Consider the following 108,283-nt stretch of genomic DNA (forward strand, 5'->3'; position numbering starts at 1 on the left):
TACCCTTTGCCAAACATAATCTTTTTTTCCTTCTATTTGCCAACGGACTTTATGTTATGAATTGTAGTTTCACTTTCCATATTCGGTATTTATTCTAATTTAAGCTCCACGTAGTAAAAATCACGTGATTCAGGAATATAGTATCTTGGATTTAGACTATTTCTTTCTTTTCGGGCGGGGACTCCAAGCAATCAACATGCATGTGTATAACGGCACTGTAGATTTCTTATGAAATAAATAAAGTTGCCGGTCCGGTACATGAATAGATCGGTTAGAAATCAAAGTTTCACTTTTAATTAGATTAGAGGGTTGAAAATAGAGAGCACAAAAAGGGGGGGGGGGGGGGTGGGGTGGGGGTGTTCCACAGGGAATATTTCCTTCTTATGAACTCTACATCTGAAAGGTTTATATATTTTTTTTATTTAATTGAAAGAGAGAAAAACAAATGTAAGACAAATTGTGAATGGTCTTTTCTTCCTTTCTCCCATGCCAAGAAATTGCCTCCGTTGAAATTTTGCAAACATCCCATAGAGCAAATTACATGGATGATTAATTTTGACCATTTGGTATATGGCTGTGTTTTAAGTGAGACGTACACGCGGGTCATAAATTAATTTATTGAATGAAATCAAATCTTTAACTACTAATGGATGCCGTGGGAGGTCGACCGGAATTTTTAGCGAGGATTTCTTGGCATGTCTTTGACCGTTGCTATACACCTTGGTCATCACAAAGACGTTAACGTCACATTGTTGAGCCGGTAACGAAGGGAGTTCAACGAAGTAAATGCGGGTGAGGGAGGAAAAAAATTCAACGACTTTTTTTTTTCGCGTACCGATGAGGAATGTCCAGCTCTAAAATTACTGTCGTGGTTGATCCAGTGAAGAATCCAAGGTAAAAAAGTAACAAGCTTAGTTAAAGAGAAATTGAGTGAGTGAGGAGAAAAGAGAGAGTCACTATTTGTTAAAATACTAATCGATCAAATGAATTTCTATAGGTCGTTAAATTCACATCCATCCTAGCATCTCAAGTTGAGAACCTAAATCGCCTTTTATCTGGAATATAATCTGGAGCTTTTGTCACAGTGAAAAGCTTCTAACCACGGAGTTTACACAATTTGTGAAATAATTTGTATCAACATCATTAAATGCATAAATAAGATTGCTGAGTATGCTGAAAATATGTTACATATACGTTGACAAATACAGTAATCAGCAAACAGGGGTCAAATACCGTTTTACGTGTATTGATCGTCTGTAATAATAATAAAAAAGAGGCAAATGTACCTTGCTTTTCCTGTTTGAATTGTTTTACACTGGTCGTTTTGTGGCCCTTTATAGCTTGCTGTTCGGTGTGAGCCAAGGCTCCGTGTTGAAGGCTGTACTTCGACCTATAATTGTTTACTTTTTACACATTATGACTTGGACGGAGAGTTGTCTCATTGGCGCTCATACCACATCTTCTTATTTCTACTTATATTCTTACTGGAACTGGGATGAGATGATAAAATTAGTTAATTTTATCATTGACAACATCGATGTACGTTTCGGCAATAAGGTTAATCCACAGGTAAACTGAGGTTTTCACATAGGCACCGATTGCGCCCCTTTAATAGCAACTTGTTCCTGTACTGTTATGAATCACAATTTATGGCCACACTTAGTAAATATCCGTCTCAATACCAATTAACTGGAAAATTTAATAACATATTTGGAGCAGGATCTGTTACCCGTCTGGAGCACCTGAGATCACCCCCGGTTTTTTGGTGGGGTTCGTGTTGCTCAGTCTTTAGTTTTGTTTTTTGTTGTTGTGTTTTGAGTACTGTTTGTCTTTTCGTCGTTTTTCGTTTATTGCCATGGCTTTGTCAGTTTGTTTTCGACTTATGAGTTTGAATATCCCTTTGGTATCTTTCGCCTCTCTTTTAACGTTACCTTAATAATATTTCTGCTTTAAAAAATGAAGAACAGTTTAATTACAATAAATCAATCAATCAATAGCGAGTTGATGTCTTCGGGAAAAAAACTACATAGATAGACCAGGTACAGTTATCTATAATACCGGTACTGTAGTCTAAATAGATGTACAATTTGTATCACAGTATGCTAATAGCATGGTTTTATGAGACATCGAATAAAGCTACTAAAGTCTATTTTCAGTAAAATTCAAAAGTCACAATCAATCAGCATTCTAGAAAGTTTGAGGTCTGATGTGTGTTACTCTATGACTGGGATTTGCACCAATAAAAATAACGTTAAAAATTAAAACCTAGTCAAGAGACAGATTCGGTGTTCCAAACAGCAAGACTGTTAGAAATACAAAACTATTAAAAATGCTTAAATTGTACTAACAAATACATTATAATATTCATAGATTTTTTAAACAGATCATATGCATTGTGATTTGATAACAGCATCATACAAGCTCATTATTTTATGATGAATTAAAACTATAGACACATGTGAATTTCAGGGGTATTCCTCATTTTGAAGCGAAGAACTTTAAATCGAAGAAAATAGACAGTGTATCCGAATACCAGGCGGTAGGTTTGAACTTATGGGCATCTTAACGCACACATATATACACGTTTGTATAGCAATAAGGTAACAATGCACCTGAACGCAACACGGATCAGCCAATAAATCTTTGAAGAAAGCACAGTTTCAATTTCAGATTAGAGAGATCATGTTCGAGTACAGTTATAAAAGCAAATAAAAAAAATTTACGAAAACAAAACAAGCAAAAACAACAATTGATAAATGAAAGTCAAATTAATGATGCAGACGAGATCTCCCATCGTATTTCCTTGAAATTTTAAAACAAAGTCAATATTGATATGATTATACACTCTCGAAATGTGCTAAGGAAATTATATCTTCATGACTAACTTTTAGAGATATTTCAGATTGTATTTCAATACGTTTCCACAATAATAACATTCAAACAGAAAGAAAAATCTACACCCGTACTTTTGTAATATGTGTGGTTTTTTTTTTTGGTTTTTTTTTTATTTTATAGGCCTTCAAGTAAATCACAAAAAATAAAATTGATTGCAATGTTTTTTTTTATATCATACAATGATGAAAAAGGGGCCATATACAATGTTCATGCCACTACAAATGCATACCGTTGATTTTTGTCTTTCAATTTTGATATTACATTTTTTTATTAACATCGATTGCGAAAAAATAGTTTCTATGTGCTTATTTTTTTAAACTGAACTGTAAAAACCCTTTTTTTTAAATACTAGAGATTACATTTCCCTTTTTGGCTCTAAATTTCGTCGCAGTGTATTATTACGCAAAGTCTTTATGCAGATGCAGATCCTGGGTTCCAGGAAAGGGTAAACTGACGATGTCACAGACATACTAGTAGATCGGTATAACTTCTTAGTAAAAAAATTTCTACAGAATTGAATAGAATAGAATATTGTTATTAAACCAATGGTGGGCCCATCGAGGCATGGTTGCAAAACATGACTACTATAATTGTACCGTAATACAGCATAATCGTATGTCCAAATAAAGTCTATCTCATTAAACAGGTCTACAGAAAATGGCCATTCCAGAAACCAAGAACAAATATACGCCCAAAGAGCAACAAATACGACGTCGCAGCCCCAATGAAGTCGGATACAACTTACAGAATGGACTTTGCTCAGCCAAAGGTTAGACACATTTATAAAGACACAGAGAAAGGGGAAATAGATTTTATTTCAAGTTCTATTTTCATTAAAATGCATAACAGAAATAGAAAGACCAGATTTTAATGAACGAGAGAATCACTTGATTTCTGAACGTTATCATTTACAGTTACATAATGTCTTACAAATATATTTTAGTATTGAAAGAAGGTGGCAACAGCTCAACTGAGCAAGGTGACAAAAACAACAACTTCAAAATTTAAAACGTTAGTTAAACATAACTTATTCATCAAAAGGAACACAATGATAAAAATAAACATAGAAGTTGCACTATCCACCAAAAGACCAAGAGAAAAAGATAATTGAGAATCGTGTGGTGAAATTTTGTTAACAAATTGATATGTCATAGATAAATGATAATAACCAACCCTTTGAGCGCCCAACTTAAATCAATTTTATTTTAATTTCTCGATGTAGGATAACACTTCTTTCAAACAGTAAAAGATGTTACAGGTCTTTCAGAAAGTTTCCAAAAAAATGTGATTTTTTAGTGAAATTATTGCTGATAGAAAGCCATAGACAATTTTATTGCATTAACAAATGCATACCTGTATGCATACAGAAAACAAAATCCACCCTTGTTTTTTTCTCTTGTATTCTGTTTAAACATTCTTGAAACAGTACACGATAGATTGCCAAATGTGGGTTCCATGTGGTTATTTTTTTTTTCCGTGAAAGAAAAAAATTTTTTTTTTTCTTAATGATGGCGATTCCATTTCCTTATTGGCACTGAAGTATAGTTTAGTTTAAACATATTTTATTGTCTAAATATACAATAGGATTGGATACAAGTTATAACAACTTAAGATAATCCTCTCCAAATAAGTACAATATACAAAATTTCAAGATGACAGCAATTATATAATTCAGTACAATATGAAAAATATATACAATAAATATATTATGTTTAAACAGTAACAGTTGGATACGAGTACACTTTAAGATACAGCAATATTAATCAAAGAATCTTTTTGTATGGCGTATATAACTATGTACATTTCTGAAAAGGATTGTGTTTTGTTCAACAGTAATTTCGTCTGTTACAAATAAAATATGTTCTATGGAGATAGCAGCTAAGTGTTGAATGGATTCAAAGAGCTGATTTCTAAAATTTATGTAGAGTGGACATTCTAAGAAAAAATGAATCGAATCTTCTAATGGACACCCACATTCACAACTTGGGTCATTATACTAAATTAACTCTGTATAAATCAGATTTTAAAGGACTACATCTTTGTCGTAATTTTGTATGCAGTATATTTTCCATCCTATTTCCAATGAAATAATATTAAGGTACCAAAAATGAAATATCATTTCGCCGGATTGTGTTTTTCTGAAGTATATCGTAGTGTATTCCTAATGCAACATCATGCAGCTGTTCCGGCCATACATCAAAACTTAAAATTTTTACCTTTTAAAAGATAATTCAAACATACATGTAATTGCCTCAAATTCTAGAACCCGAAAGTAGATTTCGTACACATAATGTTCATTTTCCTTTGCAACTTCATTCAAGTTGCAACAAACGAGTTATGATGATGATGAATTTTCCACGAATGTTGAATAGTTATCGTTAGAGCCACGTGTTAGTATATACCTCTGCTGTTGTATCGTTTAACCTTTATATGTTTGACACAAGGGACAAAATAGAACCATACTAAAAGAATATACATACAGGTTCTGACTTATAAACCATCTTGCATATATATTAAAATCACCGTGATTATGCATACATGGAAATCTTTTTTGTCATAAAACCCTGTGAAACATTCAAACATACTATTGGTCTCTGGTGGAGAGTTATCTCATTGGCAATAATATCACATCTTCTTATTTTTAAATATCCACACTGATCTGTGTCCACTCTTGTATTTATGATAAAATGAAATAAATGTCTACATTCAAGGGAGTGTCCATGCAGGTTAATAGAGATTTATACTGAAAGTTAGCAGCTTAGTTTTAATTTCAATACACAATCTCTACAGATTATTTGTTACGTTCATGCTTCCATACTTTTGAAAGAAAAGGATAATTGATAATCAAAACAACAACAAAATTTATCATGTCAAGTTGCTTCATCAACCTATATGAAATATTTCGCTAGAAACGATAAATATTAGGCTTAAACACGTGAGATATAATAGGAAAAGAACCAGATTTGTTTTAATTTGCTCCATTACAAAACATAACCAATCAACAGTTTAAGCCTTTCATAACACACACACAAAGCACTTAATAAATCTTTTGATGTATACGAATAGAAATAGAGAATGGAAACGGGCAATGTGTCAAGAGACAACAACCCCACCAAAAAGCAGAAAACAGCTCAAGGTCACCAATGGGTCTTCAACAACAGCGAGAAAATCCCGCACCCGGAAGGCGGGCTTCAGCTGGGCCTTAAACAATAATGTATACAAGTTTAGCAAAATGGACGTCACACTTAACTCAGAAACAGAAAAATGAACCAAAATTTTAAAAAGGCACAGGACTAACAATGGCTAGAGGTTCATGACTTGGGATAGGCGCAAAAATGTGGCGGGGTGGAATATGCTTTGTGAGATCTAAATCCTCCCTATACCTCTAGCCAATGTGGAAAAAAACAAACACACATCAATATGCACAGTAAAACTCAGTTTAAAAGAAGTCCGAATCCGCTGTTAAAACAGGTTACAGAAGAAACCAAGCAAAATGATAATGATCAAAATAAATTAATAAGTGACTCCTAACAGTTACTGACATAACAGCTCCAGACCCCAATTAAACTGATTGAAAGATTATGTCTTTATCATATGAAAATCAACCGCAATCTACTTTTGGGTTCTTAATACACTCTGCTGCTGTACTACCATTACAATAAATTAACCCTTGACTTAACCCCCCCCCCCCCTACTAAGTTTTTCTGCAAATAATGAACCCTCTCCGATTATTTGAAAAGAAGATACTGAAGATACTTATATGTTACAGAATACCCACACACATGTAAAGAATGCCAATAGGTACTGAAAGCAAACTCAAAAATAAAAGAAATTTTACACTCTAATATCTGCCAATGTATTACCATTACTATAACAGTAATTTTTGTGCTATTCAATTATTTCTAATACTATTAATACTACAAACGAATAAATGATCATAAATAAACTATGTAAAGACGATTAAAAGTTATGTGTGCGTGTTTTAGAGGCTAACTTGATGATTACTTATGTTTTGTTATAGAGCAAAATGCTGTATCGAGACAAAAGATTCAAATTACCAATTGAAATTGAATTAATCAAAAATTCTTTTTTGTCTGCAGTTGACAAGTCGTAAGAAAAAAGAGAAAAAAAAGCTGAAGGAAAATGAGCAATATAAATATCTACAAGATGAGGTCAATCGTAGGGAAAAAGCAGATAGAAAAACTACATATGCTTCAGAGTTTGGTCCTAAAGAGGTAAACTGAATTTGAAAACATACAATTACAATGATAGGATATCTCAATATTTCAAGGTTCAACTTTGTCACCAAAATTAAAACTGTTGTGAAAGTCTCATATCAAATGGACCTTCTTTCGGTCGGATGTTGTAAATTGTGTTGTAAATTACCCCAGCAACATCATTCCGCAGTCACTAATGTTTATACAATCAATACAATTTGACAGCAGAATAAAACAGAAAAAACATGGTTGTAGTATAAAACCAATTAATTAGTCCATTGGGTGCATAATTACAAAACAAGACAGTATACATAGATATACCTGTCCCAAATCTAGGATTTGTATGGTACTATTTAAATACTTGCCCTGGTATAGCTCCGGGTGTATTATAAAATTGAGAATGAAAATGGGGAATGTGTCAAAGAGACAACAACCCGACCAAAGAGCAGAAAACAACCGAAGGCCACCAATGGGTCTTCAACACAGCGAGAAAATCCAGCACCCGGGGGCGGGCTTTTAGCTGGCCCCTAAACAAAAATGTGTACTAGTTCAATGAAAATGGACGTCACACTAAACTCCATAACATATAAATGAACTAAAATTAAAAAACATACAAGACTAACAAAGGCCAGAGGCTCCTGACTTGGGACTGGCGCAAAAATGCGGCGGGGTTAAACATGTTTTGTGAGATCTCAACCATCCCCTTATACCTCTAGCCAATGTAGAACAAACAAACACACAGCAATACGCACAGTAAAACTCAGTTTAAAAGAAGTCTGAGTCAGATGTCAGAATAGGTAACAAAAGAAACTAAGCAAAATGACAATGATACATAAATTAACAAAGGACTACTAGCAGTTACTGACATGCCAGCTCCAGACCTCAATTAAACTGATTGAAAGATTATGTCTTATGTGTAGATAGACTTTCAAGTTTATGAACAATAATGCATACATGACCGCAACATTTTCGTTCTTAGGTCAAACAGAGAAAACCATTCACAATCGGTGGGGAACAGAGTTACAGACCACCAAACTATAAATTCACCTGCCAGTCAATGTATCAGTTATCATATCTGACTTACAGCCCTGATGTCATAAAAAAATGTCGTCCAAATATGATAATCCCACAATCAATGCTTCATTCAAATGTTGATCGCTTGATGTCAGAGACTTTCCCAAATCATGAGGTAAGTTGCGGTGTCATGGCAACAAATATGATGATCTTTTACCATTGGTTTTATGTTGATAAACATAAAGTTACTTCCTACTCGAATTCATCTATACTTTACCATTAGGGCACAAAATGCGCAAGGTGTGTCTGCTTGACTGTACGGGATTTATATATATATTCGCATCCCGTACGATCGGAATGGGCCCCAGGGACTTAAATCCAAAGTCCCGTGTAGGAAGTATGCCACGCTATCTGCATGTTAACCCTTGTAACAAGTCTTTGATGATTCCGTAGTAGGCCTCTATTAAGGCAGAATTTCTGCTAATATCCAACATTCCTTCATTTTCCTGTGTGAGTCATAATTTTTCGCCATTCATCCCGGTCGACCCACTTTACAGAACCTACCTATAGTATTAGTTGTTAGTATGTTCTTGTCCTAAATATGATATGCAATATTTACACTGGATATTTCGCAAGCAAAAAACAATCAATCCAAACAATTAGCTGTTGAATGGATAGTAGCTTGAGGAAAAGAGGACGGGATTGTGACTTCGACATTTGTAACATTTCTGTGGTTATCTATGACATAGACATTGCATGACTGTCAATCAAATAATGATGGCGTATTTACAGCTTTACAACTAGAAATCATTTGATGCAATAGCTTCTTAATTTGTAACAGCAACCCTACTGACAAATCATAATAGGAAACGAACGCTCTGAGATATCTTATCGAATGGAAGATATATACTCAATATGCAGGCGTTTTTGGAATATTGCTACACATATATATAGAAAGCTCGCAATAGGAAAGATCGAAATCATCTCTCCGATCATCAAGTTTAGTACTTAACATACACTAATTGTCAATCTAGTTGTAATTCAAGACATGAGGCAGATTTAATTGTATTTACGGTATCTTTTAAGTTTGACGGGACATATGCGTTCAACATAGTATTAAAACGATAACTGTACTGTGCATGTACTGATTTTGTGTCATGGATGGAGGATACTCCTATATTCATTGTTTTTCTATCCGACACAAAAGTAAGCTGTACCGTATATTTTTTTTTTTTTTGCAAATGCACTAGTAACACCGCTTATTTGCCTGAGTCATGATAAAAAAATTTACAAATTGATGAGGTTGGTTCGATGTCACAGATACCAATGTGTTTTTTAACACTGCAAATACTTTTGGCCAAGTTACCATTAAGAATACCATATCGTAGTGGTTGTAAATCAGAAATGTCTCTGCCACGCATAATATATAAATCAAACATTAGCTAACGAGATTATTAGGTTATGTAGTGGTCACTGAAACAGTCAGATTGGGCGAGCCTCAATATGGGGTTGATATCAATCTCTCAATTTAGGAATCTGCATGATTTTCGTCAAAATTTGGAAAAACGGTAGAATATTGCATATATTTATGTCATTCACTGTAACTGTTTGTCTCAAAAGCAAACGATCGCATTATTATAGATCATCATATTCTTTTATATTTCGACTATTTTATTCAAAAGTTATATAATGGATAACCGTTACTGATAAAAAATATACCTGTTCACAAGAGACATACGGCATTGTTAAAATGTCTGAATCACATGATTCGTTATCATTAATCACCCTTTTCTTATGATTTTGCATTGTCAACAATCTCTCGCTAATGTATTTAATTACACATTCTCATTTCCAATTATGTTGAATCATATAATTATCCTTCCGGAGCACCTGCGATCACCCCCAGTTTTTGGTGGGTTCGTGTTGCTCAGTCTTCAGTTTTATATGTTGTGTTTTGTGTACTGTTGTTTGTTTGTCTTTTTCTTTTTTAGCCATGGCATTGTCAGTTTATTTTCGACTTATGAGTTTGAATGTCCCTTTGGTATCTTTTGCCTCCTTCATCAATTTACTGGATAAACTTTCTCTGTTAACTTTCTTTGTTACCCCCTCGAAAAGACATTGTCAACCTTGGCTTCGCCTCAGTTGACAATGTATTCTCGGGGTAACAATCTGCTCTATCACCCTCTCAGCTATGTGTTATTTATATATTGTAACGTTGTTGATAACTTCTCTTCACACATTGTGAGGTTGCTGATATTACTTCTCTTTACACATTGTAACCTTGATGATAACTTCTCCTCACATTAGGACGTCGCTGATAACCTCTTCTTGCACAATGTAACGTTGCTAATACCTTCTCACATGAAGCGAGACTTTAGAATGTTTTTTCCTGGCATCGACAGCGTTCACTGTTGTTCAAGTTTTCAATTCAGTCACACAAAATGCGAGACACGTATGCGAGACACGTATCTATGTTTCAACGGTTAACGGTACAACTTGTGTTTTTGTGAGAAAATGAAAACAGAAAAGCAAACCTGCTTAATTTATTTCTACAATAAATCTGCCTCCATATGTGTAATTTCTTATTACTGCATTGTAGGAAAAAAGTAAAGATAACCCCGAGAAAAAACCCAGTCATTCCAAAGAAAAACCCAGTAATCCACAACCTGAAGAAGACGGTAAAGTAATGTTAATTAATAACAACAACATTATTAAATATTGAAGTCATTGTGTACACTCTATGTCCTTTAATGCACATGGCATTTGTAACATTGCAAGCTTATGGTTAATGTTTTGACTCAAGTTGGGCACAAGTCTATATTATATATTTTTTTTAACTTCTTGATATTTAGTATAAAACCACAATTTAAAAGTTCTGATAATTTGACAGAGTGAAGAAATTTGACTACTCATTTGCTAAATGACATTTTTCAGTCGCAATAAACCAGAAAACTCAGGAGAATGATTCCAGCCAAGTTCCTGAACAAAAAAAGGGGGAACTAGTAATGATCTCAACCTTTATGGCTGATTACAAACCAAACTGGAACGTCAAGAAAAGAACATTATGTAAACCGGAGGAGACGAACTACAGGGATGATGTCACAAAATTTGATGGAACCACCACACAGAATTCGGTATTCAAGGAATGGCCCGTCAGTAAACCAGAGGTCCCCTTGTGGGCAAAGAAACCTGTATACAAACAGCCAATGGAAGGCATGGCATTAAATAGTACATACTCTGTAAGTTCTTAAATACATACCTCCAATCAGTTCTAAAGACATACCCCCAATCATTTCTAAATACATACCCCCAATCATTTCTAAATACATACCCCCAATCATTTCTAAAGACATAGCCCCAATCATTTCTTAATATATACCTACAATCATTTCTAAATGCGTACCTCAAATCATTCCTAAAGAAATACCTCAAATCATTCCTAAAGACATACCTCCAATCATTTCTAAATACACACCTCCAATAATTTCTAAATACATACCTACAAACAATTCTAAATGCATACGCATATTAAAATCAATCGGGTGCAGGACCAATCCAGTATATCTTGTGTATTTTTAGAATAGAAATCCTGATCTGGCCTGTGTTTCTAATACTAAATGAGGTGTTTCGGTTAAGGTCATGTATCCCTAGCCTATATGTTTCCTTTCTTGTAATATTTAGAATGGATCGAATTTGATTTTACTTATAGGGATACGACGTATGTTTATACGTTAAACTGTGTTTCTTTCTCTTTTCTTCTTTCTGTTTTTTTGGTATTATTTTTCTCTTTTTATTTAAGCGTCTTCTCTTAGTTTATTTTGCGTGACATTTTTTATCTTTTGTTTGATTTTATCTGTTTATATCATTTTTCATCTTTGAATTCGTTAAATACTCCTTTAGATTTTTATGTCTCTTATATGCAATAATCGGTGGTTTTGGAAAAAGAGTTTTTGCATTTCTGTTTTGTTCGATTAGGTGCCAGTGGTTCCTTATAGCTCTGCCGATTCCTTTAGATGCTGGATTAAATCTTGTTGCAAAAAAAAAACGAGTGGTGGAGCCGCTTTTCTTATTTTTTATCATTTCATGTAATAGTTTTTGTTTTGCATTTTTATTTCCTGGTTTAGGAACAAATTTTAAACGTTTTGCTAAAACCGGTTAGTAGATATAAGAAGATGTGGTATGAGTGCCAATGAGACAACTCTCCATCCAAGTCACAATTTATAAACCATTATAGGTCAAAGTACGGTCTTCAACACGGAGCCTTGGCTCACACCGCACAGCAAGCTATAAAGGGCCCCAAAATTACTAGTGTAAAACCATTCAAACGGGAAAACCAACGGTCTAATCTATATAAAAAACGAGAAACGAGAAACACTTATGAACCACATCAACAAACGGTAATCACTGAACATCATACTCCTTGTTAGGTTTTCTTGAGTAAATATGTCTATATAATTTAACTCTTTCTCAATTTTTGCATTGTGTTGATTGTTCTTTTTAAATTATTTCTGTTTTTCTATTTGAGAACAACTTAGATAAGCAGTCTCTATTTGAGAGATTACTTTATTTTTGCTATTCTATTTGAGAATAGCTTAGATAAGCAGTCTCGAGATGAGAGATTACTGTATGTTGTTATTCTATCTGAGAATAACTTGTATTATCAGTCTCTAGTCATCTAGTCTAGAGATGATTATTATTGTTTAAAAAAACCCAAAAAAACACCATTTTTTTCCTCCTGTTATAGCGTTAAAATAGATCCTGCAATGTGTGATAGATAACCCATATATACGATTGTTTTAAATCTTATTTCACATTTTGGAGTATTGGGACTTTATTCGTAAAAAAGGGGGGATTTTCCAGTTTTCGGACAATAACTCAAGCTTTGAGCAGATTTCATGAAACATTGGTGACTAATTTCATGTCTCTGATAAAACGTCGAATCCATAAGTTGAAAAACTGTGTAAATGATCGACCAAAGTCTATATTCAGAGACAAAGAAGCTGTGAAATGTCTATCATCTCTTCACGATAAATATGTTGTTGTTTCTGTGGACAAAGCTTCAAATAATATTGTTTTTGTGTTTAAATCGTACTACTACGAATGTCTTGTAAAAGAATTAGGATTAAAAGAGTACTCAGGTAATCCCACATACAAAAATATATCATTTTACAAAGATGAGATTTTGGCGAATCATAAGTCCTTCATGGCCTCAATGAACATTACATTGAACAGCAAATCTGAGGACTAACCTTGTCTGTATTGGATACCTAAGTTTCACAAAATTCCGTACAAGCAACTGTACATTGCCGGCTCATCTGCATGTTCTTCAGAGAAATTGTCCATTAGATTGACAAAAATTCTGTCCACAGTGAAAAAGGGTCTTCAAAAATACTGTGAAACTGTTTATTGGCGTTGTGGTATTAACCATATGTGGGTTCAAAATAACTCTAAAGAACTTCTGGATAATTTCAAATCTCGATCTTTATCTGAAATTGATTCTATCAAAAACCTTTAATTTTCAACCCTTTATACCACCATTCCCCGTGTCAAGTTGAAAAATCGTCTAAAAGAAATAATACACTATACTAAAAAATGGTAGCATACGGTAAAATTTATTGCTTTGAGATACCATACGGCATATTTAGTTAATAATGAACTAAAAGGTTAAACATGCTACACTGAGGAACAAGTGATCAGTATGCTGGAGTTTCTTATTGACAACATATTTGTTGAATTTGGAGGTAGATTTTTTCAAAAATGTTCGCCTCTCATTGCCGACCTTTTCTTAATTTCATATGAGTCGGAGTTCCTTCAGACACTTGTCAAAAACAAGAAGATCAAAGAAGCCAGATCATTGAATTTCACATTCAGATAGATTGATGATGTTCTTTCCATTAACAATCCAGACATTTATGATAAGTTCCATTAATATATCCTTCAGAACTAGAAATTAAAGAACCAACAGACACGGATTCCTCCGTCTAATTTTTAGACTTGTACCTCGAATTTGACATAATCGGTCATCTCAGTTGAGTACTAGAATCTTTGACAAACGAGACGATTTTAATTTTGAAATTATCAATATCCCCCAACTTAGTAGCAATATACCAACTTCACCTGCATATGGGATATACATTTTCAAACTCATTAGATATTCAAGAGCTTGTAGCTGCTACTCAGACTTTATAAAACGCCACCAGGGTCTGAGCAGAAAATTGATGAACCAGGGTTATGTCAAAGAACATCTTTGTCCTGTTTCTCAAAAGGTTCATCGGAAGATACCAAGACCTTGTTGATAACTATTCCGTATCAATTTCACACATAATACATGATGGTCTTGAAGTAGAGATTCTAGGTACTGGCGTAGTTTTTCATCATAATTACGTGTTATAGTGTTCTTTTATTTGTCTTTGTATATTATTAACCTTTACTGTTTAGTCCATTGTTGGTAAGATTCTTTTGGCGTGGCTCGATACTTATACATCCCGCCATTGTGTTATTGTGCATTTGTTTTTTGTTTTTTTGGTATTCTTGTCTTTCATTTTTGCTGATGTGCTTTGTCTATATGCCATTTTGTTTTTCTTTGTTGACATATTTGTTTTTTTAGTGATTTAGATTATAACACAATGTTGACTGCTGTGCCCCAATTTTTGACATTTTTACCTATTATATAGAAATAAGATGATGTGGTATGAGTGCCAACGAGACAACTCTCCATCCAAGTCTCAATGTGTAAAAAGTAAGCAATTATAGGTCAAAGTGCGGCCATCAACACGGAGCCTTGGCTCCCACCGAACAGCAAGCTATAAAGGGCCCCAAAATGACCAGTGTAAAACAATTCAAATAGGAAAACCAACGGTCTAATCAATATAAAAAACGAGAAACGAAAACTTAAGCACCACATCAACAAACGACAATCACTGAACGACAGGCCCCTAACTTAGGACAGGTGCATACAAATGCAGCGGGTTTAAACGTTTTAAAAGGCGTCAACCTTCACCCTACCAACCTAAAACAGTAGTGTACCATTACAACATAAAAAGACACACTATAAAATAACAATTGAAATGGCTTAACGCGATCAAAAAGACATATAAACGAAACAAGTAAACATACACTGAACGAATAAATTTGATCTATGACACAATATAAATACAATATTAATAAAAAAAAAAGATGTAAAACAATGTCAGAAAGACAACTATTACATGGGACAAAATGGCGTTAAATAAAATAATGTACACAGGTAATATAATAATAATGTTGTTGTATGTCTGTTTGTTTTGTTCACACGTTGTCAATGTAATGGAATTTTATGCGACTGTCATACATGTGAGAGGTTTAGCTAGCTAAAAAACCAGGTTTAATCCACCATTTTTTACATAAGTAAATACCTGTCCCTAGTCAGGAATATGACAATTGTTTTCCATTCGTTTGATGTGTTTGAATTTTTCTATTTGATAAGGGACTTTCAGTTTTGAAATTTTCTTGGAGTTCGGTATGTTTGTTATTTTACTTTTTATATCTATTAGAATAAGCTCGCTTTAGTTTTTTTTTATATCTAATATATAGTTATTATGTGGAGGAGTGCATTCCCTCTTTTTCTATTTCAATCTTTGGAAGAATTATTTCCCATTTGGTTTGGGATGATATTTTTTGGAACTTCCATTGGTAGTAAGTATTATGGGAAATCAGGGGAATACCTGCATAGTTTATTTATCAATGTTAATTCATAGTACAAAATCCCTACAAAGCACTCGACAAAACCCAAATAGAGCTTGTATTGCTGCTCCTCGTCTCATAGTCACAGCGAAGCCTTCAACATGTAGACATTAAAAAAAAATGTTAAAAATTTAACAAGGTTGCATAGTGGTCATCCATTATCTTGGATTTTGTAAAATAGCAGTTCAAAATGGGTCTAGATTCTTAATGAAATTAGCAAATTTTGTTGAAGGAAAGCAATCCATATATGTATATCTTACCTGGTCTTATTATGGCTTATTGTTACGACTTTTTTTAACAAATGCAGAACGTTTTTTGGTGGAATGAAAAAAGTTGATATTAGCTTTATTAGGGGAGATATCAATTAAATTTTGTAAAGGAATGTACAGTAAAATAAAATTTGTGTATTATAGCAAGAATAAAAGTATGGTGATCCCATTTATTCTTATCGTTTTCTTTCATCATTTTATAACAGCTATCTCCTCATATTCTATTTCAAAATTCTGTTTTCTTACTATTCACATGACAATGCTTTTCCTATGTGTAATCCTTTCAAAATGTGTCTCTGTTTTACAACCTATAGCTTGAAAACAAGCTTGGTGACCTACATTTGTTATCATGTTGTTGGGGAAGCAGGGCATAAACTACTTGGTAAGGTTTGAAAAAAAGTCCTTTACCACCATAAGAAGTCATACCTGATGTAACCAATATGGTAATGCTAGTTTTATCCAAAAAATATGCTTTCTCATTTTTATACTTTTTTAAGATGGACTTTGCTGATCCTAAAGTGATAAAAGCTGTAGCTTCTATGAAACCACCGCCCAGGAATGAGGACATTATAAAACCAAGTGGAGATGGTTCAATGTTTAAACCTTCATCAACGTACAACAACACCTTTAAAGAATGGAATGGAGCAAAACCTGCAAAAACATTCCTTGTCAAGAGTGTATACAATCCTCCTAAAGACAAAATGGATTTTGAATCAACACATAGAAAATGTTACACAGGTACTTATATTACTTTAATAGCATTATACTGTACATGTAAGCCCTTGTGTTTATACCTAGAGTGAAGGGAGCTGCATTATTGGAAACACCTTGTCTGTCCGTGTGTTTTGCTCTTTCAACAATATTTTTGTCACACTCTTTCATCTGTTTACTGTCCACATAAGGCCTTGTTTTTATACCTAAAGTGGGGGCAGCTACATTGTTATCACCTTGTCTGTCCGTGTGTTTTGTTCTTCCAACAATATTTTTTAGACACTTATCTCAGGTATAACCTAAATAGAAGTACTTCATATTTGGTTGGCAGATTGAAAGTGGTGAGTTGTAAGGTGTGAACACTTTTCTGAGCACCTATGTCCTGCTTGCAGATAATTTGAATTCTCCAATATGCAGAAGGAACTTAATAGTTTTGTCTCACATTTCATTAGTACTACTGTACAGAATGACTTCATATCTGGTCCGAAGCTTAACAGTAACAAATTTTTAATGTGTAAGTAATTTTGGAATCTATCAGACAACTACCTCCTGTTTTCTGATACTTTGTAGTAAGAGAGGGAGTATGCTTATCAGGACAAGATACAGCTTCTTGTTTATATTTACATAGCACTTTCTTTAATAGAAAAACAAGGATATGGTGTATCCATCCAAGACAAAAAAATCAGTACATGCACAGCAAATAACACACAAAAAGCAAATAAACTTTTATTGCTGTTCTTCATCTCAAAGTCACAATGAGGTCTTTAACTTGGAGCAACAAAAAAAGCAACTCTTACCTCACTGCAAGTTCTAGACGGTTCCTAGCACCAGTTTCTTTGTACAGATTTGAAGGAGTTTGTAAAATTTCAGGAGGCACAATAATATCTAACAAATATGGAAGTGGGAACATGCTGATTACACAGTTAGAGTTAAGTGCGTCCTGTAATAAATTTTATTGTATGTTCTTTTCTGTATGTTTTGTTATTCCACTGATCCAGGTTATAAAAAAGGGGGGATTCGCTTAGATCTATACAAAAATCTGCTTCATACTCCTGAACCTGTCCCAAGTCATTGGTTATGACATATCTTAATATTTTTCTGTTATTTGGAAAATTTGGTATTAATGGCAAACATTTGATCGTTCATCAAATATGATTTATTCACAAGTTTTATAGACTCTGTATTAAAGATTCATAGTTTGATATATATATCCTATAGACACATGTGTTTTGATGACTGCATGATGTTCGCTAGATATCTATTGTTATTTTTGGTGGTTGGATTGCTGATTTGATGCATACCCCACATTTAATTTTATCTATATGATAGAACACTTCAAAGAATGAAAAACTAAAAGTGACGCTACCCAAATTTGAACTTGATCTAAGTTTTGTGGTAATAAGCATTGTGTGTAAGTCTCATAACATTCGGTTGAGGCTAACTTAAGTAGAGAACAGAAACTAAAAATTCAGCAATTTTTCTTTAGTAAACACGCATAACTCTAGAACGGTTGTGTACAAGTTTTATAACGTTTGGTTGAGACAAACTAAAGTTAGAAAACGGAAACGAAAAATTCAGCATTTTTTATGTTTATAAAAGGACATAACTTAAAATGGTAAAAGTGACGCCACCAAATTTCGTACTTAATCTGTATTATGTAGTAATAAGCATTGTGTATAAGTTTCATAACATTTGGTTGAGGTAAACTAAAGTTAGAAAACGGAAACAAAAAATTTGTACTTGATCTTAGTATTGTGGTAATGAATATTGTGTATAGGTTTCATAATGTTTGGTTGGGGCAAACGTAAGTTACAAAATAGAACTAAAAATTTTGCAATCGTTCAATTTATAAAGGGGCATAACTCAATAATGGTTAAAGTGACACTACCCAAATTCAACTTGATCTGTGTTTTATCAGTGGAAGTCAAAATTAAACATTGCATTGTATTAAGCATTGATTGTCGTTGATTCAACTATAATCATGGACAAAGGAAGATAACTCCAATTTTAAAAATTACTTGATATTTAGAAGAAAATAAAAATTTTGCAATTTTTCCATTTATAAAGGGGCATAACTCTAGAACGGTTAAAGTGACGCCACCAAAATTCGAACTTGATCTGTGTTTTGTGGTAATAAGCATTGTGTATAAGTTTCATAACATTTGGTTGAGGCAAACTTAAGTTAGATAACGGAAACTAAACATTTTGCAATTTTTCCATTTATAAAGGGGCATAACTCTAGAACGGTTTAAGTGACGCCATCAAAATTCAAACTTGATCTGTTTTTTGTAGTAATAAGCATTGTGTATAAGTTTCATAACATTTGGTTGAGGCAAACTAAAGTTAGTGAACGGAAACAAAAATTTTGCATTTTTTTCATTTATAAAGGGGCACAACTCTAAAACGGTTGAAGTGATGCCACTAAAATTCAAACTTGATCTGTGTTTTGTGGTAATAAGCATTGTGTATAAGTTTCATAACATTTGGTTGAGGCAAACTTAAGTTAGATAACGGAAACTAAACATTTTGCAATTTTTCCATTTATAAAGGGGCATAACTCTAGAACGGTTTAAGTGACGCCATCAAAATTCAAACTTGATCTGTTTTTTGTAGTAATAAGCATTGTGTATAAGTTTCATAACATTTGGTTGAGGCAAACTCAAGTTAGAGAACGGAAACGAAAAATTCAGCATTTTTTATGTTTATAAAAGGACATAACTCTAGAACAGTTAAAGTGACGCCACCAAAATTCAAACTTGATCTGTGTTTTGTGATAATAAGCATTGTGTATAAGTTTCATAATATTTGGTTGAGGCAAACTAAAGTTAGAGAACGGAAACTAAAAATTTTGCATTTTTTTCATTTATATAGGAGCATAACTCTAGAACGGTTGAAGTGATGCCACTAAAATTCAAACCTGATCTGTGTTTTCTGGTAATAAGCATTGTGTATAAGTTTCATAACATTTGGTTGAGGCAAACTTAAGCTAGAGAACGGAAACTAAACATTTTGCAATTTTTCCATTTATAAAGGGGCATAACTCTAGAACGGTTTAAGTGACGCCATCAAAATTCAAACTTGATCTGTTTTTTGTAGTAATAAGCATTGTGTATAGGTTTCATAACATTTGGTTGAGGCAAACTCAAGTTAGAGAACGGAAACCAATTTTGGGGGACGTACAGACGGACAAGGGTAAAACTTAATTCCCCCTCCGCTACGGCGGGGGCACAAAAAAGGTTATGAAGGAAAGGTTATATGTTTTCATAATTTAAATTTCTGTCATCTTTCAGGACAACTAGCACAGAAGGCAGAAATAATAAGACATTCCTCAGAACACAGACAGCTGAATAAAGATGGCAAATTATGCTTCCAGACCACATACCGGGAAGCATACAAAGACAATCGTCCAAAGAGCTGCCCTGGATCAGGAGGAGGGAAAATGCCAGCTGGGGTCAAGACTGCATGGCAGGAAGACTTGTCGTCAAAGAAGGAGTTGAATGAATCACAAGATAAGGACATTATAAAATCTAGTGGAGATGGTCCAATGTTTAAACCTTCATCAACGTACAACAACAGTTTTAAAGAATGGAATGGAGCACAACCTGCAAAATCATTCCTTGTTAAAAGTGTATACAATCCCCCTAAAGACAAAATGGATTTTGAATCAACACATAAGAAATATTACACAGGTACTTACTATGTAAATATGAACAAGAAGCTATATCTTGGCCTGCTTAGTATACTCCCTTTCTTACTTCAAAGTATCAGAAAACATGAATAATGTGTCTGACAGAGACCTTGTTTTATACCTAGAGTGGGGCAGCTATATTGGAATCACCTTGTCTGTCCATGTGTTTTGTTCCTCCAACAATATTTTTGTCACACTCTTTCATCTGTATACTGTACACATAAGGCCTTTTTATACCTAGAGTGGGGCTGCTTTATTGGAATCACCTTGTCTGTCCATGTGTTTTGTTCCTCCAACAATATTTTTGTCACACTCTTTCATCTGTATACTGTACACATAAGGCCTTTTTTATACCTAGAGTGGTTCAGCTATATTGGAATCAACTTGTCTGTCCCTGCGTTGTGTTTTTCCAACAATATTTTTGTCACACTTATCTCAAGTATACCTAAATAGAAAGACTTCGTATTAGGTAGGCAGATTGACATTGTTCTGTTGTAATGGTGTGAACACTTTTCTGAGCACCTATGTCCTGTTTGCAGATAATTTAAATTTTCCAATATGTAGAAGGAACTTAATATTTTTGTCTCACATTTCATTAGTACTACTGAACAGAATAACTTCATATCTGGTCTGCAGCTTAATAGTAACAAATTTTTAATGTGCAAGTACTTTTGGGATCTGTCAGACAACTACTTCCTCTTTCCTGATACTTTGAGACGGAGTATGCTTAGCAGGACAATGCTATAACTTCTTGTTTATATATACATAGAACTTTCTTTGTACAGATTTGAAGGAGTTTGCAGAATTTCAGATGGCATGATAATATCAAAATAATTAAGTTACCAAAAAATATGGACCTTGGGACATACTGATTATACAATTAATGTTAACTGTTTCCTGTACTGAATTTTATTGTTTGTTCTTTTCTGTATGTTTTGTCAGTACACTGATCCAGGTTAGAAAAAAGGGAGGATTTGTTTAGATCTATACAAAAACCTGTTTCATGCTCTTGAACCTGTCCCAAGTCAGTGGTTATGACGTACCTTAATATTTTCTGTTATTTGGAGAATTTGGTATTAATGGCAAATCTTTGATCGTTACTATATATTTATTCACAACTTTTATAGACTGTGGCAGCTTCATAGTTTGACATATATCCTATAGACACATGTCTTTTTATGAAGACTGCATAAGGTCTGCTAGATATCTATTGGTATTTTTAGTGGTTGGATTGCTGTATTTTTTATGCATACCCCACATTTAATTTTATTTATATGATAGAATATTTAAAAAAATTAATAAAACAGGGTCATGAAGGAAAGGTTATAAAAAAGGTTATATGTTTTCATAATTGAAATTTCTGTCAATTTTCAGGACAACTAGCACAGAAGGCAGAAATAATAAGACATTCCTCAGAACACAGACAGCTGAATAAAGATGGCAAATTATGCTTCCAGACCACATACAATGCAACATACAAAGACCATCGTCCAAAGAGCTGCCCTGGATCGGGAAGAGGGAAAATGCCAGTTGGGGTCAAGACTGCATGGCAGGAAGACTTGTCGTCAAAGAAGGAGTTGAATGAATCACATGATTCCGGGATTGATATGATCGAATGTGATAATAAAAAAGAAGAGGAAGATAAATAGATTTTATTTTGAAACAAGACACAGTAAATGACTGCAATTAATCAGAAGGAAATTAACAAACTACATGTATAAATTGAGGATAGGTTTTAATCACTGTGATTAAAACTGACAATTTTATTTATAACAATGTAAAGATTAAATAAGTTTCTACAAACATAACAAAAACATAACATAACAAGAAATTAGAATATAAAAATATGAAAAAAGACTGAGACTACTAAAACACGGTGTTACAGTAGTTGTAGAAAAAAGTAAATGTAAATAAGACCTTTGATATGAATGTTCTGTTTCTCTGGTGCCTTACAAACTCACTAAAAAGTTTCATCATCGTTCAGTTTTATCTTTAATTTTCATTTAAAACAATCTCTTAAAATATGAATGAATGTATGGCTTTAAAACAAAAACATGGCTAATGCATATCATTTATTAAAGCTGTACCTGAATAAACAATGCCTTCTATCTATCTTAATGTAGTGGGGAGTCTGTTAGAAATCCTTTTTTGAATTTTTCTAATTTAGATGAAACAATTTTATTCAAAATTTTTATCAATTTTATTTAGATTAAAATTGAATTAATTTGGAAGAAAATAAAAATTATAAAATAAAGTGAAGATTTTGAATTTTTCACCACACTAAATCTAATTTGTCACAATTCTTAAGACCAGGACATTTCTATGTCTTGTCTAACTTTATAGAGTTGTGTAATGTAAACAAAAATTTGATAAGCTGATATTTATCTCATCTGTTGGCCTGGTGATAACAAACTTAAAAAAAAAGAAAAGAATATAGAATAGTATATGGCTTTTTCTATCTCACACCTATATCATCCCAAGACACCAATATAATTGTGAGAGCTCTGCTGGAGGGACTATATTGGTTGAAGGTTAATACGGTGTGAGATATTGTGAAAGCCATATCATATACACTTTAGTTTATACTTAAGGGCATACAATACAGTTACAGTTAATGACTTCGCTAACATAAAATGACATATTGAAAAAAGAAGTATTTTTGACTGATTTTATTCATTAGCTAGAAAATGAGTACATGGACCCCTCTTTTTAAAATGACATTAGGCTTTTTTATGTAGCAAGATTATTTGTACCATACTTTATGAACAAATCACCGTTGATTTTTTTTAATTGGATAAATATACAGCAAAAAATGCTGTTTTTCCTAAAATCATGTAAATTTAATAAAAATGAAGAAATTGTTACACAGATTTGGAGCATGCTTATATTCCAAATGTTTTTACAAATATCCCCTTTTGTTTATCTTTTGAAACAAAAAGTAAGGTATGTCTGTTCAAAGGATAAAAATGCCCAAAAAAGGGATAATAAATGTCAAAAATTTCAACCCTATTTCTAGCTAAGAGAAGCGTGACATGAAGTAGGTAAAAATAGCTTGTATGCAAATTTCTCTTCAAAAAGTCACTAGGATCAAAACTGTATTGTATACCTTTAAAACAGATGAGTTTTTTTGTTAGGGTTTGATAAAACCTGTGCAACAGTGACTGATATTGATATCATCACAGATGGCTAATACAGATTGATTGCCACTGATTGTATTGCATATAAAATTTACTTGTCTAACTACAGAGTATAAAAGTATACAATAAATCCAATTATTCACCTTTTTCAAATAAAACTATAAAAAATGAAAATGAAAAGAGAAAAAAACAACAGAGAAACAGAACATAAATTTAAAATGACTTTATAACATTCTAAAAAGGATTTCTATGAAAATCAATTAAATTTGTCATCTTTATGTTGGGTAACAATTTTAGAATAAGAACTTTACATGTAAAACATAAGAACACAAGATTTACTAGCTATTTTACACTTTTTGGAAGTTTATACAATATTGTAAGCTGTAACTTACGTACTTTTTATATTTTTGCATTTACAAACATTTTTTGTATTGACTATTTGTATATATATTAATAAAGATGTACATTAATAATAGTCTTTGTATTAAGTCCCTTCCATGAGTACTAGTTTTGAACAATTAAACATCAAGGGAGATAATAACTAAAACAATTTTTTTGATGTTTTCTCAAGGTACGGCATTTAAATGATTTGTTAAATGTTTGAGCTAGAAATATTACACATTAACTCTAGATTTTATCACACTGCACTCAGGAAAATATTGCTAGTTTTTAGAAAATATGAAGTTATTTATTGTTACCATTATAAAGACTCTTATAAAGGTTTTATACCGCCCGACTTAGTTGCTGTTAAGGAAGTTAAACACCACAAATGGACCGAGATGTTTTATATTAAGATTTAAGGTGGCTCGGGTGTCTTCCTCCATCTTGGATTTTGCAGTTGCAGATAACAATTGGTCTAGATCTTTAATGAAAGGTGCAAATTTTGAGATAAGTATGTAATTTATGTGTAAGACTTTTAATGTTAATATAGAAAAGTATGTGTTTCATCATATTTATGTCTGTATTTTCTAAAAAACACAATATTTTTGTTTGATTAATTTTTTTTTCAACTTTGCCAAATAAGGGGAGATAACTCAGATAGTAGGGGAGATAACTCAGATAAAGTAATTTTATAATAGAAAGTGTTGTGAGTTTACCTATTTTAATATGTAGCAAGAAAACAAGTCCGGTGACCCCATTTTTTCTTTTTCTTATCTTAAAGCATGTTATAAGAGCTACCTTCCCACATTTTATCTTAAAATTCTATGGAGCAGTTTTCTTTTTATCACACAAAATTGGATTTTCCATGCATAATCTATACAAAATCTGACAATTTTGCACAACCTGTAGCGTGAAAAAAAGTCCGGTGACCCATACTTTTTATCGTATTTTTGAAAAAAGCATGATAAAAACTTCATTTTGACAAATTATTAAAAAATTCTATGGATTTTAATTAAGACCCCCCAGCCACCTTAACAAGTAAAAACAGCATTTTATATGACATATGGTACAACAAAATTTTGAAACAATACCCTAATATTTAGAGAGTATGTGTTTACAAATTAACTTTCATGAATAAAAGGATGATATACTGAAATAAGGTTCTTCATGAAAACATGGCAATGTACTGCAAACGGAGCTTAGTTATCAAAGCACATTTAAATATGTTATGTTTACTTTTACTATTGGGTTTTCATTCAACTAATTTTCAATGTCATTCTTTGGGATGATACAGCCAAACAATTAAAAGCTATTTATTATCTCCCTTGAAAGTTGTGGATATGAGGTTAAACAGGAAATATCATTGCTTCATAGTTTAAATTGGGAAAAAGTGTGTTCTTGAAGGTTTTAAATTGACTGGTGACTAAAAGTCAGGAATATGACAGTTGTTATCCATTCGTTTGATGTGTTTGAGCTTTTGATTTTGCCATTTGCTTATGGGCCTTCCGTTTAAAATTTTCCATGGAGTTCGGTATTTTTGTTATTTTACTTTTTTAATCTAGATTGGTACTAGGAAAATGAGCCCTGAAACTGTTTTGACTCCCCTTAATGTTGTCCCATATCAATAGCATTTATTTTTATTTATACAACATCCCTTTGATAAAATTAGCCTATAATCAATATTATATAAACTCCTAAGATAAACAAAAAAAAGTTGATTGAATATATAGGAATGTGGGGTTTGAGTAGCAACCCAAGGACACACATATCCAAAAAGTCATTTAGAGGTTTTAACATACAGAATGACTAGATAGTATTTTACTTAATTTGAAGACAATTATTCTTATATAATTTTTCTGCTTATGACATAGTTTCTTTATTCCAGAAGACCATAGCCTGCTAAAGTAGTAAAGTAACTTATAAGACCTTACTGCATAGATTTCAGTCAGGATAACTGTCTTCTTAATACTGTATACATATGTTTTCTGCAATTGGGTCCATAAAAGAAAATTTCAGAAGAGGCTGAAATTTGGCAGTCATTATCATAGTCATAGTTCTTAAAACCTGATACATATATTTTGCATTACAAATAAACAACATAATTTATGCACATTTATTAATACATATATTAAACATTTATCTATGTTTTACCATTACATCTGAATAAACAAATTATGCATTGATGTTGGCAGACATAAAAAACTTAACAAAATTAAACTGAAAAGTCTGGCATCAATCTTTATAAAAATATAAATGTATGAAACAAAATATAAATCTTATATTTAAACTACAAAAAAGAATAATCCAACAACTTCAATTTCAGTCAGTGGGTTAAGAATTTGTCCATTTTAGCTTCAGACATCAAGTTATAATGGATAATATTGTATTAGACTTTCAGTAAAGAAAGGTATGAAATTCACAAGAACAAGTAGATCAGTCAAAACTGAAAAGGTCCTTCAAAGACACTGAAATGGTAAATATGGTTTGTTGACAGAAAAATACAAAAGGATCCTGAATGTTTCAAAATGCAAGAGTATGTACCACAACAAACACTTAACAAACTTTAGAGGCCACTCACAGATAGTGAAAATATTTCTGGTAAGTCCAACAACTCTGGAACATAGACCAAAACATTTTCAAAATTGAAAGTGAGCCTACAATCACCGATCACAACAACAGTCTTATGTTTGTAGTAATTTGATCCAAGCATACTAGAGCTAGTGTGAGAATTATAGAATAACTATAAACAATATAGAAAACGAGTGACCAAACAACACATTAATTCACGAATGCGCGTAGCCCATGAGTTAATTATCAGTGTTGTTCGGTCACGAGTTGAATATTTTTCTCTATTTGAATTCTTCGATTAGTTATTCTTTTTATTACATTGGCAAAGGGCTTTTTAATGAAATTAAAGTAGAAAATGTAAGGAACTATATCTTTTTCTACGCATTCACAATTTGTTTTGATCCGACGTTATTGATGTCTTGACAATGCCTATTTCACTGGGAAATCAATGTAATTCATTGCAACCAATGTAATAAATGGGAATAATCACCATAAATCTGGATTAAAAATTAGAAATTTTAAAAATCAAATGGTAATTTACTTTCACCAATTCCAACAATTTTGTAAAGTTTCAAGTAAATCTAACCAAGCATACATAATTTTAGTGTAAAACATATAAAAAATTAACTTAAATCTGACAGTTAAAGTCCTGTAACTCTAGAACGTCGAACCAAAAAATTTCTAAATCTAAAGTAAGTTTACTTTAACATTCTCAATAACAAAGTAAAGTTTTGAGTAAATCAATCTTAGCATACTCTTTTAAGTGCATGATGATATGTGAAAAATTGCCTTAAATCGAACAGGGAGCTTTCTTCTGTCAATTCTTATGCTGTGTTAAAATTTCAGGACAATTGTTAAAAGCAAATTTGAGTTATGGTACAAGGTGTTGACAAACAGACGGATGGACAGACTACTGTATACTCTAATGCTTCCTGTCTAAGAAAGCATATAAATATGGACCAATTGAGAAAGTGTTGCATTACAGAAACATTAATTTGTTTTTCTTCAAAATATCAATTTGATTCAGAAAAATATACAATAAGTCTTCTATAAGGCTTTTAGTAAATGGAAACAAAATGAATAAAACAGAGATAAGACAGCAACCAAACAGAACAACATTACCAAAAGGTATCTATTCATTTAAAACAAAACAAAAATAGATTTTGGAATTGAAACAGCACAACCAAAATCATGGCAGTCACTGCAACACAATATGGACTGGTGTCAACAGGAACTACACCAACCTCTTCTCTGGCCATCTGATGGTTGGGATACTCTGAAAGAATCTGTACCTTAAACAAAATAGAGAACAATGATTTGAGATGTTTTACAATGTTGTTTTGATTAAGAAATTTATCAGTCAGCAAGGTGATTTCTTAGAAAATTATAAGCCTACAATAAATTACTTTTATAATTCACATGTACATCTTTAAATTTTGACTTCAGTATACTCCCATGACCCCCCCCCCCCCCCCCCCAACATAAAAACTGTATTCACCTTTTAAGCATCAAGTAAATAATTACAAAGTCTGTAAACATTTTACAATGCTATTCAAGTGTCTTGGAACATTTTTCTAGAATTTTATTGAAAAATACTTTTATTTTGTATTTTAAAACAATACATTATAAAGAAGTCTGTGTAAATTTTTTGATTAAATAGAGAGTCTAAATGACTCACCTGACAAAAATAAACCATTTGTATTTATTTTCACCTTTATTTGTGTTATAAAAAATATCTTTATAGAACTAATTTTTCTCAAACAATTTAATTTTGGATGTAACACGTCTTCTGAATGGCTGAAAGTGTTTTGTCTATCAGCTCATAGACATAATTTTGTCATGTGACCGTGACGTCATCAACGTTTTTATCATGATTTACTCCTTTTTAGAATAGAATTATAAGAAATGACTGTAATATTTTTTCTGTCTATTCGAAATAACCTTAAAAATGTGGTGCACACTTTTAAATAACCTGCTACGCGAATAATTCAGTGTTCACCACTTTTTTTATGTTATTTCTTCATAGACAGAAAAAATATTACAGTCATTTCTTAAATATACAGCATTTTGGATGTATTCAAGTGAAACCAAGGCCAATAAATTATCGTTTTCTTCATTGCAAGGTAACATTACTTGTTTATAAATAAATGGAGAATGTGTCCATGGGACACAGATGATGCCTCCGCTTGCATATGTTAGCGGCAATAAGCGAAATTAGACATTAAGGTTAAATCCTAGGCATTAAGTTATAGCCCGAATTTTTTTAGGAAATAAGCTTATTTCCTGAAATCTGATGATAACTATTCAACCTAGTGCCAAACATCACTTCAGGCAATAAGTGAACTTTGGGATTTTTGTTTTTTTATATACTCCAAGTAAATGTACATTCGGGGGAAATATTCTTGCTGTAAAGTAATGTTTAAATTATATTCCAAATATTAATAAGAAACATTTCTAGAATATTTGCGGTCTAAATTTGAATAAGGGAAAACAAAGAGCATATACCCTAGACAGTAAAATGATCTTTTAGCAAAGATTAAACTTTTAACTTTTATAATCCCTAGAAAAGACAGCAACTATAGAGTACTACAATTAAAACAGTTATGACATTTTTACCTTTGTAGGCTTTTAGTAAAAAGGAGAATGATTATGAAAATTTCAAAATTTATGTTTTTCTCAAGGAACTGTTTGGTACTTTGGAAAAGGCACATAAACAGGTCATGGCGACAGAGACCGTATGATTTAAACACCTTATTAATGACTATGCAAATATTTCTCGAATTCCATCAAACTATTTCTTTCACTTTGTGAAAATTGTAACATGACGAAAAAGTAAATAGGGAAGGGAGTTGTGAAACCCATTTTATCCAAAGAATTCAACAATAGAGGACAGGTTGATTAAATGGATTTCCAATCATACTCAGATAGAAACTTTAAATTTCTTAAGGTGTACCAAAATTACCTAACAAAAGTTTGTAACATTAGATTTCTAACGTCAAAATGTGCTTCAGAGGTGACTTTTCATTTAATCGATGTTTTCACAATTTTTGGTGCACCCCATAAACATCAAGTGACAATGGTCATGAATTAACGGCTTTGGTTATATCCTAGTTAAAACTAAAGTGGCCAGAACTTGTGACTTTATTTCAGGTAGTTGAATTTTAAACTTCAGTTCTTATCATGTTATCATGTACCAAATGTATTTAAACTTTGAACAAATGTACTTTTATTCACTCGCATTTACATTTTAGGCATTGGCATTAAGATTAATGCTTGGACACATTTTTTCAGGATTTAAGAATAATGCCAAACATCATTTAGGCAATAGACTTGCAGCCTTGCAGCCTGGCGTTAGTTATTGCCTAGGATTTAAGCTTAACGCCTAATTTCACTTATTGCCGCTAACATATATAACGTTTATCAATATCAATATTTCATTTTACAAAGTAATAGGCAAAAGAACTTAAATTGTAGGTTTCAGTCATAATGGTATTTTTGTACATCTTATATTGCTGATAATTTTAATGTTTAAAGTTTCTTTCTGATTATTTTACTGCTTACAGTTTCTTCCAATCTATTATAGTTCTCAAGATCATAGACAAAACCTATGATGGTAATAGACCTTTTATTTATTTTCATATTTTGCAGAACTAAAGCATTTGACTTACTTGGTTTTTCTAATGGCATGTTCTTTATATTATCTACAAAATCTGAAGCAATCTTCATAAACACTTCATCTACAATGTATTGATATGACTTGTTCATAACATAGAAAATATAAGCAATACAAGAACTGACAGAAAAAGTAACAGGTTTATAGGAATGAACACGAAACATTAGGCAGCAAACTGACACAGAAAACAAGAGATGTAAAGAAAACAATTATCAGAAATGATCCCAAATATGTTGAGTAAAACAACTGAAGCTTGATAAAAAGTCTTTAGCATGAGTTAACAATGAACTCTAATATGACATCCTTCTTTCGCTTTGGAAACAAAGCCATGTTCTAATTACAATAAAACATGAGCTGCACATGATTGACGTCACAATTGAAATTGCAACGTCAGATGATTTTCTATAATGTTTTTGGATGCTGCCTTTTGAATGTGTATTATAGGTCTGCTTCAAGTACAAAAGTTCTAAATATTCCTATCAGAATCGAAATAATTCTATTATGCCATGCTTTATGCTCATTTTAACATGGGTAGGCATTATATTTGTCAATATTTTACACCTCGCTAACGCTCGGTATAAAGATATTGACATATATAATGCCTACCCATATTTAAATGAGCACAAAGCATGGCATGAAAGAATTATTTCTTAATGAGACTTATAGATTATCTATGGTTCTTCAAACACTAGGCAGTTTTTCAGCTTCAATCTCATCAAAAGGATAATTTAATAATGCTATTTTCTTAGGCACATCAATCCTGCCAAACATTCTCTTTGTACTCGACTGAAAAACCTCATATCACTTGAGTAGTGTGAGATGAAAAATTAACATACATAAACATCAACTGCACATTTAAGAAAATATTCTTTTTAGATAAAGGAAACTGGTAATTAGAGAAATTCCGTGATAGGTTGTTTCTATGGATGTGATATCATTTTACAAACAGCAGTCAAATGGTTACATCAGAGTTGGGTATGGTTTGGATCAAACACATGTAGCCAGCATGAACTATCCTATAATGGATAATGTCACATGAGTCAGATGACCGTAGGTTTTCAGCAAACTGAGCTAGTTGAAGTTAATAAATAGTAAGTGGAAATCAGCCTATTTCTATTTTGCCTGTGAAGATGTCATGTGATTCAACTTTTTCAACCTCCTCTAAAGTAAACACATCATAATATCAAATCATTCCTACAGCACATACAGAAAGTATCAGTAAAGTAGACTTGAATTGCTCACACCACACAACTCAACTTAAGTTCTGGACCAAATGATTCCATAATACAGAAATTAAGTAATATATATAAACAAGAGTGCACACGCTGAAATGTCTCGCCTTCTTTACTAATCATTGATATTATGTTGATAGTCCTAAATATAAAGCTTTCTTACAACTGTCACATACACTTAACATTAACCAAGAAAACTAAACATTGACCAATGAACCATGGAAATGAGGTCAATGTCAGATGAACCATGCCAGGCAGGCATGTACAGCTAACAATTCTTCCATACAACAAATATAGTTGACCTATTGCTTATAGTTTAAGAAAAACAGACCAAAACACAAAAACTTAACACTGAGCAATGAACTGTGAAAATGAGGTCAAGGTCAAATAAAAACTGAGCGACTGACATAAAGACCATAAAATATTTCCATACACCAAATATAGTTGACCTATTGCATATAGTATTAGAAAAAAGACCAAAACTCAAAATCTTAACTTTGACCACTGAACCATGAAAATGAGGTCAAGGTCAAATGACACTGCCAGCTAGACATGTACACCTTACAATCATTCCATACACCAAATATAGTTGACCTACTGCATACAGTATTAGGAAAACAGACCAAAACACAAAAACTTAACATTTAACAATGAACCTTGAAAATGAGGTCAAGGTCAAATAAAACATGCCGGACTGATATGTACATCGTAAAATATTTCCATACACTAAATATAGTTGACCTACTGCATACAGTATTAGAAAAACAAACCAAAACACAAAAACTTAACATTGAGCAATGAACCGTGAAAATGAGGTCAAGGTCAAATAAAACTTGCCAGACTGACATGAACATCGTACAATATTTCCATACACCAAATACAGTTGACCTATTGCATACAGTATTAGAAAAACAGACCAAAACACAAAAACTAAACTATGACCACTGAACCATGAAAATGAGGTCAAGGTCAGATGACACCTGCCAGTTAGACATGTACCCCTTACTATCATTACATACACCAAATATAGTAGACCTATTGCTTATAGTATCTCAGATATGGACTTGACCACGAAAACTTAACCTTGTTCACTGATCCATAAAATGAGGTCGAGGTCAAGTGAAAACTAACTGACAGGCATGAGGACCTTGCAAGGTACGCACATACCATATATAGTCATCCTATTACTTATAATAAGAGAGAATTTAACATTCCAAAAAATCTGAACTTTTTTTTTCAAGTAGTCGCTGAACCATGAAAATGAGGTCAAGGACATTGGACATGTGACTGACGGAAACTTCGTAACATGAGGCATCTATATACAAAGTATGAAGCATCCAGGTCTTCCATCTTCTAAAATATAAAGCTTTTAAGAAGTTAGCTAACGCCGCCGCCACCGCCGCCGCCAACGCCGGATCACTATCCCTATATAGAGCTTTCTGCGACAAAAGTCGCAGGCTCGACAAAAACCACAATTCCATGCTCAGTATGTATAAATTCTTACTGTAGAAAAGAAAAGATAAAATCTTGTTTTCAAAAAGGTAAAAACCTTGATATATTTAGAATGACTTACTGACTTTTTCTCCAGTTGTACTGGAAGTTTCATATAATTCAGAACGTAAATCTGAAACCATAAATATAGTTGGTAAATACATGTATGTTTAATATGAAAATAGCTACAAAATAAGTACAATATAAAGACGGTAAATAAATACACATAAAACTGTCAGAAAAAACACATGTTGACCCTATGTTGTTTGTGTGGTTTTCAAATGTAATCAACTATTGTGTTGATTGTTTGCTGTCTCATTGACATATACTTGAACACTGATATAAATGATTTAAAAGCTGCAACAGAAATTATCACAATGCATTAAAAGGAATAACAGGATTAATAATACATAGGTTGCAATACAATAATGTGATTTCCCTGTTAAATAAAAACTGATAATTTCACATGTGAAAGGAATCATGTAATTTCACTCCTCTGATATCATTTATCAATGGGTTGTGTCAAGATCATTAAAACAGAGTGATACTAAGTAGTAGAAAAAGATAATGATCTGTGCATTTGCTACTTTTAAAAACTAACATTTAAAGTCAATGAAATAAAAAGAATAACTAAACTAAGAATTCAAATATAAAAAATATCTACCATTGATGCAACAATGCACTTGCATGCACAAACAAAAAGCTAGAAAAAAATTAACGAAGATGAAGAGAATGTGAGAGAGCATTGATAATTAAAACTGAGGGTCCTTTTTCCCTGACTTTTACTTGCTTTCATGCCTTTAAAACAATAGTGTATGTTCGAAATGACCATCATATAAAGAGAAAATGTCAATCATTATGTGAATATGCTATTATTATACCCTAGAGTGGGGTATATTGCATTCACCTTTTTAATTTATGTTTATAGGTTGCTGTATCACTTTCCTAACCCCACCATCCTTTTGTTAACAATCATATATATTTGGTATGTCAAGCAAACATTGAATAATTACATTGTTTTGAGTCAGTAGGATTTGTTGTCTAGACTCGTATTTTTTATGTAAGAATGAATCTAATGTAAAATGTATAACCATTGCCTTCATTGTTGCACCCTTTTTCTATTGTCTAATTGGTCATTGGCTTATTACCAGTGTGGCATTATACTGGTTTATAAAAAAATTGTCATCAATGAATCACCCTTGTCTGTTTATCGAGGTATATCTATACCCTGCCATTGCATACAATTCTAAAGAAAATAACACAGAACACAGGAATTGTTGAGAGACATAAATTTCCAACATCAAAATTGTTCTTTGTAATTGTTAAATCCCTACCCTCTGCCAGAGTCCTTAATGGAAACACAACATATTTATTTTTGTTTGATTAACAACCTTGGCGCTAATGCAAATAATTGACTACCATTTAAGTCAATGTTGAGTTTACTCACTGATCAAATTGCATTTTATCCCATCAGAAATGAGCTTGACTTTACTGATGATAGACCAATAATTGCAATTGACTAACATTAGAGGTGACTTTGTATTTATTGACCTTGAGGTATTGATTATACTTGACTAACTTTATTGGTGACGTTGACTGTAATTTGAACCTATGTCCACTGACTGTACTTCACTTCTGTTTCTGACTTTAGACTTATTGTACTTAACTGTCTGGTGACTTTGAACTAACTGACCTCGTGCTAATGATTGTACTTGACTAACTGGTGTAGCCCTGGAACCTGGTTCTATGTCTACCATATCCTTCTTTGTACCACATAAATATATTAAACAGTTCTACAAATACAAATGTATATGTTCAAACATTTGAATAAAATATTTTGTGAACATTTTTTCTGTACAATTCTAGTTAAAGGAAACAATAATAACTATGTTGAAGTATCTTCTCCTGATTTTCCAATTGCCAGGCAATAAAAATCATTAAATAATCATAAAATAATCTAAAACCAGAATCTGTGTTTGAAGAACACCATGCCTTGCTTGCACTATATTTCTATGTCCAGTTTACCTAAAATTTTCACATCATAAGGAAAAATTGAACCAAGTTTCAAACAGATGTGACCACAACATCATGGTTAACTACCTGGACCAAAAACTTTAACCTAATACAAGATTGACTAACATAAAAAAAAATGTCATCTCTACATACAATGGCACAGAAGAAGTATGAATGAACATTTCATATTATCATTTTTGGAGGTTAAATTTGGACAATAAAATTACCTATTTTTAATATATAAAGAACTGCTGAAACAACGGCTCCTAAATTTTGTGCTGGTAGAGTTCCCTTAAGTGGATAGCATTTTTAATATGAACAAGTGGAAGTTTCCATCAGTGCATTGTCTGTCTAGTGTTTTTGATGTTTTGATACTTTCTGTTAAACCAGCTGGTATATGTATTCATGTTGTCAAGTATTGTGAATACATGTAGCAACTGGTGTTTAAATACACTGTCGGATATATTTAGTCAAATAAAAAAAAAACTGAAAACAAAAAACTTAAAAAAGATATACCGGTATGTGTATTAAAACAACTGAAAACTGACCTAGTTTCTATGATAATGAAAAGCCATTATTTGGAATTAAAGGAGAAGACATGTTAACATCAATTAGACAGCAATCAAACAATATAAAAATAAATGGAGAATGTGTCCCCATGGACACAGATGATGCCTTCGCTTGCATACAACATTATAAAGGAACATAACTCAAGAACGATAAAAGTGACGCTACCCAAATTTGTACTTGATCTGAGTTTTAAGGTAATAAGTATTGTGTATAGGTTTCATAATGTTTGGTTGGGGCAAACTTAAGTAACAGAAAGGAAACTAAAAATTTTGCAATTTTTCCATTTATAAAGGGGCATAACTCTAGAACAGTTAGAGTGACGCTACCACAATTCAATCTTGATCTGTGTTTTGTGGTAATAAGCATTGTGTATAATTTTCATAACATTTGGTTGAGGCAAACTCAAGTTAGAGAAAGGAAACCAATTTTGGGACGTACGTAAGTACGTAAAGACGGACAAGGGTAAAACTTAATGCCCCCTCCGCGACAGCAGGGGCATAAAAACCCAAGACATCTAGAGGTAAGCTCGTGCTCTTCAACAATGCAGTTTTAAGTGTCTATACAATACATCATGCTCTAAAGCCTCTAGCGTCTAGGCAAATTGTATAGAAACATGTCTTTTGTTGAAAACTGTATGTTCACCTCTGGTTTTCTGTTGATTTTTTGTCATGGAGTTGCTGCCTCATTGATGCATACCACGATATCCCTTTTTCCAAACTTACATTGTAGTGAATTAATTAAATGGAGACATTGATTTACTTACAGGTTCATTACGTTCCAGTTCACCAGACCAGTATCTGGCTTTATCAAAACTTTCAGCATCAGTTAAATCAAAACACAATATGGCAGCCTTAGCACCTCGATAATATATCCTGCTCATGGACTGGTACCTCTCAGAACCAGCAGTATCCTAAAAAATAAAAATATCAGTAATATCTCAAATAAATTCTGCTCATGAAGTGATACCTTTCAGAGCCAGCAGTATCCTAAAAAATAAAAATATTCAGTAATATCTCAAGTAAATTCTGCTTATGGACTGATACCTCTCAGAACCAGCAGTATCCTAAAACCATAAAAAATGATATTTTTTAAAAATTTATTCACATATAGAAATAAGTTTAACAACTCGCGAGAATTGGAAATCGCTTGATATCAACTATCGTTATTTAATTTAAATAGTAATAATAAATTATATTGCCGAAGCTCATTTATTATTATATTGAAATTAAATAACTCGAGTTGATATCAAGCGATATCCAATTCTCACTTGTTATGAAACCTATTTCTCTGATGGTCAACACTCTTAATGTGTTAAATTATAATATTTTGACAAAAAAAAAGATTTCCAGGTGAAAAGTGTAAGAAATCACAAATGTCCGTGATATGAGATATATCTCTTCATGCAAGAAATAGATAATAGGCCACAACCATAAGAGAATTATTTTTTAATTTATTCACATTTAGACTTAATACGAATTAGAGCTTGATACTTAGTAATTTTGAAAACTGTATGTTGACCTCTAGATGTATTTTGATTGGATTGATTGATGTTTGCTTAATGTCCTGTGGCAAGTATTTCATGCATGTTCAGGACATGAAGAAATTAAGAATAAATACAATAGGTAGTTCCTGTAACAGGGGTGGACTGAGATGAAGGGCAGGAAATTTTGACTGCCACTGGAAAATAAGAAGGCAACATGCAGACCTCTAAAACATAGACTCGACAATTAACAGTATAATATATGAAACGTTTCTGAAGGGTCAAATTTTAGCATTTCTTTAGCTGCAAAAGTAGAACTCCAACATCAATAACCAATAAAAATGATATGAAGCTACTTGTTGAACATTGAAATTGGTGTTTCACTTATACCCCCCAAGAGTAGCACCCCACCATCAGTAACCAATAAAAATTTGTAAGGGTTCCGCGGAACCCAGTGTCTCGCCTACTTTTGCTGTTGTCTATGTTTTCAGTGTGATAGGGGAATGCACGTAATAGATTTACAGTTAATGAAATAAAACGCTTGAAATGTATGAAAACAGTTATGCTTGTAAAAAATGAATACAGTATGCAATCAAATCTATAGATTTATAAAAGAGTTGAAACATAAATGTATTGAATGGGGAAAAAATTATCAAAAATTTTCCTCTAGATACTATATTTTGATTGTAAGAAGCTTCTGTCCAAGTTTGGTAAAAATCCAGGATGGTTTATGATTCTAATAAATGTTTTAAAAACTTTAACTGCAGACTGTATGTAATGTTAACTGGAAGAAAAACTAAGTCCATTTATAAGTAATATATGGAAAAACAGGAAATTAGATGCTAGCTTTTGATCATAAACAAGCTTCTGTCCAAGTTTGGTAGAAATCCAGGATAGTTTAAGAAAGTTATTAAAATTTCATAAACATTAACCACAGAGTGAATATTTGTGGACGCCGCCGACAACGACTACGACGATGGAATGTAGGATCGCTATGTCTCGCTTTTGAGACAAAAGTCGCAGGCTCGACAAAAATGATATGAATCTACAGTATCATGTTTTGTGGTCTGCAAATCATTATAAAAATCTTAATAAAATTCCCCCAAACTATTGCAAAACAATTATTTTTTCTATGTTACCCAAATATTCAGTATTACAGTCTTCCCATGAACTTTAACCCTGGCAGAAGCATATGCTGCTCCAATAGTCTGAAAAAGAAAACAAAACTTCTTTATATTAAATGACAGTAAATCTGATTGATACTACAGTCTGGAATAAAATGATTTATATTAGTTGTAATTGGCTTTAAACTAGCTTTCAGTAACTGATAATACACATAAATTGGTACTTTGTGTCTTTTGTTTTCATGTTATTTTTTTTTGTGCTTCGTACGAATTTGTTGAGTTATTTATGCCATTTGGGCCCATTTACAACTGATTTTTACAGTTTGTTATTTAGTTGTGTTGCTTATAACTATCCCAGGTTAGGAGAGGGTTGAGCGCTCACAAATATGTTTAACCTGGTCACATTCTGTATGTGCCTCTCCATAGTCTGGCACCTATGATTCAGTGGTAGTTGTGGTTGCTGTCTATTAATTTGTTATTTTGTTAATCATGTTAATTGTTTTTGTCATAATTCAAGACGTGGTTTTCATCTTTGCCTCACAATTTTGTCATTTCTGGGCTTTTTAAAACTCACTATTCTCATAACTGCTTATTGTTAAAGGCTGTATGTACGGTGAAGACCTCTCTTTGCTTACATCCATGGGTCAAGTCATTTGGACTCTGGTGGATATATTGTCACATTGCATACCAAATTCTCCTTATGTTAAATTTTTATCATATTTTACAGCTAACACATGCCTCATACTATCACATTTACATGTCCTAGTCATGATATGAATGTAATATTTACCACTGGACGTTAGACAGCATCGTCAAAGATTTATAACAAATGTAGGATCATCAGAAACAAAAGTTATGGGATCAAGAAATAAACTGTTTTGTTACCATGAGTTAACTTACATTCTGATAAGGTGTATCAGTAAACATTTGGTTGACATATCTTTGTACAAGACAAGTTTTTCCTGCATAAGCTTTTCCAAGCAAAACAATTTTGAGGTCCAGTTCACCTTCTTTTCTTTTGTTCATTGTAGGAAACTGGTTAATATTGGCCAATTAAATACATATCAAAATCGATAACAATTATACTGAAAAACAAGTTATTCTGTGATATTCAAAACTAATAGCTGCTATGATATCATATTATTTTTGCACAAAGAGTTTGTTCTTCCTACTTCTACTTTCAGTTTTCAAATCTTAATCGATTCTGTGCTTGAAATCTAATATTAGAATCACTCACGGTCGATTTGCACGTGTATGCCTTACAACAATAACAGTAAGTTTAAACTATCATATAATCAATATTGATAGTTAATTATGATAATCTAAATTAAAAGATCATGACCGTTATAAAGACGAAAGATTTTTCACAAAAAATATACAAAGTTAAGGGCTGTGCGTTTCACCAATAAAGACAACAAATCAAGACAAGAGTGAAGAGATGATGGATGCATCACAAAAATGATGCAAGATCTAGAAATTTCACACTAGAGGACAGACGAAAACAACAGAGGTTAATATTTTTCCAAAGGTTGGTTGAAGATCAGGTACCATGCAGTGATGCCTCCTTCTGATCACATATCCTCTATCATTGTAATCATTAAACACATATCTTGCTGCCTTACGCTGAATCTGCTCAATTTGGTTAATTTGGTTAAAAAGACAATCCCGCATAAATTCAAAAACAGTTAAGATCCAGTATTCATCAATCAACCAATTCAAAAACTCATTTTTTATCAGAACTGCTGGCGACTGGAACAACCTTGAAGACAGCACTATATAGCCACACTCGGGACTAATTGTGTTCTGTCCCCGTTTTAATAGCCCACTTGGGATTCTACGACATACCCATACAGATAAAAAATGTGTTATCCATCAAGTATCCATACATGTACATCAATCTGTCTATTTTAAGGGCAAACAGGCTTTTCTTGCCACTACTTTTCATCAAAATTTTCATAATTTGCATAGTAGACCAACCTTTGACCCGAATTGCTGCCTTTGATATCAGAAAATTTGATAAAAATTAACAGTTATTTCTCTAGTTTCATGGTACCGCCCTATGGGGTAAATCTGTGTCTGGAGCGATTTTTTGGATTTGGCCTCGCACACTGAAAAAGTCAAATAGGCACTAATGACAGAATGAAAGTCATTTTGGAATAAATTGTTAGTTACAATGTATTTTGGACAGGGTTGGCAAAGTATTACCTGGGTAGGGATTTCAAACAGGGACACGGTCTTAACATACAAATGTGGGTACAGACGTACGACTGGGGTTTAAAAACAATTCCCATTCATATATTGATTCTGGCAAATATCCCTAACATCACGGTACCCAAATTGCACCAAGTACCCAAATTGCACCTATTTAGTGAACAATTTGTATTTTTATTATTTGACAGTATGCACGTCTTTCAACATAGGTAAATATATTTAAATATGCACAAAACGTTCACAGTATACATGAACAGATGAAGTATAACTGTAAAAGGTAAAATGTCCAGAAACGTCGCCATGCGACGTCCACCAAAAGGTCATCTTTTAGAAATGAGCAAATAAAATATGTTACAAGCCTCCATTTCTTAAGAAATGAATAGTAAGCATAGATTAATGTCCAATTGTTCTAAATATTTGAAGAAATAAAACAAATTATCCGTAATTCGATTATTTAAGGCTGCGAATTTAAGCATGGATGCAATTTGGGTACTCCTTATTTCAGAATCATGGACCGTTTGGAGGTATATTCAAACCCATTTTTTCATGATTCAGTATAGATTCAAAATTAAATTGGTGGAGCCATATAGTGGATAATGATACATCTACAAAATAAATACAGAATGGGAACTTTTGTCTGGATTATAAATAAACGTAGGTGAAAAAACTGTCAAAATAGGTGCAATTTGGGTACCCTCACGTTACCCATATATATACATTTAATAGGAATATTATAACCCATTCATATTTATCATACAATCTGACAAATCTTAATTAGATGTTAACCACTAGGGATAGTTCATTAAATTACTTAAAAAGATCAGTACACTGTTTTTACAGTCCTCTTACATGTCTTAGCAGAAAATGAACATTGACATATAAATTTCTACCCATTGTTATATATAATTTCCATGAAAATACACTCCATTGATACATTGAATATTTGACATTTGTAAAAAGTTGCCCATACCAGTGGCACGTCTGTGTATACTTTTTTATAGGGAGAGACTCCCCCCCCCCCCCCCCCTTGTGGTGAAAAAAAAACATGGTTTTCCTGGAGTTGGGCCAGACACACAGGGGTTTGTATCAAAGTAAGGTAATAAGTATATTATGCTTTAAAAAAAAAAAAAGAAAAAATGGTGTCACCTAACTTGTTTTCTTGCTGCTAGTAAAAAATGAATATTCCATTAACCATGTTAACATTCCCTTTATAATTTTTTTTACTATAGAGTTATCTTCCCTTATATGGCTAAGTTGAAAAATTGAATCAAGCAAAAACAAATACTGGGATTTTTTTTTTAAACAGTGTTGGATGGTATGCCTCTCCTTTTCATATCATAAATGGTTAGAAATATTGAAAACTGAAGATTCCAAACAAGTTATAATATATATTCTTATTTGCCATTACAACATCTTTCGGTCCTAGAATGTGTTTGTTGGAACTTTTCTTTATTGGAGTGACATAAAAAGGTCAAGGGGATACATTAGTTTTAGTTCTCTACTTGTAAATTTGTGCTTGTCCTGAATATGCATCACTTGTCATCCGTTGTCGTCCCTCATCGTCATCGTTAACTTTCACAAAAATCTTCTCCTCTGAAACTGCTTTGCCAAATTTAACCAAACTTGGCCACATCCATTATTGGGGTATCTAGTTTAAAAAATGTGTCCTATGACCCCACCAGCCAAACAATATGGCCGACATGGCTAAAAATAGAACATAGGGGTAAAATGCAAACTTTGCCTATTATTTTGAAAACCGCTATAAATAGAGAAAATCTGACACAAGCAAAAATGTTCAGAATGTTGAGCTCTACCTAATGTTTGTTCACGTCAAAACTGTCAAACAACTTCTTATAGGAGTTATTACCCTAAAAAGATGAATTTTACCATTTTTAAAAATGTTTGCCTATTATCTCTAAAATTATAATAGATAGACAGAAACTTTAAATAGAAAAAATGATCAGCAAGACAAGATCTTCAGATAACCCTAATGGCCGAAATCTTAAGTCGACTTGTTATTGGAGTTATTGCCCTTTAATGATAATTTTTCCCAGTTTTGCCTAATAGTCTTGAAAACGGTACTAGATAGATAGAAACTTTAAATAGCACAAATGATCAGCAAGACAAGATCCACAAATAAGCCAAAATGGCAGAAATCTGCAGTCGACTCGTAATTGGATTTATTGCCCTTTGATGAAAATTTTAAACATTTTTTTGCGTTTTTGCCTATTATCATGAATATCTGATAAACTATAATAGATGGAAACTTAAATAAACAAAAATGATCAGCAAGGCAAGATCTACAAATAAATTTGCCTATTTTCTTGAAAACTATAATAGATAAATAGTTACTTTAAAAAGGAAAATTATCAGCAGGGTAAGATCTTCAAATATGTCAACATGACTGAAATTGTCAGTTATCTCTTAATAGAGTTATTCCCCTTTAATGATGATTTTTACTAAAAAGTGGCTTTTGTTGAAGATGCAGGTGAGCGACACAGGCTCTTTAGAGATGTATCCATCTGATGAGTTAAGCCTTTTTCAACTGATTTTTATAGTTTGTTCTTATGTTGTACCGTTACACCACTGTCCCAGGTAAGGGGAGGGTTGGGATCCCGCTAACATGTTTAACCCCGCTACATTCTGTATGTATGTGCTTGTCCCAAGTCAGGAGCCTGTAATTCAGTGGTTGTCGTTTGTTGATATGTTACATATTTATTTTTCGTTCATTTTTTTTTTTTTTTTGTACATAAATTAGGCCGTTAGTTTTCTCGTTTGAATTGTTTTACATTTGTCATTTCGGGGGCTTTTATAGCTGACTATGCGGTATGGGCTTTGTTCATTGTTGAAGCCGTACGGTGACCTATAGTGGTTAATTTCTGTGTCATTTGGTCTCTAGTGAAGAGTTGTCTCATTGGCAATCATACCACATCTTCTTTTTTATATCTTTAGAGCCTCTAGTTTTTATACGCCCGTTTACGGGACGTATTATGGTATACCGTTGTCCGTCTGTCCGTCCGTCCGTCTGTCCATCGTCAACATGTCGGACATTAACTCAAAAATGCTTTAACCAATTTGCATAAAACTTTGGTGAATTGTTTATATCTATTGACGTGAGCTCCCTTTCGTTTTTTTATAAAATTTAGATTTTACATTTCCGAGTTATGGGGTTTTATTCATTAAAAAAAGGGGGATTTTCCAGTTTTCGGACAATAAGTCAAGAATGCTTTCACCAACTTGCAAGAAAGTGTGGTGAATTGGTTATATCTATTGACATGAGCTCCCTTTATAAATTTTAGATTTTACTTTTCCGAGTTACAGGGTTTTATTCATAAAAAAAGGGGGGATTTTCCAGTTTTCAGACAAAAACTCAAAAATGCTTTCAGCAATTCTTATGAAACTTTGGTGAATTGTTTGTATGTATTGATGTAAGATCCCTTTAGAATTTTATAAATTTTACATTTTACATTTCTGAGTTATGGGGTTTTATTCATTAAAAAAAGGGGTGATTTTCCAGTTTTCGGACAATAACTCAAAAATGCTGTCACCAATTCTCATGAAACTTTGGTGAATTGTTTATATTTCTTGATGTAAGCTACCTTTTTATTTTCATAAATTTCGAATATGACATTGAGAATTAATTGAACTTTATTTGTTTATAGTCTGACAACAGATTTACTAAGTATTGCACAACAGCAAGAAATCTTTAATTGAATATAAATTCAATTCATATAACCAATTTCAAGTTCTTTGACTACATTTATTCAGAAACCTATAATATGTCAAATATTTAATTACAATCAAAATTCAGACCTGAATCAAGCTTGAATATTGTGTCCATTTTTGCCCCAACTGTTCAGAGTTGGACCTCTGCGGGTGTATCTAGCTGCGCTCAGCGAAGCAGTTCATTCATATTTGCCTATTATCTTGAAAATTATTTATAAATATAGAGAAACTTTAAATAGCAAAAAGAATCAGCAAAACAAGATCTTCAAATAAGTGGACATTGTCAAAATCCTCAGACGACTCCTTATTCATGTTATTGGAGTTTTTACCCTTTAATGACTATTTTTATCATTTTTTTGCTTTTGTGCCAAATATCAGAAAAACAATAACAGATGGAAACTTAAATATGCAAAAATGATCAGCAAGTCAAGATCTACAAATAAATTTGCATACTGTAAATTCAGAAATTATTGCGTGCATTTATTATTGCGATTTTGTCATTTTAGACAAAAATGTGATTTTAATTTTTGCGATATTGAGAAAAATCCTGTTTAATTCATATAAAAAATTTCAAAATGGGAGATTAAATTATTGCGATTACAACCCTGTTGCATTTTTCACAACAATAAAAACTTAGCAATAATTTCTGAATTTACAGTAGTTAAAATTGTCTGACGACCCCTTATTGGAGTTATTTCCCTTTGATGACGATTTTTACCATTTTTTTTCATTTTGCCTAATAATTCAAAAACTATAATTGATAGACAGAAATTTGAATAAGCAAAAATTATCAGCAAGACAAGATCTACAAATAAGGCAGCATGTTTGAAATGGCTGATGACCGTTTATTGGAGTTGTTGATCTTTAATGACGATCTTTACCAATTTTTTGCGTTTTTGCCTAATATCTGAAAACTCTAATAAATAGATGGATAGAAACTTAATTAAAGAAAATTGATCAGCAAGACTAGATCTAGAAATTAGTCTGTTGGATGAAATTTTCAGTAGACTCCTTATTGGAGTTCTTGCTCTTTAATGATGATTTTTACCAATATTTTGCGTTTTTGCCTAATGTCTTGAAACCATAAATCATAAATAGACACTTTATATAGCAAAAATGATCAAAAGTTTTGCTGAAATTGTTAGTAGACTTTATAGGATTGATTGCCCTTAAATGACAATTTGTTTTACTCTTTTTCGTGTTTTGGGCAAAAACTAAAGAAGATAGAGAGAAATGGTTAACAAAAAAAATTATCAGCAATACAAGATCAACATGAATTCGATTTTAGTCCACAATGTTGGAGAGTGTCCATTGTTGAAGATGCATATATAGACCTAGGTGAGCAACACAGGCTCTTTAGAGCCTCTAGTTTAACAATATCTGCAGATGTCTTGCTATCTCATTGACCCATAAACTGCATCTATTAATCTTAGTCAGTATTTTCTCTGCAAGCAGACAAGAAGCTAACCTAAAATGATTTTTGTTTTTCTGCATTGAAATTCTGTGTATGATCCTGTCTGATGATGATGCTGTTTGAATGTATAAAAAAGAAGATATAGGGTAATGATTGCCATTGAAACAAATATCTACCAAAGACCAAATGACATAGATGAAAACAATTATATAGTTCACTACACAGCCTTCAGCAAATCCATACTGTATAGAAAGCTATAAAAGGCCAGACCTGAAAAATGCAAAACAATTCAAATGAAAAAACCAAAGGCCTGATCTATGTACATAACAATAAATAAATTTAAAAACAAATATGATAGACAGCAACCAACAATAACCACTGATTTACTTGGGTCAGACACTTAATTATGGGAAGTAGCAGGGTTAAATGTGTTTGTCAGTGCTCAACCCTCCACTCATCTAGGACAGGGGTGTAACAGCACAACATGATAAACTGTAAAAATCAGTTGAAATGTATATAGATCTATGAAAAAAGTTAGTAAAGATTTTAACTAATTTGTGTAAAAGAAGTCCCTGACTTACTTATTTATCAGTTAAATTATTTTATGTCCCTTTGGTATCTTTTGCATCTCTTTTAAACATATTAGGTTGACATACACCACTTTATTTGTCCCTTACGTTATGTTCACAGTCTATGTCAATCTGTTCATCCTTCCGTACATCCCTCATTTAATCACATCAATACTCAGAGACCGTTTGACATAAAGTTTTCATACTTGGTAGGATGGTAGGATTAATTGCTTGACCATGATCTATCATCAGTTTGGTTTGACAATTTTACAGGAGTTATGGGACTTTGACAATTATTTGAGTATTGTACCAATGACAACCTGTTAACCCAACTCCTCTGAGTCCTTTTACAGCAAGCTCTCAATCTTTGAATGATTGTTTGCCATCATGTGTAGTTGACCATATTATACCCTTATTTTGAGCCAACCATTTTTATGGAACTAAGACCACTGTTTAGAGTATTGTAATAGTGTCACCTTGTGAACGCTAGATATCGGAGACCATTTGACAGAAAGCTCTTATACTTGGTAGGATTGTGATTTTGTGCAGAGTTATGGTCCTCGGACTTGGAAAATTCACTTAAATAATTAGTTTTCCACACTTTTTTTTCATCATGCTTGAAGAAATTGACATGATATTTGTTATTTAGTTTACACCATGACAGGTTATAAATTAAGTTAGCATTTTGTTCCAGTACAATGAATTTTTAACTGGTAGGGGACTATGTATTTCCATGCAATACTCTCAGAATGCTTGTTTAAATGAGGCGTACTCCACCTCTCCTTTTATTTATATTCTAAAGACCAAAGTTGTAACTACAAAATGTATCAACAATAATCAAGGTCATATTTACCTTCTTCAAGAACAACATCATTTTCATTACATTTTACAAAATTTACTTGAGAATAATCCTATTACATGTAAGTACATGAATTCTCAGGAATTTACAATCATGGACAACTGATGTCAAAAGCTTACACTGACTCTTACATCATGTACATTAGCTAAAATTGTATGAAAACAAATGTATAAGACATTTGTAATCATTTCAGGGTTATACAGTTTTAAAATTATGTGCCTTTATATACATATGTATCTGAATGTAACTGTTGTAATGAACAAACAAAGAATCATTATATCGTTATTTTTATGACAATTTTAAAAAATACACAGCCACATTTTCATTGTTTGTCTTTGATGGTATGTCTGGTTTATTTTTTAGATGAGTCGGGTGGTTGATGTGTTGTTCAACTGTGATGTATTTGGCTATTTCTATTATCCTTTTAAAGTATGACACACTTTCTGTAGTAAAACCATAGTATTTTGATTAAAACAGTTTATGACACATACTGTAATTTCAATTTAAAGATTTTTGCAATGATTTATGTACTGTGAAAATTGCGATGGAATTTCGTTTCTGCTCACAATGAAGCTATTAAACTAAGAGTTCCAAGTGGTGAAGTTGAAATCGTCCCTTCGTAAATTTTACAGACACCATCACCAGTTGGTTGAACGTCATGGTATATCTGTTTCACAGATGACGATGAACATGTTCCAATTGTCGTTACTACAATCCTGTCCTTTTTGTCTCACCTTGAAGGAGTCAAAAAGCGAGACATAGGTATGCTGTTTCCGGTGGCAGTGACGGCGGCAGGCGTCAACAATGTATTAGTTTGTGATTAGGTCTAGTTTATGGTGAACCACAAGTGGTAGGTCTATCATATTTAGTATGCAGTTGTATTAGCATTGGCACATCTCATTTCCATGGAAATTATTTGGCCCTGCTCCCTCAGTCATGGTCTATTGACTTTGAAACTTTTGCTTAGTTTACATGTATTAGTTTGTGATTAGGTCAGTTTATGGTGAACCAATAGTCGAAGGTCAATGATATTTGGTATGCAGTTGTATAAGCATTGGCATATCTCATTTCCATGGAGATTATTTAACTCCGCCCCCTTAGTCATGGTCTATTGACTTTGAAAATTTTGCTTAGTTTACATGTATTAGTTTGTGATTAGGTCAGTTCAAGGGGAACCATTAGTGGTAGGCCAATGTTAATTGGTATTCAGTTGTATAAGCATTAGCACATCTCATTTCCATGGAGAATATTTGGCCCCGCCCCCTCAGTCATGGTCTATTGACTTTGAAACTTTTGCTTAATTTACATGTATTAGTTTGTGATTAGATCAGTTTAAGATGAACTGCTAATGTTAAGTCAACTATATTTGGTATGCAAATTTATTGGCATTTGCAAGTATTGTTTCCATGGAGATTATATTGCCCAACCCCCTCAGCATGGTTCATTGACTTTGAAACTTTTACATAGTTTACAAGTTAATGTTTGTGTTTAGGTTTGTTTAAAGGGAATGACTTAAAATAAGTCAATGGTATTTGGTATGCAGTTGTATTAGCACTGGCACATCTCATTTCCATGGAGATTGTTTAGCCATGTACCTTCAGTCATAGTTCATCTACTTTGAATATTTGCATAACTTAAATAGATGTTATTTTAATTTCAACTTTTGCATTAACAAAATTACAAAAAGGCGAGACATATCTCTGTGATAACAGTTTATTTACACAAATGCCACCTACCAAATTAGACTTACCACCGGATTTGTACTTAAATGAGCAACACGATGTGTGCCACATGTGGAGCAGGATCTGCTTACCCTTCCAGATCACCTGAGATCACCGCCGGTTTTTTGTTTGGTTTGTGTTGCTCAGTATTGAGTTTTCTATGTTGTGTTTTGTGTACTGGTACTGTTGTTTGTCTTTTGGTCTTTACTTTTTTTGCCATGGTGTTGTCAGTTTACTTCCGACTTATGAGTTTGAATGTCCCTTTGGTATCTTTTCCCTCTCTCTTAGGTTTCACAAAAATAAAAACTTGAATTAAAAATTTGTAAACATGTTATAGTAGCATAATTTCTATGTAATGAAATTGCAATACATGTGCTGGTTATTAATATCACAGTTATATCAGTTGATTCAACAATCCTTTACAATCGCAATAATAAATGCACACAAAAATATCTGAATTAAATGTAAATTCAGATATTTTTGTGTGCATTTAAGTAAACTAACAATGTCATGGCAAATTTCCTAACTTTTCTTAGGAAAGAGACCCAATTCTGAAAACTGAACATATATCACTGAACCAAGAAATAAGGTCATATAAGACATGCACACGTGCAAATGCTTCCAGTAAATGGTATGATTTTAAAAACTTACGGTTGATCAATGAACCATGAAAATGAGGTCAAGGTCAGGTGAGATTAACATATAGTGTAGACACCTGTCTGTTGCCCGCTAGTTGTCTTTTGAATATTTTTGTCATTGGGTTGCTGTCTCAATGATGTTTACCTGACATTTCCTTTTATTGTCAGACTCGAAAATGTTGGTTGCAGGAGTGAGACATAGCGATCCTACATTCTGTTGTTGGTCTCTGTGACATAAACATTCAGTCTAGGTGTAATACCACCAAATCATAGTACGTCACATCCGGTTGCATACGAAAATAGGTCGAAAAAAAATATTCCCTTGAATTTGACAGTTGTAGGTAATTGATCCTACATTTCATTGCAGTAAAACATTTCTGAGTCATAAACATATATCTTGGGTATTTCAAAGCACCATTATTTCTTTATTTGGAGTTTCTATAGAATATTTTGGAAACTTGAGGTTACATGGTTACTAAAGCTTGTACACAGGTTAAAAAAGGGGGAAAATTTGATTGGTTAACTTCCAGTGATGGTTATTTTCTTATATGCAATGAAATGTTATGTGAAATTTTTTCTATAGTACTGGACAGGATAAATCTTTACTCATGCCAAGTATTTCTTTATTTGAAACAAAGATAAATTCTGCACAATTTTTTGAAAAGTGCAAATTTAACAAAGACTAATAGGGGAAAATCAATGGTGGTATTACACCTATTATAATATGGGAAGCTGTACATGCACCTTTGACCTTGTGAGTACTCTCATGTGTTAAAATTTCTTGCTATTTAAGTGAAATATTACAAATAATGAAATATTCTGAGTGGATTGAGTCTCCAAAATACATTTTATGAGAAAATTTCCTTGAAATAGGACTTTACCATGAATATTAGTTGACAGAACAAGCCATACTTAGAGTTTTGGGGAGCTTTTTCTCCTTATTTCTTATATTCTGCTATACTGTAAATACAGAAATTATTGCGATGTTTTTATTATTGCGAAAAATGCGACAGGGTTATAATCGCAATAATTTAAACTCGCATTTTGAAATTTTTTATATGAATTAAACAGGATTTTTCTCAATATCGCAAAAATTAGAATCTCATTTTAGTCTAAAATGACAAAATCGCAATAATAAATGCATGCAATAATTTCTGAATTTACAGTATTAGAAAATTTTTCCTTAGAAATACTTTAATAAATATATAGTTTTAAGTAAATGAAATTACTTTTAAAGCAGTAACAACAAATTATTCACCAAAAAAGAAGTTTTTTATGTCCCTCTCTGGAATGCGGCGTAAATTTAAGTTTTACGTAAGGACTTATTGAAACCTCCTTGGAGACAGTAAACTTTTATACGGATAGTTCATTCAGCTTGAATACTTCAATTAATCATTTATAATAACATTTCTATCATAAATGAGTGAAAGTTACCCCAAAATTTTTATTTATTGGCCTAAAAAGTAGAAATTTTGAGGAAATGAGAGGTATAAATGGACCAAAAGAGACCTTATAAGGAAGACAAAGAGGTCCATTAGTAATATTTATCATCCTAAAGTCATCTTTTGTATCATACTCAACTGTTTGTAGGCAGATGAGATAAATATTTGATCATTTATTGGTCCACACTATATTCTATCATGATGCGGCTTGGTTTGGATTTTTCGAAGAAATTTTGCTCGAATCGCTGTAGATGTCGTCTTACATTATACTAGATTTTTCTCAAACTATTGAACTGAGTATGACAAAACTTGACAGGAATGCTTGAAATAACCAGTATTACAAAGGAAAAAAGTCACATTTAGTTTATTTAACAAAAAAGTCTTCTTTAGGTGTAATACCACCAAATCATAGTACGTCACATCCGGTTGCATACGAAAATAGGTCGAAAAAAAATATTCCCTTGAATTTGACAGTTGTAGGTAATTGATCCTACATTTCATTGCAGTAAAACATTTCTGAGTCATAAACATATATCTTGGGTATTTCAAAGCACCATTATTTCTTTATTTGGAGTTTCTATAGAATATTTTGGAAACTTGAGGTTACATGGTTACTAAAGCTTGTACACAGGTTAAAAAAGGGGGAAAATTTGATTGGTTAACTTCCAGTGATGGTTATTTTCTTATATGCAATGAAATGTTATGTGAAATTTTTTCTATAGTACTGGACAGGATAAATCTTTACTCATGCCAAGTATTTCTTTATTTGAAACAAAGATAAATTCTGCACAATTTTTTGAAAAGTGCAAATTTAACAAAGACTAATAGGGGAAAATCAATGGTGGTATTACACCTATTATAATATGGGAAGCTGTACATGCACCTTTGACCTTGTGAGTACTCTCATGTGTTAAAATTTCTTGCTATTTAAGTGAAATATTACAAATAATGAAATATTCTGAGTGGATTGAGTCTCCAAAATACATTTTATGAGAAAATTTCCTTGAAATAGGACTTTACCATGAATATTAGTTGACAGAACAAGCCATACTTAGAGTTTTGGGGAGCTTTTTCTCCTTATTTCTTATATTCTGCTATACTGTAAATACAGAAATTATTGCGATGTTTTTATTATTGCGAAAAATGCGACAGGGTTATAATCGCAATAATTTAAACTCGCATTTTGAAATTTTTTATATGAATTAAACAGGATTTTTCTCAATATCGCAAAAATTAGAATCTCATTTTAGTCTAAAATGACAAAATCGCAATAATAAATGCATGCAATAATTTCTGAATTTACAGTATTAGAAAATTTTTCCTTAGAAATACTTTAATAAATATATAGTTTTAAGTAAATGAAATTACTTTTAAAGCAGTAACAACAAATTATTCACCAAAAAAGAAGTTTTTTATGTCCCTCTCTGGAATGCGGCGTAAATTTAAGTTTTACGTAAGGACTTATTGAAACCTCCTTGGAGACAGTAAACTTTTATACGGATAGTTCATTCAGCTTGAATACTTCAATTAATCATTTATAATAACATTTCTATCATAAATGAGTGAAAGTTACCCCAAAATTTTTATTTATTGGCCTAAAAAGTAGAAATTTTGAGGAAATGAGAGGTATAAATGGACCAAAAGAGACCTTATAAGGAAGACAAAGAGGTCCATTAGTAATATTTATCATCCTAAAGTCATCTTTTGTATCATACTCAACTGTTTGTAGGCAGATGAGATAAATATTTGATCATTTATTGGTCCACACTATATTCTATCATGATGCGGCTTGGTTTGGATTTTTCGAAGAAATTTTGCTCGAATCGCTGTAGATGTCGTCTTACATTATACTAGATTTTTCTCAAACTATTGAACTGAGTATGACAAAACTTGACAGGAATGCTTGAAATAACCAGTATTACAAAGGAAAAAAGTCACATTTAGTTTATTTAACAAAAAAGTCTTCTTTAGGTGTAATACCACCAAATCATAGTACGTCACATCCGGTTGCATACGAAAATAGGTCGAAAAAAAATATTCCCTTGAATTTGACAGTTGTAGGTAATTGATCCTACATTTCATTGCAGTAAAACATTTCTGAGTCATAAACATATATCTTGGGTATTTCAAAGCACCATTATTTCTTTATTTGGAGTTTCTATAGAATATTTTGGAAACTTGAGGTTACATGGTTACTAAAGCTTGTACACAGGTTAAAAAAGGGGGAAAATTTGATTGGTTAACTTCCAGTGATGGTTATTTTCTTATATGCAATGAAATGTTATGTGAAATTTTTTCTATAGTACTGGACAGGATAAATCTTTACTCATGCCAAGTATTTCTTTATTTGAAACAAAGATAAATTCTGCACAATTTTTTGAAAAGTGCAAATTTAACAAAGACTAATAGGGGAAAATCAATGGTGGTATTACACCTATTATAATATGGGAAGCTGTACATGCACCTTTGACCTTGTGAGTACTCTCATGTGTTAAAATTTCTTGCTATTTAAGTGAAATATTACAAATAATGAAATATTCTGAGTGGATTGAGTCTCCAAAATACATTTTATGAGAAAATTTCCTTGAAATAGGACTTTACCATGAATATTAGTTGACAGAACAAGCCATACTTAGAGTTTTGGGGAGCTTTTTCTCCTTATTTCTTATATTCTGCTATACTGTAAATACAGAAATTATTGCGATGTTTTTATTATTGCGAAAAATGCGACAGGGTTATAATCGCAATAATTTAAACTCGCATTTTGAAATTTTTTATATGAATTAAACAGGATTTTTCTCAATATCGCAAAAATTAGAATCTCATTTTAGTCTAAAATGACAAAATCGCAATAATAAATGCATGCAATAATTTCTGAATTTACAGTATTAGAAAATTTTTCCTTAGAAATACTTTAATAAATATATAGTTTTAAGTAAATGAAATTACTTTTAAAGCAGTAACAACAAATTATTCACCAAAAAAGAAGTTTTTTATGTCCCTCTCTGGAATGCGGCGTAAATTTAAGTTTTACGTAAGGACTTATTGAAACCTCCTTGGAGACAGTAAACTTTTATACGGATAGTTCATTCAGCTTGAATACTTCAATTAATCATTTATAATAACATTTCTATCATAAATGAGTGAAAGTTACCCCAAAATTTTTATTTATTGGCCTAAAAAGTAGAAATTTTGAGGAAATGAGAGGTATAAATGGACCAAAAGAGACCTTATAAGGAAGACAAAGAGGTCCATTAGTAATATTTATCATCCTAAAGTCATCTTTTGTATCATACTCAACTGTTTGTAGGCAGATGAGATAAATATTTGATCATTTATTGGTCCACACTATATTCTATCATGATGCGGCTTGGTTTGGATTTTTCGAAGAAATTTTGCTCGAATCGCTGTAGATGTCTTCTTACATTATACTAGATTTTTCTCAAACTATTGAACTGAGTATGACAAAACTTGACAGGAATGCTTGAAATAACCAGTATTACAAAGGAAAAAAGTCACATTTAGTTTATTTAACAAAAAAGTCTTCTTTAGGTGTAATACCACCAAATCATAGTACGTCACATCCGGTTGCATACGAAAATAGGTCGAAAAAAAATATTCCCTTGAATTTGACAGTTGTAGGTAATTGATCCTACATTTCATTGCAGTAAAACATTTCTGAGTCATAAACATATATCTTGGGTATTTCAAAGCACCATTATTTCTTTATTTGGAGTTTCTATAGAATATTTTGGAAACTTGAGGTTACATGGTTACTAAAGCTTGTACACAGGTTAAAAAAGGGGGAAAATTTGATTGGTTAACTTCCAGTGATGGTTATTTTCTTATATGCAATGAAATGTTATGTGAAATTTTTTCTATAGTACTGGACAGGATAAATCTTTACTCATGCCAAGTATTTCTTTATTTGAAACAAAGATAAATTCTGCACAATTTTTTGAAAAGTGCAAATTTAACAAAGACTAATAGGGGAAAATCAATGGTGGTATTACACCTATTATAATATGGGAAGCTGTACATGCACCTTTGACCTTGTGAGTACTCTCATGTGTTAAAATTTCTTGCTATTTAAGTGAAATATTACAAATAATGAAATATTCTGAGTGGATTGAGTCTCCAAAATACATTTTATGAGAAAATTTCCTTGAAATAGGACTTTACCATGAATATTAGTTGACAGAACAAGCCATACTTAGAGTTTTGGGGAGCTTTTTCTCCTTATTTCTTATATTCTGCTATACTGTAAATACAGAAATTATTGCGATGTTTTTATTATTGCGAAAAATGCGACAGGGTTATAATCGCAATAATTTAAACTCGCATTTTGAAATTTTTTATATGAATTAAACAGGATTTTTCTCAATATCGCAAAAATTAGAATCTCATTTTAGTCTAAAATGACAAAATCGCAATAATAAATGCACGCATTAATTTCTGAATTTACAGTATTAGAAAATTTTTCCTTAGAAATACTTTAATAAATATATAGTTTTAAGTAAATGAAATTACTTTTAAAGCAGTAACAACAAATTATTCACCAAAAAAGAAGTTTTTTATGTCCCTCTCTGGAATGCGGCGTAAATTTAAGTTTTACGTAAGGACTTATTGAAACCTCCTTGGAGACAGTAAACTTTTATACGGATAGTTCATTCAGCTTGAATACTTCAATTAATCATTTATAATAACATTTCTATCATAAATGAGTGAAAGTTACCCCAAAATTTTTATTTATTGGCCTAAAAAGTAGAAATTTTGAGGAAATGAGAGGTATAAATGGACCAAAAGAGACCTTATAAGGAAGACAAAGAGGTCCATTAGTAATATTTATCATCCTAAAGTCATCTTTTGTATCATACTCAACTGTTTGTAGGCAGATGAGATAAATATTTGATCATTTATTGGTCCACACTATATTCTATCATGATGCGGCTTGGTTTGGATTTTTCGAAGAAATTTTGCTCGAATCGCTGTAGATGTCGTATACTAGATTTTTCTCAAACTATTGAACTGAGTATAACAAAACTTGACAGGAATGCTTGAAATAACCAGTATTACAAAGGAAAAAAGTCACATTTAGTTTATTTAACAAAAAAGTCTTCTTTAGGTGTAATACCACCAAATCATAGTACGTCACATCCGGTTGCATACGAAAATAGGTCGAAAAAAAATATTCCCTTGAATTTGACAGTTGTAGGTAATTGATCCTACATTTCATTGCAGTAAAACATTTCTGAGTCATAAACATATATCTTGGGTATTTCAAATCACCATTATTTCTTTATTTGGAGTTTCTATAGAATATTTTGGAAACTTGAGGTTACATGGTTACTAAAGCTTGTACACAGGTTAAAAAAGGGGGAAAATTTGATTGGTTAACTTCCAGTGATGGTTATTTTCTTATATGCAATGAAATGTATGTGAAATTTTTTCTATAGTACTGGACAGGATAAATCTTTACTCATGCCAAGTATTTCTTTATTTGAAACAAAGATAAATTCTGCACAATTTTTTGAAAAGTGCAAATTTAACAAAGACTAATAGGGGAAAATCAATGGTGGTATTACACCTATTATAATATGGGAAGCTGTACATGCACCTTTGACCTTGTGAGTACTCTCATGTGTTAAAATTTCTTGCTATTTAAGTGAAATATTACAAATAATGAAATATTCTGAGTGGATTGAGTCTCCAAAATACATTTTATGAGAAAATTTCCTTGAAATAGGACTTTACCATGAATATTAGTTGACAGAACAAGCCATACTTAGAGTTTTGGGGAGCTTTTTCTCCTTATTTCTTATATTCTGCTATACTGTAAATACAGAAATTATTGCGATGTTTTTATTATTGCGAAAAATGCGACAGGGTTATAATCGCAATAATTTAAACTCGCATTTTGAAATTTTTTATATGAATTAAACAGGATTTTTCTCAATATCGCAAAAATTAGAATCTCATTTTAGTCTAAAATGACAAAATCGCAATAATAAATGCACGCATTAATTTCTGAATTTACAGTACTAGAAAATTTTTCCTTAGAAATACTTTAATAAATATATAGTTTTAAGTAAATGAAATTACTTTTAAAGCAGTAACAACAAATTATTCACCAAAAAAGAAGTTTTTTATGTCCCTCTCTGGAATGCGGCGTAAATTTAAGTTTTACGTAAGGACTTATTGAAACCTCCTTGGAGACAGTAAACTTTTATACGGATAGTTCATTCAGCTTGAATACTTCAATTAATCATTTATAATAACATTTCTATCATAAATGAGTGAAAGTTACCCCAAAATTTTTATTTATTGGCCTAAAAAGTAGAAATTTTGAGGAAATGAGAGGTATAAATGGACCAAAAGAGACCTTATAAGGAAGACAAAGAGGTCCATTAGTAATATTTATCATCCTAAAGTCATCTTTTGTATCATACTCAACTGTTTGTAGGCAGATGAGATAAATATTTGATCATTTATTGGTCCACACTATATTCTATCATGATGCGGCTTGGTTTGGATTTTTCGAAGAAATTTTGCTCGAATCGCTGTAGATGTCGTATACTAGATTTTTCTCAAACTATTGAACTGAGTATAACAAAACTTGACAGGAATGCTTGAAATAACCAGTATTACAAAGGAAAAAAGTCACATTTAGTTTATTTAACAAAAAAGTCTTCTTTAGGTGTAATACCACCAAATCATAGTACGTCACATCCGGTTGCATACGAAAATAGGTCGAAAAAAAATATTCCCTTGAATTTGACAGTTGTAGGTAATTGATCCTACATTTCATTGCAGTAAAACATTTCTGAGTCATAAACATATATCTTGGGTATTTCAAAGCACCATTATTTCTTTATTTGGAGTTTCTATAGAATATTTTGGAAACTTGAGGTTACATGGTTACTAAAGCTTGTACACAGGTTAAAAAAGGGGGAAAATTTGATTGGTTAACTTCCAGTGATGGTTATTTTCTTATATGCAATGAAATGTTATGTGAAATTTTTTCTATAGTACTGGACAGGATAAATCTTTACTCATGCCAAGTATTTCTTTATTTGAAACAAAGATAAATTCTGCACAATTTTTTGAAAAGTGCAAATTTAACAAAGACTAATAGGGGAAAATCAATGGTGGTATTACACCTCTATGGTTAAAGTTTTTTAAGACATCAATAACTTTATCAAACCTTATTTGAATTTCATAAAACTAGGACACAAGCTATTTTATGATCAAAATACAGTAATCAGAGTAAAATTTTGTTATTGGTTCTTTGTTTTCCTTACTATACTGTTAGAAGGATTTTCATTTGCAGTTAAAATTTAGTCACAGTCTGGGGTAAGAGTTTTTTAGACATCAATAACTTTGTTGGATTTTATAAAAAAATTGAGAGAAGCAATGTTGGAATTAAAATTTATATATTTTATTATCCTGTATTTTACTGATGAGTGGATTTGTCTGGGATTTTTTTAGCCGACTATACAGTATGGGTTTATTTCAATGTTAAATGTTGCCTTTAATTGCTTATATCCACGTCATTTACTGATTATGGACTTAAGATTTTGTCAATCAACATTACACTTTTACACTGACAGCAGCATTCGCTGGAAAGACACATGGTTCTGTTGACCCTACACAGGGGTAGCACTAAAATATATTTAATGATAGCTTAGTTGCAAAACTTTATCCTAAAAACCATAGTAAAATAGACTTAATTTAAGAATTCATGTAAAATCATTGATTAGAATCATTTTTACCATTTATCGAAAATTAAACCACCCCATAGGACATTTAGTCATAAGAATAAGAACCGACATAAGGAAGAGCCTTACAATAGATCTTTGAGATAGTCTGGCTCAGAGACATTTTGGTTCAGGTCTAACAACAGCCCTTTAGGGATAAGGAAATCTGTATATAAACTTTGTTTGAAATCTTCATTATTTAAATCACTACTGTATAACTCAGAAATATTGTACATGTATCCCGGTCATTTATAATAATTTCTCATTGAACCAGGATAATGTACAATCTTTTACTACTTTACAAACATCTAAAACACATTAAGGGTTCGAGTTTAAGTTATACAAACTTATTTACCTTCAATGAATGAATAAAGCTTGCAAATTAATTTGACAAGGTAAATATCGAAATTGCCTTAATTGGAATTTTTCAGATGTTTTTAAAAACCTGATCGAGATTAAAAGGGTAAATGCCATTTGTATGTATCAATATTCAAACACTCGTTCAGGTATGAAATACAATTGATATACAATACAGAATAGTTGTATCTTTTAACGGTGAGGTAATGTATATCATGTTTTCAACATCTTTGATTTAAAACCGATATTATTAAAGTTTGAAATGATTCCTGTATTGTAATGTATCGTTGCATAAATTAAGTGTGCCAAACATCGTCTTGTCATTTAACATAAGGGATAATTCTATTATCTTATTTGCTTTATTTTTCAGTCCATTTAACTGGAAGTACTAAACAGTCAACAAGATTCCGTTTAAATTTATGGGATTTTCAGTCATAATAATGTAACCACCAGGACGTCTGTCAAGGATTTTTATTCTTCGTTACTGGGGTCCGTTCAAAATTTAAACGAATTGTGATCTTTTTGCTGCTTAGTAAACAAATCTTTCAATTTTTATGGTGTGAACAGAAAACAATTTTTATGGAAGGATAAGTTGAGCGAACATGGCTAAGAGTAAATTTGAATATGTAAAGCAGTTTGAATCGGAAGACAAATGTTTGCCTAATTGCTGGATAGTTGTTAGAATAGATGGGAAGTCATTCCACAGGTGAGTCTAAATGTATGTGAGAATTAGTTTAAGCCAGTTTACAGATCAATTTTGTCAAGCACAGAAATAAAATATACATATATTTCACCTTGTTTAAGCACCTTTCAAGATAAAACCTGTTTTATTGAGGTATAAATTTTTATAACTAAAAGTTTAGTTAGTGATCTATTTCATGGATGTTTTAATTAAATATTTAAACTATTAAAAGTGTATCGCTTTACTTTGCACAAATAAAGAAAGGAAGTTTTCGTGACTATTTTATCAAATTATATTAAAAAACTCATTAAATGTTACAAGGTGAACACTGACAAAATAGAATAACAGTTTTGGAAAATTTGATTCTTTTAATTTTGAAGAAAATTTTGGGAATTGAAAAATTGAAGTCATTGGATATTTAATTTGCTAGATTGCCTGAAAGATATTAAGATAAGTAGATTGCCCACCATCCAGAGTTCTGTAATTTGTAATGAGATCATAAAGGAGGAAAAGGGGTAGGGGTTTTGTGTACATAAATATAGGAAATAAAATGGTTAATTCAAGAATAGGTTTAGCATCTTGCATTTTTACCAATTCACACGAAACACAGCGAATAATGGCTCAGTTTCAAGTACAAAAACATTTGAAATAAAAATTATAAACATATTTCACCAAAATAACTCTTTATATCTTATGTAATCTATAATGTTTCATGTATGTATGCAAACACATCTTTGCTGGCCAAGGGTTATGATCCAGTCCCCTTCTGTGAAGAGGAGGGGAATTTGATTGATACCCTTGGCTAGCAAAGATGGCACAGACAAGAACAGAGACAGTTAACTGCTTGATGACAATGCTGCAGCATATCATTTCTTTATTTTTTTTCCTTCTGACTTGAAAATTTTGTTGTTTGTGTGTCCTATTTCATTGATGTGCATATACATGTTGTACAATACTTATATAGAAGACCTGGATGCTTCATACTTTGTATATAGATGCCTTATGTTACGAAGTTTCCGTCTGTCATATGTCCATTGTCCTTGACCTCATTTTCATGGTTCAGTGACTACTTGAAAAAAAAGTCAACATTTTTTGTAATGTTAATTTCTTTCTTATTATGAGTAATAGGATAACTATAGTTAGTATGTGCGTACCTTGCAAGGTCCTCATGCCCGTCAGACAATTTTCATTTGACCTCGACCTCATTTCATGGATCAGTGAACAAGGTTAAGTTTTCGTGGTCAAGTCCATATATCAGATACTATAAGCAGTATGTCTACTATATTTGGTATATGGAATGATTGTAAGGTGTACATGTCCAACTGGTAGGTGTCATCTGACCTTGACCTCATTTTCATGGTTCAGTGGTCAAAGTTAAGTTTTTGAGTTTTGGTCTTTTTTTTTCTAATACTATATGCAATAGGTCAACTATAAATGGTGTATGGAAATATTTTATGATGTACATGTCAGTCTTACAGGTTTTATTTGACCTTGACCTCATTTTCACGGTTCTTTTCTCAGTGTAATGTTTTTGTGTTTTGGTCTGTTTTTCTTCAACTATAAGCAATAGATCAACTATATTTGATGTATGGAATGATTGTAAGGTGTATATGTCTGTCTGGCAGGTATCATCTGACCTTGACCTCATTTTCATGGTTCATTGGTCAATGTTAAGTTTTCATGGTTAAGTTTGTTTCTTAGATACTGTAAGCAATAGGTCAACTATATTTAATGCCTAAATTGATTGTAAGGTTTACATGTCTGTCTGGCATGGTTCATCTGACCTTGACCTCATTTTCATGTTTCATTGGTCAATGTTAAGTTTTCTTGTTTAAGACTGTTTCTTAGAAACAATAAGCAATAGGTCAACTATGTTTGGTTTATTGAATGATTGTAAGGTGTACATGTATTTCTCGTTTGGTTTATCTGACCTTGAACTAATTTTCTTGGATCATGTTAAGTTTATGTGTTACTTGTAGTAAAGCTTTGTATTTAGGACTATCAACATAAAATCAATGGTAAGTAAAGAAGGCGAGACATTTCAGCGTGTGCACTCTTGTTCATAGGTATATAGGATGTAGGATATAAATGAGAACTAAAAATACATGTATTTGTACATGCCTATATGATGATAGATAGTACACTAAAGTGCACAAACATAAAAAGACAGATGATAACGATTCCTATGGGTTTAACACTTCTACAATAACCTTCATCAGCTACACTCCAGATCAAAAGTTGGAAAAGTGAAAAAAAATATTTATAGATAAATAAGAAAATATTTGTTTAGCATCAAAATCAAAAGAGGGTAAACAGGACAGCCAAAACTGTTTAATGTCAACTTTGCTTATGGAGAAAACAGTAATTTAAGAGTATTTTCATGAAATGTGTTTCCAATTTTTATTTCACATATTTTCTTTCTTGATGCTCACTTCTCATTGGGTTATGCAAATTGGTCAAAAAGTAATGTGTAAGTTATTTTTTAATTTATTGTTCATCGTGAAATGGACGTTTAATTTCATATTTGTCTGTGCACACCCCCTTTACAATCCTCTGTGGACATTGCAAAATTTGTTTTAATACACTTACATTATCAACAAAATATTTTATTTGAATAATTAAAGATTTTGAGGAGTTTCCCTTTGTCAAAAAAAATAAAAGTAAAAACTATCATCTTTATAAGCAACAATTTATCATTAAGCTTTATAAACTAGGATCATATCCTATGTGACATATAAACTGGCTTGTTTGGCATGGACATAAAATATTTTCCAGTATTCATCTATAAATGATTAATTAGATCAATAATTGTATGGTAAAATCTACAAATGCAAAAAAGGGAACTGTTAATTTTGTCTCCTTACTCCATTGACCATTTAATATTGATGTGTAAAGTAAGAATAAAAAACAGGCTATTATTTCAACTTGGAATTATTTTTAATTATGGAATTTGAATAATTTCTTGTGCTTGAAATTTTAATAAATTCCATGTTTTTTTTATGTATTTTAATGTTCTGTGCGGCACACAACACTTTCTAATACAAAGAAGATAGCCCATTTTCAATGGAATGTACTGTGCGGCGCACAAAAATATCTATACAAAATACATTGTGTGGAAAGTGTTATGCACCGCTCAGAACATTATAATACAGAATGAACATGGAATTTATTAAAAATTTCAAGCACAAGAAATTATGCAAATTCCATAATTAAAAATAATTCCAAGTTGAAATAATAGCCTGTTAAAAGCAGCGTTCAGTAATAAGAACACAGTGCCTTATATATTTATTATAAATACTATGTTGGCAAAAATCCAAAAACGATATAAAAAATTTAAATAGCATTTTAATATGTTCATTGATGAATTTATACAACTAAATTGAGGTCATACTTAATTATACATATCACGAGAGATATACAATATTTGGTAAAGCAACATTTAATTCTTATATATGGCTTTATAAGATAAGTGAAAGGAGTTTGAGTGTGAAAAGATTCTTTAGATGTAAAATCTATTTAAAGTTTTATAAAATCCATATTCATTTGTGTATAAATGAAACTACTAAATTTATATTCTTAATGATGTTCAATTAGAATAAAAAATATTGGTCTTTGCTATTCATAGTTATTGATTTTTAGATTTATTATTCACGATCAGATTATCAAAGGAGTCTTTAGAACTTGATTTGCACATTTTAACAATTTATTCAGTAAAAAAAAAACCACCTTAAGTCTAGATATATTTAAGAATGAATTGACAGACAAAGTTAAAGTAATGGCATCCTATACTGTGGATTCATTATTATAAGTTGGATACCAGTTTTTGTGGATTTTGTGGGTACAGGTTGACCATATGTATTTATACATCTATTGGTCAACCATGAATTGCTTGCGATGATGGAAGTATAAAACAATTTACACTGATTGCAGACTATGGTAAAATCATGGAATCAGATATCCAAAAATATATAATTTCTCCTCAAGCCATGAAAATTGTATTCCACCAAAAAAATAAATCTACAGTATATATATAAATATAACATGTACATGTTACAGCACATAGCAAACATAACTGAAGTATGTCCATAAGTTACTCATCTATTGATAATGAAATTATGCTAATACTTTTGTTATTAGCCACTGTACTTCAAAATAGATTCTATATAGTAAAATCAATAAGTTAGAAATAAAGTAAGAAAAACATCATCTAGTGCCTATCATAAGCTACGGATCCACCACCATCAGAGCAAAGTGTAAGATAATTATAGATATCAATGGTTTTCAAAACAGAGAGATTTTTTTCTCAGCTTCAATGTCATCAAAGGGGGATAGGATAGCCTTATGATGAGAAGTAGCTGAGAAACATCCTTGAGTTCGAAAGACCATACCAGTAGTTTATCTGTTAACCGCTGTTTTCCTAGGAATCATCAGTGACATATATTAGGCTTGTGACCTCCTACTTTATTTCTACTCAACTGAGAAAAACACAAATCACTTAAATAGTGCGAGATTGAAAATTGTCTTCTTAACAGATCAAATGGGAATTGGAGAAAAGATTGGTGATAAGAATTGATTAAAACAATGTTTACATGAATGAGACAGCAACTCAACAATATTTTTTTTCAAAAATGAATGCCTTTCATTCTTAAACAAATGCCCTTGTTTCATTGCAGATTTTCTGATGTCCACCATTTTGTAAAGCCTAATGATGATAGAGCGTTGAATCTGATGACTAAAGCTGCACAGTGTGTGATGGAAGAGTACAAAGATATTGTACTCAGTTATGGACAGAGTGATGAATACAGCTTTGTATTCAAGAAAAATACATCTGTATTTAATAGAAGGGGAAGGTAAGGTCATAGGTCAAGATAAAACAAATATCTCTGGAGCTGTCTTTAATACACATATGTAGCATGAATGAGATATAGTTTCTGATCTGTGTTGAAGGGTAACTGTGATTAAGAGATTTAGAACAGCAATAATAGAGCTGTTCCTTTGCTCATAGTTTTTCAAGTACATGTAGCGGTTTAGTTTCATGAGTTGATACACAGTAACCCTTCTTTTTCCATTAAATTAAAGAATGAGACTAGTGTTCAAAATTTAAAAGACTAAACTAATTTCAATTTCCTGGTCATAACTAACACTGACCTGAGTTTTGGTTCATTCTTTCTTTTGAAACAGCCTTGATGATTGTAAACTAATATGGCAAGGATTTATCATCGAAAGGGAATTTGAAGAAATATAAATAATGGGTCTTGTTATAACATACTGAATTAAAAAAGTAATAGATTTGGAATACTAGCATTTAACAAAGTAATGATTATACTAGATATAAACATAAGGAAGTATGGTATAATTGCCAGTGAGACGATGTAAACATAAGGAGGTATGGTATAATTGCCAGTGAGATGATGTAAACATAAGGAGGTATGGTATAATTGCCAGTGAGATGATGTAAACATAAGGAGGTATGGTATAATTGCCAGTGAGATGATGTAAACATAAGGAGGTATGGTATAATTGCCATTGAGACGATGTAAACATAAGGAGGTATGGTATAATTGCCATTGAGACGATGCAAACATAAGGAGGTATGGTATAATTGCCAGTGAGATGATGTAAACATAAGGAGGTATGGTATAATTGCCAGTGAGACGATGTAAACATAAGGAGGTATGGTATAATTGCCAGTGAGACGATGTAAACATAAGGAGGTATGGTATAATTGCCAGTGAGACGATGTAAACATAAGGAGGTATGGTATAATTGCCAATGAGATGATGTAAACGACTACAGGTCACTTAACTGACTTAAAAATGAGCAAAACCCAAACTTTATAATATGCTATATAAGGCCCTGGATGAAAAAAAACCGTTGAACAACACAATATATATAGACATAATGAAATGAAAAACAATATGACAAATGGCATTTAACAACACCCACTGGACTATAGACTCCTACCATGGAGTATTATTTTTACATGATTTTTTATTAAGTACATTTTCCTGAATTTTTTAACAAGTTAACGTTTTAAACGTGAAAAGCTAATAGACAAATCCTTACATGTAAATAACAATATAAAGATCTAACTTGATCTGTTTACATTACCGATATACCACATACTAACAATATTTGGATTTATGTATTGTTACCTAAGTATAAGATTATGTGAACAAACTAAATACCCAGTGATTTTTGTGAGATAAAAGTTGTTATCACCGTTAATCAATATTTGTTATGTTTTGTTTGACTGTGTAATGCTTTTCAACGGGAATGTTAGAGTAGAAAATTTGATAATGAATCTTAATCATATTGTACATAAATATGTAAATATGTATATAACGGTAAACAAAATTATATTGTATTGGATCACGTTCATTGAGATATATGAAACTTTATCAAGTACATGAAGATTCAGCCCAAATTGAATAGATATTAACAAGAGATAATTGCAACTAGGACATGATTCTAAATTTGAAAGTCCAATAAATCATTCTATAGGTATTGGTTTTTGAGTATCATGATAGTGTTCAGGTCACAATAGTGTCTGTGACCCTTTTTGCAAGTTATTATTTTTTAACATAATTTAAATTCATACCCATTTGTTGTAAGGAACCAAGAAAGGCATATTAAAATTATTTGATTACAAAAAAGTACAAGGAGTAAAGAAAGTATTTTGAAGAATTATAAAAGGAAATTTTGGTGCTTGTGATACTAAATTTGGAGTCTTTATACATCTATTTACTCTTTATTGATGAATTCAATGAAAGTTCTAACCTTTTGCCATTTTATTTGTGGAAATCTTAAAGGTTAATTAAATGTATGTATTCAGAATGGTATTGGTAATTAAGTTTGGTGAATTGATTTAAATGAGATATTTGAGTCCTGAATACAGTCGATAAGCACAACAACAATCCAATAATAGAATAACTAAAAAGAAAATTCAATTATGTTGTTGTATTAAATGTTGAAAGTGAATATTATTGTGTTAAATGCCAGAAATATGTTAATTTTATACTCATTTACACAAAATTTTGTGTATGTATTTATCATTTTGATCGTGTGTTATTTTATAAAACTTTATTCATATATTTTTCAAAACATAACTCATAAATGAGACAAAATATTAACTCTATTTTTAAGAAGAATGCTTATGATTTCCCAAAGTTTGACTTTGAATTGGTTCAATATCATACTATTGATTATAATTCTAAGTTTGTAAAAAAGTTAAGCTGGAATTTAAGATATTTTTGTTGATTAAATATTTGTAAAATTTCCAAGCACAAATCAAACAAACTTCAAAGCACCAGGCAGGTCTAAGGGTTGAACAAAAGGATTTGCCGTCTGAATTTTTGTCATTTAATTTCAACGAAATGAATTAAAATATGGAATGTTTGAACCCTATTCTGCATTTGGTAGCAATACATAGCTAGATGTGGGGTTTTACAATTTGGCCCTAATTTATTTTTCACATATGAAAGTAATTGTGCTATAAAATTAATTTTTTTGAGAGCTGAAAAAAAAATACAGCCTTCAAAGTCAGTTTATGGAAACATCAAGAGTTTTTGTGATATATTTTATCTGTTTGACAGTCAGTATTTTCATATCCATGAAGACCATAGGTCCACAAAATATTGTAAAATTGACATACAATTTTATTTATCGTACTTTTCTATGCAATTTTCTAAAAATTCAGCAAACAGCATATGATTTTTATATGATCTCTTGATAAATACATGCAAATGGTATCAAAAAAGGTTTTACTCAAAGGGATTGGAATTCCACTTTGGACCAAATTTATGTAGCATCTTCACACCCTTTTTTGCAATATTTTATAACAAATAAATGCAAATTGTCACCATGAATACACCAAAGAAAATTTATATTTTACCATTTTAACTACTGAAAAATTAAAATTATGGAAGATATTGATTACATACATATGTACAAACAATAAAGCTTATTTTGCTAAAAAGCAAGGATAAGAGGATGATTAAATTTAGGAGGGTCAATTGATTTTTTTAGACTAGCTGTATTTTAATTTTGTTCCTTTATACTAAACTTTAAAAGACAACTGTTTTTCAGAAAAAAATTACTACCTTTAATGTTGATATAGACAATTTAATAATTATCAAACATAATGAGTTGAAATTTTAGAAACCTTTTTTAAAACTTAATCCTTAAAAGAGGAAAAATTAAAATAGCCACAGTCCTTCATAGAGAACTTTGTAATTTAATGGGTATGCCTTCAAGATAAATAAATCAAATTATGAATGCTTGTAAGTTTTTAGATTTATTTTGTTTTATTACTGTAATTAAATCTGTCATGATGAAATGTAATTATTGACATTGCATGCTATGGTGGTTATTAGTCTCAATCACTTCATAAATTTTGAATCGTTGTAAAACTTACTTTCAAAGTTGTAATTTTATTCTTTGTTTTGATGTCAAAATTTTGCCTCAAGAACTCAAATAAAAATAATTTGATCATTAATTGTTCACAAATTATGACATAATTTCTTTTATTCAGGCCGAAATTTAGTAGAAACATCTTCTGGTCTAGTCAAATAGTTTAATTGGTTTGTCTGATCAAATCTAAATCATACATTTTAAAAAACATTGTGGCCTTTGGCTGATCTTTTGAATCAATATTGATTGTACCTCTGAATGACATTTTATTGCAACATATTGAGATAAAATACCAAGTATTTGATAAGGCTAATCCTTCACTTTCGTCATAATTTTCTGATAAAAAAACTGACAAGTACCGGACAGTAAAGGAATGTGTTTTATGTTGAACATTATGATATATTAAAAAGATGTTGGTTAAACATCTATGAGACAACAATCCTAAAATTGCATTAACCCTCCCACCACCAAAAAAAACAACAAAAAAAACAAACTTTAAATGAAGTCAACTTGTCTTAAACAAAAGACCAGTAGTATCCGTGCCAGTTGTCAAGCTGTATACATTGACCTGTGTGAAAAAAAGATGTGACTGAATAGAGCACAGGTTACCAAATCAGCTCTCAACACAAAATTTTTAAGTAACAAAGAAACTGATATATATTATATCAAACATCATGTTATGTAAAAACAGAAAAATTAAATTATTTAATTAGGATGTGAGAAATGTCAGTGAGACTGCAACCTAGTGAAACAGTAAAACGAGAAATGAAAATTTAGGATGAGTATAAAATAAATCAGTTAACCTTAAAACAACTTAACACTGCTTAATAAGTTATCCACCATTTTCTTTTGGATGTACATTTATGTAAGGAAATCTCTTAAACAAATACTTAAATAGTTCAAGTGAATTCTTTTTCTAACTGCAAACATCCTTGAATAAAACTGTAAACAGAAATGTAATGCCATAATGATTTAAATTATTTTCGAATTGTATATAAGTAGATAGATAATTTGTTAAGAATTCAGTAAAGAAACACTGTTCCTGTTTTTTCAACAGAAGTTTGTTCATGGAATATGAACTAAGTTGTTAAAAATAATTAATAGCAACATATTATTAAAAATTTCTATGCTTAAGATTGTACTATATTGTTTAATTAGAAAAGTATATTAAGTATGGATTTGAATTTCTCTTGGTTGTTGTTTGACCTAAACATTAATACACATTTTATTTAAGTTTAAGAATTGATGTCCTGATGGTCAAGTATAATAAAAATTGATTGTTTGAGTCAGTACAACTAGATATTTGATTGTAAAATTTGATATTATATTATGAATAGATATATTAATGGCTGCAGAATACATGTAAACTCACTGTAAATATGCTCTAGAGATGTTTTGTTGCATATTCAGTGAACTTTAAACCAATAACTTTCATTTATAATGTTTTGGCACATGGAGAATGTTATTCATGTTCTTGTTGGCTCTACAAAAAAACAACCAATTTCATAATCAATAGCTGGTTTGTTTGGCTTAACCAATTATGGCCAATTTATGGTTGCATTTTTTACTGATTGAACAAGTCTAGTTTAAAGTTTGTGATATAGTTTAGGGAGTTATTTTTTAAGCATAAGTATATTGATGTGGTATGGTGAAGCATGGTTTATAGGTAGAAATTTTAAATTTACATGCTGTTCTAGATGAAAAGCAAAAGATAAACAAAGTTTTTGGCATACCTTTAAATAAATAACTTAATGAATAAAATGCTGATCTGCAGAAATGTTGAAAAAATGTTAAAAAAAAATCTATTTAATAACAGTTATAAAAACAACAGAATCACAATTATAACACAAAGAAACTAAGGGAACTATGAAAAACTGACATAATTGAAACACATTCTTCGCATATGCTTATTCTACCAGATAATTCATGATAATGAACACAAAATCATAACTATGTTTCTAAAAACTTGAACTGCAGCATCCGTATTTACCTATACCACCATGCTAAACCATGCTAAATAAAGTAATATTATATTGCTAGATTAGGATTAAAACCACTGTGGGTACAATGTTATTTGAGGGGTAACAATTTTTCATGGATTTTCTAGGTATAAATTAATCTAGAATTATAAATTTTCTATAGGCTTGTAAGCAAACTTTGGCAAAACAAGGGAATCATATATCAATGAAAATACAATTTTGCCTCGATCCACCAAAAATATGCACCCATGAAAATAAGTGAATGACAGTTTATGTCCCTTTCCATCTTTTTTTAATAACAAGGGTGCACATGCTGAAATGTCTCGCCTTCTTTACTAACCATTGATTTTATGCTGATAGTCCTAAATAAAAAGCTTTACTACACATTAACTTAACATGATCCAAGAAAATGAGGTCACGGTCAGATAAACGAAACGAGCAATACATGTACACCTTACAATCATTCAATAAACCAAACATAGTTGACGTATTGCTTATTGTTTCTAAGAAATAGTCTTAAACAAGAAAACTTAACATTGACCAATGAACCATAAAAATGAGGTCACGGTCAGATGAACCATGCCAGACAGTCATGTACACCTTACAATCCTTCCATACATCAAATATAGTTGATCTATTGCTTATAGTTGAAGAAAAACAGACCAAAACACAAAAACTTAACGCTGAGAAATGAACCGTGAAAATGAGGTCAAGGTCATGTAAACCTGTGAGACTGACATGTACATCATAAAATATTTCCATACACCATTTATAGTTGACCTATTGCATATAGTATTAGAAAAAAAAGACCAAAACTAAAAAACTTATCTTTGACCACTGAACCATGAAAATGAGGTCAAGGTCAGATGACACCTACTAGTTGGACATGTACACCTTACAATCATTCCATATACCAAATATAGTAGACCTACTGCTTATAGTATCTGATATATGGACTTGACCACGAAAACTTAACCTTGTTTCACTGATCCATGAAATGAGGTCGAGGTCAAATGAAAATTGTCTGACAGGCATGAGGACCTTGCAAGGTACGTACATACTAAATATAGTTATCCTATTACTCATAATAAGAAAGGAATTAACATTACAAAAAATGTTGACTTTTTTTTCAAGTAGTCACTGAACCATGAAAATGAGGTCAAGGACAATGGACAAATGACAGATGGAAACTTCGTAACATAAGGCATCTATAAACAAAGTATTAAGCATCCAGGTCTTCTAGCTTCTAAAATATAAAGCTTTTAAGAAATTAGCTAACAGCGCTGTAGCCGCCGCCTCTGGATCACTATCCCTATGTCGAGCTTTCTGCGACAAAAGACGCAGGATCGACAAAAACTATGAATACTTTGTATTTGTCATTAAGATTATAATTAGTAAGAGTGTCAGTTACCTTGTATTTGTCATCAAGATAATAATTAGTAAGAGTGTCAGTTACCTTGTATGTTTTATTAAGATTGTCAGTAACTTTCTATTTTTCAGTAAGATAATGAGTAACATTGTCAGTTACTTTTCCTCCTGTTACGTGTTTTACTGGTCAAGATTCTTCAACGTCCAGCCATTACAGTATCCTCCATCATTTGACAGTCGTGTTGTCCTCTACCCATCAGATAAAAACCTCAGAGACTACCTCAGCTGGAGACAGGCAGATTGTAAGTGATATTTAGCTCACCTTGTACAGAAGGTACAATTGAGCTATTGTCCTCACTCGGCATCCATTGTTGTTGGTGGTCAAAAGTTTTTAAAAAAATCGTCTGCTCTACTTTTAGCCAATCCATAGCAGCCTGTTTTTGCTTGGTGAGCATAGGGGGTATGATTTTTGAAATTGGATACCCTATGGATGATTGCTATGGCTAAAAATAAAGGGTAGGGGTTAAGTCATGTTTTAGGCTTACATCTTGGAAATTATAAAAGATAGAAGAAAAGCCACCTTAAAACTTTATGTTGGTCAAAAATAGATTATTATAATAAATCTTTATTTAGAGAGAGTAACAAAGTGACCTCATGTTGATGATTCATTGATCAATGTTAAGTTTGTGTGGTTTGATCCTTTTCTCAGATACTTTAAGCAATAAATCAGCTATATTTGGTGTATGGTATGATTGTAAGATGCACATATCTGTCTGGAAAGTTTCATCTGACCTTGATCTTTTTCTCATGGTTCGTTGGACAATGTTAAGTTGTGTTTTGGTCAATTCTCAGATACTATAAACAATAGAGCCACTATATTTTGTGTATGGCATACATGTCTGTCTGTCAGGTTTCTTCTGACCTTGATCTCATTTTCATGATTCATTGGTCAATGTTAAATTTTCCTGGATTTATCAGTTTATGAATCACTATTTATAAGCAATAGGTCAACTATATTTGGTGTATGGAATGATTGCATGCTGAACATGTTGTCTGGCAAGATTAATCTGACCTTGACCTCTTTTCACTAGTCAATGTTTAGTTATCATAATTAGGTCTGTTTCTGAGATAATATAAGCAAATAGGCTCACTATATTTGGTGTATAGTATGATTTTATGGTGTACATGTCTGTCTGGCCTCTGACTGGACATGACTTTGACCTCATTTCCATGAATAATTTTAAATTTATGTGATACTTGTAGTAAAACCTTCATATTACAGACTTTCAACAGAAGTTAAATCACAATAAGTAAAGTAGGCGAGACATTTCAGCGTCTGCACTATTGTTTATTAAATAGTTGTTTCTGAAGCTTAAAAAAATCATATCAATAATCTTTTCATATACAATGTACATTTTCATTTTCCTAAAAGCCCCACAGCATGTTTTCTCCTTACTATAACTTCTATAGACGCTGCATGAGGTTTTTATTTGTTGCAGTATTTGAATCTTCTATAACAAAGCCCTTAATTTGAAAAGCTTAAATTACTATTTTTCTTTACCGTTACTCCAAAGGAGAGGATATGTTGGTTTAACCCTGTCTGTTTGTCCATCCATGTGTCTGTCAATCTGTTTGTAACACATTTTTGTTCCGTTTTCCTCAGGAACTACAAATCAAGGTTTTTTTTATTATATGGCACCACCTTCTTGAAGTTATGCCATACTGTGTGACACTTTTTCAATACCTTTCATGTGCCTCTTCAAATACCAGGCTCTAACAGAAAACAAATAGTTATATAGACATGAATTAAACAAGGGAGATAATCAAAACTATACAAAGCCTTGTCTTTCATTACGAATGATGTTTATATATATTTATAATAATTTTGAACAGTTCTACTCTATATTAAATATTTGTCACATTTTCTCAGCAACTACAAGTCATAGCTTCTTGATATACAGCATCAAACATCATCTGGTTAAGCCATGCTGTCTGAAACATTTCAGTGTCTTTGATTATTATTTCTGTTCGCAGAAAACTTATAACTTTAAAATGTCATGCACATAGCTGAATTTTTCGTCACTGCAACTGGGGGGTATAACTAATGTGCAATAACTCACAGTACAATGTACATCTTTTTTTTTTCAGGCCACATAAACAATCTGTATAATACATGTTTCTGGAAACTAGTGCAAGATAAAGGTTTTACACCAGCTCAGTCTCAGGAAAGATTAAAGGTAACATCTATTAATCTCTTTATTAATAATTATTTAAAAATAAGGAGATGTGATATGATTGCCAATAAGACAACTCTCCAACATAGACCAATGGACAAGGGTGTAAACAATTCCAGGTCACTGTATATGGCTTTCAACAATGAGCAAAACCCATACCCATATCTATAGGATATAAAAGACCCAGGAAGAAATGTGAAACAATTCAAAAGAGAAAACTAACAGCCTGATTTAAGTTATAACTTTAATGAAAATCAATTATAGCAAACAGGAACCAATGACAACCACTGGACTACAGGCTCCTGGCTTTGGATACAAAGAATGCAAAAAAAATAAAAAAGCACACAAAAAATGTAGAGATTAAAACTTGTTTCAGAACGCTCAACCTTCCATCTAACCTTGGACAATGCTGTAACACTACATTATTAGAGCAAACTGTAAAAATCAGATGATTCTTTAGATCGGTACGAAGCACAATAACAACTAATGAAATGACACAAGACACTAACTACCGATCTAATAGTGCTTGCAGTTACTGACAGTAACCAGTGTTTTGAAAAGAAAAATTAATGCAATAAATAACTGCATTTATCTTGGCAAGGCTCTGCTGTGCTACAAAACGAATGTCTTCTTAAAGCACTTTTGAAAAATTTTTGAAACTATTTAAACAACAATTAGCTGTTTTATCAACCCTTAAAACAGTTGAAATTATGACTTGTTTATGACAGAAATGCTCATTTCATTATTTTAAAAACTATTTCTTCAAGAGAAAAAAGGAAATACATATTTGAGTGAATTGCTTCTTTTTTATCTGCGTCGCTAAAGGTGAAAGCAGGTCTAGTATCTACTGGACTCCGTCTGTATGTCTGTCAAAAAGACCTTGGGTAGAAAATTTTAGTTTTCTTTACTTCTATGAATGAGAATGATTTAATATTTGGTTTGCAGCTTTATAATATTAAGTTCACTGTTGTAGCTAGTAAGCAATGTTTACATCTGTGATGTATCCACTTCCTGTTTGCATATAGTTGAAGTTTTACTACACTCATTACACAAGGAACATTTTATTAAACTTTTCTTTGATTGTATCATGGGGAATGGTTTAATATTTGGTTTGCAGCTTGAATTTTGAGTTGTAGCCAATATTTTGAAATTTTACAACACTCATGCATTGTACAAGGAAAATGTTCATCACATTTTTTTGGTCTTTAATGAAAGGGAATGATCAGTTATGCTCCAGTATACATGACACTTCAATCAACTGCATGCAGTAACACAGGTCCAGACACTGTATTGGTCTTGTTATTAATTTTCTACTACAACATAGGAATATAATATTATGAGATTATAAAGTGACATTTTTCTGTTGATTATAATAGACATATTTTGTTTTAATTTGCAGGGAACAATGTCTAGTGATAAAAATGAACTGTTATATCAAGAATTTAATACAAACTACAACAATTTACCAGATGTATATAGGAAAGGTTCTATACTTATACCGAGTAAGGTAGGTTTCATTATTTACTGTTGAATGATGTATACTGGAAGGTTCTATACTTCTACCGAGTAAGGTAGGTGTTACAATTTACTGTCGATGTGAGATCTTTGGCAGCTTCTAGTTAATTTGTATTATACTGTAATCGTTCTAGTAAAACTGTTTAGATTGTATAAATGTATGTGATATACAGCTATTGGACATATAAAGCCATAGGCCATGCCTACCACTGAGAATACTTTTTCTAAAATTTGCAATGAAATGTTCTTCAAGGTGGGCACCTATTTTAGGGTCATTTCTCCAACAAAAATATGAACAAACGTTATTATTCTTATCCTTATTAGTTGATAAAATTGTATAAGTTATTATATTCATGGCTTGTGGTTGATATTTAATTCTGCAATCGGCCCACTCGTTAACGTGAGTGATTTCAATTACACATATTTTGAAACGTAACAATTCTACTCTGCCTAAGTAAGTGGCCTTTAAAAGCACTGAATGGATATATATAAACTTTTTTTAGATTGTAGTATAAAGACAACAATAGTGTATTGCCTTGACATAATAAGGATATAAGGATTCAGCACAAAACTTGGGAAAATTGTTGCTAGAGTCTAGCATTTTCCCTGTTTCTAAGTCTAATCCTTAAATTGTTATCATGTGAAGTTAATACACTTTTATAGTCTTTCTGGATGGAATGGTTTAGTGATTGGCATATGATATGGAGATTTGTCTTTCATTTAAGACTGTATTTAAATATCTTTGTTTGTTTATTGTGTTGTTTGTTGTTGACATGTACCCTGCAAGGCTACAACTCCTCTCATTTATATTTAAAACTGGTATATGCATTAGCAGTATCATCTTATAATCACTTGCTCTGCTGATCACCTGTTTATTGTAATAGATTATGAAAATTTTGTCATGACTGGGCCTTTCATAGCCGACTATACAGTATGAGTTTTGCTCATTATTGAAGACCATACCGTTACCTATAGTTGCTTATATCTACGACATTTGGACTCTGTTGGATAGTTGTCTTAACTGCAATAATACCACATCTTATTATTTTAACAATGACACTAATAAATGTTATAAAACCTGATTTCTGTCATTTTGACAGCCTCTTTTTATGTTTATATTTTTTTATTTCAGGAAAAAGCAGTAGAATCTAAACCTATGAACTCTACCTATCCTAATACAAAGGAGCCTCATCGTGGTTCTGTGTCATTTAGTAACTCATTGGATCATGGTACGAAAATGAATCCAAAAATAGACGTTCTACATGTGGACTTAATAGGAGAAAAATTCTGGGAGGAACATTCTAACATACTGACTAGTAGATGATAGATAGTATTGTTTATTAAATTACAGTATTTACCTGTGCAAATATATTTGTTAGTTGTCCATATAGAGTATACCAACTAATTTTCGTTAACAATAATTTATGGTCTTGCAAACTTGATGAGATTGTAGCTGAGAAGTCCATCTCATTTTCAGAACTATATATAATAATTATAGTTTAGATATATGGTTCTGAAAACAATGGCTACAATCTCTTGTAGCTTGAAAAACCATAGATAATTTGTTAATTGCTAAATTCCTAGGCAACATCAATGACGTTGGGTTTGTGACATTAATGCATTCTCACTCTATTCGACTGAGAAAAACCCATCTCTGTCAAGCAGCTTTAGGTGGAAAATTATAACACTAAAAGATCAAATGAAACTTTGGAGAAAATAGCGATAATTTATGTATATTACATATTGAATAGTATCTGTGATGACTATAACACTTCATGTTAATCTGCTGAGTAATTTCTGTGTAACATTTAATTCTCTAAATCATATCATGATGATTTGAATAACTTGTCATATTCAAAGTCTTGAATGGTAGAAAAACTTTTCAAACTCAGATTATCTGACAGAGTAAGGTTTTAATTATTGTAAATTCAGAAAATCAAGGAATTATTTTTGTTCTTTTGGCCTAATGAAAGGTGTCTATGATTATTACCTACTGTGTGCTCCATGATCTGTAAAAATTCACTTTATCATTAAAATATTTTAATGAAAAGCAGGAACAAATCAGAGAATTTCATAGCTCTCATTGGGTGGATGTTATCCGTTATCATTTCTTAGTTATATTTAATTTCTTCATTTAAACATTGGGAAGTTGGTATCAGCTTTAAGATATATTTAATTTCTTCTTCTAAACATTGGGAAGTTGGTATCAGCTTTAAGATATATTTTATTTCTTCTTCTAAACATTGGGTGGATGGTATTAATTCTTTCTTATATTTTAATTCTTCGTCTAAACATTTGGTTGATGGTATCAGTTTTTAACAATATTTTATTTCTTCATCCACAATGATATATACTCCTTGAAACTCTTACATAAAGTAAGATTGGAGGATTACCAATCTGTATGCAGTTTCCCTCATTTGTGTAGATTATATTTTTTATGCAGTTTATATCTCTTTAGTCCTTTTCTTATATAATTACATTTTGCAGGTGCATTGTCTGTTTTTACATCATGAAAATATGTAAAAATTGGTAATGGAACTTTCAAAGTTTATACATCATTATTTAATGTGATTTTAACTTCAAATGATTTCAAAGAGTTAAATCTTCAGTTTATTGCAAGCCATTGCGGGGCATGATCTAGGAAACAGATTACTGAGGTCATTATTGGATGTCCAAATATAAGATTATCATATAAATATGGCCCTAAGTAATCAGTCACATAATACTCAAAAGCTCTCGTCTGAAGAACTTTTATGATTTTAAGTTTATTCAAGGTACCATATGAAATGATTAAAAGTACAAACAAGAAGATCTGTTACTTGTTAAAAATAACCGAAGGTCTTTAGGAAAGTATGAGAAGCCCTTTTAAAATTATAAATAAGATATTGTTGATGAGCTCCAAAAGAGGTAGATGTTTTCAAATCTCAAAACAAGCTAAAAAAAAAAGAAGAAGAATTTGAAATTAAGATCGAAGAACCATTTGTATAAATAGACATGATAAGTCGTCTCAACATAACTGAACTTTCAACTTTTGTCATATTGCAAATATTTATTCTTTGGTACATTTATCATAAAGATGTCAGCAATCATTTTCAAACAATATTTTTCATTCCAAACATGCATTTTTTTTTGTTTTTCTTGAAACAAATTACATTAACATAACTGTAGGTGATGCAAGCTTTTTATTTCTAATTTTTTACAAGGTTTGTCCATCCTTTGAACTATATAGACAATTTCTAAATTCGAGCAGCTATACTGTAATAAAAATTTCCATTTCTACCAAAATCGTAGGTAGTTTAGACATGGATATTTTCCCCATTTTTAATGCATAAAATTTTATGTGTGGTTAAATTCATTCAGTGAATGATAAGTGCGCCGTCCAAAATATTGTTGATTTGTATAAACTATTATTGATTCTAAATTTTTCATGGATTTGACAAGATCTCAAAATAAGCAAAATTACCCTCTTGCAAAAATTTCCTTGTTAACAGTGAGTAGGGCACACAGTAGCTTTAACACTAAAATTTTCATTCATAAAAGTTAACATTTCACCAGAATTTTTTTATAGCATTATTTGAGTATATTTCAGTAACCAGTATGTTTTTAATATTGTAAGGTATGAATGATTTAAATATTATGCATATACGTTCAGTTGTTACAATATTATCTTTATACTTATTAAATATGCAATATCGTTATTTCTCTTTAATGGCATGGTTGATACAGACAGATTAAATGTCTTACTAATTATTACGGCAGATTGTGGGTTGGAAATAAGTATTTGCTGCTTTTCTGGTAAGCCAGGGCGTTAAGGAGTATGGCAAAAACTAGTCGGCTAGGAGTAAAAAAAATGTGTCCAGGTAGGGTTACACGTTAAAATCCGGCTCAGAGTGTCTGTTTAGTACTAAGCAGGGTTAATATTTTTATTACATTAACATGCTCTCATCCTGAATATGCATTTGATTTGCTGCTGGGCGTTTAACAGCCATCCATCATCATTATATGATGGGATATGGATCGAATGTTTGTTGCTTAATAAAGGCACGTAAAGTCTTATGCATAATGCATTTCATGGCTTTCACATACAAGCCTTTTTGATAATAATATCTACTCTTTATTTTCAATTTACAGTAAAACCTGCTTAAAGGGTCACCTCTATTAAGCCAAACCTATCTAGGCAGGTCACCCACTTCTGAAAACAATCCTACCAAGAATGAAAGGGTTTGGGCAAACAGTCTTGGTCGAGCAGTCATCACAAGGTTTTATTATACTGCAATGGGCCAAATATTGTCATAATTATGACTTCGGTGACAAGTCTGTGCCAACGATATTAAGACTATGTCAAACACATTTGACATCACTAAGCCATGATGAAGGATGATACAGGCACAGAAGGGATAGATAAATTTTGTTTATCAATTCTTACAGAGGAGTATATTATAACAAATTTATCATTCTCTGATTCAAACAGGTTTTGTTAAAGGAATGATACAGATCAATATGGCATGTATAACCTTTACTCTTTTAAAAGTAAATGGTGATCATTGTAAAGTTGGAAAACAAGCAATAATTCAGTCAAGATTGCTCATTTCAACATTTTTAACCGGATTTTCGAAGGAAATATCGGTTATTAAAATGGTGATATACGGCGGGCGGTTTGGCGGCTGCCAAACAGTGTCCGCACAATAACATGAAAAACGCTTTAACAAATTTTTTTCAAATTTAAATATGTTGTTTCCTGGGACTTAATGAAGGTCTCTATTAATTTTCAAGATTTTAGTATATCTCCTTTGTGAGTTATCGCCATTTTTAATATCCAAAAGTAGAATTTTTAAATATTTTACTGTTGTTATCATGATTTGTCTTATCTCAGAATAAAAATTGGAGTGACAGATTTATTTGAAAATTATCTAGTTCCTAAGTGGTAATGATTATAAGCTATATCATTAGACATTTTGAAGATTATTACATTATTAATTATGTTAGAGTACTATGTTAAACAACCATAGTTCTGTTCAATTAGATATTATAAATATTTCAGCATATGATAATGATTTATTTTCATTATTAATTAGATCTTGGAAATATTCTAGCATATGATAATCATTGGAGTGACAGATTTATTTGAAAATTTTCTGTTTTCTGATAAGATCTGTAGGACTGTATATATACAGTTTGAAACTTACTAGTATTACTGTTTAAATGAAGTTTGGAATTTACTGTTCATTATTAGACATTTTGTAGATAATTAAGTGTCCGTTAATCATATATATTCTTACCCCTACCCCCCTTCAATTTGATAATGTGCTTTTATCTTCTAAACGGTTGAGATCCCTACTCCTAAACCATATATATTTTTGTATGGGACAATAAAACAAGTCAAATGAAATATTGGGATAGTCCTCTGGTTCACAGCTACCCTCCTTTTTTTGAAAACTTGTAAATGTGTAAGCTCCCCACCCTGAAACCTTATATATTCTTGTGTATTACAAATCAAATGAAATAAAAGGTGAGTCCCCTGGGGTCACCCCCAGCATGTCTGTTTGAGAACTTGTAAACAGTCGAGATCCCCACCCCTAAACCATATATATTTTTGTATGGGACAATAAAAGAAATCAAATGAAATATAGGGGAAGTCCATTGTGGTAACCCCCCACCCACTTCTGTTTGAGAAATTGTAAACGGTTGAGATCCCCACCCCTAAACCATATTTATTCTTGTATTTGACAATAAAACAAATCAAATGAAATATAAGGTGAGTCCCCTTGGGTCACCCCCACCCCCCTCCTGTTTAAGAACTTGTAAAAGGTTGAGCTTTTCATTATTAATAAGATACATGTAATACCACATTTAGGTCCAAAGGGTCCTAAATTAAACTTTTGTTTAATTTCATCAAATATTGAATTCTTTGGTTCTTTGATATGCTGATTCTAACAATGTTTGAGTGTTAAATCAGATCTAATTTTAGAGAACTTAGTCATCATTGGTTGTTGTTATTATATTATTGATTATAATTTGAAAAATTGCATCATATCTTATTTTAGAGAACTATTTATCCAGTTTGAGTTATTTCCATTTGCACAGAAAATATTATGGATAAAATTAATCTGTGTTTCATTTCAATATAAATTAAATATATATATAGGAATCTTTCAAATGCTGAATCTAAACTCTATTTAAATATTAGATTTTTAGGCCCAGTTTTCAAGTTGGTCCAAATCAGGGTCCAAAATTAAACTTTGTTTGATTCAACAAAAATTGAATGTATGGGGTTCTTTGAAATGCTGAATCTAACCATGTATTGAGAGATTTTGGATTGTGGGCTCCTTTATCAAATTGGTCCACATTGAGGTCCAAAGGGTCCTAGATTAAACTTTTGTCTGATTTCATCAAAAATTGAATTCTTGGGGTTCTTTGATATGCTGATTCTAATATGTACTTAGATTTGGGATATTGGACCATAATAGGTATTTAAATGTCCAATTTCAAATATATCAGTTCTTTGACTACATTTATTTTGTGTCACAAACCTATGATGTGTCAAATATTCAATCACAATCCAAATTCAGAGCTGTTTTAAGTTTAGATGTAGTGTCCATACTTGCTCAACTGTTCAGGGTTCTACCTCTGCAGGAGAATCCGGTTTGCTGTCTCTCTGACAGCCTCTTGTTACATTTTAAACTATAAGTAATGCTAGCAAAGCTCACAAAATGATACCCCAGCCCCTTTCAGTTAAGATTGTGAAAAATTTTCAATAAATTGTAATACAGCATTCAGGAGGAGTAGCAGATACAATCAAAGTACTGAAGTACTGAACATCGGATGACCGAGAGTTCTTGTGGATAGTCACAAGCACTTGTCTCAGAAAAAAAAATCACATCTCTATACCTGAAAGTGAGGTTAATGTACAGAGATATATTTTTTCTGAGACAAGTTTGTGCGTGGATGATGAATAAATGACAGGGAATTCAACCTCACTGTAAAAACTATTATATTGTAGTGATACAAATCAGTATACTCTGGTTTGTTGTTATATATTATATTAATATTTTTATATAACAGTTACATGTATATATAATTTTCATCTATTTGTATATCATTCTATTCTACTATTCTAATAATAGTGCAGTGCAAGTACATGGTGAATACTCTTCTGTATTAATTTGATTTTTCTAATAGATTGGATTTGAGCAGGCATTCATATTTTCCCACAAAAACAAATATTTCTAACGACAAAACATTTTCATATCATTAATTTATGTTCTAAAAAAAATATTTTTAGGAGTATTCATTGAAGAAATGAATTTATAACAAGCGATAAGGAATGTTATTTTGCACTCAATAATGTCTGCGTATTTATACGAACGGTTACCAGCCAAAAACGAAAGTCAAATCTCTGGCAACAATACATCGGAATGCCCTCAGTTATCGCGATGTAAAAAGTGTACCGTACCCTCCAATTGAAGCAATAGCAAAGTCCATGTTTGGTAAGGGAAACCCAATCACTATATACCAACTGCTTTAGTAAACGGGGTATAATTATGTGACAATAGATACTAAGTCCAGGTAGTACCAGGCTCTGCCACTTTAAATCTTCTTGAGTTGGAATTAAAAAGTCTTTTAATTCTTTGTATCTTTATTTCTTTAAAAAACACTAATAAAATCAACTTTTTAAACAGATAAAAAAGATAGGTGTAAAAGATGAACAATTAATAAAAGCCTAAATAAAATGCACATTTTAATTATAATTATTGATTAAGATTAAACAATGTTTTAAGTGATAGTGGTTATTCTGCTAGTAGCTAGACTATGCAGGTTTTTATCATAGCATATATGATCTAGATTGGTAGAAGGGTTGGTTTGTATGCAAGTAAAACAGATATATCTTCACATTTTGTCCCTGTAAAGTTATTTGGAACATGTTCCTTTTTGTTGTGTGCTGTCTAATATTGCAGGTAACAACTGTTATCCTTTTTATTAATCAGATACTAAGAACATTGGAATCAAAAGTCAAACAGAAATGCATGGTGCAGTTATAACATATATATCCAATGAAGACAATAATATGAAAGAACCACAAAATTAATTGAAGCCTATGTATATTTAAAAAGACCTCACTTTTCTCTACTTGCTTTAAATATATTTTCATTCAATTTGTATTTAAATAAACCATCTCTTATTCTGTTTAATGTTGGACAACAAATGATATACATGCTTTTCATATAATTGTATTCACTAAACTGGGTTTATCATCAAATGTCAAAAATATAGAATGGGTAGCTTTAATTAGTACATGTAATGAAAACAAGAATATGTGTCCATAGAACACCTGTCTCACTTGCACTATCACATTTCCTGTCCATAGGACACCTGTCTCACTTGCACTATCACATTTCCATGTTCAGTGAACAGTAAAATGTGTGCAAACCCTTACATATAATATATATTATATATTTCAAAAGGTTCACACCATAATGAAATATGTATTTTAAAGTTTCAAGTTGATGTGACCACAACTCAATGGATAACTACCTTACACCATGTGGAAAGGATGTTGGGACATACTGATAAACCAATGCATAATCCTGAATAAATAATGCCACCATACTATCGAAGGTGGTACATAATGATGGTTTGGATGGATTCAACAACTCTTCATAAAGTTTAAACCACCATAAACAACCTCGTAATTTATTTGTCTGTTTATCACCACATGTATCAATTATAATTATAAATATCATATACATTAGTGTAGATACATTAAAACTACAGGTCACAATAGAAACTTTAGAAAAAAGTACATTAAAATTATTCCTAAATCTAAGCAAACAATAAAACTTAATCTGACAGAGGAAATGTTATGAAAATGGAATAAATAACAAATAACCTATCATGTTACAGATCCTGTTATGATAATACATTTATTGTAAGAATCCCTTTAGAGTAGTAAAACATTACATCTGAATAAATAGTGAAGAAATGATTGTTTTGCATTTGATAACTAATGTCTACTTCTGCCTATACTTGTTGTCAAGAATGTGTCTGCAATGATTAGTGACTGGGTGAGAAATTTTCTATAAAATATAAAAATTAATACAATTATATAAAAAGCTGAACAAGTTTTGATTATATTTTACAAATTAATCCCTGATTGCAAGCTAAAAATCATTCAATGGCTGTCAAAGTAAGTAACAACAGAGACATATAATACAACTAGCATAAAAGAAAATTAAACATTCATAATACATGGATAATGATGCAAATGTAAGTCACATGACCTCTATCGTTTTCATGTTATAACAATAAAAGATGAGAAAGAAACCTGATATCAAATGGTCCAAGACTAAAAGAATGTAAAAGTCTGATATACAAGTTGAATGTGCCTCAACAAACCTTATTCATTTAATCAACGGTTTATGTCATCAACAATCAATAAGTGTGATAAGAATATAAGAAATGTGCTGAACTCCAGTATAATCACAATTCCAATGATGAAGGCAGATCTTTGATAATTGCTTTTCAATGTTCACGACTTGTAGCTGGGGCGGATATAGATGTAAAGACAGGTGATTATATGTTGGCCTCTACTAGTGTTTTGTGGGTTTGTTCCATGTCCTTGGGTTGCTGTCTCACTGACATATACCCCACATCTATTCTTATTCAAATCCAAAATTAGTGGAAAATACAGAAAAAAACAGAAAATATTATTTTAAGAAACTACGATTTGTTTTCCTGACTTTATATGGGCACTACCTACAAGAATTTCGTTAGTAAAATAAATCACTGTTTCACTGAATATTTAAAAATCCTTTGTTCTACAAATATTCATACATTTACTAAAAGTATTAAACAATTGATGATCTGTTTGTTGCTTGATTGGAAGAAATAAAGAAAGCAATAAATTACAAATTTTGAAACAATAAAAATATTTAAACATTTCAACATTTGTTTATAGATTGCTCATAAAATGACCATGGTAAAATGTCATACTACATGTATGTCAACCTTTCATTAATTCTCAATAACCAGATTTCAATATGAAAACCATTTCACAAAATGTCTTTAACAGAAGCTTGTATAATTTGTTAATAAATAAGTATAAATAATCATATATACATCAATAATACTCATAAAAAAATGTGTATACAAAACTCCACTTTTATTCTATCCATGTAGGACTAGAAGTTAATTTCTTAAGAATGTTTTGTTTATATTGCTCTGCTTTAATTTCAACTATACATTGTCTTGTCATTCATATGGTTCTCTTACTCTAACATCAACATTATATTTAGAAAAATATATTTAAAAAAATAAATAAACAAATCCAATAACTTGTTAACAAATTATTTTCATCACAGATAATAAACCATGTAAAAACTAGAATATAAATTTTGACACATTCTAGCTTATTGCCAATAATGATATAATAATCAAATATTTTTTCTAGCTCTACAAGATGCCCAAAAAGTTTCCAACAGATCCTTTCATAGTAATTTGAAAGATTGCTCAGATTTTTTCATTAGTGTCATCATGTTATACTTTCAAAAAAAATGGATTCTTTTACTTTGCTTCTGAGCATGTTTGAATATTTAAACAAAAGGAACTATTCTAGGCAAGTCATGATTGTGTGACATGGATTTCATTAAATTAATACCTATATTACTATGATCGTAGATTGTGAGAAATGTTCAATATTCTTTCTGCTAAAATTTTCTTTTCTGCTTTCAGTCTTTTATAATCTGGTTTCAGTAACAATAATACTAAACACACAGCAATCACAGCATAACCATTGGCAACCAGGTTTGGCACTGAAAAAAATATTTTAAGTTTGTTAAAATGTTAATTCATAGATATAGCATCCCACATAATGCCATCTTGATAACTATGAATAATTTAAAGCTACACATATTGTATAAACACTGGTCTATTGTTGAAGACTGTATGTTGACCTCTAGATGTCTTTTGGTTTTTTATGTTGTTAGGTTGTTGTCAGTTATGAATACCTCAAATCTTCCTTATATTCATATATATTTCGACTCCTCAGGATGATCAAACCTGTAATTTGTTTAACTGTGATGTATGATGTGAATATACAGTAAAAGCAGTAATTTTCATTGCTGTTTAAATTTTGTTTATTTCATACATAAAATATAATCAACAAAATCAAAACACACAAAAAAATCAATGTGACAACAGTATAAACAAGAATGTGTCCATAGTACACGGATGCCCCACTCACACTATCATGTCCATAGTACACGGATGCCCCACTCACACTATCATGTCCATAGTACACGGATGCCCACTCACACTATCATGTCCATAGTACACGGATGCCCCACTCACACTATAATGTCCATAGTACACGGATGCCCCACTCACACTATCATGTCCATAGTACACGGATGCCCCACTCACACTATCATGTCCATAGTACACGGATGCCCCACTCACACTATCATGTCCATAGTACACGGATGCCCCACTCACACTATCATGTCCATAGTACACGGATGCCCCACTCACACTATCATGTCCATAGTACACGGATGCCCCACTCACACTATCATGTCCATAGTACACGGATGCCCCACTCACACTATCATGTCCATAGTACACGGATGCCCCACTCACACTATCATGTCCATAGTACACGGATGCCCCACTCACACTATCATGTCCATAGTACACGGATGCCCCACTCACACTATCATGTCCATAGTACACGGATGCCCACTCACACTATCATGTCCATAGTACACGGATGCCCCACTCACACTATAATGTCCATAGTACACGGATGCCCCACTCACACTATAATGTCCATAGTACACGGATGCCCCACTCACACTATAATGTCCATAGTACACGGATGCCCCACTCACACTATAATGTCCATAGTACACGGATGCCCCACTCACACTATCATGTCCATAGTACACGGATGCCCCACTCACACTATCATGTCCATAGTACACGGATGCCCCACTCACACTATCATGTCCATAGTACACGGATGCCCCACTCACACTATCATGTCCATAGTACACGGATGCCCACTCACACTATCATGTCCATAGTACACGGATGCCCCACTCACACTATCATGTCCATAGTACACGGATGCCCCACTCACACTATCATGTCCATAGTACACGGATGCCCCACTCACACTATCATTTTCTATGTTCAGTGGACTGTGAAATTGGGGTCAAAACTCTAATTTGGCATTAAAATTAGAAAGATCATATCATAGGGAACATGTGTACTAAGTTTCAAGTTGATTGGACTTCAACTTCATCAAAAACTACCTTGACCAAAAACTTTAACCTGAATCGGGACAGACTGAAAACATAATGCCCCTAGGTGGGGCATAAAAAGTAATCAATGTGTGTACAATATAGATATTTTTAAAACTTATTGAATCAGAAGTCTTCACATTTAACAATGTAGGTATTTGAATTCATTTGGTCATGACTTATGAGTCAGCGACTCTTTTCACAAAAAAATCTTACGATTAAAATTCATCGTAAGTTATACTGAAATGTGTATGACTTACGAGTATTTTTCCTCTTCAGATTTTTTGTGAAAAGAGTTGCAGGTTTTGTCATCTTGAATATGAGATAAACAGATGCTAATGTAACAGCAGTCAAAACATTAATGGTAAATCACATGGTCCTCTATATAAACTTATCTAACCAAAAAACTTAACATCTTAACAATGGTATACCACATGGTCCTCTATATAAACTTATCTAACCAAAAAACTTAACATCTTAACAATGGTATACCACATGGTCCTCTATATAAACTTATCTAACCAAAAAATTTAACATCTTAACAATGGTAAATTACATGGTCCTCTATATAAATTTATCTAACCAAAAAACTTAACATCTTAACAATGGTAAATTACATGGTCCTCTATATAAACTTATCTAACCAAAAAACTTAACATCTTAACAATGGTATACCACATCAACCTGTTTATAAATATATCTAACCAAAAAACATTTATAATATAATAAGTCTGGAGTCTGTGAAGCATTAATGTAGGGACCACTTCAAAAATAAAGTCAAAAATATCAGTATGGTGAAACACTTAAAATCAAGAAACAGAATGGTAGCATCAATATCTTTCCTCCAGTAATATTCATCACAAGAAATAGACTTCTTTTTATATTGAATGCAAATTTCTCTAGTCCACAAAGTGAAATTAATTATTTCTATATTTCCTGTAGGCCTTTTGTATATTAAGAAAAACAAATGTAAGATAACATAATGACAGATATCTTATACACAAACAGACTAATTATTTAGGATAATATTAAGACATTGACTTCATTCCCGAATTTTAATACATGTAGATTTCCACAAAATTTGAACACAAATCTGACTGTACAGTCTATGATATTGTCACTTGAATTAATTTTAAAAAATACTAAAGTAGTATTTCTTTGTTTTTATAAACTGCTTCGCTGAGCGCAGCTGGATATGCCCGCAGAGGTCCAACCCAGAACAGTTGGGGCAAAAATGGACACAATATTCAAGCTTGATACAGGTCTGAATTTGGATTGTAATTAAATATTTGACATATTATAGGTTTCTGAATAAATGTAGTCAAAGAACTTGAAATTGGTTATATGAATTGAATTTATATTCAATTAAAGATTTCTTGCTGCTGTGCAATACACTGTGCTGTTGCGCAATACTTAGTAAATCTGTTGTCAGACTATAAACAAATAAAGTTCAATTCTTCTCAATGTCATATTTGAAATTTATGAAAATCAATAGGGAGATTTCATCAATAGCTATAAATAATGCACCAAAGTTTCATGAGAACTGCTGAAACCATTTTTGAGTTATTGTCCAAAAACTGGAAAATCCCCCTTTTTTAATGAATAAACCCCATAACTCAGAAATGTAAAATCTAAAGTTTATAAAATTCAAAAGGGAGCTTACATCAACAGATATAAACAATTCACCAAAGTTTCATGAGAACTGCTGAAAGCATTTTTTAGTTATTGTCAAAAAACTGGAAAATCCCCCTTTTTTTATGAATAAAACCCTGTAACTTGGATACGTTAAATCTAAACTTTATAAAAATCCAAAAGGGAGCTCATGTCAATAGATATAAACAATTCACCAAAATTTCTTGCAAGTTGGAGAAAGCATTCTTGAGTTATTGTCGGAAAACTGGAAAATCCTCCCTTTTTTAATGAATAAAACCCCAAAACTCGGAAACGGTAAATCTGAAATTTATAAAAAACGAAAGGGAGCTCACGTCAATAGATCTAAACAATTCATCAAAGTTTCATGCATATTAGTTAAAACTTTTTTGAGTTAATGTCCGGCATGTTGACGACAGACGGACGGACAACGGTATACCATAATACGTCCCATAAACGGGCGTATAAAAATAAAAAGATGTGGTATGAGACAACTCTCCAGCAGAGACCAAATGACGTAGAAGTTAGCAACTATATGTCACCATATTTCTTTCAACAATGAGGAAAACCCACACTGCATAGCAAGCTATAAAAGGCCCGAAATGACAAATGTAAAATAATTGAAACAAGAGTTCCCTTTTAATGTGTTATTTCATGGTGTCAGTACAATAAATACCTGTCCATTCCTGAGGTGTGAACTGTGAAGTACTGTTACCTGAACAACCTGTAAATAGATATATAAAAATTGAGAGTGAGTTATACAAAATGCATATTTTACAGTGCTAGAAATTTATCAAATTAGTAGATTATTTGGTGTCTTTTAAGTTTTTTTTCATAATAAGGTTAAGGATAATAAATATACTTTGCTTGCATTCTTATTTATACACCTTATCAATATAGGACTGCCAGTAATGGATATCACAGATGTTTCCATAAAATTTTGACTTGTGAGAAAATGCCTGACACCAAAAAAGCAAATAAGATGGTGTATGACATTAAAAAGGGTACCCTTGTTGAAAAATCTTGGGTTAAATATAAAGATTCACAAATAGCAATAAGGTCTATACCTGGTTTAGAGGAAACAGTCAGGAATGAAAAAAACCTCAACTTAAAACTTATATACATGTATAAAGCGTATGCTCATCTGTTATTAGCTCCTTACAAGAACCATCTAACCCTTAAAAACAAATCCTGCTTACATAAAAAACGCACAATCTTTATGAACTGATCCATAAATATTTTTCCTGCCTTCTGAACATCCAGTTCCTATAGCTAAATCTTCTGGTGATAAAAGCAGGACTAAAAACTGTAAAACTATTGTAAATTAAGAAATTATTGCGACGTTTTTATTAATGCGAATAATGTGACTCCTTGAATATTGCAATAATAAGAACTGGCATTCTGATATTTGATAAATATAACTGTATGTAACTTCCTAAAATCGCAATAATTAATCTAGCATTTTTGTTCATTCTTTCAAAATCGCTACAATTTCTGAATTTACAGTAATATTATACCTACCCCCAGAACAGCCAGTTCCTATAGCTAAATGTTCTGGTGATAAAGGCTGGGCTAAAACACTAATATTGCACCTACCTCAAGAACAGCCAGTTCCTATAGCTATATCTTCTGGTGATAAAGGCTGGGCTAAAACACTAATATTACACCTACCTCAAGAACAGCCAGTTCCTATAGCTAAATCTTCTGGTGATAAAGGCTGGGCTAAAAACTGTAACACTAATATTAAACCTACCTCCAGAACAGCCAGTTCCTATAGCTAAATGTTCTGGTGATAAAGGCTGGGCTAAAACCTACCTCCTGAACAGCCAGTTCCTATAGCTAAATCTTCTGGTGATAAAGGCTGTGCTAAAAACTGTAACACTAATATCATACCTACCTCCTGAACAGCCAGTTCCTATAGCTAAATCTTCAGGTGATAAAGGCTGTGCTAAAAACTGTAACACTAATATGATTATGATACCTTGTATCTGACTGAAAAAAAGAGAAAACAATATTCTATACAAGTCCATTTTTCTAAAACTTATACAGGTGTTGAAAATCTTTTGTGCTTGGTTCTATTTTAATTTTATGAAGAATTGTTTATAAAAATAACAAGCACTGAAATCAAAACTGCCCTACTGAAACTTAGGTGAATCTCAGATCAAATCATCTGAAAGCAGCTGTTTCATCTTAGCAATAATAAATTCAATACCTATTCTAATTTGACATTGTTCTTTCAGTAAACAAAGCCATGTTTTAATTCCAATAGAATATGAGGTGCAAGTGATTGATGTCACAATGAAAATTGTGCGTTGTCTTTTGGACAATGTCGAAGATCAAAATGGACATTTTCGTTGATGTTGCACACTAGGAAATTAAATAAAATCATTCTTAAAGTAAATTTACATGTTTATGTTTATTTTTAATCATGCAATGGTTGGTTTTATAAAAATATTCTTGCTTTATGAAATCAAAATGTCTACCATTTGAACGTGTCTTCTAGGTCCGCTTTGAAGTAAAAACGTTCTAAATTTTCCTAGTAGACTGAAGCTTTGTATAAAGATATTAACAAATTAGGAAATAATCCCTTCATGTCATGCTCTATGCTCATTTTAACGGTAGGCATTATATTTGTTGATATTTTACACTGAGCTTTAGTGAGATGTAAAATATGGTCAAATATAATGCCTACCATGTTAAAATGAGCATAGAGCATGATTTTAAGGAATTATTTTGATTCTAATAGGACAAATATGGTTTTTTTTAGATCGAAGTGTACCAAATACCTTAGGAATGTTTAGCTGTTCCTGTTTCCTCCCCATAAAGTATGTACATTACATTTTCATATTAATAAATTTAAAAATAAATACCAGGGTAAATATATGATGTTTTAATAACAATATATAATAAAATTTTGTGTAAGCAGCTAAAATATATATATTCTATTGGGATAAAAATTAAAATAACGAGAACATAAACAGTCATTTTGTGTGCAGGTGTTAAACATATTTTGTGCTAATTAGAACACATCTTTGTTTACAAAGCAAAATAAGGACATCATATGACAAAATAATGCCTACCCATGTTCAAATGAGCATAGATCATGGCATGAAAATAATTTCCTAAACAAATTTGAATAACTCTATTAGGTAAAATTGATAAGTAGCAAGAAAACAATTAATATTCAAGTGGTTTTCTCCGGGCACTCCGGCTTCCTCCACCAATAAAAACTGGCCGCCAGGAAATAGCCCAAAAGCGGTGCTTAAAAGTGGCGTTAAAACACCAAAAATAAAAAAAATCATATTAATATTCAAATGTGTTTGTGGAGTATCATTTGAAAAATTTAAAATTTAAATATTCTACAGGTCTCAACTTGGATTTAAACATTGAGAACAAAAATTCTATCTAAAAATACAACTCAAAATGTGCATGAAACATTTAAAATGCTGTATTACAACACTGCAATATCATCCCCTAAACAGCATGTTTGTTGGAAAGGTTGTCAAAACGACCACATTTAATGCAGCTTGTAAATATTCAATCACTTAATTGATGATTTTTCAAAAGTTCTTGAATACAACTTTTAAAATGTATCCTTTATGTTCAGTATCAAATTAGGTCTTACCCTGACACTATAAGTAACCCTGAACTTGTTGCCTCTGCAACAGGGTAGGTAACTTCTACTGACATTTCCATAGATATAGGATACATAGCAAAACCAAATACACCAAATAATGTTATAAAAGTAGCTGCCAGTACACTTTGATTTCTTAGTCTGGCTACCTGAAATTATAACAATATATATAAAAATATAAGTTTCCTATTATTGGTGATATTTACAATGCTGTGAAGATGTTTCAAACACAGAAACTTTATCCTGTTGACTTAAAAACGTGAAAGACACTATTTATCTTATACTTTACATCAAAAAGATCTAGTATTTTATAAATAAACTTATGTGTTCTATATTTTTAGCAGTTTTATTTTTTTCTGCAGAATTAACATTATTGCAAAAATTGTCAAGTGACAGTAAATGATATAACACTTTTCCTTAACTAGTATCCATATTAACACATAACTGTGAAGAAAAGTACATTTTGACTGAAATTACTTTTAGTGGTCTAAATCAGGCCGTTAATTTTCTCATTTGAATTGTTTTACATTGTCAAATCAGGGGCTTAAATAGCGTACAATGCGGTATGGGTTTTGCTCATTGTTGAATGCCATACAGTGACCTATAGTTATCAACTTCTTCATTTGGTCTAGAGGAGAGTTGTCTCATTAGCAATCAGACCACATCTTCTTATTTTTATATGGACAACTGTATTATCTATCTTGTAAACAAATTCTAAATTTTATTTAAAATAGTTTTTACCTGAGTAAATGCTAGTCCTGCCATAACTGCACATGCATATGAAAATTTTATAACTTCAGCAAATTTCTTTGATTTATCTACATATATTCCTGACACTATAGCTCCTAACACACCTCCTGCTATCATCAAAGCACCACATAATCCTGCAAATGACTAAAACAGAAAGTGTAGTATTAAGATATAATTGTAAATAACAAACTATCATTTTCTTTGCTTAAATAAACTTTTCCTTACACAACATGCATGCAAAAAATAAACTTTTCCTTAAATGATACATAAATAACAAACTATCATTTTCTTTAATTATATCAACTTTTCCTTAAACAACATGCATGCTAAAATAAACTTTTCCTTACACAACACATAAATAACAAACTATATTTTTATTTGCCTATATATACATGACACATGAATAATAAACTATATTTTTATTTGTTTATATAAACCTTATACGACAAACGGTTGATAGGGTGCGTGATATTGAAAAAGCCATATCATATACACTTTATTATATCTCACGTATAGATATTTTTCATGTGACGTGACGTCATACATATTAGGGGTTTGATAAAGCCTTTGAAATGGTTACTGATGTCGATGATGTGACGTCATACAGATTACGGGTGTGATAAAGCCTTTGCAACCGTGACTGATATGGATATCATCACGGATGGCTGATACAGCACGATTGCCATTGGTCGTATTACACATACAATTTACATGTATTTACTACTAAGTATATAAATAAAATGAATAACGAACTAGTTTTCTTTCCTAATATAAATTTTTCCTGACTCAACGTTTGAGCGTATGTGTATTATATTTTTTTGCGCATTTAGAAAAATAACATCTGAATTTCTTCAGACCACATGGCTGCCCGAACAAAAACTAACCCTGTGGTTACGTAAATGAGAGATAATGGTCGGAGGTTCAAAATTTCGGGCAGAGGCTGTACTAGAATTTTGCCACTCATACAGTTCAAGGATGTAATATTTCCACACTCATTCCAGTAAAACTTTAAAAGTTTAAATACAAATGGCTGAATAAGGATATTCAATATATTTCAAAGTATTTTACTATTTCAATACAGTGATATCTTAAGAACTTACAATTAAGACCAGAGAAGAAGGTAGCTCACCCTTAGGTTTATAAAAGGGAAAATAAAAGGGATTGGACAGTATTTTTTCTTATGAACAAACCCCCCTATACATTTTTAATTGGAAATCAAAGTTCATCAGACCTAGCAGTGCCGGCACAAATGTATTATGATAAAAGTACTATTCAACCCCTTCCCCATAACCCATTCCTGCAACTTTTCTTGTAAAAGCCCCAAGGTAATATATGGATTGTTGGATCATTCGAGAAAATAAATCAAATTCCAGGCAATTATCATCTTAACTTTTTTGGCCCTGAAAGTTCAGTCCATAAACTGTTAGATGATTTTTCGGTGCCATAAATTATTTGTTTGATATTTTATTGCTTTTCAGGGAATAACAGCTTTAATCTGTTGATTTTTTTTGCATGACAAAATACATTATAACATTTTTTTCCTCAATCTTTTATCAGCTTACAAAAGTATATTTTCAAGATAATAAAGGCTTAATATTTAAACATATACAATGAATAGGTCTTACAATTTTTGTAAACCTTTGTCATATCTCATCATATCTCATCATATCAAATGATAAACTCATGATGGTCAAGCACATATCTTATCACATTGTTTATCCATTTATGCATGTCAAATTAAAAGTTATGAAGTCGCATTTCATATAACTTTCAATATTTCTATATTCATGAAATATTTTTTTGAAATTCAACAATGTTATTGAATATAAGGTGGTCTAAGATCATATGTGCTACTTTAACTGATTGTAAATTTTGACAAGTACTTACATCTGTATTGCCTTTGGGACATAATATCTGGTCTAATACTTACATTTGAATAGCCTTTGGGACATAATATCTGGTCTAAAAAGGTTGTAAAGGAAGTGAAAATGGCTAATCCTGCACCAAATGTTATATTTAACACCCAGTAATTCTTGTTCTTTAATATCTGCAAAAAAGGAAATGTTTAATTTAAATTAATTAGCACCTTGAACAGATGAAACATTGAATGTTTGAATGCTGTAATATTCCTGTGAAAAGTTGATCACTTAAATAACTATATGTAGTATAATCAAATCACATATATGTTTCACATCCTGTATCTTACCAATAATTGTCACATTCCCTCTTCCTTATATATTTAGATAGATTTGATTTTGACAAGAATGGAAAGGGAAATCTTCAAACAAGTAGTATATTTATATTAAAATGCCATTAATAATAATTGGCTTAATAATTTCCAGAAAGAGGCATTGAAAATGCACTTTCTCAACAACAATAAAAATTTTAAAAAATGAATAATATTTATATTAAAATGCCATTAATAATAATTGGCTTAATAATTTCCAGAAAGAGGCATTGAAAATGTACTTTCTCAACAACAATAAAAATTAAAAAAAATGAATAATATTTATATTAAAATGCCATTAATAATATTTGGCTTAATAATTTCCAGAAAGAGGCATTGAAAATGCACTTTCCCAACAACAATAAAAATTAAAAAAAATGAATAATATTTATATTAAAATGCCATTAATAATAATTGGCTTAATAATTTCCAGAAAGAGGCATTGAAAATGCACTTTCTCAACAACAATAAAAATTAAAAAAATAAATAACTAATTTGGAACTAATTGGTGTTCATTCTTCGTTAAGAAAAAAGTTCCTGTATTCAAATATACATATACATCTACCTAATGCTGAGATATTTCCAATTACTGTTAAATAGCAATATAATAGGGAATAAACAAATAAATTTTATTGCAGAAAATGTTCCGGTAAAAGTTATGTAATTTGTTTATTGGTTCAAACAAACTACTGACAGAGACATATAATACAAGAGATTCGCAACTCGGCGAAATCCCGTAATAACACGCGGCCACTAGCTAAACCTCGCGAGATCTCCTTAGGTAATAAAGTCATTAATAAAAGTATTAAAAGTACTCGAAGTAAGGACGAATGTTTAAGCATAACATAAACTGTTTCAATGTAAAATTTATCATAATTATTTAAATAATTTGAGTACATATATAATTATTTATTTTAATGTAATTTTGATTTTAGATTTGTATTATTGAAAAAGAGACATAATTTGATATTGTATCAAAAAAAAACCCTGATATTAAATAATTAACACTTGATAAATTGTGTCAGAGTTCATTTTATTTGATAGTTACATAATGGGTTTCTATTGAATATACACCTGTCTCGGAGACATAATTTCACAGTGTGACATGTATATTAGGTTTGAATTATTCGATGACCAGGTAAATCACGAACATGTTATAAATAATGAGTTCTAATTGACACCTTGTAAACAAGAAGTTGTTACACCAGAGGTGTCCACACTCTTTCCAAAAATACAATGCACAAAATGTAAAATTAATTAATGTGGAAAAAAACTTAATTTATTTGTTTATTAATTGTTAATCATGATAGGCTTTGTTTTTTATTCTTGATATTTATAAATTATTAAAATTCTATTTATTTTTATATTCATCATTTATTGGGCTTGCATTGAGTTTTTTCTGTAGGATTGTCGTTAAATGTTTGATTTCTAAGTGTTGTTTGACAGTTTTATCATAGGCTTGCATTGAGTTGTTTTTTAAATGATTGTCGGTAAATTTATTGTTTCTTCATGTTCGAAGTGTGTATTGAGAATTAATATTTAAGAAAATTACAATTAATTTCTCATTTGAATAAAGCTTCATTCATGTGCACGCAATATGGAAAATTCCGATTTTATTTCGTGGGATGACAATCTTAATAGTTACGACTTAGATATACTCAAAGTTGAATAAACTGATAACGAACTCTTTGTTGATAGTGAAAAGGACGAAAACATAAGCGAGAGACCCACCAACAAAAAAAATTGACAATACTGCATACATAGATGGATATGTGTGTCCTCGAAGCAACAAAAAATCTATAAAAAAAACACAACATTGAAGTGGGAGCCGAGGTCATACATCAAAGCAACATGGAAGACACTATTTAAAAAGAATTTTATAACCTTATTTCCATGAGACGATCATTTGTAGTGGTTTTTGTCTTTTAATCATTTGTAGTGGTTTTTGTCTTTTTATTCTGGGGTAAAGAGATGGCAGTTTAAAAGTAAGATTGTTTATGTGTATACATATACAAATCCTTGGTGTAAATAAAATCTTTTATTATCAAATATATATATATGTATATATATCTTTTGCAGTCACCATTGAAATGTCCTCAATACGATTTTAATTTAAAAATGAATTAAGTTCATGTTTTGAATGAGAAGCGTAGTCTGAAACGACAACAGATGCATGAAGCTCATTTATAATATTACGACCAGCAGAAGTTTTCCTTTACTAGGAAAATTTTGTTCCTTTTGTAAATTTACTTCATTCGTTCATCTTTGGCAACCTAAAAAGAAGAAAAAAACAATGACTTCAGAATAGGAGAAAATAAACAACTTTGCCATAAACAGATTGAAAAATGAATAAATTGCCTAACAAAATGCAGGCTATAAATTTCATAGTGCACAAAAATGAAGGACTGATTTAAGGAAATTTGTCCATGAACAATTTCAATATTTAGCCAGTTTGCAAAAAAAAAAAAAAAAACAAAAGAAAAAACAAAATTGGGAGTAATATATATATCCCCATAATTTGACATATTTATTTGTAAATTTCTAGTTTTGACGAAACAGATTGATAAAATTAGCATAGCTGGCTGTGTGTATAAATAACAAAATAATAGTCACCTTTGTTGATATTTTCAGAAATAACTGTTAGATCAAATTTTACGAAACTGGTCCTATTTTCACGACATAACATCATTCTCATATTTCCAAGTTTTACGAGATTAAATGATAGTACCAGCACAGCTGGCTGCGGGTACCAATAAGAAAAAATCGCCACATTTGTTGATAATTTTGGAGAAAAAAAAACCACTATTGGATCAAATTTTACGAAAATAGTCTTATTTTCACGAAACAACATTTGGTAGTATTATTGCCCCATAAAATTATATATTTATTAGCATATTTCCAAGTTTTAAGAAAAAAAATGGGAGATCAAATGCTTTCTACGGCAATAGGAGGTGAAGTAAAATGGGCCGAGTTTTAACTTTGTTTGTATTTGATTAATCTCATCATTAGAACACATTTTATCAATAACAAATTATTAGAATTAGTTTTTTGTAACTTTTAAATATACTTGCATGCTTTAGCTGTGAAAGGTATCGGCATTATCCATTAGAAAAATCGTGAGGCGTAGAACCTCTTTCACAACAATAGCGAGTTTTTACCCATAAATCCATCGGAATAATCGGTTTTCTGGTGGCCACGTCATTTCATTGGCTGTTATATAGACTCTACTAGAGTTGCGAATCTCTTGTATTATATGTCTCTGCTACTGATAATAGTAACGTATAAGACCTTAATTATTGACTTATGTCAGATGATTATGACACTGATTTTACAAGTGAAATAAAATCTACTTGCATTTTTTATACATTATATTGTATTTTTTGTCTTTTCTTTGAAAAAACACATTTTATCAATCATACAGCTTTTACACAAAATTAACAGAATAATTTAATGTACTGTAGACCAAAATAAATAATAGTTATTCTATTGAGGTCAAGAATTTGTGTATTCAGTTAGATGTGTAATAAATTGTATATTCAGTTATGCAAAACAACATGCACGAGATATATTAACTGTGGTCAATTCATACTGCATTAGAGTAAAGTTGATTCCATTTAATACTTATACCTTCAAGTGTAATTGTTTGAAAATCATGACAGTTGATAATCATACTTGTCTTGTATCAGTACACTTACTTGTCTGAGGAAAGAATTGGAATAATAGCATTTCAAAAAAATGTAGGAATAAACTCTAATGTCAATACACATCTTGTACCAAATTTTATTCAATAACTTACACAAACATAAGATACTGATAAAAGATCATAAAATACTTTCATAATTCTTATCAACTGCTTAAATTTGATATATCATTTTTTCACATTAATTAATAAATGGCAATTTAACATAAATTTTGATTTATAAAGGAACTATATGCATGTGTATATCTAAACTAAAGTAGCTATTCGGCCAGCCTTTTCTTATTTTAATGGCAAATATCATGTCAAAAAATGGCAGTTGATGATTAAAATGGTGTATAAAGTATCTGCAAGTCATAAAAACACATAATTAGTTTCATGATATGTCTTCAACTTAAAATACTGCATCATCTCAAAATCCAGAGTGATCACATAGATCCAGCATGGCTGAATCAAAAATGTGTTTACTAATATATGACTACTGGTACCTACTTTTTTCAGACCATCAATGAATTTTTCTGAGTCTTCCTCAGCACTCGCTGTAGGTGGTGTGGGAGGAGTAGAACTACATACACCAAATGTGGCCATCATGGTTCCAGTCAAACTGATCCCTGTCATAACCCATAACTAAAGATTAAAAAATATTGTATTATTAGTTACAAACCAGAAGAAAGGTATGGTCAGTCAGTCAATTTCAAAAAAATTACAATAAGAATTTAAGAAATTAGTTTAAAGTTCATAATTCAAATTATTCTTGGTAGCATTTCATCAATTGCATATCATGTATAGTTGTGTCCCAGTATATTTAAAATAAAAAAGACCAAACACAATGTGTCGTCAACTCTCAACAGTTATAATACTTTATCCCAATGGTTGGAAAAGAAAAGAAACAGCATCAGGTTGATAGGTTGGAAACAGACTTGATTTTACCTTTATTTATGATTGACACCAAGAGGTTGTCTGTAGGATGTAAAATATGAGGCTTAAAGAATAAGTAAGTAAAGGAGTGTAATCTGATGCTGAAAGAATAAAACAGGTGATCTCTAAATATTTCCACTGTAGAAAAAAATGAAAGTTTTAAAAGACAAAACACAGTAAACAAAACTTACAGCTGAAGGAATGTCGTGTCCATCACAACTAGTTACCATGGCTGGAACTATAACATTTGCTGATAAGATTCCAAGTGGGTTAGCTAGAAGAAAAGGTTGTTACAATTGAATGGTATACTGACTACTTTAATCATGTTAATAAATGACAAAATTGATTATTGGAAAAATGCAACTTCAGTGAAATGATTAAAATGTAGGACAAACTTAAGTTGTTACAGTAATGATATATGCATTATGTAATTTCTGGGATGCAATATGCTTGTGCATGTAAACATTATATGTCTATTTTTTAAGAGGAATCTGGTTTTGTTATTGGTGTTGTTTGTTGTACTGTCCAATATTTTGTTTTTTTTTATGAATTGCCTAATAATTTAATAAAGGACAAGTGAAACCAATACAAACTATATCAACTCTTCAATATTTCTCTGCAAAAAAGCCTTCAAACTTTATTTGTCCTTTCTTCTTCTCCATACATACCCATAGAAGCAAGCATATTAGCTGTAGCTCTCTGATTACCAGCGAACCATAAAGCTGCAAGTTTGGTAGGAGCAAACATAACAAAAGGTTGTGCACACGCTGCTAGCGTCTGTCCCAATAACAATATCGGATATCTTGCTGAGTCATCAATACCATCAAAGACACTAACATTACGTAATAATGCACCAATACCATTCAGCCAGGCTGATAATAAGATCTAAAAAAACAAAGAAAAGGTACTTCTCAATAGCTATCAATAAAAGGAGTTGTATGATGTTACAAGCAATTTATTTTATATGTGCTTTGTTGCACTATTGAAACATGTAGAGTCCTTACAGCTATTCTTACTTCTCTGCTGTTACAGATGCAGTAATGCACAGTAACTACTGAGTTTGGATATTGATTCTGCAATACATGGTTGATTTAAACTGAGGTGACTGTCATATAAGTCATTGTTACCCTGGTTCCCCCACTATGGTACTACATTTTGTATTACTATCTTTCATTCAAAAGTACTTGCACCAAGTCAGGACAATGGAAGTCAATCTCCAATTGTTCCCATGAGAATTATTAGAAGGGATTTTTCCAGAAACTAGCTAGTATACATGAACATGTACTAGTATTTGTTTAGATTATGTCTTTAAGTTTAGTACATAATTTATTCCCTGTTCTTGCATGCAGTTCTGATGGTAATTGTGTTGAAATATTGTTGTACAAATATGTTTGACAAATAGATAGGTAGGCATGATAATTTGTTTTCAATCAACTGGAAGGACTCCTTGTTTGTCTGTCACTGTGTTACCATCATATTTTTGTGAGTTCAGAAGCAGGTTTAATCATTCACTGCTATTTATCCAATAAAATCCTCGCTTTCTAAACTTACATGTATACATATACTTACACTTGCTCTTAAGCCAAAGGTGTCCAAAACCCATGAGGCACAAAATCCAAATGGAACTGAACAAATTAGAAAGACTAATGACAACACATTCACTTTAAAGGCATCGACTTTAAACTTCTCTGCTGTTACATCAGCTATTGGTGAGAAGGTAATCCAGACCTACAATATATAGGAATAAATAATGGTGGGATACAGTAGTAAAGCCATGTTCAAGTTTATGTGCCATTTATCTGTTTTCTTCATGTGTATTTAAAACTGTATTAAATATATATATATATATTATATAAGGCTAGGGTTTTTTAATTTGTGGATTTACAGATTTTGTATGTGAAAAAGTCGGGTCGGGCAGTCGAAAAAAAAAGAAAAACAATATCTTATAATAAATATGTATAAATATTTCATCTTTCTTATAATAGTTTTAAAATGCTATTTCTTAATTTTTATTTCCAAACATATTTGCGCAAATGCTTTAAGGTACAATGCATACCATTGTCACATGAGTTTGTGAAAAGGGGGTAGGGTATGTCCACCGACAAACAGGAAATAAATGGTCATTTCATGAACGAAAAAAAAACAGCTACTTGTTGCTTCTTAATAACTTTCAGGAAACATAGTGAATAATGAGCTTCAAGCATGAAAACACACGAAATAAAAGTTGCAAACACATCGCTATGAGATGAAAAATCTTATGGAATTATCAAAAAAAGGAAAACAAACTTATTGTAATGGGCTTTTAAAATAGCTTTGGTTTCACAAAATTATTTACCAAAACAACTTTTCAAGGTCAGTTTTGATTGTCTATTTTTAGGCACACAAACAGATTTTTTTTTAGATTTTAATTCTTTTAGAAATGTTTTTTACACATGCTAAAATAATGCATTCAATTTCAGAAAAAAGTTGCTACGCAGATATTTTATTAATTTTTCAGGGACAATGTATTTGTTAGGGTTGGCGGGATTAAAAAAGCATGAAATGTCAATTTTTATTTCCGAAAATCTGAAAAATAGGGTATGCAGATCCGTAAACCAACAAATTAAAAAATCCTGGCCTAGAGTCTGAGAGATGTATAAATCCTGTGAAAGTATTATTGTTTGTGAAGTTCATGTTTTTGTGTATTTCGTGGTTTCTACCAATCAAGAATATTGCATACCCTACAACTTTTTATATGAGGAGACCTACATGTAGCCTCTGGCTGTTGACAATCCTCTTTAAACAAATAAAGAATTAATATGTACATATTTTCAACTCAGTCTGAATGCACTAATCTTAAATCCCAATAAATAAAATATACTTTCACAAACCATGAAAATAGATGGTATGCACACTAGCTGATCCCTAAAAGGAGGGGGGTGTCCAGGGGAACCCCCTTACTTGTATAGGTACATATTGTTACAACACTCCCCCCCCTCCATTTTTATATGACTTGCATGTGTTGGGATCTGGTCAGGGACCACATTTATAATCCTTTGATATTGGTTCTCTATAAATATAGTCTCTAGTACATACAGTGTATTATTTGCAAATTTTTTCGTAAAAATTCCAAATTTATTTCTCATATTTATTTATGCATATAATAGCAAGAATTAGGGGGAAAATCCAGTCAAGTTTTAATTTTCTGAAACATAAAATGTTTGTTGTTCAGTGGTTGTCATTTGTTGGTGTGGTTCATAAGTGTTTCTCGTTTTTTATATAGATTAGACCGTTGGTTTTCCTGTTTGAATTGTTTTACACTAGTCATTTTGAGGCCCTTTATAGCTTGCTGTTCGGTGTGAGCCAAGGCTCCGTGTTGAAGGCCGTATTTTGACCTATAATAGTTAACTTTTTATACATTGTGACTTGGATGGAGAGTTGTCTCCATTGGCACACATACCACATCTTCTTATTTATATTTAAATTTTATTTATCTAGGGCATGCTATACCTTAAAATATTTCCAGATGCACAAGTTTATCTGCACTCAGAATAAATTTTGTAGTGTAAACACAGCCATGATTTTAGCCTAAGGGTCCACATGAACCTTTTAAATGTCTTTTGGTCTTACATGTAGAGTCTGGCTTTGAATCACTGGGTTGTTATCACATTGACATACAACTAACATTACCTATTAGTCATTTACAGCATTCTGAATGAAATTAAATTTATATAGTACTACTGAAAGTGAAACATCAACTTGACAGCCTACCCAGAGACATATATATATGGTCAGATCATATGTTTTCGTACGTCATATGAATTCGTACTATGCATGCTTTTTCAATTAAAATTGTGACGTCACAATGCATTCTTAATAGCACGAAAATCCATGAGACGAGGATATATACCAGTACCAGTAGTCATTAAAATTTAGTTTTCTTCTCACTCACCATTGCATTTGAAATGTTGAGCAAACAAATTACAATTAAAATAAACCATCTTCTTTTGTAAACTTTGTAAGTTTGGTCAACAAGATTAGATGTGCTGGTGGAATTTGCCGTCAGTGAAACATTAGACAAACTTCGTGCGTCTGCCATTTTGTTCTCACGTGATCAAAATTTGTCACATGACAACTGATTAAGTAGATCTAGCAAGTGTCCAGACTTCTGCAAAAGACATCCAGCGTCTCCCCATCAAACTTAGACTCCTTACTGGTACATACATTCTCCAATGTAATAGAGCAGCTTTCAATCAAGTTGAGGAAAGAGTTCCATATGGCACCCCCACCCAAAAATATATTTTTCCCGATTAGAAAACATTCTAAAAAGGGTTTTTTTTAAGGGGAGCTTTATAAAAAAAATGGGGCATGGCTTTTTTGGGGGGTTAAAAAAATAATTGGAAAAAAATGTTAAAAACATAGAAAAAAAATATTACAAATTAATTGCTTTTCATGTGGGCCATTTTCTGTTGACAACTTTTTTTTCTTTTGGTACCCCCATTTCCTTTTGACACCCTCAGATTTTTGCATGTTACTACTACTTATACATCTTAAGCATCATTTATATTACAGTACATCTCATTATATTTAAAGCACAAATATTATATATATACCTTACTTGGATTCGAACCTCCAATCTTGGGATCTGTAGTCCACTGACTTAGCCACTAGGCTGTGATAAGTTAGGTGATATATGTTTTAAAAATAATTATATCCTTATAGGTAATTCCATATGTGGAAATCAGGGTTATTGTTGCACTTTAAAATAGGTAACAAAATACTTTTGTAAAGTTTAAATAATCTAATTAGCAATACAGTGAAATGAGTATTTTTCACACCCCAGTAGTTACACTGGTCAAAATTTATTGGTATACTATTGAATTGAAACGTACTCACTATTTATTTCATTTCCTTAGTTTATTAGGAATTAGTATTAATTTAACATGGGTGATTCTTCAAGTCCATGTTGCACTGAGTAAGGATAAAACATACATGAATTTAAGAAAACGGAAAGTTATTAATAAACCGAAAAATGAGATAAGTGAGGAGGTATCATCAGATTCATCATCATTTCAATGTGGATAATTTAATATAAATACAAGTTTTGAAATTGACAATGAATATGATCCTAGTAAAAGTTTATTTTCATTGTCTGAAGAATCATCGCCTTTTGCTTGTGGTCAACAATAAACTAGCAACGTAGTTGAAAAATTTAGAAAACTTTGTTGATCCCACTACATGCACTAGTGGTGCATGCACTAACTTAATTTAGAATTGTTGGTGGTGTAACACACGACAACTGCCAACCACACATACTAGATCTCAAACTTTTGATAAACATTTAATGGAATATATGTGGAGAACATTATATTCTGATAAAACATCACTTTTTGACAGTTTCATTCATGACATGTGTAAAGTATATCCCCTTTCTTGCATGATTTGAAATTAATTATTTCAAAATAAAAATGAAATCATTATAAATCTCATTTTGTTTGATTTTCCTGTATAGTTATTATATATATATATCTTACTATTGTACATCAAATATATATTAAATCAATTAATTTTTACAACATTTTTATGACACATATCCCTGTTCCAAGAAGTGACACCCCTATATCTGTTTGACACCCCCATTTTCCTTAAATCTTAGTTAATACCTTGTAAAACAAATATATTAGTATTGTACATTAAATATATATCAATTAAATATATTTTTATAACATTTTGGGTGGGGGTGCCATATGGAACTCTTACCCAAGTGGACATCAACCCAACATGTCTCTTATGCGAGGAGGACGCTGAAACATTAGACCATTTCATTCATTCATGTCCTGCTTTAGCTTCTGCTAGAAACTATCACCTGCTTGAACTTTCAAATATTATCAATAAAAGCGAGCTCTGTCCGAAATGTAGAACATTAGAAAAACTAGAAATTAATACACAACTAATATTGGATGCTAGTGCCTTGCTCTGTAACTGTCAATGTAAATGTGGATGTACAGATTTTCTTTATCTTGTAGAATACATAAGTAGAAAACTTTGCTTTGCTTTGCACATTAGACGTAATACAATATTATTAACATTGCCGGTGAATAAAAAGAACGGATTGCTTGCAACCACTCAGTCAAAGGCGTGAATATTTAAAATCTAAATTATCTTTTGTTTTAGATTTTAATAGTGTAATAAACATTTAGTGGGTGTTAAATACACCATATCCTACTCTGTAACCAGAGGTGTGCCTTTGAAAGGCAGGATCTTCATACAAGACAAGACAAGTAGCGCCAACTTTAAATATTTTTAGCTTATATTATGTGTAGTCCAAATAATTATGACGTCTTGAAAATTAGAATAGCCTTTCAAGACGTCATAATTATTTGGACTAGCTCATGTGATGAGAGTTCGTCTTTTTACAAATCGTCTTCACTGAAAGCAAATAATCAGTTGCAATTAGGCATATTATTCGAGTCATTTGAGTTTGCATTGAATTTTGGCTTGGTCGGTACTCTGAGGGTCGGCATGGTAAATTACATAGAGACGGGAGGAAGCTGAACTACATTGCTTCCCGCTCCAACTTTCTGAATAATTATAACTCCAGTGAAGTTTTCAGGAACACACAATTTATTGTGTACACTTGAAAGAGAAAGTGCTGTTTTAATTGACTGGTTTAGATTTAATTGTATGCAGGCAAATCCTGATAAATTCCAAGCCATTGCAGTTGGAAATAAAAGTTTTTAAACATTTGCAAAAAAGCCTGTTTTTAATATACAGTCAGCAAAAATATCCTGTGATGAGATTGTCAAACTTTTAAGTATTGATATTGACTATCAACTTAATTTTAATCACCACATTAAAAATATTTGTCGTAAAGCATCTCAACAACTGAATGTTTTAAAGCGCATTGGCTGCTACCTTACTAAATTAAATAAATTGACCATTTTCCACACATTTATTTTATCTAATTTAAATTTTTGTCCTTTGGCATGGCAATTTTGCAACAAAAATAACACCACTAAATTAGAAAAAATTCAGGAGACTATGCTAGTTCATATGATGAACTACTTTTACGAGCAAAGGTTCCATCACTGAAAATAAGACGTATGCGTAACATGGCTATTGAATGTTTTAAAATTTTATATAAATTGTCACCACCATGTTTACATGATTTAGTTGTATTGAAAGATTGTAAATATAATTTTAGATATTCTAATATTGTAGATATACCTAGGGTCCGAACATCAACCTTTGGTAAGAACTCTTTTAAATACACAGCTGCTGTTTTTATGGATTGATCTACCTGATGATTTTAGAAAAATTGCTAATTTTAGTCAGTTCAAAAAATTTTTAAAGTCATGGAATGGAAATGACTGTAAGTGCACAGTTTGTGCAGATTTTTAGTTAATATATTATGCTAAAATTATTTACCATTTAGATCATACCCCCTTTTTTCTTTAAAACATTTTATGTTATGCATTTTACCAGCTTTTATGCCTAGTTTACACTTATATGCTTTAAGCTTTAATACCTAGCTTATGCTTATATTCTGCTTATTACCATCATGCATTTTAGTGCTTCATTTTGTGCTGTGTAATTTATTGCATGTGTATTATGTGTTGTATTGTTATATGTTGTATTGTTATAAATGTCTTGTATGTCGGTTAAAAGCTCATTAGCGCTTATGTTGTCTCTGTTTGTATACCTTGCCGAATCTAAATAAAGCTTATTTATTATTTATTATTACAGCTCATTCTCTGATAAAAAAAACCCGGCACAAGTTACTATATCTGAAATTCCTTTATCTTTCACATATATTGTCTTAATTTTGATGTATCTGCTATTTTGCATTTGCTAGAGTCAATTTAAATCGCCTTTATACTGCCGATATTCGTTCGTAAGTGAAACCACATGCGTTTAGGGCATGCATCTTTTTGCTGTTTTCTTAGTGTTTTTAAAAATAACTATTTCCGAAACAAAATTTCTTCTTATTTCTGCTTATTTTCATTTATTTGAAGTTATTGTGCTATTGCTCCCATTCATGCGACCTTACAATGATCGTA

The 108,283-nt window shown here is 31.5% G+C and overlaps 4 protein-coding genes across 6 annotated transcripts; 2 read left to right on the forward strand and 2 right to left on the reverse strand.

Annotated features, from left to right (window-relative positions):
* Nucleotides 1–717: 717 nt before the first annotated feature.
* LOC127735876 (uncharacterized) lies at nucleotides 718–22,177 on the forward strand. Its single transcript, XM_052246277.1, has 10 exons — nucleotides 718–894; nucleotides 2,470–2,539; nucleotides 3,542–3,664; nucleotides 6,996–7,130; nucleotides 8,092–8,301; nucleotides 10,726–10,804; nucleotides 11,061–11,365; nucleotides 16,615–16,855; nucleotides 20,119–20,517; nucleotides 21,891–22,177. The coding sequence occupies exons 1-10, from the start codon at nucleotides 845–847 to the stop codon at nucleotides 22,163–22,165; spliced, it is 1,887 nt and encodes a 628-aa protein (XP_052102237.1). The 5' UTR covers nucleotides 718–844; the 3' UTR covers nucleotides 22,166–22,177.
* Nucleotides 22,154–39,369, reverse strand: LOC127735878 (ras-related protein Rab-24-like). The gene is made up of 7 exons (XM_052246280.1): nucleotides 39,086–39,369; nucleotides 38,201–38,269; nucleotides 36,345–36,491; nucleotides 34,692–34,791; nucleotides 33,081–33,131; nucleotides 30,271–30,339; nucleotides 22,154–27,894 (listed from the first exon to the last, which is right to left on the reverse strand). The coding sequence occupies exons 1-7, from the start codon at nucleotides 39,209–39,211 to the stop codon at nucleotides 27,827–27,829; spliced, it is 630 nt and encodes a 209-aa protein (XP_052102240.1). The 5' UTR covers nucleotides 39,212–39,369; the 3' UTR covers nucleotides 22,154–27,826.
* A 49-nt stretch (nucleotides 39,370–39,418) lies between these two features.
* Nucleotides 39,419–78,767, forward strand: LOC127735880 (probable tRNA(His) guanylyltransferase). Of its 3 annotated transcripts, XR_007998636.1 has the most exons (8): nucleotides 59,022–59,082; nucleotides 59,250–59,585; nucleotides 64,235–64,411; nucleotides 71,453–71,622; nucleotides 73,469–73,557; nucleotides 74,954–75,061; nucleotides 76,202–78,237; nucleotides 78,273–78,767. XR_007998636.1 is itself a non-coding variant. In XM_052246283.1 (7 exons), the coding sequence occupies exons 2-7, from the start codon at nucleotides 59,482–59,484 to the stop codon at nucleotides 76,391–76,393; spliced, it is 840 nt and encodes a 279-aa protein (XP_052102243.1). In that variant the 5' UTR covers nucleotides 39,419–39,458; nucleotides 59,250–59,481; the 3' UTR covers nucleotides 76,394–78,767. The 3 variants fall into 3 exon arrangements, 2 of the variants coding, with proteins under 2 accessions (XP_052102243.1, XP_052102242.1); XM_052246283.1 differs by lacking the exon at nucleotides 59,022–59,082 and adding an exon at nucleotides 39,419–39,458 and having other exon boundaries at nucleotides 76,202–78,767; XM_052246282.1 differs by having other exon boundaries at nucleotides 76,202–78,767.
* Nucleotides 78,768–82,687: 3,920 nt separating this feature from the next.
* Nucleotides 82,688–104,322, reverse strand: LOC127735881 (solute carrier family 49 member A3-like). Its single transcript, XM_052246284.1, has 11 exons — nucleotides 104,176–104,322; nucleotides 101,814–101,972; nucleotides 100,913–101,129; nucleotides 100,436–100,518; nucleotides 99,819–99,953; nucleotides 95,333–95,449; nucleotides 93,394–93,546; nucleotides 92,644–92,801; nucleotides 90,916–91,010; nucleotides 89,695–89,742; nucleotides 82,688–85,877 (listed from the first exon to the last, which is right to left on the reverse strand). Exons 1-11 carry the CDS (start codon nucleotides 104,320–104,322, stop codon nucleotides 85,732–85,734), a joined length of 1,458 nt encoding a protein of 485 aa, XP_052102244.1. The 3' UTR covers nucleotides 82,688–85,731.
* Nucleotides 104,323–108,283: the final 3,961 nt, after the last annotated feature.

The sequence above is a fragment of the Mytilus californianus genome, unplaced genomic scaffold (assembly GCF_021869535.1).
Source record: "Mytilus californianus isolate M0D057914Y unplaced genomic scaffold, xbMytCali1.0.p SCAF_3, whole genome shotgun sequence".
Taxonomy (NCBI): Eukaryota; Metazoa; Mollusca; class Bivalvia; order Mytilida; family Mytilidae; genus Mytilus; species Mytilus californianus.

Excerpts from the sequence above, each read along its gene's own strand:
- LOC127735878 (XM_052246280.1), bottom strand. The coding sequence starts at position 39,211 with ATGAACAAAAGAAAAGAAGGTGAACTGGACCTCAAAATTGTTTTGCTT. Across the intron at positions 36,492-38,200 it reads CTGTAATACTGAATATTTGG|GATACTGCTGGTTCTGAGAG; the intron begins GTAACATAGAAA and ends TTTATTTTTTAG. Across the intron at positions 30,340-33,080 it reads TACAACTGGAGAAAAAGTCA|ATGAAGTGTTTATGAAGATT; the intron begins GTAAGTCATTCT and ends AATACATTGTAG.
- LOC127735880 (XM_052246283.1), top strand. The coding sequence starts at position 59,482 with ATGGCTAAGAGTAAATTTGAATATGTAAAGCAGTTTGAATCGGAAGAC. Across the intron at positions 59,586-64,234 it reads GATGGGAAGTCATTCCACAG|ATTTTCTGATGTCCACCATT; the intron begins GTGAGTCTAAAT and ends GTTTCATTGCAG. Across the intron at positions 64,412-71,452 it reads GTATTTAATAGAAGGGGAAG|TAAGATAATGAGTAACATTG; the intron begins GTAAGGTCATAG and ends TCTATTTTTCAG.
- LOC127735876 (XM_052246277.1), top strand. The coding sequence starts at position 845 with ATGTCCAGCTCTAAAATTACTGTCGTGGTTGATCCAGTGAAGAATCCA. Across the intron at positions 895-2,469 it reads GATCCAGTGAAGAATCCAAG|GGGTATTCCTCATTTTGAAG; the intron begins GTAAAAAAGTAA and ends TGTGAATTTCAG. Across the intron at positions 16,856-20,118 it reads ACATAGAAAATGTTACACAG|GACAACTAGCACAGAAGGCA; the intron begins GTACTTATATTA and ends GTCATCTTTCAG.
- LOC127735881 (XM_052246284.1), bottom strand. The coding sequence starts at position 104,322 with ATGGCAGACGCACGAAGTTTGTCTAATGTTTCACTGACGGCAAATTCC. Across the intron at positions 101,973-104,175 it reads TCAACATTTCAAATGCAATG|GTCTGGATTACCTTCTCACC; the intron begins GTGAGTGAGAAG and ends TATATATTGTAG. Across the intron at positions 101,130-101,813 it reads CCTTTGGCTTAAGAGCAAGT|ATCTTATTATCAGCCTGGCT; the intron begins GTAAGTATATGT and ends TTGTTTTTTTAG.